Source organism: Heterodontus francisci, unplaced genomic scaffold, assembly GCF_036365525.1.
Source record: "Heterodontus francisci isolate sHetFra1 unplaced genomic scaffold, sHetFra1.hap1 HAP1_SCAFFOLD_368, whole genome shotgun sequence".
Classification (NCBI taxonomy): domain Eukaryota; kingdom Metazoa; phylum Chordata; class Chondrichthyes; order Heterodontiformes; family Heterodontidae; genus Heterodontus; species Heterodontus francisci.
In genome coordinates this window covers 1,373,848-1,518,026 of record NW_027140964.1, presented here as the reverse complement: position 1 = coordinate 1,518,026, position 144,179 = coordinate 1,373,848, and the positions used below count along the sequence as shown (strand labels likewise).

General features: G+C 49.3%; 1 protein-coding gene across 1 annotated transcript; it reads right to left on the bottom strand.

The window, feature by feature from the left end:
* Window positions 1–51,263: 51,263 nt before the first annotated feature.
* Window positions 51,264–134,718, bottom strand: LOC137361531 (probable G-protein coupled receptor 139). The gene is made up of 6 exons (XM_068026357.1): window positions 134,649–134,718; window positions 131,530–132,410; window positions 56,500–56,647; window positions 55,543–55,620; window positions 53,045–53,155; window positions 51,264–51,292 (listed from the first exon to the last, which is right to left on the bottom strand). The coding sequence occupies exons 1-6, from the start codon at window positions 134,716–134,718 to the stop codon at window positions 51,264–51,266; spliced, it is 1,317 nt and encodes a 438-aa protein (XP_067882458.1).
* Window positions 134,719–144,179: the final 9,461 nt, after the last annotated feature.

Sequence of the window (144,179 nt, the reverse complement as noted above, 5' to 3'; positions counted from 1 at the left end):
AGAAAAACACAGATAGAGAGATTGAGAGAGAGATTGCGAGCGAGAGATTGAGTCAGAATGAGGGAGAAAGACAGAGGGAGACAACAAACATGTGATACTCACCATCCCACATTGTTTTCGCTCCATTGTTGGACTCTAGCACCTTCCCTCCATCAGCTCGCCAATGGGGAAAAAATCCTGTACAGGGGCAGTGGGGTGGAATTGTAGAAAAGAGTCAGGACTGGGACAGAGAGAGGGGGATTCAGGCTGGAATCTCTCTCTCTCTCTCTCTCTCTCTCTCTCTCTCTCTAATACACACACACACAGTGTAATCAGATCGAATTCACCAGGGCACAGAGATACAGAGACTGAGACACAGACACTCACCTTCAGATACTAGCCGCATGGAAAGAAAGAATGGTGGATGATGTTGTCCCAATATATCCCAGAACCGGTCACTCATATAGCTAATCCACCCAAAATGCTGCACATCCAACTCGCTCTCAGCTTCCTCTATCTGGCCACTCCCTCCCAGGTATGGGACAGCCCAAGGTGAGTCTTTGTGTAAGTAGGGAATGAGGGAGTGAGGGTTCATTAGAGCCATATCCCAAATGGACCATTCCAGACAGAAACCTGTCTGCCTGTCTGGCTCTCTCCCTCCCCAAAAACATCATTAACAGTGCAGAAAAACTGCTTTAATTTTAAAGCTGGAGGGGCTGCTTTTGATAATGGTCATTTGACACAAATTGCTTTAATGTCTGTCAATTTTCATCTCCAGTGAACAGAAATCTCATAAAATGACTGAAAATGTCTCATTGTATTTACCTTGAAATTCTAACAGTTTTTTCTTGAGAGGCCTGTTTGACTGCAGCACAAACAGGCAGTTTTTAATCGGTTAATGATGCAGCCAAGAGAACTTTTCCAACTGCTGAAATTTCACACAAAAATTTTGACCCCTTTTTGCAATTATATTTGTCAATGATTATTTGTACTTTATTTGATATCGCTGTATTTATATATTGTCTTGTAATCAATTGAATAAACTTTCTTAACATTTATCGCTTGAATGTTACAGGTGTTACACAGCTGGAAAATGGCCATTTAGCACACATTGTATGAAAGATGTTCCACTTTTCACCGCCTGTTAATATAAAGCTTAGCAATAAAGACCTCCACATTCTGATGAAGAGTTTGTGCTGTTGCAATAAAGTGTCACTTGTTTCCCTTTGCTTCCTGGCTGTTTATTTCATCTGCTATCCTGGGGGATTGAGAAGGATTTTTGATCATCGCTTGTCCACATTCAAGAGGTTCCAGTTCCTCTACAGCTGCTGTACTGGAGAAATAAATTGCATTCAATATATTTCCCTCAGTTTGGAAACATGAGGAGAGACTGTTTACACAAGCAGAGAGAAGAAACAAATAGGCAGGGGGTTATTATGGTCTGGAATTCACTCTCTGACAGGTTCCTGAAAGCAGATTAAATACTAACTTTCAATAAACAATTGGATCAAAACTTCAATTACTCGTAGTTACAGTAGAGATGATACCAGCATAAAAGAGATGTGAAAGAGAAAGATGCCATAACGTTAGTGATGAAGAACTCAACAGAACTTATTTAGAGAGTTTTTATTTGTCAGTGATTGAGTTTTATTTGATGCAGTTGTTAATTTATGCATCACCCTGAATCGCTCAAAATAATTATCCAAACAGGAACCAGCAAAATGTCACAGATTTTTAGAGAGTGTCAAAACATCCATTTAACACAAATTGTTTTTTTTTATTCAGCATCTCAAGTTTACATAAAATACATTGCACAACCATGTGGAAACTTCCAAACCCTCAGCAACAAAGAATGGCCCATCAGAAATAGCTCAGCATCTCCAGCTGCTGGTGTTCCTGTCTCACTGCAGTTACTGCACCCTCACCATCTCCATCTTCTGGTGTCCCTGTCGCACTGCAGTTACTGTCCCCCTCTCACCATCTCCATCTGCTGGTGCCCCTCTCTCACTGCAGTTACTGTTCTCCCTCTCACCAACAACAAAGAACAAAGAAAATTGCACCACAGGAACAGGCCCTTCTGCCCTCCAAGCCTGCGCTGATCCAGATACTCTATCTAAACATGTCGCCTATTTTCTAAGGGTCTGTATCTCTTTGCTTCCTGCCCATTCATGTATCTGTCTAGATGCATCTTAAAAGACTCTATCGTGCCCGCGTCTACCACCTACACTCGCAATGCGTTCCAGGCACCCACCACCCTCTGCATAAAGAACTTTCCACGCATATCCCCCCTAAACTTTTACCCTCTCACTTTGAACTCGTGACGCCTCGTAACTGAATCCCCCACTCTGGGAAAAATCTTCTTGCTATCCACCCTCTCTATACCTCTCATGATTTTGTACACATCAATCAGGTCCCCCCTCAACCTCCGTCTTTCTAATGAAAATAATCCTAATCTACTCAACCTCTCTTCATAGCTAGCGCCCTCCATACCAGGCAACATCCTGGTGAACCTCCTCTGCACCCTCTCCAAAGCATCCACATCCTTTTGGTAATGTGGCGACCAGAACTGCACGCAGTATTCCAAATGTGGTCGAACCAAAGTTAGATACAACTGTAACATGACCTGCCAACCCTTGTACTCAATACCCCGTCCGATGAATGAAAGCATGCCGTATGCCTTCTTGACCACTCTATTGACCTGCGTTGCCACCTTCAGGGAACAATGGACCTGAACACCCAAATCTCACTGTACATCAATTTTCCCCAGGACTTTTTCATTTATTGTATAGTTCACTCTTGAATTGGATCTTCCAAAATGCATCACCTCGCATTTGCCCTGATTTAACTCCATCTGCCATTTCTCTGCCCAACTCTCCAGTCTATCTATATTCTGCTGTATTCTCTGACAGTCCCCTTCACTATCTGCTACTCCGCAAATCTTAGTGTCGTCTGCAAACTTGCTAATCAGACCACCTATACTTTCCTCCAAATCATTTATGTATATCACAAACAACAGTGGTCCCAGCACGGATCCCTGTGGAACACCACTGATCACACGTCTCCATTTTGAGAAACTCCCTTCCACTACTACTCTCCGTCTCCTGTTGCCCAGCCAGTTCTTTATCCATCTAGCTAGTACACCCTGGACCCCATGCGACTTCACTTTCTCCATCAGCCTACCATGGGGAACCTTATCAAACGCCTTACTGAAGTCCATGTATATGACATCTACAGCCCTTCCCTCATCAATCAACTTTGTAACTTCCTCAAAGAATTCTATTTACTTGGTAAGACATGACCTTCCCTGCACAAAACCATGTTGCCTATCACTGATAAGCCCATTTTCTTCCAAATGGGAATAGATCCGATCCCTCAGTATCTTCTCCAGCAGCTTCCCTACCACTGACGTCAGGCTCACCGGTCTGTAATTACCTGGATTTTCCCTGCTACCCTTCTTAATCAAGGGGACAACATTAGCAATTGTCCAGTCCTCCGGGACCTCACCTGTGTTTAAGGATGCTGCAAAGATATCTGTTAAGGCCCCAGCTATTTCCTCTCTTGCTTCCCTCAGTAACCTGGGATAGATCCCATCCGGACCTGGGGACTTGTCCACCTTAATGCCTTTTAGAATACCCAACACTTCCTCCCTCCTTATGCCGACTTGACCTCGAGTAAACAAATATCTGTCCCGAATGTCGCTAACCTCACTATCTCCATCTGATGGTGTCCCCGTCTCACTGTATTACTGTCCCCTCTCACCATCTTCATCTGCTGGTGGCCCTGTCTCACTGCAGGTACTAAGTCTGTTTGCACCTCCAGTGTTTCTAGTTTTTCAGCATTTAGAAAGTACTCTGTTCTGTTCTTTTTTCCCCTAACATTTAAATCCATCCACCACTGTTTTGCCCATTCACTTAAGGTATTAATATCTCTGTAAATGTATGCTTCCAGCTACACTGCTCACAATGCTGCCTATTTTTGTGTCATTGGCGAACTTGGGTATGTGGCATTCAACCCTTCATCTTCAATCATTAATAAATATCGAAAAACTATGACGCAGACGGGTTTTGCACTAGCAGACAGGAGTGAATCATTCCATCCTGGAGTTTTCTTTGATTCCTGATTTATGTTTTAGTTTTTTTTAAAAAAAGCAGAATTCAAATTCACAACAGCCCAGTGTGATTTGAACTGTGGCTTTTCCAATCATCAGCTCAGGCCTTCAAATTAAAACCGTTAAAAAGAGATTGAATCTCCTACTGCTATTGTCTGACTGTCTCTGGTTTTGTATATTGTTTCCTTCATGTGGTGCGCCATAAATACCCTCAATTCTCTGCATTTTCAAGGGACACAAATCAAATTCTCATCTGACACCATGAACCTGTACTTTCAAGTCCATTAAAACACCCCTATTCCCTGGTTCTACAGCTCCAGCACCCGGGTTTCGTTCTGGGTACTGTTTGTGTGGAGTTTGCAAGTTCGCCCTGTGTCCACGTGGCTTTCCACCGGGTACTCTGGTTTCCTCCCACAGCCAAAGACTTTCAGGTTGATAAGTAAATTGGCCATTGTAAATTGCACCTCGTGTAGGGAGGAGAATGGTGAGGATGTGGTAGTGAAAATGGGATTAATACAGGATTAGTATAATTGGCTGATTGTTACTCAGCACAGAGTCGGTGGGCCGAAGAGCCTGTTTAAGTGCTGCATCTCCCTATGACTTCCTTAATGCAGGAATGTCTGAATGGAACAAACTTATAACACATTACCTCAAACGTTTGCTAACACTGGATTAAGCTGAGAAATCCAAGCCCCAAATTGAATCTTTAAGACAGAAAAAAGTCTGTCCCTGCACTCATTTTAACATTGTATCATTTAAGTTATATAACTTCTCCTCAGCCTTCCATCAAAAATGCTTCATTTCACATTTCTTAGCATTGAAGTTATCCTGCCATGGGTCTGTCCATTTCACCAGACTGCCTCTATCCTCCTGAAGTCTGCAACTCTTCCCTATTCTGCTTAATACATTGCAGATGGCACAATATTGAAGTTATGCCCCGTAAACTCAAGTCCAAGTTATTACTATATGTCAAAAATATCATTCGTCCTGATCCAAACCCCTGGGAATACCACTGTACCGCAGTGTACACTGTATGCAGAGATTACAAAAGCAGGGAGGTTATGTTGAACGTTTATAAAGCTCTGGTTTGGCCACAACTGGAGTATTGTGTCCAGTTCTGTTTCCCAAACCTTAGAAAGGAGATGTGGATCCTTGTGAGAGGGCGCAGAGGTGATTTACCACAATGATTCCAGGGATGAGGTATTTTAGCTACAAGGTTAGTTTGGCAAAGCTGAGTGTGTTCTCGTTGGAACAAAGGAGGTTGAGGGATTATTCAATAGACGTATACAAGATTATGTCAGGTAAAGATACCGTCCTCCATTCTGAAACAGCCATTCAAAACTACTCTCTGTGTACTGTACCTTAGCCAATGTCGTATCCACTCTGTGGATGTCCCGTTCATTCTTTGAGCTTTTATTTTGCGAACCAGTCAATTATGAGGCAACATTATGACCTCCTCATGAGCTAGTTGGTCCCAGAATTCTGCATTTACACCGTCACTTCAAAATTCCCAGGGCTGGTAAAGCACAAGTTGTGGTACAGAGTAAAGTTTCATCTAGTATGCTCCGTCAAATATGCACAGGGCAGCTGAAGTACACAATAAGTACAGAGCAAAGCTCTGTCTACCCTTTCCCGAAAACTCCCAGTGCAGGTACAACACGGGTTAGCTGGAGTTACGATCAGTTGACATATACCACCTTCTCGCCTCCTCAGTCTACACCTCTCCCTATCGATCACTTACTGTGTCACCCTCTCTCTCTCTCTCTCTTGCTCTTTCTTCCTCACCCTTATCTCACTGCAGTCAATGCTCCCTCTCATCATCTCCATCTGCTGGTGTCCCTGTTTCACTGCAGTTACTACCCATCTCACCATCTCCATTTCCTCGTCTCCATGTCTCACTGCAGTTACAACTCCCTCTCATCATTCCATCTGCTGTTGCCCTGTCTCACTGTACTTACTGTCCCCTCTCACCATCTCCATGTGCTGGTGGCCCTATCTCGCTGCCATAACTGTCCTTTTCACCATTTCCATCTGCTGGTGTCCCTGTTTCACACCATTTACTACCCCCTCCCAGCATCTCCAACTGCTGGTGTCCGTTTCTAACTGAGGTTACTGCCCCCTCTCACAAACTCCATCTGCTGGTGTCCCTGTCTCACTGCAGTTACGGTCCCGTCTCAGCATCTCCATTTGCTGGTGTCCCTGTCTTACTGCAGTTACTGACCCCTCTCACCACCTCAATCTGATGGTTTCCCTGTCTCAGTGCAGTTACTTCCTCCCGCTGACCTCCTCCAACAGCTGCTGTCTCTGCCTCACTGCAGGCACTGCCCGTTCTCACCCTCTCCATCTCCTGGTGTTCCTGTCTCACTGACGTTTCTTCCCTGCTCACCATGTCCATGTGCTGGTGCCCCCGTCTCACTGCAGTTACTGTCCCTCTCACCATCTCCATCTGCTGGTGTCCCTGTCTCACTGCAGTTACTTCCCACTCTCACCATCTCCATCTGCTCGTGTCCCTGACTCACTGCAGTTACTGCCCACACTCACCATCTCCATCTGCTGGTGTCCATGATTCACTACAGTTTCTGCCCTTCTCACCATCTCCATCTGCTGGTGTCCCTGATTCACAGCGTTGCTGCCCCTCACCATCTCCATCTGCTGGTGTCCCTGTCTCACTGCAGCTACTACCCACTCTCACCATCTCCATCTGCTGGTGTCCCAGATTCACTGCAGTTACTGCCCCCTCTCAACATCTGCATCTGCTGGTGTCCCTGTCTCACAGCAGTTGCTGTCCCCCCCCTCACCATCTCCATCTGCTGGTGTCCTTGATTCACTGCAGTTTCTGCCCCTCTCACCATCTCCATCTGCTGGCGTCCCTGATTCACTGCAGTTTCTGCACTCTCCACATCTCCATCTGCTGGTGTCCCTGATTCACTGCAGTTACTGCCCGCTCTCAGCCTCTCCATCTGCTGGTGTCCCTGTCTCAGTGCAGTTACTTCCTCCCGCTGACCTCCTCCAACAGCTGCTGTCTCTGCCTCACTGCAGGCACTGCCCGTTCTCACCCTCTCCATCTCCTGGTGTTCCTGTCTCACTGACGTTTCTTCCCTGCTCACCTTGTCCATGTGCTGGTGCCCCCGTCTCATTGCAGTTACTGTCCCTCTCACCATCTCCATCTGCTGGTGTCCCTGTCTCACTGCAGTTACTGCCCACTCTCACCATCTCAATCTGTTCGTGTCCCTGACTCACTGCAGTTATTGCCCACTCTCACCATCCCCATCTGCTGGTATCCCTGTCTCACTGCAGTTACTGCCCACACTCACCATCTCCATCTGCTGGTGTCCCTGATTCACTGCAGTTACTCCCCACACTCACCATCTCCATCTGCTGGTGTCCATGATTCACTACAGTTTCTGCCCCTCTCACCATCTCCATCTGCTGGTGTCTTTGATTCACTGCGTTGCTGCCCCTCACCATCTCCATCTGCTGGTGTCCATGATTCACTACAGTTTCTGCCCCTCTCACCATCTCCATCTGCTGGTGTCCCTGATTCACTGCGTCGCTGCCCCTCACCATCTCCATCTGCTGGTGTCCCTGTCTCAATGCAGCAACTGCCCACTCTCACCATCTCCATCTGCTGGTGTCCCACATTCACTGCAGTTACTGCCCACTCTCAACATCTCCATCTGCTGATGTCCCTGATTCACTGCAGTTTTTGCCCCTCACCATCTCCATCTGCTGCAGTCCCAGATTCACTGCAGTTACTGCCCCCTCTCACCATCTGCATCTGCTAGTGCCCTTGTCTCACTGCAGTTACTGCCCACTATCACCATCTACATTTGCTGGTGTCCCTTTCTCACTGCAGTTACTTCCTCCCTCTGTCCTCCTCCATCTGCTGGTCTCCCTGCCTCACTGCAGGCACTGCGCCCTCTCAGCATGTCCATCTGCTCGTGTTCCTGACGCACTGCAGTTACTGCCCCTCTCACCAGCTCCATCAGCTGGTGTCCCTGACTCACTGCAGTTACCGCCCCCTCTCACTATCTCCATCTGCTGGTGTCCCTGTCTCACTGCAGCTACTGCCCACTCTCACAATCTCCATCTGCTGGTGTCCCAGATTCACTGCTGTTACTGCCCACTCTCACCATCTCCATCCGCTGGTGTCTCTGATTCACTGAAGTTTCTGCCCCTCACCATCTCCATCTGCTGGCGTCTCTGTCTCACTGCAGCTTCTACCCACACTCACCATCTCCATCTGCTGGTGTCCCAGTTTCACTGCAGTTGGGGCCCACTCTCACCATCTCCATCTGCTGGTGTCCCTGATTCACTGCAGTTTCTGCCCCTCACCATCTCCATCAGCTGATGTCCCTGTCTCACTGCAGCTACTACCCACTCTCACCATCTCCATCTGCTGGTGTCCCAGATTCACTGCAGTTACTGCTCCCTCTCAACATCTGCATCTGCTGGTGTCCCTGTCTCACAGCAGTTACTGTCCCCCCCCCCTCACCATCTCCATCTGCTGGTGTCCTTGATTCACTGCAGTTTCTGCCCCTCTCACCATCTCCATCTGCTGGCGTCCCTGATTCACTGCAGTTTCTGCACTCTCCACATCTCCATCTGCTGGTGTCCCTGATTCACTGCAGTTACTGCCCGCTCTCAGCATCTCCATCTGCTGGTGTCCCTGTCTCACTGCAGTTACGGTCCCGTCTCAGCATCTCCATTTGCTGGTGTCCCTGGCTTACTGCAGTTACTGACCCCTCTCACCACCTCAATCTGATGGTTTCCCTGTCTCAGTGCAGTTACTTCCTCCCGCTGACCTCCTCCAACAGCTGCTGTCTCTGCCTCACTGCAGGCACTGCCCGTTCTCACCCTCTCCATCTCCTGGTGTTCCTGTCTCACTGACGTTTCTTCCCTGCTCACCATGTCCATGTGCTGGTGCCCCCGTCTCACTGCAGTTACTGTCCCTCTCACCATCTCCATCTGCTGGTGTCCCTGTCTCACTGCAGTTACTTCCCACTCTCACCATCTCCATCTGCTCGTGTCCCTGACTCACTGCAGTTACTGCCCACACTCACCATCTCCATCCGCTGGTGTCCATGATTCACTACAGTTTCTGCCCTTCTCACCATCTCCATCTGCTGGTGCCCCTGATTCACAGCGTTGCTGCCCCTCACCATCTCCATCTGCTGGTGTCCCTGTCTCACTGCAGCTACTACCCACTCTCACCATCTCCATCTGCTGGTGTCCCAGATTCACTGCAGTTACTGCCCCCTCTCAACATCTGCATCTGCTGGTGTCCCTGTCTCACAGCAGTTGCTGTCCCCCCCTCACCATCTCCATCTGCTGGTGTCCTTGATTCACTGCAGTTTCTGCCCCTCTCACCATCTCCATCTGCTGGCGTCCCTGATTCACTGCAGTTTCTGCACTCTCCACATCTCCATCTGCTGGTGTCCCTGATTCACTGCAGTTACTGCCCGCTCTCAGCCTCTCCATCTGCTGGTGTCCCTGTCTCAGTGCAGTTACTTCCTCCCGCTGACCTCCTCCAACAGCTGCTGTCTCTGCCTCACTGCAGGCACTGCCCGTTCTCACCCTCTCCATCTCCTGGTGTTCCTGTCTCACTGACGTTTCTTCCCTGCTCACCTTGTCCATGTGCTGGTGCCCCCGTCTCACTGCAGTTACTGTCCCTCTCACCATCTCCATCTGCTGGTGTCCCTGTCTCACTGCAGTTACTGCCCACTCTCACCATCTCCATCTGCTCGTGTCCCTGACTCACTGCAGTTACTGCCCACTCTCACCATCCCCATCTGCTGGTATCCCTGTCTCACTGCAGTTACTGCCCACACTCACCATCTCCATCTGCTGGTGTCCCTGATTCACTGCAGTTACTCCCCACACTCACCATCTCCATCTGCTGGTGTCCATGATTCACTACAGTTTCTGCCCCTCTCACCATCTCCATCTGCTGGTGTCTTTGATTCACTGCGTTGCTGCCCCTCACCATCTCCATCTGCTGGTGTCCATGATTCACTACAGTTTCTGCCCCTCTCACCATCTCCATCTGCTGGTGTCCCTGATTCACTGCGTCGCTGCCCCTCACCATCTCCATCTGCTGGTGTCCCTGTCTCAATGCAGCAACTGCCCACTCTCACCATCTCCATCTGCTGGTGTCCCACATTCACTGCAGTTACTGCCCACTCTCAACATCTCCATCTGCTGATGTCCCTGATTCACTGCAGTTTTTGCCCCTCACCATCTCCATCTGCTGCAGTCCCAGATTCACTGCAGTTACTGCCCCCTCTCACCATCTGCATCTGCTAGTGCCCTTGTCTCACTGCAGTTACTGCCCACTATCACCATCTACATTTGCTGGTGTCCCTTTCTCACTGCAGTTACTTCCTCCCTCTGTCCTCCTCCATCTGCTGGTCTCCCTGCCTCACTGCAGGCACTGCGCCCTCTCAGCATGTCCATCTGCTCGTGTCCCTGACGCACTGCAGTTACTGCCCCTCTCACCAGCTCCATCAGCTGGTGTCCCTGACTCACTGCAGTTACCGCCCCCTCTCACTATCTCCATCTGCTGGTGTCCCTGTCTCACTGCAGCTACTGCCCACTCTCACAATCTCCATCTGCTGGTGTCCCAGATTCACTGCTGTTACTGCCCACTCTCACCATCTCCATCCGCTGGTGTCTCTGATTCACTGAAGTTTCTGCCCCTCACCATCTCCATCTGCTGGCGTCTCTGTCTCACTGCAGCTACTACCCACACTCACCATCTCCATCTGCTGGTGTCCCAGTTTCACTGCAGTTGGGGCCCACTCTCACCATCTCCATCTGCTGGTGTCCCTGATTCACTGCAGTTTCTGCCCCTCACCATCTCCATCTGCTGGTGTCCCTGTCTCACTGCAGCTACTACCCACTCTCACCATCTCCATCTGCTGGTGTCCCAGATTCACTGCAGTTACTGCCCCCTCTCAACATCTGCATCTGCTGGTGTCCCTGTCTCACAGCAGTTACTGTCCCCCCCCCTCACCATCTCCATCTGCTGGTGTCCTTGATTCACTGCAGTTTCTGCCCCTCTCACCATCTCCATCTGCTGGCGTCCCTGATTCACTGCAGTTTCTGCACTCTCCACATCTCCATCTGCTGGTGTCCCTGATTCACTGCAGTTACTGCCCGCTCTCAGCATCTCCATCTGCTGGTGTCCCTGTCTCACTGCAGTTACGGTCCCGTCTCAGCATCTCCATTTGCTGGTGTCCCTGTCTTACTGCAGTTACTGACCCCTCTCACCACCTCAATCTGATGGTTTCCCTGTCTCAGTGCAGTTACTTCCTCCCGCTGACCTCCTCCAACAGCTGCTGTCTCTGCCTCACTGCAGGCACTGCCCGTTCTCACCCTCTCCATCTCCTGGTGTTCCTGTCTCACTGACGTTTCTTCCCTGCTCACCATGTTCATGTGCTGGTGCCCCCGTCTCACTGCAGTTACTGTCCCTCTCACCATCTCCATCTGCTGGTGTCCCTGTCTCACTGCAGTTACGTCCCACTCTCACCATCTCCATCTGCTCGTGTCCCTGACTCACTGCAGTTACTGCCCACACTCACCATCTCCATCTGCTGGTGTCCATGATTCACTACAGTTTCTGCCCCTCTCACCATCTCCATCTGCTGGTGTCCCTGATTCACAGCGTTGCTGCCCCTCACCATCTCCATCTGCTGGTGTCCCTGTCTCACTGCAGCTACTACCCACTCTCACCATCTCCATCTGCTGGTGTCCCAGATTCACTGCAGTTACTGCCCCCTCTCAACATCTGCATCTGCTGGTGTCCCTGTCTCACAGCAGTTGCTGTCCCCCCCTCACCATCTCCATCTGCTGGTGTCCTTGATTCACTGCAGTTTCTGCCCCTCTCACCATCTCCATCTGCTGGCGTCCCTGATTCACTGCAGTTTCTGCACTCTCCACATCTCCATCTGCTGGTGTCCCTAATTCACTGCAGTTACTGCCCGCTCTCAGCCTCTCCATCTGCTGGTGTCCCTGCCTCAGTGCAGTTACTTCCTCCCGCTGACCTCCTCCAACAGCTGCTGTCTCTGCCTCACTGCAGGCACTGCCCGTTCTCACCCTCTCCATCTCCTGGTGTCCTTGATTCACTGCAGTTTCTGCCCCTCTCACCATCTCCATCTGCTGGCGTCCCTGATTCACTGCTGTTTTTGCACTCTCCATATCTCCATCTGCTGGTGTCCCTGATTCACTGCAGTTACTGCCCACTCTCAGCATCTCCATCTGCTGGTGTCCCTGACTCACTGCAGTTACTGTCCCCCCTCTCACCATCTCCATTTGCTGGTGTTCCTGATTCACTGCAGTTTCTGCACCTGTCACCATCTCCATCTGCTGGCGTCCTGAATCACTGCAGTTACTGCCCACTTTCACCATATCCATTTGCTGGAGCCCCTGTCTCACTGCAGTTACTGCCCGCTCTCATCCTCTCCATCTGCTGGTGTCCCTGTCTCACTGCAGTTACTGCCCACTCTCACTATTTCCATCTTCTGGTGTCCCTGATTCACTGCAGCTTCTGCCCCCCTCTCACCATCACCGTCTGCTGGTGTCCCTGTCTCACTGCAGTTATTGCCCACTCTCACCATTTCCATCTTCTGGTGTCCCTGTCTCACTGCAGTTACTGCCCACTCTCACCATCTCCATCTGCTGGTGTCCATGATTCACTGCAGTGTCTGCCTCTCTCACCATCTCCATCTGCTGGTGTCCCTGATTCACTGCCGTTTCTGCCCCTCTCACCATCTCCATCTGCTGGTGTCCCTGATTCACTGCAGTGTCTGCCTCTCTCACCATCTCCATCTGCTGGTGTCCATGATTCACTGCAGCTTCTGACCCTCACCATCTCACAATCACTGTGAATTGCAACTTTGTCCATTTTGCTGTGGGTCCAGGGGAGGCTCAGTTGAATTCAGCTGTGCATTCCAGTGACACTTTTTCAAAACAATTCATGAATCATCTGCAGAGGAAATCCCACCTCAAACGGTCAGATTATCAGTAAAATGTGATCTCAGAATCAAATTTAAGATCATTTCAGGGCTCAGTGCTGCGAATATAAAATGTACTTTCTGTCCTGTGGAAAGTTTAGTGAATGGGATTTAGTTTCAGAGTTTGAAACCCTTCAGCTCTTTCTATGATTTCATTAATTTAACAATGAGATTGACAGGATATTTCACCACGTATTTCAGCTCCTGTCTGAATTTAGTCTGGGTCACAACGTAAATACATGTGTTGGTGCAGGAACTGAGCATCTGCAGCATCATTGATGTGTAATTTGCGGTATCGTGAGGCTCAGTGTCAGAGAAAGTATCCCGAATATCTACAATTCGCTTATAAATGACATACACAACCCGGGTCAGCCACAACAATATAAAACTGCCGGATATACTGAGGAGTAAAACAATTGATTTTCTCCGATTGTCCATCTCTAGGTCCTTGTTATTCTCTACATTTCTGTGGCTCCGGAATCCCCTGCGGACTTTACTGGACAATAAAATACGTCTGACCGTCAGAATATTGAGCAGCAAAATCAGAAATACCGGGACACAAGGGATTAAAATGAGGTTAAATAATTCAAATGCCCCCCATGTGGGGGAAGTGAAGAAGCTCGGTTTATAAACACAAAGCATGGGAACGTTATCAATAAAGTACCTTGGTTCAAATGCAAAGTAAACTGGGACATTCTCTAAACAGCCCAGCACACTCACTGTTCCTGCAACCACAGCCGCCATTTTCTTGGTGCAATAATTTGTTTTCAGCTTCTCACAGCAAATGGCCACAAATCGATCAAAGGTGAAAAAGACTGTGAGCCAGACAGAAATAAATGTGGCTGCAAAAAACAGAAGGGAGATGAGACAACACATGGGAGTAATGTTCAGGAATGAATCTGGGAAATACATGAAAACAATCCACAACAATATGGGACCACAGATAACGACCAGGAGATCAGCCACTGCCATTGCTACCAGGTAGACAGTGATACATTTGGAGAGACCGCACTTTCCTCGGGACAGGATCACAATCGTCACCAAGTTAACTGGAAGAGAGAGAAAAGGAAACAGAGAAATTACTGATCAGACCTGGAGACAAAGAAGCAGTTTGACAGGATCTGGGCTGAAATTTCCAGCTTTGTTGCTGCATCAAACAATGAAAACTGTTTCATTGACCTGGGCAGTGCTTTGCCACAGTGAAATGTTTGAAACACAATTGTTATTAATGAATTGGGAAGTTGATCTGGAAAGCGAATAAAGTCAGCACTGGAACTACTGAAAGTACTGAGTGAGGATGCAGTACCGGTCGGGAAATGAGAAGGGGTTTTACAGAGATGGAATCCAATGGGTTAAATGGGGATTTATCTCCAGACTGTCGGTCGGGAAGGTTTGAGAACAGCGGGATGTGCAGCTGGTTGGTTTCTGTGGGTTCAGAGAGCCAATAGGGGCCAGTACAAGGTGGGAAAAGTCTGAGAGCAGCTGCGGTGAGTTTGAGGGTTGGAACTTATATGGAAAAGGCAGCTGGAGGTGGAACAAGTGAGTGAGATTGGGAGACAGAGAAGGAAAAGGACATGTTAGAGCTGGAGAGGAGACAGGAGCAGATGGTCTGGGAAAGTGGATAAAAAGAAGCAATGAACAGAGGATTCAACACAGTGAGAGAACAGGCTGAGATTCACAGGGAGAGACTGCTGCAAAGTGATAGTGCACAGCTAATTTATCGATCCCAGTAACATAACTCAATTAATACATTCAAACAATAATACCTGTAGTTATTGGTGCTGTAGAACATTTCATTGGTTATACAATTTAGTCAATACATTTAAATTTGCACAGTCAGTTAAATGTCAATTTAAATATATTTCTGACATCAGCCTCGCTCTTTATTGAATTCAATGGTCACAGAGATTTTAAAGTGCAGTATTTAAATAATGAACTACCATCAGTGAAGAACTGATTTTATTATGTTTATTCAGCCAGTAAGTAAGCAATTGGAACTTTCTACAAAACAAAATGAGGGGCTGACAGAAATGAACACTGAGGGAACAAGTCCAACAGTAAAATTAACACAATCCGACAACTGACAACTTCAACTCTCAGTTTCTCTCACTAATTACTCTGGATATTCCAACACTTTATGTTAGTGATTTATTCACACCTCTGCTTATTCCTCTTTCACTTTCCTTCTGGTTAATTGTTTCCCTCTGTTTCATTCTCACTGCTCCTTTTCTAAGTTGCTCACCCTGGCTTATTGGACTCCTCACACCTTGCAAACTGGTACTTAATGCCACTTTTCACATGCGATGTATTCCTCACATTCTGTGCCTGTGTTCTGTTCACCAGCCCCATCTTCAATGATTCTATTCTCAGAGTCAGTTTTCTCAATGGTGAAACCTCAGTGAATAGTTTAATGTCTCAACAGAGCGCACAAATCTCCATCTGTTCACCTACACTCTTCATTTCATCCACAATGCATGGAATTAACAGAATCTAAAGCTTCTTCCAGACAAACTTCACAATCATTGAAATTCATTCTCCTGGAATTATAAAGTACACCGTTAGAATGTGGGGTTGTTAAATTAATAAAACACCATCGGCGCTGCTGCTGATAATCTGTAGAAAAATGGAAAGACTCTTGATTCCAACTGATACAGTGTAAACCAATAAAACATCACATCAGTACTTTCTGTTTTCCAATGTAGTTTAGTGACAGTGAAGGCTCCACGGTGAAGCAGGGAAGGAGATGTGAAAGAGGAAGCAGCAAACTCAGTTCAGTAGCCAGACCTCTGAAGCAGCGTCAGACATACATAGTATATTTTATAACAGTGATAACCAATAAATACATTGAAATCCCTGTTAAACTGAACCATGTTATTGGGTTTGGGAGAATATTGTGGTGCCTCCTTGTCGCATTGATACCGTGGGAGGTCTTGTTATCAAAGGGCGAAAATTAATATCATAAAAACATTGCACGATTGCTTAGTTGCACATCACGAAAGTGTGAAAATCTCCTGATGCTCTTTTTCTTGATCTTAACCGAGACATCTGATTCAAATATATTAAATAAACACAATAATCCAGTAACTATTCCAGGGTTACTAAAACCAATACCATTAAATATAATGCAGCTCCTGCAAGACCGAAAGAGTAGACAATGAGGAGATTCCAGCAGTAAATTGTTGGTAAAGAACAGGTGGCTGTGTGAAACACAAAGTGATAAATAATACCGAGTACAGCAGCACAGTTAACATCGAGTTACACCGTTATGAACTGATATACAGGCTTACCAGGAACTCCAATTGCAGCAAGTACAGGGTAATAAATCGATGCGATCTGAAGAAGTACTGAATATCCCATTTCTGTGAGAAGCAGAGACTTCTGTTAGTCTGGAACCCACAGCTCCAGCACTATGAGCTGATCCATTCCAACGGGTGCTGATTTATACAGGATATACGTCTCCACTGACACTGTTATACCCCTGATTATTGCTATTATTTACACTCACCTGAACAAATATATTACATCAGCAGATTTACTCTGATGCAAATAATGTGTTGAATAAAACACAATCATTTCAATGTCAATAACCTTTTCTTTCAGCCAATCTGAATACCAGACTTTTCACCACAGCATATTCCATCAGCCACTTTCTTGCCCACTCACTGAAGAAGTCCATACTCCATACTCCATATCCTCTCTGTGTCCTCCTCACAGCTTAATGTCTCACCTCAGTTTGTGTTATAAGCTAATTGGATACATTACACTCCATCCCTTCATCCCCAATCAAATATCCCCATGATTAGCGACCCTGTCTTCATCTGTTTAAGACCAACAATCTATTTCAGTTATTACTGCACTAGATCCTGCGTCTGCTTATAAAGCGCGAGACCCTGCCTCCATTATTACTGCACTAGACAACGTCTCGGTTTGTTACACTCGGCCATGTCTCTGGTTCTGCTGTGTTTCACCCAGTCTCAGTTTGTACTGCATAAGACCATTTCTATGTTCATAATACAATAGGCCCTGTCTTTACCCTGTATCTCACCCCAGGTTTCCCCTCTCTGTGTTCCCTTTGTGCTTGGCTTGGGAGTGTTTACTGGGACATTGCCGGTGGAGATTTACTCTGTATCCCTGGAATTTAGAAGGTTAAGGGGTGATTTGATTAATGTTTTAAAGATAATAAGGGAAAATGATGAGGTATGCAGAAAGTAACTATTCCCACTGGCTGCGGAGTCAGGAACTTTGGGGCATAGTCTAAAAATCGAAACATAGCCTAAAACCATTCAGGAGTGATATGAAGAAAGCTATCAACACACCAGGTGTGATATTTGTTTGGAACTTTCTGACACAAATGGTTATTGATGCTGAGCCACAGTTTTCATTTACTTTTACATATAATGTTGTTGAAAACATATTATTAAAAACAACTGATACACTTTATAAGCAGGGCAGAAGGGAGACAGGGTGTAAGGAGTGCTTGGCAGAACCTTAGTAATAATCCCCACGTTCTGTTCAGTTTATTATTGGGGCTTTCGTGTGAGTGTTTTAGGGTGAGTATTGGATATTGAGTGTTTGATATTTTCAAACTACAGTGACTTTCCCGCAAAGGGCAAGAGTTAAAGGTTCGAAATTAACCACGACATGACTGAAAGCATGGTTGTCCAAGGGGAGAGGGAAGGAGAGAGTGAGTAAAAGAAGGAGAGGGAGAGATAGTGTGAGATAGACTCGGATTAAGTCATGGAAACTCGCTGCCTTGGTGTTGTACAGGGTGATTGTGAGCCTGGATCCTGCTTTCCATCTCTGCCAAGTTTTGTTCCCATTGAGGTAAAAACAGGGGAGAGATGCTGAACAGGCAGCCGATTCACAGCCACCCTCCTCCCCTCCACCTGGTTTGCACCATTGGTACCAAGTCCGAGTCCAACCCAGTGTTTCTTTCCCTTTCTGTGTATCTGCTCCCCGACTGTCTCTGCCTGCCTCCTTGTGGCCCGATGGGGGAAGGGACAGATCAGCCATGATCTCACATGGGGTGGGACAGGATCAAAGGGTTGAATGGCATCCTCCCGTCCCGGTGCCAGTCAGTGTGTGTGTGTTTGTGTGTGTCTCCCTCTGTTTGATTCCCTGAAGCCGATGAGGAGAACAGGTGAAACAACTTTCTGCAGAGAGGGATGTGTCTGGAGCTGGGATCTTCCTGTGCGTTAAAGGATCAGAATGCCAGTTAGCTTCTGGAGGTCCTTGCTCAACGCCCGGCCCTGTGTCTGGCCGGATATGAGTTAAAGGTGCCGGGGGGTCTGGGAGCCAGTTGAGGGAATTCCAGTGGCTTATCCAGACCAGGGATTAAAGTGAATTAAAGACTGTCGGGAGATAGAGGCAAACCGAGGAAAGTGATGGAGGTGGGAATTACACAGTGGGGGAGAGGGGGATGGTGACTGGGACAGGAGTTACACGGGGGGGCGAGTGGGGGCAGCTGTTCACGGGGGAGATGATACAGAGTAGGAATGAGTAGAGCTTTTGCAGGACAGGGAGGGTATTTAGAAAGGGGGTTGTTTACAGTGGGGGCAGCGGGGTGACATAGATTGGGGTCAGTTAACGGAGGGGGGGTTATTAAAATGGGGATCTGTTCCCGTGGGGGCGGTATTTAGATGGGAGTCTGTTCCTGGGTGGGGGGTATTCAGATGGGAGTCTGTTCCTGGGGAGTGGAGTATTTAGATGGGGGTCTGCCACCGGGGTGGGGTATTTAGATGGGAGTCTGTCCCCGAGGGGGGAGGTATTTAAATGGGAGTCTGTACCTGGGGGGGATGTTTAGATGGAAGTCTATTCCCGGGGGTGGAGGTATTTAAATGGGAGTCTGTTCACGGGGGTGTATTTAGATGGGAGTCTGTTCACGGAGGTGTATTTAGAAGTGAGTCTGTTCACGGGGGTTTATTTAGATGACAGTCTGTTCACGGGGGTGTATTTAAATGAGACTCTTTTCACAGGGGTGTATTTAGATAGGAGTTCGTTCACGGGGGTGCATTTAGATGGGGGTCTGTTCCCAGGGGTGTATTTAGCTGGGAGACTGTTCACGGGGGTGTATTTAGATGACAGCTTGTTCACGGGGCTGTATTTAGATTGCCGTCTGTTCCTGGGTTGCGGGGGCATTGTAGCAGGGGTATTATAAGGGGATAATTAGATGGGGGTCTGTACAAGGGTGCAAAAATTTGTGTGGTGGATAAAAATTGCAGGGGGGATGATATTGTGGGGTGGCAAAATATTGCGGGCAGGGAAAAATTGTGGGGGGAGAAATTGCGGGGGATAAATTGCGCGGGGGGTAATTGAGGGGGAAATTGAGGGGGGTTGCGGGGGTGGAAATTGAAAGGGAGAAATTGCGGGGGGGGTGAAATTGAGAGTAGGGGATATTGTGGGGAGGGGGAAATTGCAGGGTGGGAATTGCGGGGGGGAAATATTGCAGGGGGAAATTTCAGGGGATGAAATTGCGGGGGTTAATATTGTGGGAGGGGGAAATTGCGGTGGTGTAGAAATTGTGGGGGGAGTTGAGGGTGGTGGGAACATGAGGGTGGGGGAAATATTGTGGGAGAGGAAATTGCGGCAGGAAAATAATTGCTGGTGGGAGAAATTGCGGGGGGGAATTATTGCTGTGGAATAAATTGCGGGGATAAAGTGAGGGGGGAGTATTGTGGGGGGATGTTGTGGGGGTTGAACATTGCAGGGTGCAAATTGAGTGGGGCAATATTGCGGGGGGGAAATTGCAGGAGAAGTAACTTGCGGGGGGAGCATTGCTGGGTGGGAAATTGAGCGGGGGGAGTATTGCTGGGTTGAAATAGTAGGGGGAAAAACTGCAGGGGGAGAAATTGAGGGGGGAATATTGTGGTGGGGGAAATTATGGCGGGAAAAAATTGCGGGGGGAAATGAATTCCGGGGTGACTAAATTGACAGGAGGGAATTGAGTGGGGGGCATATTTCCTGGGGGAAATTACGGGGTGGGGGAATGGGGTTAGCAAAAGAAAGAGAGAGAAAAAGAAAGAGAGAAATGAAGGAGAGATAAAGAAGGAGAGAAAAGTTAGAAAGAGAAAGAGAGAAGATAGAAAGAGACAAATAAAGAGAGAGAAAAAGAGAGAGACAAAGAAGGGAGAGAAAAAGAATGAGAGAAAAGATAGAAACAGACAGAGAAATGGAGAGAAGACAGAAATAGAGAAAAGACAGAAAGAAAGAAAAGACAGAAAGTCAGAAAAGACAGAAAGTCAGAAATAGAGAAAAGACAGAAATAGAGAAAAGACAGAAATAGAGAAAAGACAGAAATAGAGAAAATTCAGAAAGAGAAAAGACAGAAATAGAGAAAAGACAGAAATAGAGAAAAGTCAGAAAGACAGAAAAGTCAGAAATAGAGAAAAGACAGAAATAGAGAAAAGACAGAAATAAGGAAAAGACAGAAAGAGCAATACAGAAAAGTCTGAAAGTGAGAAAGACAGAAAGTCAGAAATAGAGAAAAGGCAGAAATAGAGAAAAGTCAGAAAGACAGAAAAGTCAGAAATAGAGAAAAGACAGAAATAGAGAAAAGACAGAATTAGAGAAAAGACAGAACAGACAGAAAGTTAGAAATAGAGAAAAGACAGAAAGACATAAAAGACAGAAAGTCAAATATAGAAATAAGTCAGAAATAGAGAAAAGTCAGAAATACAGAAAAGTCAGAAATAGAAAAAAGACAGAAAAGACAGAAAGTCAAATATAGAAATAAGTCAGAAATAGAGAAAAGTCAGAAATAGAGAAAAGACAGAAAAGACGGAAAGTCAGAAATAGAGAAAAGTCAGAAATAGAAAAAAGACAGAAAAGACAGGAAGTCAGAAATAGAGAAAAGACAGAAAGTCAAATATAGAAATAAGTCAGAAGTAGAGAAAAGTCAGAAATAGAGAAAAGACAGAAAAGACGGAAAGTCAGAAATAGAGAAATTACAGAAAGACAGAAAGTCAAATATAGCAATAAGTCAGAAATAGAGAAAAGTCAGAAATAGAGAAAAGTCAGAAATAGAGAAAAGACAGAAAAGATAGAAAGTCAGAAATAGAGAAAAGACAGAAAGACAGAAAAGACAGAAAGTCAAATATAGAAATAAGTCAGAAATAGAGAAAAGTCAGAAATACAGAAAAGTCAGAAATACAGAAAAGTCAGAAATAGAAAAAAGACAGAAAAGACAGAAAGTCAGAAATAGAGAAAAGACCGAAAGTCAAATATAGAAATAAGTCAGAAATAGAGAAAAGTCAGAAATAGAGAAAAGACAGAAAAGACAGAAAGTCAGAAATAGTGAAAAGACAGAAAGACAGAAAAGACAGAAAGTCAAATATGGAAATAAGTCAGAAATGGAGATAAGTCAGAAATAGAGAAAAGACAGAAAAGACAGAAAGTCAGAAATAGAGAAAAGACAGAAAGACAGAAAAGACAAAAAGTCAAATATAGAAATAAGTCAGAAATAGAGAAAAGTCAGAAATAGAGAAAAGTCAGAAATAGAGAAAAGACAGAAAAGACAGAAAGACAGAAATAGAGAAAAGTCAGAAGTAGAGAAAAGACAGAAAGTCAGAAATAGAGAAAAGACAGAAAGTCAGAAATAGAGAAAAGTCAGAAAAAAAGAAATTACAGAAATAGAGAAAAGACAGAAAGTCAGAAATAGGGAAAGGTCAGAAAGAAAGAAATGACAGAAATAGAGAAAAGACAGAAAGTCAGAAATACAGAAAAGACAGAAAGTCAGAAATAGAGAAAAGTCAGAAAGAAAGAAATGACAGAAAGTCAGAAATAGAGAAAAGTCAGAAATAGAGAAAAGACAGAAAGAGAGAAAAGTCAGAAATAGAGAAAAGACGGAAAGACAGAAAAGACAAAAAGTCAGAAATAGAGAAAAGGCAGAAATCGAGAAAAGTCAGAAAGAGAGAAAAGACAGAAATAGAGAAAAGACAAAGTCAGAAATAGAGAAAAGGCAGAAAGTCAAAAATACTGAATAGACAAACTCAGAGAAATAGAGAAAAGACAAAGTTAGAAATAGAGTAGACAGCAAGTCAGAGAAATCGAGAAAAGGCAGAAAGAGACACAGAAAAAGAGGAGGGAATAAAGAGGAGGGAAAAAAGTGGAGGGAAAGAACTGAGACACAATGTAATTGCAGGCAGACAGAAAGCCACTGAGAAAGGCACACAGAGAATCACAGAGAGACTGAGAGAAAGAAGGAATTAGAAATGCATTGATACAGAAAGACACACAATCACTCAGAGAGAAACAGAGAGAGAGTGAAACACAAATTGAGAGAGAGAGAGAGGGAGAGAGAGAAAGAAGGAGGAACATAGAGGGAGGGAGCGAAACAGAGAGAGAGAGAAACACAGACAGGGAGAAACAGAGACGGAGAAACAGAGAGAGAGAGAGAGAAAAACACACAGTGAGAAACACACAGAGAGAAACAGAGAGAGAGAGGAACACAGAGAGAGAGAGATTGAGAGAGAGAGAGAAACAGAGAGTGAGATTGAGAGAGAGAGAGACAGAGAGATAGATTGAGAGAGAGAGATTGAGGAAAAGAGAGAGCGAAACAGAGAGAGAGAGTGAAACAGAGAGTGAGAGAGAGAAACAAAGAGAAATAGACACAGAGAGATTGAGAAAGAGATTGAAAGAGAGAGATTGAAAGAGAGAGATTGAGAACACATTGGGGAGAGAGATTGAGGGAGAGAGATTGAGGCAAAAGGATAGAGAAAGGCAGAGAGAGACAATAAAGTTGTGGTACTCACCATCCCACATGGTCTGCGCTCCATCGTTGGACTCTAATACCTTCCCTCCATCAGCTCAGCCATTGGGAAAAGATTCTGGAGCCGGAAATTGGGGTGGGAATTGGAGACAAGGGTCAGGACTGGGACAGAGAGAAGGGGATTCAGACTGGACTCTCTCACACACATACACTGTATTCAGCTTACAATTCACCTGGGCGCAGAGACACAGAGACTGAGACACAGAAACTCACCTTCACGAACCAGCCGCATGGAAAGAAAGGATGGAGCCTGATGTTGTCCTAACATATCCCAGAACCTGTCACTCAAAACAGACAGTCCACCCAAAATACAGCTCATCCAACCAGCTCTCTGCTTCCTCCATCTGGACACTGCTTCCCAGGTATGGGACAGTCCAAGGTGAGTCTCTGTATAAACAGGGAGTGGGGGAGAGAGGGATATTCCAGCCATATCCCAAATGGACCATCCCAGACAGAAACCTGTCAGACTGTCTGTCTCTCTCTCCCTCCCCTAAAAACCTCATGAACAGAGCAGAAAAGCTGCTGTCATTTAAAACCTGGAGGGGCCGGTTTGGATAATGGCCATTTAACACTAATTGTATTAAATGTCTTTCACTCTTCACCTCCAGTTAACAGAAAGTTCAGAAAATGACTGAAAATGTCTCAATGCAGTTATCTTGAAATTCTGGCAATGAGTTTTTGCTGGAGAGGCCGGATTGACTGCAGTATAAACAGGCAGTTTTTATTCAGATTTACATTTGCACTGTGTGGGGGTCAGTTCATGGGGGGTATTTTAGGGGTGTCTGGTCATAGTGAGGATATTAGATGGGGGTCAGTTCATGGGAGTATTTGAGGGGTGTCTGGTCATAGTGAGGATATTAGATGGGGGTCAGTTCATGGGAGTATTTGAGGGGTGTCTGGTAATAGTGAGGATATTAGATGGGGGTCTATGCATGGGGGTACCTGAGGGGTGTCCGGTCATAATGAGCATATTAGATGGGCGTCAGTTCATGGGGGGATTAGAGGGGTGTCTGGTCATAGTGAGGACATCAGATGGGGGTCTGTTCATGGGGGTACCTGAGGGGTGTCCGGTCATAATGAGGATATTAGATGGGGGTCAGTTCATGGGGGTATTTGAGGGGTGTCTGGTCATAGTGAGGATATTAGATGGGGGTCAGTTCATGGGGGTATTAGAGGGGTGACTGGTCATAGTGAGGACATTAGATGGGGGTATATTCATGGGGGTACTTGAGGGGTGTCCGGTCATAATGAGGATATTAGATAGGGGTCAGTACAAAGGGTGAAATCAGAACGGGGTCTGTAGATGACGGATATCAGATGGGGGGTCTATTCAAGGGGGAGGGAAGATTTTGGAGGGGGGACTTTGCCAGAAAATTTTAGGGAGAGATTTGTGGGGGGAATCCGCGGGGGCAGGGGTATAAATTGCAGTGTGTGATAATGTAGGGGCATAAATTCACGGGGGCCAGGCGGTCTACTCCATGTTGGAAATGGGAGGAGCGTTCGCCAGGATGAAAATGGGAGGGGGATTTCTCCAAGTTTAAAATGGGAGGGGGAATTCTCCAGGTTTAAAATGGGAGGAGGGTTCTATTCCAGGTTTAAAATGGGATGGGGGTCTTCACCAGGGTTAAAATGGGAGGTGGGTTCTACTCCAGGTTTAAAATGGGAGGGGGGATTCTCCAGTCGATTCATGGGGCCTTTAGATGGGGGACTGCTTATGGGGAGGGTGGGTGGGAGGGTCATAAGATGGGGGCCTGTTCAAGTGGGGAGGCATAATTTGAAGGGGTTTTATGGGGGTTATTGGATAGAGACTTGGGCAGGGGGAACGTAGTAGATGGGATACGTTCTCTGGGGGCTAATTCGATAGGGTATTTACACGGGGAGAGGTAATTCGATGGGATTCGTTCACGGGTGGCGGGTGTGTCAATGTGGGAGGAGTGGGGTGAGGTAATCCTGTGGAAATTCACAGAGGGAAGTCGCTAATGTTTAAAATGGAAGGGGTTGTCATTTCTGCAGGTTTAAAATGGGAGGTGATGTGGATGAGTGCGTATTTATGCAAAGGGTCAGGGAGCGAGAGAGGGCAAGGGGGACAGAGGACAAAGAGAGGGGAAGGAGACAGAGGAAGAGGGAAAAGGAATTTACCGGGAGTTGCTCAGGGGACAGGGGTAATAGATGGGGACGAGGCTATTGGAGTGAGGGAAATTTGCAGGGGGTGAATTTGCAGCGGGGGGAATTTGTGTCAGAAATATTGGCGAGGGGGCAAAATTGGTGGCGTTTGCGGTGGGGGGGGGGGCGGTGGTGGGGAATGGGGACATTTGCAGCAGGGAAATTGGAAGGGGAGAGTTTGCCCAGGGGGCGCCAAAATTTATTGGTGGGGGCAAAAGAAATCCAGAAAGAGGGAAAAAGCCAGAGAGCGAGAGAGATCGAAAGAGAGATAGCCAGAGAGTGAGAGTGAAAAAGCCAAAGAAAGAGATGTCAGAGAAACAGCCGAAGAGAAAGCCATTGAGAGAGAGAGAGTCAAGCAGATAGAACCAAAGAAAGACAGGGAATTAAAAAGAGAAAGAGCCAGAGAGAGAGAAAGAGAAAACCAGAGAGAGCGAGAAAGACAAAGCTAGAGAGTAATCTATGGCCAAAGCCAGTGAGCGAGAGTCAAAGACAAAGAGCCAAGAGAGAGAGAGAAAGTTAAAGAGGAAGAGCCAGAGAAATAGAGAGAAAGATAGAAAGTTAAAGAGGAAGAGCCAGAGAAAGAGAGAGAAAGAGAGAAAGTTAAAGATGAACATCCAGAGAAAGAGAGAGAAAGAGAGACAGTTAAAGAGGAATAGCCAGAGAAAGAGAGAGAAAGAATATAAGCCAGAGAAAGGGAGAGAGAGAGAAAGCATCAAAGAGAGAATCAGAGAAGAGAGAGAAACAGCCAACGCAGCAGAGAGGGAGAGATAGAGAGAGAGAGACAGAGGCTGAGAAAGAAATATAGAGAACGTGAAAGGGAGAAATGTTTATCATTATGTGTAGCTTTTTTACTCTATGCCTCCCATCCATAAAGCCTCTATAACTTATTAACTGCTTTTTCAACCTGCCCTGTCACCTTCAACGATTTATGTACATATACACAAAGGTGCCAGGCTCTTGCATCACCTTGAGAATTGAATCCTTTATTTAATTTATGTTTCCTCGTTTTTCCCACTCAACTGTATCACTAAACATTACATTGTATGAAATTTCATCTGCTGCGTGCCTCCCTATTCCGTCAATCTGACTAGATTTTACATAATAAAAGCAAAATACTGCGGATGCTGGAAATCTGAAACAAAAACAAGAAATGCTGGAATCACTCAGCAGGTCTGGCAGCATCTGTGGAAAGAGAAGCAGAGTTAACGTTTCGGGTCAGTGACCCTTCTTCGGAACTCTATCCTCATTACAATGTTGTGTCATTTCAAACAGTATAGTTGTGCGCTTCACAAGTCTTTTTCTTTTTTTTCTTTTTGGGCCTCCTTATCTCGAGAGACAATGGCTACGCGCCTGGAGGTGGTCAGTGGTTTGTGAAGCAGCGTCTGGAGTGGCTATAAAGGCCAATTCTGGAGTGACAGGCTCTTCCACAGGTGCTGCAGAGAAATTTGTTTGTTGGGGCTGTTGCACAGTTGGCTCTCCCCTTGCGCCTCTGTCTTTTTTCCTGCCAACTACTAAGTCTCTTCGACTCGCCACAATTTAGCCCTGTCTTTATGGCTGCCCGCCAGCTCTGGCGAATGCTGGCAACTGACTCCCACGACTTGTGATCAATGTCACACGATTTCATGTCGCGTTTGCAGACGTCTTTATAACGGAGACATGGACGGCCGGTGGGTCTGATACCAGTGGCGAGCTCGCTGTACAATGTGTCTTTGGGGATCCTGCCATCTTCCATGCGGCTCACATGGCCAAGCCATCTCAAGCGCCGCTGACTCAGTAGTGTGTATAAGCTGGGGGTGTTGGCCGCTTCAAGGACTTCTGTGTTGGAGATATAGTCCTGCCACCTGATGCCAAGTATTCTCCGAAGGCAGCGAAGATGGAATGAATTGAGACGTCGCTCTTGGCTGGCATACGTTGTCCAGGCCTCGCTGCCGTAGAGCAAGGTACTGAGGACACAGGCCTGATACACTCGGACTTTTGTGTTCCGTGTCAGTGCGCCATTTTCCCACACTCTCTTGGCCAGTCTGGACATAGCAGTGGAAGCCTTACCCATGCGCTTGTTGATTTCTGCATCTAGAGACAGGTTACTGGTGATAGTTGAGCCTAGGTAGGTGAACTCTTGAACCACTTCCAGAGCGTGGTCGCCAATATTGATGGATGGAGCATTTCTGACATCCTGCCCCATGATGTTCGTTTTCTTGAGGCTGATGGTTAGGCCAAATTCATTGCAGGCAGACGCAAACCTGTCGATGAGACTCTGCAGGCATTCTTCAGTGTGAGATGTTAAAGCAGCATCGTCAGCAAAGAGGAGTTCTCTGATGAGGACTTTCCGTACTTTGGACTTCGCTCTTAGACGGGCAAGGTTGAACAACCTGCCCCCTGATCTTGTGTGGAGGAAAATTCCTTCTTCAGAGGATTTGAACGCATGTGAAAGCAGCAGGGAGAAGAAAATCCCAAAAAGTGTCGGTGCGAGAACACAGCCCTGTTTCACACCACTCAGGATAGGAAAGGGCTCTGATGAGGAGCCACCATGTTGAATTGTGCCTTTCATATTGTCATGGAATGAGGTGATGATACTTAGTAGCTTTGGTGGACATCCGATCTTTTCTAGTAGTCTGAAGAGACCACGTCTGCTGACGAGGTCAAAGGCTTTGGTGAGATCAATGAAAGCAATGTAGAGGGGCATCTGTTGTTCACGGCATTTCTCCTGTATCTGACGAAGGGAGAACAGCATGTCAATAGTCGATCTCTCTGCACGAAAGCCACACTGTGCCTCAGGGTAGACGCGCTCGGCCAGCTTCTGGAGCCTGTTCAGAGCGACTCGAGCAAAGACTTTCCCCACTATGCTGAGCAGGGAGATTCCACGGTAGTTGTTGCAGTCACCGCGGTCACCTTTGTTTTTATAGAGGGTGATGATGTTGGCATCGCGCATGTCCTGGGGTACTGCTCCCTCGTCCCAGCACAGGCATAGCAGTTCATGTAGTGCTGAGAGAAAAGCAGGCTTGGCACTCTTGATTATTTCAGGGGTAATGCTGTCCTTCCCAGGGGCTTTTCCGCTGGCTAGGGAATCAATGGCATCACTGAGTTCCGATTTGGTTGGCTGTATGTCCAGCTCATCCATGACTGGTAGAGGCTGGGCTGCATTGAGGGCAGTCTCAGTGACAGCATTCTCCCTAGAGTGCAGTTCTAGGTAGTGCTCAACCCAGCGGTCCATCTGTTTGCGTTGGTCAGTGATTATGTCCCCCGATTTAGATTTGAGGGGCGTGATCTTCTTGATGGTTGGCCCAAGAGCTCTCTTCATGCCATCATACATTCCTCTGATGTTTCCGGTGTCTGAGGCCAGCTGAATATGACTGCATAGGTGTTGCCAGTAGTCGTTTGCCCAACGCCTAGCTGTTCTTTGTGCAGTACTTCTGGCTGCTTTAAGTGCTGCGGATGTTAAATCGCTGGGGGCTTTCTTGTAGTTCAAAAGTGCAATGCGCTTAGCGGCTATGACAGGTTCCAGCTCTTCATTATGAGATTGAAACCAGTCTGCATTTCTCTTCGCACTTTTGCCGTAGGTGGTCAAAGCTGACTCATAGATGGCGTCTCTGATGTGGGCCCACTTGGTCTCAGCATCCCCTGTGGGAGTGTTTTGAAGGGCTGTTACAAGTGAATTTAGAAATTTTTGTAACAGCTGTGGGTGAGAAATTCTGCTCGTGTTGATGCGCGGGTGGCCCTTCTGCTTGGAATGATGCAACTTCTTTGGTCTGAGTCTAACCTTGCTGCACACCAGGGAGTGGTCGGTGTCGCAGTCCGCACTGTGGAAGCTGCGTGTGATTTGAACACTGTTTAAGGCGGCTCGCATTGTGACAATGAGGTCTAGCTGGTGCCAACGACGTGATCTTGGGTGCCTCCATGAAACCTGGTGACAGGGTTTAGTGTGAAAGAACGAGTTGGTGATGCAGAGGTTATGATAGGTACACAACTCAAGCAGTCTCTGCCCGTTCTCATTCATCCTTCCAACGCCATAGCGCCCAAGGCAGGAGGGCCATGAGTCATGGTCGGCCCCAACCCTGGCATTAAAGTCCCCCAGCAGGAATAGGTGTTCGGTGTTGGGGATGCTGCTAATGATGTTATGGAGTTGTTCATAGAACTGGTCTTTAGCTTCAGGTGCGGAACAGAGTGTTGGAGCATAGATGCTGAGTAGGTGTACTGGACCAGAGGTGGTGTGCAGTCGGATGGACAGTATGCGTTCCGAGCCATTTGAGGGAGGCTCTATCATGCTGAGCAAGGAGTTTCTGATGGCGAAGCCCACTCCATGCTGTCTTGGTTCTTCAGGATCCCTGCCCTGCCAGAAGAAGGTGTAGTCTTGCTCTGCTAGAGAGCCACTCGCGGGGAGGCGCGTCTCCTGAAGTGCTGCAATGTCCACATTGAGTCTACTGAGCTCGTTGTTAATGATGGCGGTCTTCCGAGAATCGTTGATTTGTGTAAGGTCTTCCGACAGGCCAGGAAACATAGTTCTGACGTTCCAGCTTGCAAAGCGAAGGGCTGGTACCTTCTTTCCTTTTTTCATGTTGTTTGGTGCGGTGTATCAGGTCAGTAATATAGACCAGGAAATCAGTAGTTTTTGTACTGACCCCTGGTAAACTTCCCTATATAAATCCTTGCAGTTAAAAAAAAACTATTCTTCACCACTGCTTTCCATTTCCTGTCACTTAACGTGATTGCATTTTTCAAGGCGGTGACTGCATGTGTAGATGAGGGTAAAGTAGTTGTTGCAGTCTACATGGACTTCAGTAAGGCTTTTGATAAGATACCACATAGGAGATTGGTTAAGAAGGTAGGAGCCCATGGGATTCAGGGCAATTTGGCAAATTGTATCCAAAATTGGCTTAGTGGCAGGAGGCAGCGGGTGATGGTCGAGGGTTGTTTTTGTGAGTGGCAACCTGTGGCCAGTGGTGTACCGCAGGGATTAATGCTCGGACACTTGCTGTTTGTAGTGTAAATTAATAATTTATACGTGAATATAGGAGGTATGATCAGTAAGCTCACAGATGATGAAAAAATTGTTGGAGTCGTAAATAGTGAGGAGGAAAGCCTCAGATTACTGGACGATCTCGACGGGCTGGCAAGATGGGTACAGCAGTAGCAACTGGAATTTAAACCTGAGAAGTGTGAGGTGATGCATTTTGGGAGTAGTAACAAGGCAAGGGAACGTACAATGGATGGTAGGACCCCAGGAAGTACAGAGGGTCAGCAGGACATTGGTGCACTTGTTCATAGATCACTGAAGGCAGCAGCACAGGTAGATAAGGTTGTTAGGAAGGCTTATGGGATACTTGCCTTTATTAGCCGAGGCAAAGAATATAAGAGCAGGGAGATTATGATGGAGCTGTATAAAATGCTAGTTAGGCCACAGCTGGAGCATTGTGTACAGTTCATGTCACCACATTATAGGAAGGATGTGACTGCACTGGAGAGGGTGCAGAGGAGATCCCCGAGGATATTGCCTGAGCTTGAGCATTTCAGCTATGAAGAGAGACTGGATAGGCTAGGATTGTTTTCCTTAGAGACTGAGGTGTACAAAATTATGCGGGGCATTGGTAGGATAGAGAGGAAGCAACGTTTTCTTTTAGCAGCGGGATCGATAACTGGGGGCATAGATTTAAGGTAAAGGGCAGGAGGTTCAGAGGGGATTTGAGGAACAAAATCACCCAGAGGGTAGTTGGAATCTGGAATACACTACCTGAAAGGGCGGTAGAGGCAGAAGCCCTCACAATATTTAAGAAGTATTTAGATGAGCATTTGAAATGCCGTAGCATACAAGGCTACGGGCCACGTGCTGGAAAATGGGATTAGGTTAAATAGGTGCTTGATGGCAGGCACAGATACGATGGGCCGAAGGGCCTGTTTCTGTGCTGTTTAACTCGATGACTGTCTGACTCTTACCCAGCTCCACACCCATGCTGCCAATGTCCGTTTTATTCCCTAAGCTTCACATTTGCTGACAAGGCTGTTATGCATCACTTTATCAAACCACTTTTGGACGTCCGTGTCCACCACCTCAACTGAATTATCCTCCTCAATGTTCTCCGTGAACTCATAAAATTAGTTAAACATGATTTGCACTGACCAAATCCATGTTCAGTATGAATTCTTAATTAACCCACATTTATTCAGGCAACTGTTAATTTTGTCTCACAATATGATACCTTAAAGAAAGATCCTGCCACTGACATTAAACTGACTGGCCTGTAATTACAATGCATTTCATTTAGTTTTTGTTTCAGTCTCTCATGGAATATGGACGTCACTGGCAAGGCCAGAACTTTCTGCCCTTTCAAATTGCCCTGAGGGGTTGTGGGGTATTGGGGGGCGGGGTTTGGGGGGTAGTGGGGGTTGGGGGGTTGGGGATGTTGGGCGTCGGGATTGGAGGGTTTGTGGGTTGTTGGTGAGCTGCCTGCTTGAACTGCCGCAGTCCATGTGGTGCAGAGAAAGCAAAAGTGCAGTTTGGAAGAGATTTTCACGTTTTGGACCTGACATGAAGGAACTGCGCTATCGTCCCAAGTCAGGATGGTGTGCGCCTTGAAGGGGAATTTACAGCTGGTGGTGTTCCCATGCATCTGCTGTCTTTGTCCTTGGTGGTGGAGGTCACGGGTTTGGAAGGTGCTGTCGACGGAGACTTGACGAGTTGTTGCAGTGCATCTTGCAGAAAGTACGTTTGATGTTTTATAGAGTCCGTCCAGTTAATTGGTTCAAGTATCTTTTTGTTTTGTACTGAGTATTTAATCAGAACATGCTATGAAGTGAATTATTGATGGAGCAAATCCAGGTCTGTAAAATATTTTGAATATATTCCATAATATTGAGTACTTGAAATAATACTGTGTGAATCTTCTGTGTTCAAATGACTGGAATTAACTAGAAACAGACAATTCGTTCCCAATCAGACTGGTGTTAATTACAATCATTTCACAACTGAAATTGACTCATTTTACTCATGTGTTTTACATATAGAATAGAAAGTGTACATGTATATTTATACAATATAATCTAACATTTGACAGGTATTTCGATTCTTTAAAGTGAGTTTCCCAGAGAGCCGACAATTATTTATTTAACTCTTTTGAAGGAAAGATAATATGCGACCCATGGTCTGATCGCACTGCTTGGAAATGGGAACAACTTTTCTGTTACCGATTTCAGATCATTTCAGTTGTAAATTGTCATGTCAGTCACTGTCTATTGAATTTGCACAGATCAATTTACACTGAAAACAGGGTCCCTGGACCAGGGAGCAGGTTAGGACTCAATTAAACTTTCTGGAATGGTATGATCCAATGATCAACTTATCTTGGCAAAAGTGGAATGTTCAAGAACTGATCTTTGAGCAAATTGAATTTGCTCCTTAATGTTGAGATTTAAATAGATTCACTCTGCAAGAAGCATAAATACATAGAAACATAGAAAAAGTGCAGCACAGAAGGAGGCCATTCAGCCCATCGTGTCCACGCTGACCGAATAAACTAGCCACCCAAACTAATCTCACATTCCAGCTCATGGTCCATAGTCCTGCAGGTTACAGCAGTTCAGGGACATGTCCAAGTACATTTTAGAATTGGAATTAGAATTAGAACATTACAGCGCAGTACAGGCCCTTCGGCCCTCGATGTTGCGCTGACCTGTGAAACCATCTGACCTACACTATTCCATTCTCATCCATATGTCTATCCAATGACCACTTAAATGCCCTTAAAGTTGGCGAGTCCACTACTGCTGCAGGCAGGGCGTTCCACGCCCCTACAACTCTATGAGTAAAGAAACTACCTCTGTCATCTGTCCTATATCGATCACCCCTCAACTTAAAGCTATGTACCCTCGTGTTTGCCATCACCATCCGAGGAAAAAGACTCTCACTATCCACCCTATCTAACCCTCTGATTATCTTATATGTCTCTATTAAGTCACCTCTCCTCCTCCTTCTCTCCAACGACAACAACCTCAAGTCCCTCAGCCTTTCCTCGGAAGACCTTCCCTCCATACCCGGCAACATCCTAGTAAATCTCCTCTGCACCCTTTCCATAGCTTCCACATCCTTCCTATAATGCGGTGACCAGAACTGCACGCAATACTCCAGGTGCGGTCTCACCAGAGTTTTGTACAGCTGCAGCATGACCTCGTGGCTCCGAAACTCGATCCCACTACTAAGAAAAACTAACACACCATATGCCTTCTTAACAGCCCTATTAACCTGGTTAGCAACCTTCATGGATTTATGCACCTGGACACCAAGATCTCTCTGTTCATCTACACTACCATGAATCTTCCCATTAGCCCAGTACTCTGCATTCCTGTTACTCCTTCCAAAGTGAATCACCTCGCACTTTTCCGCATTAAACTCCATTTGCCATCTCTCAGCCCAGCTCTGCAGCCTATCTATGTCCCTCTGTACCCTACAACATCCTTCGGCACTATCCACACCTCCACCGACCTTAGTGTCATTCGCAAATTTACTAACCCACCCTTCCACACCCTCTTCCAGGTCATTTATAAAACTAACAAACAGCAGTGGCCCCAAAACATATCCTTGCGGTACACCACTAGTAAATAAACTCCAGGAAGAACATTTGCCATCAACCACCACCCTCTGTCTTCTTTCAGCTCGCCAATTTCTGATCCAAAGCTCCAAATCACCTTCAACCCCATACTTCCGTATTTTCTGCAATAGCCTACCACGGGGAACCTTATCAATCGCCTTACTGAAATCCATATACACCACATCCACTGCTTTACCCTCATCCACCTGTTTGGTCACCTTCTCGAAAAACTCAATAAGGTTTGTGAGGAACGACCTACCCGTCACAAAACCTTGCTGACTATCGCGAATGAACGTATTCTTTTCAAGATGATTATAAATCCTGTCTCTTATAACCTCTTCCAACATTTTACCCACAACCAAAGTAAGGCTCACAGGTCTATAATTACCAAGGCGGTCTCTACTCCCCTTCTTGAACAAGGGGACAACATTTGCTATCCTCCAGTCTTCCGGAACTATTCCTGTCGACAATGACGACATAAAGATCAAGGACAAAGGCTTTGCAATCTCCTCCCTTGCTTCCCAGAGAATCCTAGGATAAATCCCATCTGGCCCAGGGGACTTATCTATTTTCACACTTTCCAAAATTGATAACTTGTGAACCTCAATCCCATCTAGCCTAGTAGCCTGAATCTCAGTATTCTCCTCGGCAACATTTTCGTTCTCTACTGTAAATACTGACGCAAAATATTCATTTAACACTTCCCCTACCAGATCTGATTCCACACACAACTTCCCACTACTTTCCTTGATTAGCCCTAATCTAACTCTAGTTATTCTTTTATTCCTGATATACCTATAGAAAGCCTTAGGGTCTTCCCTGATCCTATCCGCCAATGACTTCTCGTGTCCTCTCCTTGCTCTTCTTAGCTCTCCCTTTAGATCCTTCCTGGCTAGCTTGTAACTGTCAAGCGCCCTAACTGAGCCTTCACGTCTCATCCTAACATAAGCCTTCTTCTTCCTCTTGACAAGCACTTCAAATTCTTTAGTAAACCACGGCTCCCTCGCTCGACAACTTCCTCCCTGCCTCACAGGTACATACTTATCAAGGACACGCAGTAGCTGCTCCTTGAATAAGCTCCACATTTCGATTGTTCCCATCCCCTGCAGTTTCCTTCCCCATCCTACGCATCCTAAATCTTGCCTAATCGCATCATAATTTCCTTTCCCCCAGCTATAATTTTTGCCCTGCGGTATATACCTGTCCCTGCCCATCGCTAAGGTAAACCTAACCGAATTGTGATCACTATCACCAAAGTGCTCACCTACATCTAAATCTAACACCTGGCCGGGTTCATTACCCAGTACCAAATCCAATGTGGCATCGCCCCTGGTTGGCCTGTCTACATACTGTGTCAGAAAACCCTCCTGCATACACTGGACAAAAACTGACCCATCTAAAGTACTCGAACTATAGTATTTCCAGTCAATATTTGGAAAGTTAAAGTCCCCCATAACAACGACCCTGTTACTCTCGCCCCTGTCGAGAATCATCTTCGCTATCCTTTCCTCTACATCTCTGGAACTATTTGGAGGTCTATTAAAGACTCCCAACAGGGTGACCACACCTCTCCTGTTTCTAACCTCGGCCCAGTCTACCTCAGTAGACGTGTCCTCAAACGTCCTTTCTGTCGCTGTAAGGCTCTCCTTGATTAACAATGCCACACCCCCCCCCCCCCACCCTCTTTTACCATCATCTCTGTTCTTACTGAAACATCTAAATCCCGGAACCTGCAACATCCATTCCTGCCCCTGCTCTACCCATGTCTCCGAAATGGCCACTGCATCGAGATCCCAGGTACCAACCCATGCTGCAAGCTCACCCACCTTATTCCGGATGCTCCTGGCGTTGAAGTAGATACACTTTAAACCAGGTTCTTGCTTGCCAGTACCCTCTTGCGTCCTTGTAACCTTATCCCTGACCTCACTACTCTCAACATCCTGTACACTGGCACTACATTTTAGGTTCCCATTCCCCTGCTGAATTAGTTTAAACCCCCCCCGAAGAGCACTAGCAAACCTCCCCCCCAGGGTATTGGTACCCCTCTGGTTCAGGTGAAGACCATCCTGTTTGTAGAGGTCCCACCTATCCCAGAAAGAGCCCCAATTATCCAGGAAACCAAAACCCTCCCTCCTGCACCATCCCTGCAGCCACGTGTTCAACTCCTCGCTCTCCCTATTCCTCGCTTCGCTATCACGTGGCACGGGCAACAACCCAGAGATCACAACTCTATTGTTCTCGCTCTAAGCTTCCACCCTCGCTCCCTGAATTTCTGTCTTAAACCCCATCTCTCTTCCTACCTATGTCGTTGGTGCCTATGTGGACCACGACTTGGGGCTGCTCCCCCTCCCCCTTAAGGATCCCAAAAACACGATCCGAGACATCACGAACCCTGGCACCTGGGAGGCAACATACCAACCGTGAGTCACTCTCGTTCCCACAGAACCTCCTATCTGTTCCCCTAACTATGGAGTCCCCAATGACTAATGCTCTGCTCCTCTTCCCCCTTCCCTTCTGAGCAACATTTTAAATGAGTTGAGGTTTTCTGCCTCCACCACCGTTCCTGGTAGTGAATTCCAGAAACACACCACCCTCTGGGTGAAAAGGTTTCACCTCTTGTCCCCTCTAATCCTTCTACCAATCACCTTAAATCTGTGTCCCCTGGTAACTGACCTCCCTGCCAGGGCAAACATGTCCTTCCTGTCCACTCTATCTAGGCCCTTCATAATTTTGTACACCTCAATCAATTCACCCCTCAGCTTCCTCAGATCCAGGGAAAACAATCCTCGCCTGTCCAATCTTTCCTCATAGCTGCAACTTTAAAAGCCTGGCAACATTCTTGTGAATCTCCTCTGTCCTCTCTTCAGAGCAATTATGTCCCTTCTGTAATGTGGTGACCAGAGCTGCACATAATACTCCAGCTGTGGCCTAACCAGCGCGCTGTACAGGTCCAGCATGACATCCCTACTTCTGTCCTCTACACCTCGGTCAACAAAGGAAAGCAATCCATATGCCTACTTCACCACTATATCCATCTGTCCTGCCACCTTCAGGGACCTGTGCACATGCACGACACGGTCTCTCGCTTCTTCTACCACTCTCAATATCCTCCAGTTTATTGTATATTTCCTTGCTTTATTTGCCCTCCCCAAATGCAATACCTCACACGTCTCTGGATTGAATTCCCACATTTAAGTCCAAATAGTTAATATATATACCACAAATAGCAAGGGACCCAAACTGAGCCCTTTGGAACGTCACTGGAAACAGCTTTCCATTCGCAGAAACACCCATCGACTACTACACTTTGTTTCCGGGCCCTGAGCCAATTCTGAATTCAACCTGCCATCATTCCCCGGATCCCATGGGCTTTCATTTTTCTGGCCAGCCTGCCATGCGGGCCCTTGTTAAATACCTTACTAAAACATGTAGCCCCCCACCCACGGCACTTCCATCATCAAACCTCCTTGTTACTTCATCAAAAATCTCAATTAAGTTGGCAAAGCATGACCTTCCCCAAACAAATCCATGCTGACTATCCCTGATTAATCCGTGCCTTTCTACGAGACAGTTTATCCTATTCCTCAGAATAGATTCTAACAATATACCGACCACTGAGATCAGACTGACAGGCCTATAATTATTTGGCCTATCTCTCGCACCCTTTTTAAACAATGGGACAACGTTCACAGGCCTCCAATTAGCTGGTATCACGCCTGTATCGAGTGAAGTTTTGAAAAATATCCTCAGCGCTTCCACTACTTTCTCTCTGGCTTCCTTGATCAACCTGGGATGCAGTCCATCAGGTCCTGGTTATTTACCGACTTTCAGGGATGTCAGACCTTCGAGCACTTCCTCTCTCATTATGCTTATCATATCTAATATTTGACACTCCTCCTCTTTAACTACAATGTCTGCATCAACCCTCTCCTTTGTAAAGTCAGAGACAAAAAACTCATCAATTATCCTGCCCACATTTTCTGCATAAGTTCCCGGGTTCATCCCTGATAGGCCCTACACTTTCCTTAGTTATCCTCTTGCTCTTAATGTACTGATAGAACATCTTCGGAATTTCCTTGATTTAACCTGTCAATAATTTTCATGTACTCTCTTTGCATTACTAATTTCCTTTTTCACTTCACCCCTGCACTTTTTATATGCCTCTCGGCTTTCTGAAGTATTAAGGCGGTTGTGAACTCACTTTTCCTGCAAATTATAATCACGGACCTCACGCTTACTGTAAATACTCACCCAGATGCAGTCGCGATCTCACGTTTACTGTACATACCAATCCAAATATATCACTGACCTCACTTGTATTGTAAATACCATCCAGATATATCATTGACGTCACTTGTATTGTAAATACGAAACAGAAATATCATTGACTTCACTTGCATTGTAAATCCCATCCAGATATATCATTGACCTCACTTGTAATGTAAATACCATCCAGAAATATCGTTGACTTCACTTGTATTTCAAATACCATCCAGAGATATCATTGACTTCACTTGCAATGTAAATACCATCCAGATATATCATTGACTTCACTTGTATTGTAAATACCATCCAGAAATATCGTTGACTTCACTTGTATTGCAAATACCATCCAGATATATCATTAACTCCACTTGTATTGTAAATACCATCCAGAAATATCACTGACCTCGCTTGTATTGGAAATACCATCACTTGTATTCTAAACTGGTGATGTAATTTCTTGTTTTGATGCAGGCTGACCCAGTAGAATAAATACAACAGCTTGGGTCAGGTAGTGCATGTTGTAAAGCTTTATATATATCATTGACTTCACTTGTATTGTAAATACCATCCAGATATAACATTGACCTCACATTTACTGTAAATACCATCCAGATACATCATTGACCTCACTTGTAATGTAGATAACATCCAGATATATCATTGACCTCAGTTGTATTGTAAATGCCATCCAGATATATCATTGACCTCACTTGTAATGTAAATACCATCCAGATATATCATTGACCTCAATTGTATTGCAATACGATCCAGATATATCATTGACTTCACTTACATTGTAAATACCATCCAGATATATCATTGAGTTCACTTGCATTGCAAATACCATCCAGAAATACCATTGACCTCACTTGTATTGTCAGTACCATCCAGATATATCATTGCCCTCACTCGTATTGTAAATACGAAACAGAAATATCATTGACTTCACTTGTAAGGTAGACACCATCCAGATATATCATTGACCTCAGTTGTATTGTAGATACCATCCAGATATATCATTGACCTCACTTGTAAGGTAGACACCATCCAGATATATCATTGACCTCAGTTGTATTGTAGATACCATCCAGATATATCATTGACCTCACTTGTATTGTAGATACCATCCAGAAATATCATTGACCTCACTTGTATTGTAGATACCATCCAGATATATCATTGACCTCAATTGCATTGTAAATACCATCCAGATATATCATTGACTTCACTTGCATTGTAAATACCATCCAGAAATATCATTGACTTCACTTGTATTGTAAATACCATCACTTGTATTGTAAATTGGTGATGTCATTTCTTGTTTGGATGTCGGCTGACCCAATAGTGTAAAGACAACAGCTTGGGACAGGTAGTGTACGTTGTAAAGCTTTTTATATATCATTTACTTCACTTGAATTGTAAATACCATCCAGATATATCATTGACTTCACTTGTAATTTAAATACCATCCAGATGTATCATTGACTTCAGTTGCATTGTAAATACCATCCAGATATATCATTGACTTCACTTGTGTTGTAAAAGCCATACAGATATATAACTGACCATAAATGTATTGTAAATAAAATGTGGATATATCACTGACCTCACCTTTATTTAAATACCAATCTCGATGTATCACCAACTTCACCTTGACTGTAAATACCCATCCTGATTGACCACAAACCAAACTTATAATTTAAATACCCATCCATATATATCATGGACCTCATTTATATTGCAATTACCCATCCATATATATCACCAGCCGCATTTTTACGCTTACTGCCCATCCAGATTTACACTTACCTAACTTCTGCTGTAAATACCCATCAGATATATGACGGGTCTCACTTGTACTGTAACTATACATCCAGGTTTTCCTGTGCCCCCACTTTTACAGTAAATAACCATCGAGCTATATCACTGATCTCACTTTTTCTGCTGCTGGTCGGCCACATTTTTGGTGCTTCGCTATTATACTGTTATTACTCATCCAGATGCAGTACAGGCATCAAACGTATTGACACAACCCTTCCAGTTATATCACTGACTTAAATTTACAATTACTGTCCAGCCAGGTAGATCACTGCCATCGCTTCTCCTGTCTTAAGCCATCCCGGTGCAACACTGGTGCATGTTGCAAGATGTCGCTGCCTGAGGAAAAAAGACTCTCTTTCAGTGTACCTTCATTATTTTTATTCTTTCACTGGATGTGAGCGCCGCTGGCTCGACCTGCAATTATTGTCCATATCTAATTTCCCTTGAGAAGGCGATGGTGAGAACTGCAGTCCATGAAGGGTCGGTACACTTCACTGCGCTGTTCGGAAGGGAGTTCCAGGACCTTGACCCAGTGACAGGGAAGGAACAGCGATATAGTTCCAGGTCAGGATGACGTGTGGTTTTGAGGGGAACATGCAGATGTTGATGTTCCCACGACCATGAGTTCGCTGATCAGAGGTAGTGTTGTACAATAGAGGGAGAGTTAGCATGTTCAGTAAATATATCTGTGCTGACCATTGCTTTAATTACATACTGAGAATAGAACATATTTCAGATTTTTCCAAAGATCCTTGGAAGGAACCATGATGTTAAAGCAATAGAAATGTCTGATTCCCCTTGTCAAATACTTTTTCGGATCCAACCTGTTAATTGGGTCAGTGTCCATGTGTGAGTCCTGAGCTTAATCCTGAGAAGTGTACTTAAAATCTATCCCCTAGAATGAAAAGATTACATCAGATCATGGAAATAATTCAAAATCTGTAAAGAAATCAGTTCCCACTTCATATTGTTCTTGTCAGATTGAGAGATTGGTTTCAGCTGTTATTTCTAATAGTCATTCAAATGATTATATTCAATTGTTTGTGTGGGTATTAATTTACATCTATCCAATACCTGATTTAAAATATACAATCGTTTAAAAATACCTAGATTTTAAAGAGTTAATGCTGCTGCTCAATGACTGGAATTAATATTACTCAGTTGGAAAATACATCTCTGCTTTTTATTAGTTACAGTAAGTTGAGAACAACAATTTTACGCAATTCTCCACGAACATTTCTGAGGTCACAGAATATAATTTAATAGATTCTCCAAACTCACACGCAGCTCAATTAAACATATTCAATCCCAATCACTTGTCACATTATATTCACTGATTGCTAAACGTTGGAGGCATCACAGTGTTAGAAATTTGAAAATCAAATATTCTTTCCCAAAATCATGCGAGTGTAGCCCTGGAAATGCTGGACAGATAGTGTTCAGACAGTCTGTACCTGCCCTGGGAATAGACATAGACATAGACATAGAACAGTACAGCACAGTACAGGCCCTTCGGCCCACGATGTTGTGCCGAACCTTCAACCTACTCTAAGATCAAACTAACTCCCTACCCTTCATTCTACTATCATTCATGTACCTATCCAAGAGTCGCTTAAATGCCCCGAATGTATCTGCTACTACTACCACCGCTGGCAGCACATTCCACGCACCCACCACTCTCTGTGTAAAGAACCTACCTCTGACATCTCCCCGAAACCTTCCTCCAATCACCTTAAAATTATGCCGCCTGGTGATAGCCCTTTCCACCCTGGGAAAAAGTCTCTGACTATCGACACTATCTATGCCTCTCATCATCTTGTACCCCTCTATCAAGTCACCTCTCATCCTTCTTCGCTCCAATGAGAAAAGCCCGAGTTCCCTCAATCTTTCTTCGTAAGAAATGCCCTCCACTCCAGGCGGCATCCTGGTAAAGCTCCTCTGCACCCTCTCTAAAGCTTTCACATCCTTCCGATAATGAGGCGACCAGAACTGAACACAATATTCCAAGTGTGGTCGAACCAGGGCCTTATAGAGCTGCAGCATAACCTCGCAGCTCTTAAACTCAATCCCCCTGTTAATGAAAGCCAACACACCATACGCCTTCTTAACAACCCTATCAACTTAGGTGGCAACTTTGAGCGATCTATGGACATGGACCCCAAGATCCCTCTGTTCCTCCACACTACCAAGAATCCTGTCTTTAAGCCAGTATTCCGCATTCAAATGCGACCTTCCAAAATGTATCACTTCACACTTTTCCAGGTTGAACTCCATCTGCCACTTCTCAGCCCAGTTCTGCATCCTGTCAACGTCCCGTTGCAACCTGCAACACCCTTCCACACTATCCACAACTCCAGCAACCTTCGTGCCATCGGCAAACGTACTAACCCAGCCTTCCACTTCTTCATCCAAGTCATTTATGAAAATCAGAAAAGTTTAATGAAGCAGTATTAATTGGTAGTTTGATCTGCACCTCATCTGCTCAGCACATTCCACTCTCAGGTTTAAGGGGACAGTGTAGATGGCGCTTTACCCTCTATTTAATGTGACAGATAAATAAAACATAATTCAGTCGAAAGCTGGCCACTACCTCCCAGTTATGGGCCTATCCAAGGTGACTCTCTGTGTAAACAGGGAATGGGGGAGGCAGGTATATTCTAGCCAATGTTCAAATGGATCATTCCAGAAACCTATCTGTATGTTTGTGTCTCTCTCCTTCCAGAAAAACCTTATTAACAGAGCAGGAAAAGCACTGCAATTTAAAACCTGGAGCAGCCGGTTTGGATAATGGCCATTTAACACAAATTGCATTAAATGTCTTTCACTATTCAACCTCCAGTTTATAGAAAGTTCGGAAAAGCACGACCTTGAAATTCTGACAAAGAGTATTTTTTTTCTTCAGACGCCTGTTTGACTGCAGTTTGAGGAAAAGACAGTTTTAATTTGGATTTTCAATTCCACTTGTGTGACAACGCCTGAAACTAGAGCAAGGTTAATATTGCAGCCAGGAGAAGTCTGACAACTGCTGACATTTCACACAATTCCGACCCATATTTACAGTTACATTTGTCAACGAATCCTCTTGTTCTTGGCCTCCATGTCTCGAGAGACAATGGGTAAGCGCCTAGAGGTGGTCAGTGGTTTGTGAAGCAGTGCCTGGAGTGGCTAAAAAGGCCAATTCTTGAGTGACAGGCGCTGCCGATAAATTTGGTTGTCGGAGCTGTTACACAGTTGGCTCTCTCCTTGTGTTTCTGTCTTTTTTCCTGCCAACTGCTAAGTCTCTTCGACTCGCCACTCTTTCGCCCCGCCTTTATGGCTGTCCACCAGCAAATGACTTGTGGTCAATGTAACAGTGTAACTTCATGTCGCATTTGTAGATGATTTTAAAGTGGAGACATGGACGGTCAGTGAGTCTGATCCCAGTGACGAGCTCTCTGTGCAATGCATCCATGGGGATCCTGCCATCTTCCATGCGGCTCACATAGCCAAGCCATCCCAATCGCCATTGGCTCATTAGGGTGCATATGCTGGGGATGTTGGGCGCCTCGAGGACTTCTGCATTGGAGATACGGTCCTGCAACCTGATGCCAAGGATTCTCATGAGGCAGCGAAGATGGAATGAGTTGAGATGTCACTCTTGGCTGACATACGTTATCCAGGCCTCACTGCTGGAGAGCAAAGTACTGAGGACACAGGCTTGAAACACTCGGACTTTTGTGTTCTGTGTCAGTGTGCGATTTTCCCACACTCTCTTGGCCAGTCTGGACATAGCATCAGACGCCTTTCTCATGCGGTTGTCAATTTCTGCATCGAGAGACAGGTTACTGGTGATAGTTGAGCCTAGGCAAGTTGACTCTTGAAGCACTTCCAGAGCGTGGTCGCCGATATTGATAGATGCAGCATTTCTGATGTCCTGTCCGATGATGTTCATTTTTTTGAGGCTGATTGTTCGGCCAAATTCGTTGCAGGCAGCCACAATCCGGTCGATGCGTCTCTGCAGACACTCCTCTGTGTGGGATGTTAATGCAGATTCGTCAGCAAAGAGGAGTTCCCGGATGAAGCCCTTCCATACTTTGGTTCGGCCACATTTGGAATACTGCGTGAAGTTCTGGTCGCCACATTACCAAAAGGATGTGGATGCTTTGGAGAGGGTGCAGAGGAGGGTCACCAGGATGTTGCCTGGTATGGAGAGCGCTAGCTATGAAGAGAGGTTGAGTAGATTAGGATTATTTTCATTAGAAAGACGGAGGTTGAGGGGGGACCTGATTGAGGTGTACAAAATCATGAGAGGTATAGACAGGGTGGATAGCAAGAAGCTTTTTCTCAGAGTGGGGGATTCAATTACAAGGGGACATGAGTTCAAAGTGAAAGGGAAAAGTTTAGGGGGGGATATGCGTGGAAATTTATTTACGCAGAGGGTGGTGGGTGCATGGAATGCATTGTCAGTGGAGGTGGTAGACGCGGGCACGATAGCATCTTTTAAGATGTATCTGGACAGATACATGAATGGGCAGGAAGTAAAGAGATACAGACCCTTAGAAAATAGGCGACAGGTTTCGATAGAGGATTTGGATCGGCGTAGGCTTGGAGGGCCGAAGGGCCTGTTCCTGTGCTGTAATTTTCTTTGTTCTTTGTTCTTTGTTCTAAGACAGCTTAATATTCTCCGCCAAAAGTGCTGCATTCAGGCCAGTTTTCACCCGGAAAGAGGAGCTTGTGCGCCTCATTAAAATTCACCTTCTGGTACAGAACCCACAGATCTGCCTTCACCACATGGGATGAGGTCCGATTATTGAACCCAATAACACTCAGGTCGCTAATGATTTCAGTGATGTGACAGCTGTCACCTTGTAAATTGATGTCTTTGTATAAATCCATTTCTGGGTCCAGTAAGTTTTCCTTCACCAGGCGCAATCATTGAATCTTTTTATCCATTTCACCAAGATTTGCATGATCTCCTGCACCATAAACAGTGATCTCTCCGGTGTAGTTTGTGCCTGTATAGGCGACCCAGTGTTTCCCCTCCACTTTCAGGGAGGAGAAGCAGGCAGAAACAAGGTCAGGTCCACTGACAATAAACTCATTCCCTTGGCCAGAGTATTGTGTCCAATCAAGCAGGATAATCTTGTTCATCCTGAGTGCGATGTTGTAGATGTTCTGAGATTTTAATGTGAACAGCAGCAGTGAAATCACACCATGGTTTCCTAGCTCCTGGAGTGAGTTTATATACACATTGAAACATCCTTCCTGATAACTCAGCAAATTATACTCGATGCTGGACAGCCACGGGGCAAGTGGTAGCTAACTCCGCCCAGGATTGTGCAAGCACCGAATGGTGAAAGGCAACACAGCAGGAAAGACACTGACAAAAATTTCACAACTTCGTGGAAACAGCATTTCGGCAATTCTACACAAGGTGTCACAAAGATTCGGCTTCTCATGTTCCAGTAATTGTACACACTGTGTCCTTCAATTTCGCACTCCATGTTCCAGAAATTGTACACACTGTGTCCCTCATACCATCACCATCCATGTTCCAGTAAATGTACACACTGTGTCCTTCAATTTCACACTCCATGTTCCAGTAATTGTACACACTGTGTACCTCACTCTCACTCTCCATGTTCCAGTAATTGTACACACAGTGTCCCTCACACACTAACACTCCATGTTCCAGTAATTGTACACACTGTGTCCCTCACACACACACACTCCATGTTCCAGTAATTGTACACACTGTGTCCTTCACTCTCACACTCCATGTTCTAGTAATTGTACACACTGTGTCCCTCACACACTCACTCTCCATGTTCCAGTAATTGTACACACTGTGTCCATCACACACTCACTCTCCATGTTCCAGTATTAGTAAACACTGTGTCCCTCACACACTCACTCTCCATGTTCCAGTAATTGTACACACTGTGTCCATCACACACTCACTCTCCATGTTCCAGTATTAGTAAACATTGTGTCCCTCACACACTCACTCTTCATGTTCCAGTAATTGCACACATTGTGTCCCTCACACACTCACTCGCCATGTTCCAGTAACTGTACACAATGTATCCCTCACACTCTCAGTCTCCATGTTCCAGTATTAGTACACACAGTGTCGCTCACATGCTCACTCTCCATGTTCGAGTAACTGTACACGCTGTGGCCCTCACACACATTCACTCTCCATTTTCCAGTAATTGTACACACTGTGTCCCTCACACTCTCAGTCTCCACGTTCCAGTAATTGTCGACACTGTGTCTCTCACACTTTCACTCTCCATGTTCTGGTAATTATACACATTGTCTCCCTCACGCTCTCACTCTCCATATTACAGTAATTGTACACACTGTGACCCTCACACTTTCACTCTCCATGTTCTAGTAATTTTACACACTGTGTCCCTCACACTCTGACTCACCATGTTTCAGTAACTGTAGACACTGCATCCCTCACTCTCACACTCCATGTTCCAGAAATCGTACACACTGTGTCCCTTACTCTCACACTCCATGTTCCAATAATTGTACACACTGTGTCCCTCACACTCTGACTCACCATGTTTCAGTAACTGTAGACACTGTATCCCTCACTCTCACACTCCATGTTCCAGAAATCGTACACACTGTGTCCCTTACTCTCACACTCCATGTTCCAATAATTGTACACACTGTGTTCCTCACACACTCACTCTCCATGTTTAGGTAGTTATGCACACTCTGGGGGCATAGAGTAGAAAAACAAGGAAGTCGTGTTCAACCTTGATAAAACACTAGTTAGGCTCAACTCGAGTACCGTGTCCTTTTGTGAGGGCACCGCACTTTGCAAAGGACATGAAGACTTTCGTCGAGTTCAGAGGAGATTGACTAGAATGGTCCCAGGGATGAGGGAATTCAGTTAATGTGGAGAGACTGGAGAAACTGGGATTGTTCTCCTTAGAGCAGAGAAGGTTACGACGGAGATTTAATCAAGATTTTCACAATGATGATGAGTTTTGATGGAGTAAATAAGGAGAAACTGTTTCCAGTGTCAGGAGAGTCAGGAACCAAAAGGGCACAGATTTAAGATAATCGGTAAAAGAAGCAGACGGGAAGAATGAGGAGAAATATTGAGTGGTTGTGATCTGGAACGCGCTGCCGGAAAGGGCAGCAGAGCAGATTTAATAGGACATTTTAAAAGGTGAATTAAGTGGAATGTCACAACTGAGTTTATGTTGCAACTGGTGTTTCTGTATTGTGGTGAGGCATTTCACTCATTCTCTCCCTCTCTGTCCCCCTCTTTCTCTCTCTCTCTCTCTGCCTTACTTTCTCTCTCACCAAGGCTCTCCAATTGCAGCAAGACTTCTTTACTCCTGTACTCAAAATCCCTTGCGACGAAGGCCAACATACCTGTCTAGAACAAGCAGACACAGTGTAAGAATAAGTAGTCTCCCTTTTAAAATGGAGATGAGGAGAAATGTTTTTCCTCAGAGGGAAGTTAGTCTGTGGAATCCCTTTCCCTAGAGAGCAGCGGAGGCTGTGTCATCGAACATCTTCCAGGCTGAGGTGGATGGGATTTTTACTCAACAAGGGAGTCGAGGGTTCTGGGGGTCAGGCAAGAATGTAGACTTAAGGCCACAATCATATCAGCCATGATCTGACTGGACGGTGGAGCAGGCACGGGGGCTGAATGGCCTACTCCTGTTCCTCTGCAACAGGCTTGAGGAGGGGCAGAATGGCCTTCTCTTGTTCATGTCTATCTCTGCAAACTGTGAATTAAATTGATGAGTGAAAGATTGACAATGCTTTGGGTGTTAAATGAGACATGTTGGTATAAATCTATCTTAATATTTACCAATGTATTCTTGTAATTTTTTCCACACAGGTAAAATTTCAAGAAATGCTCTCTTAGAATTTTCCAAATATCTCACCAGATAGATTAACTTACTGGAATCTTGCTATGCACATTTTATACAGCTAACCTGTGAAATGGGCAGGCAGATGACGAATGAAGTTTAATGCAGAGAAGTGTGAAGTGATACATTTTGGTAGGAACAATGAGGAGAGACAATATCAAATAAAGGGTACAATACTAAACGGGGAGCAGGAGCAGAAGGACCTGGGGGTACATATACCCAAAGCATTGAAGGTGGTAGGACAGGTAGAGACACTGGGTAATAGAGCATACGGGATGCAGGGATTTATAAGTAGGGGCATAGAATACAACAACCTTTCTGAAACACTGATTCGGCCTCAACTGGAGCATAGTGTCCAGTTGTGGGGGCACCTCTCTTTACAAAGGACATGAAGACTTTCGAAGAGTTCAGAAGAGATTGACTAGAATTGTCCCAGGGATGAGGGACTTCAGTTAATGTGGAGAGACTGGAGAAACTGGGATTGTTCTCCTCAGAGCAGGGAAGGTTAAGAGGAAGATTTAATCAAGATGTAAACAACGACGATGGGTTTCGATGGAGTAAATAAGGAGAAACTGTTGCCAGTGGCAGGCGAGTCAGTAACCAGAGGGACACAGATCTGAGATAATCGGTCAAACAAATACCAGAGAGGGAGATGAGGAGAAATGTTTTTTCACACAGTGAGTTGTTGTGATCTGGAACACGCTGCCTGAGAGGGCAGTGGAAGCAGATTCAATGGGGAACTTTCAAAAAGGGAATTTATTGGAATGTCACAACTGAGTTTATAGGAAGGATGTGGAAGCTTTAGAGAGGGTGCAGAGGAGATTTACTAGGATGCTGCCTGGACTGGAGGGCATGTCTTACGAAGAAAGGTTGAGGGAGCTAGAGCTTTTCTCATTGGAGCGAAGAAGGATGAGAGGTGACTTGATATAGGGGTACAAGATGATGAGAGGCATCGATAGAGTGACAGCCAGAGACTTTTTCCCAGGGCGGAAAGGGCTATCACCAGGGGGCATAATTTTAAGGTGATTGGAGGAAGGTTTCGGGAAGATGTCAGAGGTAGGTTCTTTACACAGAGAGTGGTGGGTGCGTGGTGCCAGCGGTGATAGTAGAAGCAGATACATTAGGGACATTTAAGCGACTCTTGGATGATAGTAGAATGAAGGGTAGGTAGGTCGTTTGATCTTCGAGTAGGTTAACTGTTCGGCACAACATCGTGGGCCGAAGGGCCTGTACTGCGCTGCACTGTTCTATGTTCTATGTTCTATGAGTTTATATTGGATCTGGTGTTGCTATTTGTGATGAGGCATTTCACAACGTCTCTCTCTCTCTGGCTTTGACTCTCTCACTGCCTGTCTCTGCCTCTCCCTCTCTCATCAAGGCTCTATACAATTGCAGCAAGAATTATTTACTCCTGTACTCAAAACCCATTGTACCGAAGGCCAACATGCCTGACGAGAACAAGGGGACACAGTCTAAGAATCAGCCGCCGTGGTGGTGAAAGTGGGGACACACAGCTGAGAGGAGCTGGGAGATAATAGAGCCGAGGCCCGATACCAGAAATCGCTCTGCTCTGTTCAGTGGACCCGCTTGACCAGCAAAAATTAAAGTGTGATGTCACAGGAGAGCTGGTAAGTGATTGGTGGATATTTCTTTCTTCTGTGTCTCTTTTTGTGTTTTTTTTTTGTTTTAGCCAAGTGATTAAATCTGGAGACGTCATTACAGTTTAAGAGCACACATAAATAATTCTTTTTTTTTAAATACTGAGATTCAAGTTAATTAATTAAATAGAATGGAGATGGCTGGGTAGGTGATATGTTGTATCTGTAGTATGTGGGATTTGGTGGACGTCTGTGCAATCCACGGTGACCATTCTACAGCAAGTGTTGGCTGCTCAAGGACCTTCGGCTCAGATTTTATGAGCTGGAGTCTGAGCTGCGGACACTGCGACACATCAGGGAGAGGGAGAGTTACCTGGACACTGTGTTTCAGGAGGCAGTCACAGTTGTTAGATTAATTACATCAAATTTGGACCGTGGTCTAGGACTGGAGGGTGTGACTGCGAGTGAGGAGGTATGGGATCCAGAGTTTAGCTTCGGAAGAGCCTCAGTCAGTGCCCTTATCCAACAGGTACGAGGTTCTTGCTTCCAGTGTGGACAAGGGCACAGACTGCAGGGAGGATGAGCGAACTGACCACAGTACCATGGTTCAGAGCGTCATTCAAGTTGGGGGAGAACAGAGAAATTTAGTTGTAATAGGGGAGAGCATTATTAGTGGAATAGGTACTGTTCTCTGTCGCAAGGATAGAGTGTCCAGAAGGCTGTGTTGCCTACCTGGTGCTGTATATCTGAGTTCTTTTTGCCCTCAGTCTGGTTTAGTAAATATACCGAGTCGGATGTTTGGTTAAAATCAATTACTTTATTTGCGCATTAGCCGGCGGACTTACTCTAACACAGCGGCACTGACTCCACCAGAGTCTGTCGGGTCCACCAGAGTAAGTGACCGTTCGTGATACAGATACTACTGTTTATACATTAAGATTCATGCTACACCTCCTTGTTTAACCAATCAGTGTGATACAATTCAACTTCAACCACGTGATAACGTGCAGTTCATCTGTTATTGAGGTTAACAATACACTCCATTCTCAATACATACTTGTTACTAATATAATATGGTTCTGCACAAGCAAGATAAAAAGCAGACAAGCAAGATAAAATAGCAGTAGCAGTGGAGTCAGCAACGAACATTCGGGTCTCACTCCCCACATCTGTCAGGGTTCTGCTGATACCTTGTGACTGATGGTTGTGGTTAGATTAGCTGCAAGCTGCATTCTGTTATGGCTGTTTCGTAACAATTAAGTCATACTAGCAAAGCTCAGCAAACTTCTCCTATTATTCCTAACTTGGCTAAATTTCTCATTAAGCATAGTGCCATGCCTTTCTGCTCACTTCCACAGTGCCACGGTTAAGGACATCCCCTCGGGATGAGAGAGGAACTTGGAGTGGGTGGGAAATGATCCAGTTGTCGTGGTCCACGTAGGTACCGATGAAATAGGTAGCACGAGGAAATAGGTTCTGCTGTGTGACTATGAGCAGCTCGAGGCTAAACTAAAAAAGCAGAACAACAAAGCTAATAATTTCTGGATTACTACCTGAGCCACGTGCAAATTGGCATAGGGTAGATAGGATTAGAGAGGTACATACGTGGCTCAAAGATTGTTGTGGGAGAAATGAGTTCCGATTCATGGGTACGACTACTGGGGAAGCAGAGAGCTGTTCCATTGGGATGGGCTTCCTTTGAACCATGCTGGGACCAGTGTCCTGGCGAATCATATATCTAGGGCTGTGGATAAGACTTTAAACTAAATAACTGGAGGCGGGAGGGTTTAATTGAAAGGAAGCTTAAAAAATCGAAAGGTAATGAGAAAGCAGAGGTGCAGGGTAGTGAAGGGGCAGACATTAATCAGAGTGGGCAGTGATCAGGATCAGGAACCCTGGCTGCTTTCCTCTCTCTCTCTCTCTAACCCAGGGGTCACTGGACAGTGATCAGGATCAGGAACCCTGGCTGATGTCTCATATCTCTAACTCAGGGGTCACTGGATAGTGATCAGGAGCAGGAACCCTGGCTGATGTTGTGGAAGTGAGCAGAAAGGCATGGCACTTAATGGGAAATATAGCCAAGTTAGGAATAGTAGCTCTGCTGAGCTTTGGCTTTAAGTGGCAGAAACCACAATGTAACCCATTACAGAAATCAATTTTCGAAGTTGTTTGGAATTGAATGAGTGTAAAAAGTCGTTGTTGAGTGTGTTCATTTCGATTTAGTGTTGTTCACCCAGGAATGGGATATAAAATTGAATTATATTTTCAGTTAAAATTTTATTTTTTTTTAAAGTTGGTTTTGCAACTGTGAAAAGGCAATGAACAATTTTCTAAGAGATAAGCTTCAGCCTTGAAGGTCTGAAGATGTTTGGCAGAAATCCAATTTGAAGTTTACAACTCCTGCTTTAATTGGAGTTCCAGTTTAAAATATGTTCTAGTTTTCTTTTGGAGTTTAAATTAAAGACATGTTTTACTGACTGTTTTAAGGAGCAAATGTTAGGAATTGGATATTGGTCCAAGGGAGAGAAGGATAAACAAAGGAGATATAGGAAAGATTCTGTCTGTTTAAAGTTTGTTTAAGAAGCTGGTGTTAAATATTTTGTGTTAAGAATGTTAAATAACTTTTTCTTTAGTTTTTGGTTTTATTACAGTCATTTCAAAGGCGCCTGAAGAATGAACAAGAAAATGACGTAATTTACCTATGTTTTAAAATAAGCACGTGCTATTCTGTTCTGTGTGTAGTTAATAAGTAGTATAAGTTAATAAGTCTGAATTGAATTAATACTGTTAAGGTTAATTGACCTGTTTAAGTTGAAGAACTGGAAATTTCATTTGTTGCCACAATGAACTTTCAAGTTTATTATGTCATGTTTTGGAGGAGTCTTCGGTTCCGGACAGAGGACTCACTCATATAACATTGTCAGATTTGATTTTAAATATTATTGCAGTGAATTGGAATTTGGAATCATCTTTGGTAAAAGAAAAATAATAATCCTTGGATTAAAAACCTCTTATAAAAGATACAAAAATAAAGAGTTTGGAAACAATTGGAGTTTAATCTAAAATGCTGTCTTTCCTGATGAAGATGGTTTCCTTTGAGTTGATAATGTTACTGAAGATTTTGTTGTTTGAAAATCCTAAGGATACAAAAAAAACATTTAAAATGGAGTTTAGTTCTTTTCCATTAAAACAAAAGGGTTACGTAAAGTGACGCAGCAGAGAATCCTTTGCTCCGCCCCCTTGGAGACAAGCAAGAAGTTAACCCTGCTGCAACCATCCTTATCAATGAGACAAAGTGCTTGAGAAGGAGAGATAGTTTCAAGCACTTCTGTCTTTAACGTACAAAAAGTACATCCAAGTCTGGGCATAAGAAATTGGAATCGATAAACAACATTAATTTGATATGGGTGGTTATTCAAAGCATTCAAAGGGAAATTTACTGTTATTTGAATTTGGAATAATCTGAGATGTCGAAAATCCAGTTTAATTTGGCAAGTTATTTAAGGGATTAAAATGTCATCTAAGGTAAAAAAAATACATAAACAATGTACACTAATGTCTGGAATCAAATGGAAATGTTTGATTTCTGTTTTAAGGAATTATGAATATTAATTGCAAAGGTTCACCAGGGCTCAAAATGAAATAGAATTATAATTAATAGGAATTGGCAATCAGATCTGGCTGATGCAAGCAATAATAAAGGAATTCTGGGGATAAACAAATAGTGAAATAAACAGCTAATTTCCAAGAAGCCTCGAATTTCCCAGTGGAAGTCAGGAAAGTGTAGATAAGATGAGCAATTGATAGTTTTCTCTTGGAGATATGAGTTTTTAAAAGAGCTACATTTGAAAGTCTGGCCATAACCTGAGACATCAGGACCCTGCAGGGAGAGGTAAGCAAAGATCTCAGATAGACACCACCAGCGCCCCCCCCCTTTTTCATCACCGCTGATATTTGATCTTTTGATAAGATCACCTGAGATTTCAGAATATGTGGCATGACAGTGGAATACCAGTGTAAGTGTGCAGATGTGATTTGTTATTTGGAAAGCAACAAAAACATTTGTGGCATTTTCAACTTCAAAGGAGAGCAACCCGAAGGATACCAAAAGGATTGAAAAAAAAAGATTAAAATGGAGTGTGGTTCTTTTTCGATCAGAGAAAAAAAAGGTTTTGTAAAGTGACGCAGCTGAGACGATTTTGCTCCGCCCCTTGAGAAAAAAACCCCGCTGCAGCTGCTGTTTTTCCATTTAACCCCCACACAATTTTGCATTGCTGAGAGTAAAATTTATACATATTGGACAATGTTAAATTTTAAATTTCTAAATTGACAGATATAAATGGACAAATTAACCCATTGGGCTCAGGGGCAGAGCAACAATAGATTCTTTGTGTTTTTTAAGCAGGTGACAGCAGTTTCCAAGGCCATGTGAGAATTGATGCCACAGCAAGAGATCCAGCAGATTTGAGAATTTAAGACCTTAATTGCAGACATCAAATATCACAGCATCTTTATCAATGAGACAATTTTCAGCATCTGCAGTATTTTGCTTTTATTTTAGTGGACAATTTAATCTACCAGCTGTGTCAGATTTTGACAGCAAAAGCCCTCCAGGGACCTTTTGTGTCAAAATATTTGGGAGGTATATAAGAGAAGGAGCCAGCAATCAAACCAGCACTCAAAATATATTAAACGGACAACAAGCTCCAATCACCACGATTACCCCCACATCCGAATTACCGACGAGAAAGGTTACGACCCAACAGCCACAAGTGACTGGTCTCCCTTGCCTGGTCTTGACTACAGGACCAGAAAATGGACTTGCGATAATAAAAACTAATAAAATTGTATATGATAATACAAAGCTTGAGTTGGTACCGGTAATATTGAATATCTCAGATTTCCAGCCACCTGGCTGGTGCCCTGAGAAGACCCAAGAGTTGTACAAGGTATTACTGTAACAGTTGCTGAGACAGGAATTTGGTAATGAGGGAATAATGGTCGTATTGATAGGCATTTGGATTATTATTAGATGGGTTACTAACTGGGCAAGGATTGTGGGGAACAAAACCCGAGCACAACGGGACCATATAGATAATTTTGAAAGAGTAGAGATGATAAGAATATAAATTAACTCCTGGATTCCCCAGGACATGTTTGGTCCCCACAGGTAGACATGTATCTCTCATCGGAGGATACTCACATCATGGACAAGTACTAACACCTGGTGACCACCAGGGCAGTTTGTTTAAATTAAAGATATAACCACTAGTGGCGAACGGGAAAGAACCGGACTGCAGTGGCTGTGGGGCCTGATGCTAATATCCGGAGAGGAGAAACAAAGACCCGGTAATGGATGCACAACGGATTAATGAAAGGAGTATTAATATGGACTATGTGAACTATGGGACATGGCACAACATGTTGGATGGGAAGTGTATAACGGCGAGTAAACCTATTTGAATGCATGGCTTATGGTGAATCCGGGCAAAGATGCAGTATGTGGACGGTGTTCCACAGATGACCATGCTAACTGCGTGACCAGATAGAAAGGGGAAGGGGTAACTGAGTGCTGTGTCTTTGATATTGTTTGTGCCCCTCCCATTGGGCAACAGATGATAAGGAAAGTTAAAAGGAACGTGGATAGTGTGTGGGTACATCGAGCCCAGGGGAAGCATTGTATGAGAATGTTAAACATGAGATTGTGCCTGTCCTGGTCAATATCTCAGGGATGCAAATGCTGGGATATTGTACGGAACAGGCAATACATCTGTAGAGTGTATAAAGTAAGATTGTAATGCTGCAGGCTGCCGATGCCATGGGTGCCACTAGATGTAGAGGCCAGGATCAGCTTTATAGAACAAAGTAGAAAATATAGGAATGACAAGGGGAAAAGATTACATAAAATACAATGATATTTTACCCTATGTTATGGAAATTGGAACAGAGGTAATTGGAACAAAATTGTCCATTGTCTGATTGTAGTCTGGAAAACCAGGTGGTCATATATCCTCATCCTATAAATAAAATGGCAGAATCAAAATGTGGATTTAATGCCACTGTAAATTACACCATGCAGACTAGGAAAGCAATTAGTGTTCGAACTTGCTCTGTCAAAGGAGAGACAATTAGTTATGCCATAAAAGGATAATTGTATAACCTTTTCATATATACTTAAAATGAGTTAATGAATGATCAATGTACTTTAATAATGGAATAGTATTAAGTTTGTACAATCGATGATGCAACAGTGATGCTTAAATGAAATTGTAATTGCACAGGTGTACCACCTTTTATGTTTTTGCTCATTAAGTGCTGTTGTAGACAAGTAACTGAAGCTCCTGCAAAAATTATGCCTTTACAGAGTTCCTGCAGTCCCCGCTTGTGGCACAAGTAGGCAACGTATTGAGTGCGACCCCTCCGGGTGTTGAAGGCTGTTTCTAGACAAGTAGAGACCATCAAAGGCACCTAGGTGGGATCAAGGGAAGGATTTTTAAAAGGGTTTTGAAGAATCAAAGGAGGGACTGTGAGAACAGAACTTAGATTTTAGAATTTTTAAGAACAGAATTATATGGGAACATTTAAGATGAAACAATTAATCAATTATGTCTTGCTAACAAGCTAGCTTCAGTGCTGCAGGGAGGGACATCTTATCAGAAATGACTTCATAACTTCAGGGCTGCAGAGGCAACTTGGCCTTGCAGCTGGTACAGCGCGAGAGAGAGAGAGATTGTGCTTCAACAGCACTCTTCTTATTTCATCACCCAGACATGACACAATCCTAAGGAACAGTTCGTGTGAGAAACATACTGACCCGGCCACCCCACGGCCCTTGTCCGAGTGTGGCTCAGACTACCCTTCTGATTCAGCAGTTTGCTGAGCTTTTTGCTTCTATATTATACTGTTTAAATGATATTTGAGTACATAGATCCATATAATCCAATTGAATATATATACATTCATATATAAGTTGATCAGTAGAGAGAAGGTTATCATAGAATGATAAAAGGGGGGAATGTGGAAATGAGCAGAAAGGCATGGCACAATGCTTAATGGGAAATTTAGCCAAGTTAGGAATAGTAGCTTTGCTGAGCTTTGATAGCATGAATTAAGGTTGCAGAAACCGCAATGAAATAGTTAAAAGTAAAAGCTGAAGGTGTGAAATTGTATAGACGAGCTAACGCCGGTAATTATAAGGACATCTCTTCCTTTATGGCATGAATGTGTAACACTGCAGAAAGTGTGATAACAGGACGCAGCTTGTAGCTAATATACAAGTTGAAAGGACAGCCACATATTGTACCAAATGGAGTATTTACGCAAGGCATTGTGGGACAAGTTAGTTCGCTGGCAGTCCTGAGCATGGTATGGCTTAGCACAAACACCAAGCAGGGCCCCTCTTCTCAGTGCAATTGCAGACTTCACGAAGCACTCAGGAATGCAACTTGATAAAGATGACAGGATCAACTGTCACAAGGTAGAGACAGAACTCATGATAAATGTTAGGACTGAGACCAGAATGTTTGTTTCTGACTCCTCTGCTTTTGCTAATTATCTTGCTTGTCTGCTTTCCATAATCTTGCTTGTGCAAAACGATATTATGTTAGTAACAAGTATGTATTGAGAATGGAGTGTATTGTTAACCTCAGCAACAGATGTACTGCACGTTACCTCGTGGTTGAAGATGAATTGCACTGCACTGATTGGTTAAACAAGGAGGCAGCATGAATCTTAATGCATAAACAGTAGTATCTGCATCACGAACGGTCACTTACTCTGGTGGACCCGACAGACTCTGTTGGAGTCAGTGCCACTGTATCAGAGTACTTCCGCCGGCTAATGCGCAAATAAAGTAATTGATTTTACCTACAAATCCGACTCGGTATATTTACTGAACCAGACTGAGGGCAAAAAGAACTCAGATTGTCAGGGGCACCAGCAGATGGCGATGGCGAGAGGGGGCAGTAACTGCAGTGAGGCAGGGAAACCAGCAGATGGAGGTGGTGAGAATGAGACAGTAACTGCATTGAGACAAGGTCACCAACAGATGGACATCGTGAGCGGCGGCAGTAACTGCCATGAGACCTGGACACCAGCCGATGGAGATCGTGAGAGGGGGCAGGAATTGCAGTGAGAGAGGGACACCAGCAGATGGAGATACTGAAAGGGAGTACGAACTGCAGTGAGATCGGCACACCAGCAGATGGTGATAGTGAGAGTCGTCAGCAACTGCAATGAGGCAGGGAACCAGTAGATGGGGATGGCGAGATATGGGGTTGGGGGGGGGGGCAGCAAATGCAGTGAGACAGGGCACCAGCAGATGGCGATGGTGAGAGGGAGCTTTAACTGCAGTGAGGCAGGGCAACCAGCAAATGGAGGTGGTGAGAAGGGGACATTAACTGCAGTGAGACAGGGCACCAGCAGATGGAGATGGTGAGAGTGAGCAGTAATTGCAGTGAGAGAGCGACCCCAGCAGATGGAGACAGTGTAAGGGAGTACTAACTGCAGTGAGATAGGGACACAAGCAGATGGAGATGGTGAAAGGGGGCAGTAACTGCAGTGAGACAGGGGCACCAGCAGATGTAAAAGGTGAGATGGTGCAGTAACTGCAGTGAGACAGTGACACCAGCAGATTATAATGGTGACATGGGGCAGTAACTGAAATGAGACAGAGAGAACAGCAGATGGAGATGGTGGGGGGTGGGGGGGGGTGGTGGAGGGCAGTAACGGCAGTCTGACAGGGACACCAGCAGATGGAAATGATGAGAGGGGGCAGTAACTGCAGTGAGACAGCGACACCAGCAGATTAAAAAGGTGAGATGGGGCAGTAACTGCCGTGAGGCAGGGACACCAGAAGATGGAGAAATGAGAGTGGTCAGTAACTGCAGTGAGGCAGGGAACCAGCAGATGGGGATGGCGAGAGGGGCGGGGCAGCAACTGTGTGAGACAGGGACACCAGCAGATGGAGATGGTGAGAGCGGTCATTAACTGCAGTGAGGCAGGGAAACCAGCAGATGGAGGTGATGATAAGGGGACAGTAAATGCAGTGAGACCAGCGCACCAGCAGATGGACATGGTGAGATGGGACAGTAACTGCAGTGAGACAAGGACACTAACAGATGTAAATGGTGAGCGGGGGCAGTAACTGCAGTGAGACAGAGACACCAGCAGATGGAGATGGTGAAAGAATGCAGTAACTGCAATGAATCAGGGACACCAGCAGATGGAGATGGTGAGAGGGGGACAGTAACTGCAGTGAGACAGGGACACCAGCAGAAGGGGATGGTGAGAGGGGGACAGTAACTGCAGTGAGACAGGGACAGCAGCATATTGAGATGTTGAGAGTGGGCAGTAACTGCTGTGAGATAGGGACACAAGCAGATGGAGATGGTGAACGGGGGCAGTAACGGCAGTGAGACAGGGACAACAGCAGATGGAGATGGAGAGATGGGACAGTAACTGCATTGAGACAAGGCCACCAACAGATGGAGATGGTGAGCGGTGGCAGTAACTGCAGTCAGACAGGGACACCAGCCGATGGAGATATTGAGAGGGGGAAGTAATTGCAGTGAGAGAGGGACACCAGCAGACGTCGATAGTGATAGCGAATACTAAAGGCAGTGAGATAGGGACAGCAGCAGATGGAGGTGGTGGGAGTGGGCAGTAACTGCAGTCAGGCAGTGAAACCAGCAGTGGAGGTGGTGAGAAGGGGACAGTAACTGCAGTGAGACAGGAACACCAGTAGATGGAGATGGTGAAAGTGGGCTGGAACGGCAGTGTGACAGGGACACAAGCAGATGGAGATGATGAGAGGCGGCTATAATTGCAGTCAGACAGGACATACAGCAGTTGGAGATGTTAAGAGGGGGCAGTAACTGCAGTGAGACAGGGAATCCAGTTGATTGAGGTGGTGAGAATGGGACAGTCACTGCAGTGAGACAGGGGCACCAGCAGATGGAGATGTGGAGATGGGCCATTAACTGCAGTGAGACAAGGAAACCAACAGATGGAGATGGTGAACGGAGGCAGTAACTGCAGTGAGACAGGGACTCCAGCCGATGGAGATGGTGAGAGGGGGACAGTAACTGCGGTTAAACAGGGACACCACCAGATGGAGATGGTGAGAGCGGGCAGTAACTACAGTGAAACAGAGACACCAGACGTTGAAGACTGTTAGAGGGGGCAGTAATTGCATTGACATAGGGACACCAGCAGATGGAGATGGTGAGAGTGGGACACTAACTGCAGTGTGACAGGGTCACCACCAGATGGAGACGGTGAGAGGGTGCAGTAACTGTAGTTAGACAGGGGCACCAGCAGATGCAGATGCTGAGTTGGGACAGTAACTGCAGTGAGACAAGGAAACCAACAGATGGAGATGGTGAACGGAGACAGTAACTGCAGTGAGACAGGGACTCCAGCCGATGGAGATGGTGAGAAGGGGACAGTAACTGCGGTTAGACAGGGACACCACCAGATGGAGATGGTGAGAGTAGGCAGTAACTGCAGTGAAGCAGAGAAACCAGCAGATAGAGGTGGTGAGAAGGGGACAGTAACGGCAGTGAGTCAGGGACACCAGCAGATGGCGATGTTGAGAGGGGGGAAGAAACTGTAGTGAGACAGGGACTCCATCCGATGGAGATTGTGAAAGGGGGCAGTAATTGCAGTGACAGAGGGGCACCAGCTGATGGAGATAATGAAAGTGAATAGGAACTGCAGTGAGATAGGGCCACCATCAGACGGAGATGTTGAGAGGGGGGACAGTAACTGCCGTGAGACAGGGACACCACCAGATGGGGAAGGTGAGTGAGGAACAGTAATTGCAGTGAGACAGGGTCCCCACCAGATGGAGATGGTGAGAGAGAGCAGTAACTGCAGTGCACAGGGACACCAGCAGATAGAGATGGTGAGAGGGGGGTCAGTAACTGCAGTGAGACAGGGGCACCACCAGATGGGGATGGTGAGAGTGGGACAGTAACTGCAGTGAGACAGGGTCACCACCAGATGGAGATGGTGAGAGGGTGCAGTAACTGCAGTTAGACAGGGACACCAGCAGATGGAGATGATGAGAGACGGCAGTAACTGCAGTGAGACAAGGACACCAAAAGATGGAGATGGTGACCGGGGGCAGAATCTGCAGTGAGAAACGGACACCAGCAGATGGCGATGGTGAGAGTGGGCAGTTGCAGCAGTGAGACAGAAACATCAGCAGATGGAGGTGGATAGAAGGCGACAGTAACTGCAGTGAGACAGGGACAAAAGCAGATGTCTATGGTGAGCGGGGGACTGTAACAGCATTGAGACAGGGACATCAGCAGATGGAGATGGTGAGTGGGGGACAGTAACTGCAGTGAGGCAGGGACACCAGCCGATGGAGATTGTGAGAGAGGGCAGTAATTGCAGTGAGATAGGGAAACCAGCAGATGGAGATGGTTAGAGTGGGCAGTAACTGCAGTGAAGCAGAGAAAGCAGCACATGGAGGTGGTGAGAAGGGTACAGTAACCGCAGTGAGACAGGGACAACAGCAGAAGGAGATGGTGAAAGGGGGACAGTGACTGCAGTGAGTCAGGGACACCGGCAGATGGCGATGTTGAGAGGGGGACAGTAACTGCAGTGCATAGTGACACCAGCAGATGGAGCTGGTGAGAGGGGGACAGTAAGTGCAGTGAGACAGGGACACCACCAGATGGAGATGGTGAGAGAGGGACAGTAACTGCAGTGAGAAGCGGACACCAGCAAATGGCGATGGTCAGAGGGGACAGTAAATGCAGTGAGGCAGGGACACCAACAGACGGAGATGGTGAGAGGGGACAATAACTGCAGTGAGACATGAGCACCAGCAGATGGAGATGGTCAGAGGGGGCATTAGCTGCAGTGAGACAGGTATGCCAGTAGATGCAGATGGTGAGATGGGGCAGTTACTACAGTGAGACAGGGACACAAGCAGATGGAGATGGTGTAAGGGGGCAGTAACTGCAGTGAGACAGGGACACCAGCAGATGCAAAAGGTGAGATGGGGCAGTAACCGCAGTGAGACAGGGACACCAGCAGATGAAAAAGTTGAGATGGGGCAGTAACTGCAGTGAGACAGGCACACTAGCAGATGGATTTGGTGGGGGGGTGGGTGGTGGGTGGCAGTAACGGCAGTGAGACAGGGACACCCAGCAGATGGCAATGGTGAGAGTCGGCAGTAACTGCAGTGAGGCAGAAAAACCAGCAGATGGTGTTGGAGAGAAGGGGATAGTAACTGCAGTGAGAAGCGGACACCAGCAGATGTAGATGGTGAGAGGCGACAGTAACTGCAGTGAGACAGAGACACCAGCAGATGGAGATGGTGAGAGGGGGACAGTAACTGCAGTGAGACAGGGACACCAGCAGATGGAGATGGTGAGAGGGGGACAGTTACTGCTGTGAATCAGAGTCACCAGCAGATGTAGATGACGAGAGGGGACAGTAACTGCAGTGAGATAGGGACACCAGCAGATGGAGATGGTGAGAGGGGGACAGTAACTGCAGTGAGACAGGGACACCAGCAGATGGTGATGGTGAGAGGGGGACAGTAACTGCACTGAGACATAGACACCACCAGATGGAGATGGTCAGAGGAGGACAGTAAGTGCAGTGCACAGGGACACCAGCAGATGGAGATGTTGAGAGGGTGCAGTAACAGCAGTTAGAAAGGGACACCAGCAGATGGAGATGGTGAGAGGGGGCTGTAACTACAGTGAGACAGGGACACCAGCAGATGGAAATGGTGAGAGGGGGCAGTAACGGCATTGAGACAGGGACACAAGCAGATGCTGATGGTGAAAGGGGGCAGCAACTGCAGTGAGACAGGGACACCAGCAGATGAAAAACGTGAGATGGGGCAGTAAGTGCACTGAGACAGTGGCACCAGAAGATGGAGATGCGGAGAGTGGTCAGTAACTGCAGTGAGGCAGGGAACCAGCAGATGGCGATGGTGGCAGCGGACATTAACTGCAGTGAAGCAGAGAAACCAGCAGATGGAGGTGGTGAGAAGGGGACAGTCACTGCAGTGAGACTGGGGCACCAGCAGATGGAGATGCTGAGATGGGACAGTAACTGCAGTGAGACAAGGAAACCAACAGATGGAGATGGTGAGCGGTGGCTGTAACTGCAGTGAGACAGGGACTCCAGCCGATGGTGATCGTGAGAGGGGGCAGTAATTGCTGTGAGACAGGGACTCCAGCAGATGGAGATGGTGAAAGGGGGCAGTAATTGCAGTGAGACAGGCACTCCAGCAGATGGAGATGGTGAAAGGGGGCAGTAACTGCAGTGAGACAGGGACACCACCAGATGGAGATGGTGAGAGCGGGCAGTAACTACAGTGAAACAGGGACACCAGCAGATGGAGATGGTGAGGCGGTGCAGTAACTGCTGTGAATCAGTGTCACCAGCGGATGTAGATGATGAGAGGGGGACAGTAACTGCAGTGAGACAGGGACACCAGCAGATGGAGATGGTGAGAGGGGGACAGTAACTGCAGTGAGACAGGGACACCAGCAGATGGAGATGGTGAGAGGTGGACAGTTACTGCACTGATACAGAGACACCACCAGATGTAGATGGTCAGAAGGGGACAGTAAGTGCAGTGCACAGGGACACCAGCAGATGGAGATGTTGAGAGGGTGCAGCAACAGCAGTTAGTAAGGGACACCTGCAGATGGAGATGGTGAGAGGGGGCGGTAACTACAGTGAGACAGGGACACCAGCAGATGGTGATGGTGAGAGGGGGCAGTAACGGCAGTGAGACAGGGACACAAGCAGATGGTGATGGTGAAAGGCGGCAGTAACTGCAGTGAGACAGGGGCACCAGCAGATGAAAAACGTGAGATGGGGCAATAAGTGCAGTGAGAAAGTCGCACCAGAAGATGGAGATGCTGAGAGTGGCCAGTAACTGCAGTGAGGAAGGGAACCAGCAGATGGCGATGGTGGTAGGGGACATTAATTGCAGTGAAGCAGGGAAACAAGCAGATGGAGGTGGTGAGAAGGGGACAGTCACTGCAGTGAGACAGGGGCACCAGCAGATGGAGATGCTGAGATGGGACAGTAACTGCAGTGAGACAAGGAAACCAACAGATGGAGGTGGTGAGCGGCGGCAGTAACTGCAGTGAGACACGGACGCCAGCTGAATGGAGATGGTGAGAGGGGGCAGTAATTGCAGTGAGACAGGGACACCAGCAGATGGAGATGGTGAGAGGGGGACAGTAACTGCGGTGAGATAGGGACACCACCAGATGGAGATGGTGAGAGCCGGCAGTAACTACAGTGAAACAGGGACACCAGCAGATGGAGATGGTGAGGCGGTGCAGTAACTGCTGTGAATCAGTGTCACCAGCAGATGAAGATGATGAGAGGGGACAGTAACTGCAGTGAGATAGGGACACCAGCAGATGTAGATGGTGAGAGGGGGACAGTAACTGCAGTGATACAGGGACACCAGCAGATGGAGATGGTGAGAGGGGGACAGTAACTGCACTGAGACAGAGACACCACCAGATGGAGATGGTCAGAGGGGGCCAGTAAGTGCAGAGCACTGGGACACCAGCAGATGTAGATTGTGAGAGGGTGCAGTAACTGCAGTTAGAAAGGGACACCATCAGATGGAGATGGTGAGAGGAGGCGGTAAATACAGTGAGACAGGGACAGCAGCAGATGGAGATGGTGAGAGGGGGCAGTAACGGCAGTGAGACAGGGACACAAGCAGATGCTGATTGTGAAAAAAGGCAGTAACTGCACTGAGACAGGGACACCAGCAGATGAAAAACGTGAGATGGGGCAGTAAGTGCAGTGAGACAGTGGCACAAGAAGATGGAGATACTGAGAGTGGTCAGTAACTGCAGTGAGGCAGGGTACCAGCAGATGGCGATGGTGGTCGGGGACATTAAGTGCAGTGAAGCAGGGAAACCAGCAGATGGAGGTGGTGAGAAGGGGACAGTCACTGCAGTGAGACAGGAGCACCAGCAGATGGAGATGCTAAGATGGGACAGTCACTGCAGTGAGACAAGGATTCCAACAGATGGAGATGGTGAGCGGGTGCAGTAACTGCAGTGAGACAGGGACTCCAGCCGATGGAGATCGTGAGAGTGGGCAGTAATTGCAGTGAGACAGGGACACCGGCAGATGGAGATGGTGAGAGGGGGACAGTAACTGCGGTGAGATAGGGACACCACCAGATGGAGATGGTGAGAGCCGGCAGTAACTACAGTGAAACAGGGACACCAGCAGATGGAGATGGTGAGGCGGTGCAGTAACTGCTGTGAATCAGTGTCACCAGCAGATGAAGATGATGAGAGGGGACAGTAACTGCAGTGAGATAGGGACACCAGCAGATGTAGATGGTGAGAGGGGGACAGTAACTGCAGAGATACAGGGACACCAGCAGATGGAGATGGTGAGAGGGGGACAGTAACTGCACTGAGACAGAGACACCACCAGATGGAGATGGTCAGAGGGGGCCAGTAAGTGCAGAGCACTGGGACACCAGCAGATGTAGATTGTGAGAGGGTGCAGTAACTGCAGTTAGAAAGGGACACCAGCAGATGGAGATGGTGAGAGGAGGCGGTAAATACAGTGAGACAGGGACAGCAGCAGATGGAGATGGTGAGAGGGGGCAGTAACGGCAGTGAGACAGGGACACAAGCAGATGAAAAACGTGAGATGGGGCAGTAAGTGCAGTGAGACAGTGGCACTAGAAGATGGAGATACTGAGAGTGGTCAGTAACTGCAGTGAGGCAGGGTACCAGCAGATGGCGATGGTGGTCGGGGACATTAAGTGCAGTGAAGCAGGGAAACCAGCAGATGGAGGTGGTGAGAAGGGGACAGTCACTGCAGTGAGACAGGAGCACCAGCAGATGGAGATGCTAAGATGGGACAGTCACTGCAGTGAGACAAGGATTCCAACAGATGGAGATGGTGAGCGGGTGCAGTAACTGCAGTGAGACAGGGACTCCAGCCGATGGAGATCGTGAGAGTGGGCAGTAATTGCAGTGAGACAGGGACACCAGCAGATGGAGATGGTGAGAGTGGGACAGGAAGTGCGGTGTGACAGGGAGACCACCAGATGGAGATGGTGAGAGATGGCAGTAACTGCAGTGAAACAGGGACAACAGCAGATGGAGATGGTGAGAGTAGGCAGTAACTGCAGTGAAGCAGAGAAACCAGCAGATAGAAATGGTGAGAAGGGGACAGTAACTGCAGTGAGACAGGTACACCAGCAGATGGAGATGATGAAAGGGAGACAGTAAATGCAGTGAGTCAGGGACACCAGCAGATGGCGATGTTGAGAGGGGGACAGTAACTGCAGTGAGACAGGGACACCAGCAGATGGAGATGGTGAGAGGGGGGACAGTAACTGCAGTGAGACAGAGACACCACCAGATGGGGATGAAAAGAGAGGAACAGTAACTGCAGTGAGACAGGGTCCCCACCAGATGGAGATGGTGAGAGAGGGCAGTAACTGCAGTGCACAGGGACACCAGCAGATGGAGATGTTGAGAGGGTGCAGAAACTGCAGTGAGACAGGGACACCAGCAGATGGAGATCGTGAAATGGGGACAGTAAATGCTGTGAGTCCAGAACACCAGCAGATGGCGATGTTGAGAGGGGGACAGTAACTGCAGTGAGACAGGGACACCATGGGATGGAGATGGTGAGAGGGTGGCAGTAACTGCAGTGAGACAGGGACTCCAGCCGAATGAGATTGTGAGAGGGGGCAGTAATTGCAGTGACAGAGGCACACCAGCTGATGGAGATAATAAAAGGGAGTAGTAACTGCAGTGAGTAGGGACACCACCAGATGGGGATGGTGAGAGTGGGACAGGAACTGCAGTGTGACAGGGTCACCACCAGATGGAGACGGTGAGAGGGAGCAGTAACTGTAGGTAGACAGGGGCACCAGCAGATGCAGATGCTGAGATGGGACAGTAACTGCAGTGAGACAAGGAAACCAACAGATGGAGATGGTAAGCGGGGGCAGTAATTGCAGTGAGACAGGGACACCAGCAGATGGAGATGGTGAGAAGGGGCATTAGCTGCAGTGAGACAGTTACACCAGTAGATGGAGATGGTGAGATGGGGCAGTTACTACAGTGAGACAGGGACACAGGCAGATGGAGATGGTGTAAGGGTGCAGTAACTGCAGTGAGACAGTGACTCCAGCAGATACAAAAGGTAAGATGGGGCAGTAACTGCAGTGAGACAGGGACACCAGCAGATGAAAAAGTTGAGATGGGGCAGTTACTGCAGTGAGACAGAGACACTAGCAGATGGATTTGGTGAGGGGGTGGGGTGGTGGTGGGTGGCAGTAACGGCAGTGAGACAGGGCCACCAGCAGATGGCAGTGGTGAGAGCAGGCAGTAACTGCAGTGAGGCAGAGAAACCAGCAGATGGAGCTGGAGAAAAGGGGACAGTACCTGCAGTGAGACAGAGACACCAGCAGATGGAGGTGGTGAGAGGGTGCAGTAACTGCTGTGAATCAGAGGACGCCAGCAGATGTCGATGATGAGAGGGCACAGTAACTGCAGTGAGATAGGGACACCAGTAGATGGAGATGGTGAGAGGGGAACAGTAACTGCAGTGAGACAGGGACACCAGTAGATGGAGATGGTGAGAGGGGGACAGTAACTGCGGTGAGACAGAGACACCACCAGGTGGAGATGTTCAGAGGGGTCGGTAAGTGCAGTGCACAGGGACACCAGCAGATGGAGATGGTGAGAGGGGGCGGTAACTACAGTGAGACAGTGACACCAGCAGATGGAGATGGTGAGAGGGGGCAGTAACGGCAGTGAGACAGGGACACAAGCAGATGGTGATGGTGAAAGTGGGCAGTACCTGCAGTGAGACAGGGACACCAGCAGATGATAAACGTGACGTGGGGCAGAAAAGCAGTGAGCCAGTGGCACCAGAAGATGGAGATTCTGACAGTGGTCAGTAACTGCAGTGGGGCAGGGAACCAGCAGATGGCGATGGTGGTAGGGGACATTAACTGCAGTGATGCAGGGAATCAAGTTGATTGAGGTGGTGAGAATGGGACAGTCACTGCAGTGAGACAGGGGCACCAGTAGATGGAGATGTTGAGATGGGACATTAACTGCAGTGAGACAAGGAAACCAACAGATGGAGATGGTGAACGGAGGCAGTAACTGCAGTGAGACAGGGATTCCAGCCGATGGAGATGGTGAGAGGGGGACAATAACTGCGGTTAGACAGGGACACCACCAGATGGAGATGGTGAGAGCGGGCAGTAACTACAGTGAAACAGAGACACCAGACGTTGAAGACTGTTAGAGGGGGCAGTAATTGCATTGACATAGGGACACCAGCAGATGGAGATGGTGAGAGTGGGACACTAACTGCAGTGTGACAGGGTCACCACCGGATGGAGACGGTGAGAGGGTGCAGTAACTCTAGTTAGACAGGGGCACCAGCAGATGCAGATGCTGAGATGGGACAGTAACTGCAGTGAGACAAGGAAACCAACAGATGGAGATGGTGAACGGAGGCAGTAACTGCAGTGAGACAGGGACTCCTGCCGATTGAGATGGTGAGAGGGGGACAGTAACTGCGGTTAGACAGGGACACCACCAGATGGAGATGGTGAGAGCAGGCAGTAACTGCAGTGAAGCAGAGAAACCAGCAGATAGAGGTGGTGAGAAGGGGACAGTAACGGCAGTGAGACAGGGACACCAGCAGATGGAAATGGTGAGAGGGGGCGGTAACTACAGTGAGACAGGGACACCAGCAGATGGAGATGGTGAGAGGGGGCAGTAACGGCAGTGAGACAGGGCCACAAGCAGATGGTGATGGTGAAAGTGGGCAGTAACTGCAGTGAGACAGGGACACCAGCAGATGAAAAACGTGACATGGGGCAGAAAAGCAGTGAGCCAGTGGCACCAGAAGATGGAGATTCTGACAGTGGTCAGTAACTGCAGTGCGGCAGGGAATCAGCAGATGGCGATGGTGGTAGGGGACATTAACTGCAGTGATGCAGGCAATCCAGTAGATTGAGGTGGTGAGAATGGGACAGTCACTGCAGTGAGACAGGGGCACCAGCAGATGGAGATGTTGAGATGGGACAGTAACTGCAGTGAGACAAGGAAACCAACAGATAGAGATGGTGAATGGAGGCAGTAACTGCAGTGAGACAGGGACTCCAGCCGATGGAGATGGTGAGAGGGGGACAGTAACTCCGGTTAAACAGGGACACCACCAGATGGAGATGGTGAGAGCGGGCAGTAACTACAGTGAAACAGAGACACCAGACGTTGAAGACTGTGAGAGGGGGCAGTAATTGCATTGACATAGGGACACCAGCAGATGGAGATGGTGAGAGTGGGACACTAACTGCAGTGTGACAGGGTCACCACCTGATGGAGACGGTGAGAGGGTGCAGTAACTGTAGTTAGACAGGGGCACCAGCAGATGCAGATGCTGAGATGGGACAGTAACTTCAGTGAGACAAGGAAACCAACAGATGGAGATGGTGAACGGAGACAGTAACTGCAGTGAGACAGGGACTCCAGCCGATGGAGATGGTGAGAGGGGGACAGTAACTGCGGTTAGACAGGGACACCACCAGATGGAGATGGTGAGAGTAGGCAGTAACTGCAGTGAAGCAGAGAAACCAGCAGATAGAGGTGGTGAGAAGGGGACAGTAACTGCAGTGAGTCAGGGACACCAGCAGATGGCGATGTTGAGCGGGGGGCAGAAACTGTAGTGAGACAGGGACTCCATCCGATGGAGATTGTGAAAGGGGGCAGTAATTGCAGTGACAGAGGGGCACCAGCTGATGGAGATAATGAAAGTGAGTAGGAACTGCAGTGAGATAGGGCCACCAGCAGGCGGAGATGTTGAGAGGGGGGACAGTAACTGCCGTGAGACAGGGACACCACCAGATGGGGAAGGTGAGAGAGGAACAGTAATTGCAGTGAGACAGGGTCCCCAAGAGATGGAGATGGTGAGAGAGGCCAGTAACTGCAGTGCACAGGGACACCAGCAGATAGAGATGGTGAGAGGGGGGTCAGTAACTGCAGTGAGACAGGGGCACCACCAGATGGGGATGGTGAGAGTGGGACAGTAACTGCAGTGAGACAGGGTCACCACCAGATGGAGATGGTGAGAGGGTGCAGTAACTGCAGTTAGACAGGGACACCAGCAGATGGAGATGATGAGAGACGGCAGTAACTGCAGTGAGACAAGGACACCAAAAGATGGAGATGGTGACCGGGGGCAGAAACTGCAGTGAGAAACGGACACCAGCAGATGGCGATGGTGAGAGTGGGCAGTTGCAGCAGTGAGACAGAAACATCAGCAGATGGAGGTGGATAGAAGGCGACAGTAACTGCAGTGAGACAGGGACAAAAGCAGATGTCTATGGTGAGCGGGGGACTGTAACAGCATTGAGACAGGGACATCAGCAGATGGAGATGGTAAGTGGGGGACAGTAACTGCAGTGAGGCAGGGACACCAGCCGATGAAGATTGTGAGAGAGGGCAGTAATTGCAGTGAGATAGGGAAACCAGCAGATGGAGATGGTTAGAGTGGGCAGTAACTGCAGTGAAGCAGAGAAAGCAGCACATGGAGGTGGTGAGAAGGGTACAGTAACCGCAGTGAGACAGGGACAACAGCAGAAGGAGATGGTGAAAGGGGGACAGTAACTGCAGTGAGTCAGGGACACCGGCAGATGGCGATGTTGAGAGGGGGACAGTAACTGCAGTGCACAGTGACACCAGCAGATGGAGCCGGTGAGAGGGGGACAGTAAGTGCTGTGAGACAGGGACACCACCAGATGGAGATGGTGAGAGAGGGACAGTAACTGCAGTGAGAAGCGGACGCCAGCAAATGGCGATGGTGAGAGGGGACAGTAAATGCAGTGAGGCAGGGACACCAACAGACGGAGATGGTGAGAGGGGACAATAACTGCAGTGAGACATGAGCACCAGCAGATGGAGATGGTCAGAGGGGGCATTAGCTGCAGTGAGACAGGTACGCCAGGAGATGCAGATAGTGAGATGGGGCAGTTACTACAGTGAGACAGGGACACAAGCAGATGGAGATGGTGTAAGGGGGCAGTAACTGCAGTGAGACAGGGACACCAGCAGATGCAAAAGGTGAGATGGGGCAGTAACTGCAGTGAGACAGGGACACCAGCAGATGAAAAAGTTGAGATGGGGCAGTAACTGCAGTGAGACAGGCACACTAGCAGATGGATTTGGTGGGGGGGGGTGGGTGGTGGGTGGCAGTAACGGCAGTGAGACAGGGACACCCAGCAGATGGCAATGGTGAGAGTGGGCAGTAACTGCAGTGAGGCAGAAAAACCAGCAGATGGTGTTGGAGAGAAGGGGATAGTAACTGCAGTGAGAAGCGGACACCAGCAGATGAAGATGGTGAGAGGGGACAGTAACTGCAGTGAGACAGAGACACCAGCAGATGGAGATGGTGAGAGGGGGACAGTAACTGCAGTGAGACAGGGACACCAGCAGATGGAGATGGTGAGAGGGGGACAGTTACTGCTGTGAATCAGAGTCACCAGCAGATGTAGATGACGAGAGGGGACAGTAACTGCAGTGAGATAGGGACACCAGCAGATGGAGATGGTGAGAGGGGGACAGTAACTGCAGTGAGACAGGGACACCAGCAGATGGTGATGGTGAGAGGGGGACAGTAACTGCACTGAGACATAGACACCACCAGATGGAGATGGTCAGAGGAGGACAGTAAGTGCAGTGCACAGGGACACCAGCAGATGAAGATGTTGAGAGGGTGCAGTAACAGCAGTTAGAAAGGGACACCAGCAGATGGAGATGGTGAGATGGGGCGGTAACTACAGTGAGACAGGGACACCAGCAGATGGAAATGGTGAGAGGGGGCAGTAACGGCAGTGAGACAGGGACACCAGCAGATGCAAAACGTGAGATGGGGCAGTAAGTGCACTGAGACAGTGGCACCAGAAGATGGAGATGCGGAGAGTGGTCAGTAACTGCAGTGAGGCAGGGAACCAGCAGATGGCGATGGTGGCAGCGAACATTAACTGCAGTGAAGCAGGGAAACCAGCAGATTGAGGTGGTGAGAAGGGGACAGTCACTGCAGTGAGACTGGGGCACCAGCAGATGGAGATGCTGAGATGGGACAGTAACTGCAGTGAGACAAGGAAAGCAACAGATGGAGATGGTGAGCGGTGGCTGTAACTGCAGTGAGACAGGGACTCCAGCCGATGGAGATCGTGAGAGGGGCCAGTAATTGCAGTGAGACAGGGACTCCAGCAGATGGAGATGGTGAGGCTGTGCAGTAACTGCAGTGAATCAGTGTCACCAGCAGATGTAGATGATGAGAGGGGGACAGTAACTGCAGTGAGACAGGGGCACCAGCAGATGGAGATGGTGAGAGGGGGACAGTAACTGCAGTGAGACAGGGACACCAGCAGATGGAGATGGTGAGAGGGGGACAGTTACTGCTGTGAATCAGAGTCACCAGCAGATGTAGATGACGAGAGGGGACAGTAACTGCAGTGAGATAGGGACACCAGCAGATGGAGATGGTGAGAGGGGGACAGTAACTGCAGTGAGACAGGGACACCAGCAGATGGTGATGGTGAGAGGGGGACAGTATCTGCACTGAGACATAGACACCACCAGATGGAGATGGTCAGAGGAGGACAGTAAGTGCAGTGCACAGGGACACCAGCAGATCAAGATGTTGAGAGGGTGCAGAAACGGCAGTGAGACAGGGACACAAGCAGATGCTGAAGGTGAAATGGGGCAGCAACTGCAGTAAGACAGGGACACCAGCAGATGAAAAACGTGAGATGGGGCAGTAAGTGCACTGAGACAGTGGCACCAGAAGATGGAGATGCGGAGAGTGGTCAGTAACTGCAGTGAGGCAGGGAACCAGCAGATGGCGATGGTGGCAGCGGACATTAACTGCAGTGAAGCAGGGAAACCAGCAGATGGAGGTGGTGAGAAGGGGACAGTCACTGCAGTGAGACTGGGGCACCAGCAGATGGAGATGCTGAGATGGGACAGTAACTGCAGTGAGACAAGGAAAGCAACAGATGGAGATGGTGAGCGGTGGCTGTAACTGCAGTGAGACAGGGACTCCAGCCGATGGAGATCGTGAGCGGTGGCTGTAACTGCAGTGAGACAGGGGCACCAGCAGATGGAGATGGTGAGAGGGGGACAGTAACTCCAGTGAGACAGGGACACCAGCAGATGGAGATGGTGAGAGGGGGACAGTTACTGCACTGAGACAGAGACACCACCAGATGTAGATGGTCAGAAGGGGACAGTAAGTGCAGTGCACAGGGACACCTGCAGATGGAGATGGTGAGAGGGTGCAGTAACAGCCGTTAGTAAGGGACACCTGCAGATGGAGATGGTGAGAGGGGGCGGTAACTACAGTGAGACAGGGACACCAGCAGATGGTGATGGTGAGAGGGGGCAGTAACGGCAGTGAGACAGGGACACAAGCAAATGGTGATGGTGAAAGGGGGCAGTAACTGCAGTGAGACTGGGGCACCAGCAGATGGAGATGCTGAGATGGGACAGTAACTGCAGTGAGACAAGGAAACCAACAGATGGAGATGGTGAGCGGTGGCTGTAACTGCAGTGAGACAGGGACTCCAGCCGATGGAGATCGTGAGAGGGGGCAGTAATTGCAGTGAGACAGGGATTCCAGCAGATGGAGATGGTGAAAGGGGGCAGTAATTGCAGTGAGACAGGGACTCCAGCAGATGGAGATGGTGAAAGGGGGCAGTAACTGCAGTGAGACAGGGACACCACCAGATGGAGCTGGTGAGAGCGGGCAGTAACTACAGTGAAACAGGGACACCAGCAGATGGAGATGGTGAGGCGGTGCAGTAACTGCTGTGAATCAGTGTCACCAGCAGATGTAGATGATGAGAGGGGGACAGTAACTGCAGTGAGACAGGGGCACCAGCAGATGGAGATGGTGAGAGGGGGCGGTAACTACAGTGAGACAGGGACACCAGCAGATGGTGATGGTGAGAGGGGGCTGTAACGGCAGTGAGACAGGGACACAAGCAGATGGTGATGGTGAAAGGGGGCAGTAACTGCAGTGAGACAGGGGCACCAGCAGATGAAAAACGTGAGATGGGGCAGTAAGTGCAGTGAGAAAGTCGCACCAGAAGATGGAGATGCTGAGAGTGGCCAGTAACTGCAGTGAGGAAGGGAACCAGCAGATGGCGATGGTGGTAGGGGACATTAACTGCAGTGAAGCAGCGAAACAAGCAGATGGAGGTGGTGAGAAGGGGACAGTCACTGCAGTGAGACAGGGGCACCAGCAGATGGAGATGCTGAGATGGGACAGTAACTGCAGTGAGACAAGGAAACCAACAGATGGAGGTGGTGAGCGGCGGCAGTAACTGCAGTGAGACAGGGACTCCAGCTGATGGAGATGGTGAGAGGGGGACAGTAACTGCGGTGAGACAGGGACACCATCAGATGGAGATGGTGAGAGCCGGCAGTAACTACAGTGAAACAGGGACACCAGCAGATGGAGATGGTGAGGCGGTGCAGTAACTGCTGTGAATCAGTGTCACCAGCAGATGAAGATGATGAGAGGGGACAGTAACTGCACTGAGACAGAGACACCACCAGATGGAGATGGTCAGAGGGGGCCAGTAAGTGCAGAGCACTGGGACACCAGCAGATGTAGATTGTGAGAGGGTGCAGTAACTGCAGTTAGAAAGGGACACCAGCAGATGGAGATGGTGAGAGGAGGCGGTAAATACAGTGAGACAGGGACAGCAGCTGATGGAGATGGTGAGAGGGGGCAGTAACGGCAGTGAGACAGGGACACAAGCAGATGCTGATTGTGAAAAAAGGCAGTAACTGCACTGAGACAGGGACACCAGCAGATGAAAAACGTGAGATGGGGCAGTAAGTGCAGTGAGACAGTGGCACTAGAAGATGGTGATACTGAGAGTGGTTAGTAACTGCAGTGAGGCAGGGAACCAGCAGATGGCGATGGTGGTAGGGGACATTAAGTGCAGTGAAGCAGGGAAACCAGCAGATGGAGGTGGTGAGAAGGGGACAGTCACTGCAGTGAGACAGGAGCACCAGCAGATGGAGATGCTAAGATGGGACAGTAACTGCAGTGAGACAAGGATTCCAACAGATGGAGATGGTGAGCGGGTGCAGTAACTGCAGTGAGACAGGGACTCCAGCCGATGGAGATCGTGAGAGTGGGCAGTAATTGCAGTGAGACAGGGACACCAGCAGATGGAGATGGTGAGAGTGGGACAGGAAGTGCGGTGTGACAGGGAGACCACCAGATGGAGATGGTGAGAGATGGCAGTAACTGCAGTGAAACAGGAACAACAGCAGATGGAGATGGTGAGAGTAGGCAGTAACTGCAGTGAAGCAGAGAAACCAGCAGATAGAGATGGTGAGAAGGGGACAGTAACTGCAGTGAGACAGGTACACCAGCAGATGGAGATGATGAAAGGGAGACAGTAAATGCAGTGAGTCAGGGACACCAGCAGATGGCGATGTTGAGAGGGGGACAGTAACTGCAGTGAGACAGGGACACCAGCAGATGGAGATGGTGAGAGGGGGCAGAAACTGCAGTGAGACAGGACTCCAGCCGATGGAGATTGTGAGAGGGGGCAGTAATTGCAGTGACAGAAGCACACCAGCTAATGGAGATAATGAAAGGGATTAGTAACTGCAGTGACGTAGGGCCACCAGCAGACGGAGATGTTGAAAGGGGGGACAGTAACTGCAGTGAGACAGAGACACCACCAGATGGGGATGGAAAGAGAGGAACAGTAACGGCAGTGAGACAGGGTCCCCACCAGATGGAGATGGTGAGAGAGGGCAGTAACTGCAGTGCACAGGGACACCAGCAGATGGAGGTGTTGAGAGGGTGCAGAAATTGCAGTGAGACAGGGACACCAGCAGATGGAGATCGTGAAATGGGGACAGTAAATGCTGTGAGTCCAGGACACCAGCAGATGGCGATGTTGAGAGGGGGACAGTAACTGCAGTGAGACAGGGACACCATGGGATGGAGATGGTGAGAGGGTGGCAGTAACTGCAGTGAGACAGGGACTCCAGCCGAATGAGATTGTGAGAGGGGGCAGTAATTGCAGTGACAGAGGCACACCAGCTGATGGAGATAATAAAAGGGAGTAGTAACTGCAGTGAGATAGGGACACCACCAGATGGGGATGGTGAGAGTGGGACAGTAACTGCAGTGTGACAGGGTCACCACCAGATGGAGACGGTGAGAGGGAGCAGTAACTGTAGTTAGAAAGGGGCACCAGCAGATGCAGATGCTGAGATGGGACAGTAACTGCAGTGAGACAAGGAAACCAACAGATGGGGATGGTGAGCGGGGGCAGTAACTGCAGTGAGACAGGGACACCAGCCGATGGAGATCGTGAGAGGGGGCAGTAATTGCAGTGAGACTGGGACCCCACCAGATCGGGATGGTGAGAGTGGACAGTAACTGCAGTGCGACAGGGTCACCACCAGATGGAGATGGTGAGAGGGTGTAGTTACTGCAGTTCGACAGGGACACCAGCAGATGGAGATGATGAGAGTAGGCAGTAACTGCAGTGAGACAAGGAGACCAAAAGGTGGAGATGGTGAGCGGGGACAGAAACTGCAGTGAGAAATGGACACCAGCAGAAGGCGATGGTGAGAGTGGGCAGTTGCAGCAGTGAGACAGAAACATCAGCAGATGGAGGTGGTGAGAAGGCGACAGTAACTGCAGTGAGACAGGGACAAAAGCAGATGGAGATGGTGTAAGTGGGACAGTAACTGCAGTGAGACAGGGACCCCAGCAAATGTCTATGGTGAAAGTGGGACTGTAACAGCATTGAGACAGGGACATCAGCAGATGGAGATGGTGAGTGGGGACAGTAACTGCAGTGAGACAGGGACACCACCAGATGGAGATAGTGAGAGCGGGCAGTAACTCCAGTGAGACTGGGACACCAGCCGATGGAGGTGGTGAGAGGGGGCAGTAATGGCAGTGAGACAGGGACACATGCAGACGGTGATGGTGAGAGGGGGACAGTAACTGCGGTGAGACAGGGACACCACCAGATGGAGATGGTGAGAGCCGGCAGTAACTACAGTGAAACAGGGACACCAGCAGATGGAGATGGTGAGGCGGTGCAGTAACTGCTGTGAATCAGTGTCACCAGCAGATGAAGATAATGAGAGGGACAGTAACTGCAGTGAGATAGGGACACCAGCAGCTGTAGATGGTGAGAGGGGGACAGTAACTGCAGTGAGACAGGGACACCAGCAGATGGAGATGTTGAGAGGGGGGACAGTAACTGCAGTGAGACAGAGACACCACCAGATGGAGATGGTGAGAGAGGGCAGTAACTGCAGTGCACAGGGACACCAGCAGATGGAGATGTTGAGAGGGTGCAGAAACTGCAGTGAGACAGGGACACCAGCAGATGGAGATCGTGAAATGGGGACAGTAAATGCTGTGAGTCCAGGACACCAGCAGATGGCGATGTTGAGAGGGGGACAGTAACTGCAGTGAGACAGGGACACCATGGGATGGAGATGGTGAGAGGGTGGCAGTAACTGCAGTGAGACAGGGACTCCAGCCGAATGAGATTGTGAGAGGGGGCAGTAATTGCAGTGACAGAGGCACACCAGCTGATGGAGATAATAAAAGGGAGTAGTAACTGCAGTGAGATAGGGACACCACCAGATGGGGATGGTGAGAGTGGGACAGTAACTGCAGTGTGACAGGGTCACCACCAGATGGAGACGGTGAGAGGGAGCAGTAACTGTAGTTAGACAGGGGCACCAGCAGATGCAGATGCTGAGATGGGACAGTAACTGCAGTGAGACAAGGAAACCAACAGATGGAGATGGTGAGCGGGGGCAGTAACTGCAGTGAGACAGGGACACCAGCCGATGGAGATCGTGAGAGGGGGCAGTAATTGCAGTGAGACTGGGACCCCACCAGATCGGGATGGTGACAGAGGACAGTAACTGCAGTGCGACAGGGTCACCACCAGATGGAGATGGTGAGAGGGTGTAGTTACTGCAGTTAGACAGGGACACCAGCAGATGGAGATGATGAGAGTAGGCAGTAACTGCAGTGAGACAAGGAGACCAAAAGGTGGAGATGGTGAGCGGGATCAGAAACTGCAGTGAGAAATGGACACCAGCAGAAGGCGATGGTGAGAGTGGGCAGTTGCAGCAGTGAGACAGAAACATCAGCAGATGGAGGTGGTCAGAAGGCGACAGTAACTGCAGTGAGACAGGGACCCCAGCAAATGTCTATGGTGAGAGTGGGACTGTAACAGCATTGAGACAGGGACATCAGCAGATGGAGATGGTGAGTGGGGGACAGTAACTGCAGTGAGACTGGGACACCACCAGATGGAGATAGTGAGAGCGGGCAGTAACTCCAGTGAGACTGGGACACCAGCCGATGGAGGTGGTGAGAGGGGGCAGTAACGGCAGTGAGACAGGGACACATGCAGACGGTGATGGTTAGAGTGGGCAGTAACTGCAGGGAAGCAGAGAAACCAGCAGATGGAGGTGGTGAGAAGGGTACAGTAACCGCAGTGAGACGGGGACACCAGCAGATGGAGATGGTGAGAGCCGGCAGTAACTACAGTGAAACAGGGACACCAGCAGATGGAGATGGTGAGGCGGTGCAGTAACTGCTGTGAATCAGTGTCACCAGCAGATGAAGATAATGAGAGGGACAGTAACTGCAGTGAGATAGGGACACCAGCAGCTGTAGATGGTGAGAGGGGGACAGTAACTGCAGTGAGACAGGGACACCAGCAGATGGAGATGTTGAGAGGGGGGACAGTAACTGCAGTGAGACAGAGACACCACCAGATGGAGATGGTGAGAGAGGGCAGTAACTGCAGTGCACAGGGACACCAGCAGATGGAGATGTTGAGAGGGTGCAGAAACTGCAGTGAGACAGGGACACCAGCAGATGGAGATCGTGAAATGGGGACAGTAAATGCTGTGAGTCCAGGACACCAGCAGATGGCGATGTTGAGAGGGGGACAGTAACTGCAGTGAGACAGGGACACCATGGGATGGAGATGGTGAGAGGGTGGCAGTAACTGCAGTGAGACAGGGACTCCAGCCGAATGAGATTGTGAGAGGGGGCAGTAATTGCAGTGACAGAGGCACACCAGCTGATGGAGATAATAAAAGGGAGTAGTAACTGCAGTGAGATAGGGACACCACCAGATGGGGATGGTGAGAGTGGGACAGTAACTGCAGTGTGACAGGGTCACCACCAGATGGAGACGGTGAGAGGGAGCAGTAACTGTTGTTAGACAGGGGCACCAGCAGATACAGATGCTGAGATGGGACAGTAACTGCAGTGAGACAAGGAAACCAACAGATGGAGATGGTGAGCGGGGGCAGTAACTGCAGTGAGACAGGGACACCAGCCGATGGAGATCGTGAGAGGGGGCAGTAATTGCAGTGAGACTGGGACCCCACCAGATCGGGATGGTGACAGAGGACAGTAACTGCAGTGCGACAGGGTCACCACCAGATGGAGATGGTGAGAGGGTGTAGTTACTGCAGTTAGACAGGGACACCAGCAGATGGAGATGATGAGAGTAGGCAGTAACTGCAGTGAGACAAGGAGACCAAAAGGTGGAGATGGTGAGCGGGGACAGAAACTGCAGTGAGAAATGGACACCAGCAGAAGGCGATGGTGAGAGTGGGCAGTTGCAGCAGTGAGACAGAAACATCAGCAGATGGAGGTGGTCAGAAGGCGACAGTAACTGCAGTGAGACAGGGACCCCAGCAAATGTCTATGGTGAGAGTGGGACTGTAACAGCATTGAGACAGGGACATCAGCAGATGGAGATGGTGAGTGGGGGACAGTAACTGCAGTGAGACTGGGACACCACCAGATGGAGATAGTGAGAGCGGGCAGTAACTCCAGTGAGACTGGGACACCAGCCGATGGAGGTGGTGAGAGGGGGCAGTAACGGCAGTGAGACAGGGACACATGCAGACGGTGATGGTTAGAGTGGGCAGTAACTGCAGGGAAGCAGAGAAACCAGCAGATGGAGGTGGTGAGAAGGGTACAGAAACCGCAGTGAGACGGGGACACCAGCAGATGGAGATGGTGAATGGGGGACAGAAACTGCAGTGAGTCAGGGACAACAGCAGATAGCGATGTTGAGAGTGGGACAGTAACTGCAGTGAGACAGGGACACCACCAGATGGAGATGGTGAGAGAGGGCAGGATCTGCAGTGAGACAGGGCCACCAGCAGATGGAGGTGGTGAGAGGGGGCAGTAACGGCAGTGAGACAGGGACACATGCAGACGGTGATGGTGAGAAGGGGGCAGTAAGCGCAGTGAAACAGGGGTACCAGCAGATGGAGATGGTGAGAGGGGGCATTAGCTGCAGTGTGAAAGGTAAACCTTTAGATGTAAATCGAGAGAACAGGCAGTCAATGCAGTGAGACAGGGACACATGCTATTGGAGATGGTGAAAGGGGGCAGTAACTGCAGTGAGACAGGGACGCCAGCAGATGAAAAAGGTGAGATGGGGCACTAACTGCAATGAGCCAGAGAGACTAGCAGATGGATTTGGTGATGGGGGTGGGGTGGCAGTAACGGCAGTGAGGCAGGGACACCAGCCGATGGAAATGATGAGAGGGGGGCAGTAACTGCAGTGAGACAGGGACTCCAGCCGATGGAGATTGTGAGAGGGGTCAGTAGCTGCTGTGACAGAGGGACACTAGCTGCATGAGATAATGAAAGGGAGTAGTAACTGCAGTGAGATAGGGACACCACCAGATGTGGATGGTGAGAGTGGGACAGTAACTGCAGTGTGACAGTGTCACCACCAGATGGAGACGGTGAGAGGGAGCAGTAACTGTAGTTAGACAGGGGCACCAGCAGATGCAGATGCTGAGATGGGACAGTAACTGCAGTGAGACAAGGAAACCAACAGATGGAGATGGTGAGCGGGGGCAGTAACTGCAGTGAGACAGGGACTCCAGCCGATGGAGATCGTGAGTGGGGGCAGTAATTGCAGTGAGACTGGGACCCCACCAGATCTGGATGGTGAGAGTGGACAGTAACTGCAGTGCGACAGGGTCACCACCAGATGGAGATGGTGAGAGGGTGTAGTTACTGCAGTTAGACAGGGACTCCAGCAGATGGCGATGATGAGAGTAGGCAGTAACTGCAGTGAGACAAGGAGACCAAAAGGTGGAGATGGTGAGCGGGGACAGAAACTGCAGTGAGAAATGGACACCAGCAGAAGGCGATGGTGAGAGTGGGCAGTTGCAGCAGTGAGACAGAAACATCAGCAGATGGAGATGGTGAGAAGGCGACAGTAACTGCAGTGAGACAGGGACAAAAGCAGATGGAGATGGTGAGTGGGGGACAGTAACTTCAGTGAGACAGGGACCCCAGCAAATGTCTATGGTGAGAGTGGGACTGTAACAGCATTGAGACAGGGACATCAGCAGATGGAGATGGTGAGTGGGGGACAGTAACTCCAGTGAGACTGGGACACCAGCCGATGAAGATTGTGAGAGAGGGCAGTAATTGCAGTGAGAAAGGGACACCAGCAGACGGAGATGGTTAGAGTGGGCAGTAACTGCAGTGAAGCAGAGAAACCAGCAGATGGAGGTGGTGAGAAGGGTTCAGTAACCGCAGTGAGACAGGGACACCAGCAGATGGAGATGGTGAATGGGGGACAGAAACAGCAATGAGTCAGGGACAACAGCAGATGGCGATGTTGAGAGTGGGACAGTAACTGCAGTGAGACAGGGACACCAGCAGATGGAGGTGGTGAGAGGGGGCAGTAACGGCAGTGATACAGGGACACATGCAGACGGTGATGGTGAAAGGGGGCAGTAATTGCAGTGAGACAGGGACACCAGCAGATGAAATTCTTGAGTTGGGGCAGAAACTGCAGTTAGACAGGGACAGCAGCAGATGGAGCTGGTGAGAGGGGGCAGTAAGCGCAGTGAGACAGGGGTACCAGCAGATGGCGATGGTGAGAGGGGGCATTAGCTGCAGTGCGAAAGGTACACCTTTAGATGTAAATCGTGAGAACAGGCAGTCACTGCAGTGAGACAGGGACACATGCTATTGGAGATGTTGAAAGGGGGCAGTAACTGCAGTGAGACAGTGACGCCAGCAGATGAAAAAGGTGAGATGGGGCAGTAACTGCAATGAGCCAGAGAGACTAGCAGATGGATTTGGTGATGGGGGTGGGGTGGCAGCAACGGCAGTGAGACAGGGACACCACCAGATGGAGATGGTGAGAGAGGGCAGTAACTGCAGTGAGACAGGGACACCAGCAGATGGAGGTGGTGAGAGGGGGCAGTAACGGCAGTGATACAGGGACACATGCAGACGGTGATGGTGAAGGGGGGCAGTAATTGCAGTGAGAGAGGGACACCAGCAGATGAAATTCTTGAGTTGGGGCAGAAACTGCAGTTAGACAGGGACAGCAGCAGATGGAGATGGTGAGAGGGAGCAGTAAGCGCAGTGAGACAGGGGTACCATAGATGGAGATGGTGAGAGGGGGCATTAGCTGCAGTGCAAAAGGTGCACCTTTAGATGTAAATCGTGAGAACAGGCAGTCACTGCAGTGAGACAGGGACACATGCTATTGGAGATGTTGAAAGGGGGCAGTAACTGCAGTGAGACAGTGACGCCAGCAGATGAAAAAGGTGAGATGGGGCAGTAACTGCAATGAGCCAGAGAGACTAGCAGATGGATTTGGTGATGGGGGTGGGGTGGCAGTAACGGCAGTGAGGCAGGGACATCAGCCGATGTAAATGATGAGAAGGGGGCAGCAACTGCAGTGAGACAGGGACTCCAGCCGATGGAGATTGTGAGAGGGGTCAGTAATTGCTGTGAGATAGGGACAACAGCAGACGGAAATGTTGAGAGGGGGGCAGTAACTGCAGTGAGACAGGGACACCACCAGATGGAGATGGTGAGAGGGGGACCGTAACTGCAGTGAGACAGGGTCACCAACAGATGGAGATGGTGAGCGGGGGCATGAAATGCAGAGAGAAACGGACACCAGCAGATGGCTTTGGTGAGAGTGGGCAGTAGCATCAGTGAGACAGAGATATCAGCAGATGGAGGTGGTGAGATGGCGACAGTAATTGCAGTGAGGCAGTGAAAGCAGCAGATGGCGATGCTGAGCGGGGGACTGGAACTGCAGTGAGACAGGGACATTTGCAGATGTAGATGGTGAGTGGGGGACAGTAACTGCAGTGAGCCAGGGACACCACTAGATGGAGATGGTGAGAGGCGGCAGTAACTGCAGTGAGACAAGGACACCAACAGATGGAGATGGTGAGCGGGGGCAGTAACTGCAGTGAGAAACGGACACCAGCAGATGGAGATTGTGAGAGAGAGCAGTAATTGCAGTGAGATAGGGACACTAGCAGATGTAGATGGTTAGAGTGGGAAGTAACTGCAGTGAGACATAGATATAAGCAGATAGAGGTGGTGAGAAAGCTACAGTAACTGCAGTGGGACAGGGACATCAGCAGATGGAGATGGTGAATGGGGGACAGTCACTGCAGTGAGACAGGGACACCAGCCGATGGCGATGTAGAGAGGGGGACAGTAATTGCAGTGAGATTGGGACACCAGCAGATGGAGATGGTGAGATGGGGGCAGTAACTGCAGTGAAGCAGGGAAACCAGCCGAATGAGATTGTCAGAGGGGTCAATAATTGCAGTTCCAGAGGCACACCAGCTGATGGAGATAATGAAATGGAGTAGTAACTGCAGTGAGACAGGGACACCAGCAGACGGAGATGTTGAGAGTAGGGACAGTAACTGCAGGGAGACAGGGACACCACCAGATGGAGATGGTGTAGAGAGGGATAGTAACTGCAGTGAGACAGGGTCACCACCAGATGGTGATGGTGAGCGAGGGCAGTAACAGCAGCGAGACCGGGACTCCAGCAGAAAGAGATGGTGACCGGGGGCAGGAACTGCAGTGAGAAACGGACACCAGCAGACGGCGATGGTGGTAGTGGGCAGTAGCAGCAGTGAGACAGAAACATCTGCAGATGGAGGTGGTGAGAAGGCTACAGTAACTGCAGTGAGACAGGGACAAAAGCAGATGGAGGTGGTGAAATGGGGACAGTAACTGCAGTGAGACAGGGACACCAGAAGATGGCTATGGTGAGTGGGGGACTGTAACAGAAGTGAGACAGGGACATCAGCAGATGGAGATAGTGAGTGGGGGTCAGTAACTGCAGTGAGACAGGGAAACCACTAGATGGAGATGGTGAGAGCGGGCAGTAACTGCAATGAGACAGGGACACCAGCCGATGGAGAATGTAAGAGAGGGCGGTAATTGCACTGAGATGGGGACACCAGCAGATGGAGATGGTGAGCTGGAGCCGTTACTATACTGAGACAGGGACAAAAGCAGATGGAGATGGTGAATGGGGGCAGTAACTGCAGTGTGACAGGGACACCAGCAGATGAAAAAGTTGAGATGGGGCAGTAACTGCAGTGAGACAGAGACACTAGCAGATGGAGATGGTGAGGGGGGTTGGTGGGTGGCAGTAACGGCAGTGAGACAGGGACACCAGCAGATGGCAATGGTGATTGTGGGCAGTAACTGCAGTGAGGCGGATTAACCAGCAGATGGAGCTGGAGAGAAGGGGACAGTAACTGCAGTGAGAAACGGACACCAGCAGATGGCAATGGTGAGTGGGGACAGTAACTACAGTGAGACAGAGACACCAGCAGATGGAGATGGTGAGAGGGTGCAGTAACTGCTGTGAATCAGGGACACCAGCAGATGTAGATGATGAGAGGGGACAGTAACTGCAGTGAGATAGGGACACCAGCAGATGGAGATGGTGAGAGGGGGCCAGTAACTGCAGTGAGACAGGGAAACCAGCAGATGGAGATGGTGAGAGGGAGACAGCAACTGCAGTGAGACAGAGACACCAGCAGATGGAGATGGTGAGAGGTTGCAGTAACTGCTGTGAATCAGGGACACCAGCAGATGTCGATGATGAGAGGGGACAGTAACTGCAGTGAGATAGGCACGCCAGCAGATCGAGATGATGAGAGGGGGACTGTAACTGCAGTGCAAAGGGACACCAGAAGATGGAGATGTTGAGAGGGTGCAGTAACAGCAGTTAGACAGGGACACCAGCAGATGGAGATGGTGAGATGGGGTGGTAGCTACAGTGAGACAGGGGCACCAGCAGATGGAGATGGTAGAGGGGGCAGTAACGGCAGTGAGACAGGGACACAACCAGATGGTGATGTTGAAAGAGGGCAGCAACTGCAGTGAGACAGGGACACCAGCAGATGAAAAACGTGAGATGGGGCAGTAAGTGCAGTGAGACAGAGACACCAGCAGATGGCGATGGTGAGGGAGGCAGTAACGGCAGTGAGGCAGTTTCACCAGCAGATGGAGATGCTGAGCGTGGTCAGTAACTGCAGAGAGGCAGGGAAACAGCTGATGGCGATGGCGGTAGTGGACAATAACTGCAGTGAAGCAGCGAAACAAGCAAATGGAGGTGGTGAGAAGGGGACATTCACTGTAATAAGACAGGGGCACCAGCAGATGGAGAAGCTGAGATGGGACAGTAACTGCAGTGAGACAGGGACTCCAGCCGATGGAGATCGCGAGAGGGGGCAGTAATTGCAGTGCGACAGGGACACCACCAGATGGAGATGGTGAGAGCGGGTAGTAACTGCAGTGAGACAGGGACACCAGCAAATGCAAAAGGTGAGATGGGGCAGTTACTGCTGTGAGACAGGGACACCAGCAGATGAAAAGGTTGAGATGGGGCAGTAACTGCAGTGAGACAGAGACACTAGCAGATGGATTTGGTGAGGGGGGTTGGTGGGTGGTAGTAACCGCAGTGAGACAGGGACACCAGCAGATGGAGCTGGAGAGAAGGGGACAGTAACTGCAGTGAGAAACGGACACCAGCAGATGGAGATGGTGAGAGGGGACAGTAAGTGCAGTGAGACAGGGACACCAACAGATCGAGATGGTGAGAGGGGACAGTAACTGCAGTGAGACAGAGACACCAGCAGATGGAGATCGTGAGAGGTTGCAGTAACTGCTGTGAATCAGGGACACCAGCAGATGTCGATGATGAGAGGGGACAGTAACTGCAGTGAGATAGGCACGCCAACAGATGGAGATGGTGAGAGGGAGACAGTAACTGCAGTGAAGCAGGGAAACCAGCCGAATGAGATTGTGAGAGGGGTCAATAATTGCAGTTCCAGAGGCACACCAGCTGATGCCGATAATGAAAGGGAGTAGTAACTGCAGTGAGACAGGGACACCAGCAGACGGAGATGTTGAGAGGGGGGACAGTAACTGCATTGAGACAGGGACACCACCAAATGGAGATGGTGTAGAGAGGGATAGTAACTGCAGTGAGACAGGGTCACCACCAGATGGAGATGGTGAGCGAGGGCAGTAACAGCAGCGAGACCGGGACTCCAGCAGAAAGAGATGGTGACCGGGGGCAGGAACTGCAGTGAGAAACGGACACCAGCAGACGGCGATGGTGGTAGTGGGCAGTAGCAGCAGTGAGACAGAAACATCTGCCGATGGAGGTGGTGAGAAGGCGACACTAACTGCAGTGAGACAGGGACAAAAGCAGATGGAGGGGGTGAAAGGGGGACAGTAACTGCAGTGAGACAGAGACACCAGAAGATGGCTATGGTGAGTGGGGGACTGTAACAGCAGTGAGACAGGAACATCAGCAGATGCAGATAGTGAGTGGGGGTCAGTAACTGCAGTGAGACAGGGACACCACCAGATGGTGATGGTGAGAGCGGGCAGTAACTGCAATGAGACAGGGACACCAGCCGATGGAGATTGTAAGAGAGGGCGGCAATTGCAGTGAGATAGGGACACGAGCAGATGGAGAAGGTTAGAGTGGGAAGTAACTGCAGAGAAGCAGAGAAACCAGCAGGTGGAGGTGGTGAGAAGGGTACAGCAATCGCTGGAAGACAGGGACACCAGCAGATGGAGATGGTGAAAGGGGGACAGTAACTGCAGTGAGTCAGGGACACAAGCAGATGGAGATGTTGAGAGGGGGACAGTAACTGCAGTGAGACAGGGACACCACCAGATGGAGATGGTGAGCGAGGGACAGTAACTGCAGTGAGACAGGGTCACCACCAGATGGAGCTGGTGAGCGTGGGCAGCAAGTGCAGTGAGACAGGGACACCAGTAGATGGAGATGGTGACATGGGCCCGTTACTATACTGAGACAGGGACACAAGCAGATGGAGATGGTGAATGGGGGCAGTAACTGCAGTGTGACAGGGACACCAGCAGATTAAAAAGTTGTGATGGGGCAGTAACTGCAGTGAGACAGAGACACTAGCAGATGGATTTGGTGAGAGTGTTTGGTGGGTGGCAGTAACGGCAGTGAGACAGGGACACCAGCAGATGGCAATGGTGAGAGTGGGCAGTAACTGCAGTGAGGCGGATTAACCAGCAGATGGAGCTGGAGAGAAGGGGACAGTAACTGCAGTGAGAAACGGACACCAGCAGATGGCAATGGTGAGTGGGGTCAGTAACTACAGTGGGACAGAGACACCAGCAGATGGAGATGGTGAGAGGCTGCAATAACTGCTGTGAATCAGGGACACCAGCAGATGCAGATGATGAGAGGGGACAGTAACTACAGTGAGATAGGGACACCAGCAGATGGGGATGGTGAGAGGGGGCCAGTAACTGCAGTGAGACAGGGACACCAGCAAATGGAGATGGTGAGAGGTTGCAGTAACTGCTGTGAATCAGGGACACCAGCAGATGTCGATGATGAGAGGGGACAGTAACTGCAGTGAGATCGGCACGCCAGCAGATAGAGATGGTGAGAGGGGGACAGTAACTGCAGTGCAAAGGGACACCAGCAGATGGAGATGTTGGAGGGTGCAGTAACAGCAGTGAGATCGGCACGCCAGCAGATGGAGATGGTAAAGGGGGACAGTAACTGCAGTGAGACAGAGACACCAGCAGATGGAGATGGTGAGAGGTTGCAGTAACTGCTGTGAATCAGGGACACCAGCAGATGTTGATGATGAGAGGGGACAGTAACTGCAGTGAGATCGGCATGCCAGCAGATGGAGATGGTGAGACGGGGACAGTAACTGCAGTGCAAAGGGACACCAGCAGATGGAGATGTTGAGAGGGTGCAGTAACAGCAGTGAGATCGGCACGCCAGCAGATGGAGATAGTGAAAGGGGGCAGTAACTGCAGTGAGACAGGGACACCAGCAGATGAAAAACGTGAGATGGGGCAGTAAGTGCAGTGAGACAGAGACACCAGCAGATGGAGATGGTGAGGGAGGCAGTAACGGCAGTGAGGCAGTTTCACCAGTAGATGGAGATGCTGAGAGTGGTCAGTAACTGCAGAGAGGCAGGGAAACAGCTGATGGCGATGGCGGTAGTGGACAATAACTGCAGTGAAGCAGGCAAACCAGCAGATGGAGGTGGTGAGAAGGGGACAGTCACTGTAATAAGACAGGGGCACCAGCAGATGGAGAAGCTGAGATGGGACAGTAACTGCAGTGAGACAGGGACTCCAGCCGATGTAAATCGCGAGAGGGGGCAGGAATTGCAGTGAGACAGGGACACCACCAGATGGAGATGGTGACTGCGGGCAGTAACTGCAGTGAGACAGGGACACCAGCAGATGCGAAAGGTGAGATGATGCAGTAACTGCAGTGAGACAGGGACACCAGCAGATGAAAATGTTGAGATGGGGCAGTAACTGCAGTGAGTCAGAGACACTAGCAGATGGATTTGGTGAGGGGGGTTGGTGGGTGGTAGTAACCGCAGTGAGACAGGGACACCAGCAGATAGCAATGTTGAGAGTGGGCAGTAACTGCATTGAGGCAGAGAAACCAGCAGGTGGAGCTGGAGAGAAGGGGTCAGTAACTGCAGTGAGAAACGGACACCAGCAGATGGCGATGGTGAGAGGGGACAGTAAGTGCAGTGAGACATCGACACCAACAGATGGAGATGGTGAGAGGGGACAGTAACTGCAGTGAGACAGAGACACCAGCAGATGGAGATGGTGAGAGGTTGCATTAACTGCTGTGAATCAGGGACACCAGCAGATGTCGATGATGAGAGGGGACAGTAACTGCAGTGAGATAGGCACGCCAGCAGATGGAGATGGTGAGATGGGGACAGTAACTGCAGTGAGACAGGGAAACCAGCAGATGGAGATGGTGAGAGGTGGACAGTAACTGCAGTGAGACAGAGACACCGGCAGATGGAGATGGTCAGAGGGGGACAGTAAGTGCAGTGCACAGGGACACCAGCAGATGGAGATGCTGAGAGGGTGCAGTAACTGCAGTTAGACAGGGACACCAGTTGATGGAGATGGTGAGATGGACCCGTTACTATAATGAGACAGGGACACAAGCAGATGGAGATGGTGAATGGGGGCAGTAACTGCAGTGTGACAGGGACACCAGCAGATGAAAAAGTTGAGATGGGGCAGTAACTGCAGTTAGACAGAGACACTAGCAGATGGATTTGGTGAGTGTTTGGTGGGTGGCAGTAACGGCAGTGAGACAGGGACACCAGCAGATGGCAATGGTGAGTGGGGTCAGTAACTACAGTGGGACAGAGACACCAGCAGATGGAGATGGTGAGAGGGTGCAACAACTGCTGTGAATCAGGGACACCAGCAGATGCAGATGATGAGAGGGGACAGTAACTACAGTGAGATAGGGACACCAGCAGATGGAGATGGTGAGAGGGGGCCAGTAACTGCAGTGATACAGGGACACCAGCAGATGGAGATGGTGAGAGGGGGACAGTAACTGCAGTGAGACAGAGACACCAGCAGATGGCGATGGTGAGAGGTTGCAGTAACTGCAGTGAGTTCGGCACGCCAGCAGATGGAGATGGTGAGAGGGGGGCAGTAACTGCAGTGCAAAGGGACACCAGCAGATGGAGATGTTGAGAGGGTGCAGTAACAGCAGTGAGATCGGCACGCCAACAGATGGAGATGGTGAAAGGGGACAGTAACTGCAGTGAGATAGAGACACCAGCAGATGGAGATGGTGAGAGGTTGCAGTAACTGCTGTGAATCAGGGACACCAGCAGATGTCGATGATGAGAGGGGACAGTAACTGCAGTGAGTTCGGCACGGCAGCAGATGGAGATGGTGAGAGGGGGACAGTAACTGCAGTGCAAAGGGACACCAGCAGATGTCGATGATGAGAGGGGACAGTAACTGCAGTGAGATCGGCATGCCAGCAGATGGAGATGGTGAAAGGGGGCAGTAAGTGCAGTGAGACAGAGACACCAGCAGATGGAGATGGTGAGAGTGGTCAGTAACTGCAGAGAGGCGGGGAAACAGCTGATGGCGATGGCGGTAGTGGGCAATAACTGCAGTGAAGCAGGGAAACCAGCAGATGGAGGTGGTGAGAAGGGGACAGTCACTGTAATAAGACAGGGGCACCAGCAGATGGAGAAGCTGAGATGGGACAGTAACTGCAGTGAGACAGGGACTCCAGCCGATGGAGATCGCGAGAGGGGGCAGTAATTGCAGTGAGACAGGGACACCACCAGATGGAGATGGTGACTGCGGGCAGTAACTGCAGTGAGACAGGGACACCAGCAGATGCAAAAGGTGAGATGGGGCAGTAACTGCAGTTAGACAGGGACACCAGCAGATGAAAATGTTGAGATGGGGCAGTACCTGCTGTGAGTCAGAGACACTAGCAGATGGATTTGCTGAGGGGGGTTGGTGGGTGGTAGTAACCGCAGTGAGACAGGGACACCAGCAGATAGCAATGTTGAGAGTGGTCAGTAACTGCATAGAGTCAGAGAAACCAGCAGATGGAGCTGGAGATAAGGGGACAGTAACTGCAGTGAGAAACGGACACCAGCAGATGGCGATGGTGAGAGGGGACAGTAAGTGCAGTGAGACATCGACACCAACAGATGGCGATGGTGAGAGGGGACAGTAACTGCAGTGAGACAGAGACACCAGCAGATGGAGATGGTGAGAGGTTGCAGTAACTGCTGTGAATCAGGGACACCAGCAGATGTCGATGATGAGAGGGGACGGTAACTGCAGTGAGATAGGCACGCCAGCAGATGGAGATGGTGAGAGGGGGACAGTAACTGCAGTGAGACAGGGAAACCAGCAGATGGAGATGGTGAGAGGTGGACAGTAACTGCAGTGAGACAGAGACACCAGCAGATGGAGATGGTCAGAGGGGGACAGTAAGTGCAGTGCACAGGGACACCAGCAGATGGAGATGCTGAGAGGGTGCAGTAACTGCAGTTAGACAGGGACACCAGCAGATGGAGGTGGTGAGAGGGGGCGGTAACTACAGTGAGACAGGGACACCAGCAGATGAAAAACTTGAAATGGGGCAGTAAGTGCTATGAGACAGAGACACGAGCAGCTGGAGATGGTGAGGTGGACAGGAACGGCAGTGAAACAGTGGCACCAGCAGATGGAGATGCTGAGAGTGGTCAGTAACTGCAGTGAGGCAGGGAACCAGCAGATGGCGAGGGAGGTAGTGGACAATAACTGCAGTGAAGCAGGGAAACCAGTAGATGGAGGTGGGGTGCGGGGGCAGGGACTGCAGTGAGAAACGGACAGCAGCAGTTGGAGATGGTGAAAGTGGGCAGTAGCAGCAGTGAGACTGACACATCAGCAGATGGAGGTGGTGAGAGGGGGCAGTAACGGCAGTGAGACAGGGAAACTAGCAGATGAAAAAGGTGACATGTGGCAGTAACTGCAGTTAGACAGGGACACCAGCAGATGGAGATGCTGAGCCGGGGCATTAACTGCAGTGAGACAGGGACTCCACCCGATGGAGATTGTGAGAGGGGGCAGTAATTGCAGTGAGACATGGACACCAGCAGTTGGAGATGGTGAGAGCGGGACAGTAACTCCGGTGAGACAGCGACACCACCAGATGGAGATGGTGAGAGCGGGCAGTAACTACAGTGATAATGGGACACCAGCCGATGAAGATTGTGTGAGGGGGCAGTAGTTGCAGTGAGATAGGGACACCAACAGATGGAGATGGTGAGAGGTTGCAGTAACTGCTTTGAATCAGGGACACCAGCAGATGTCGATGATGAGAGGGGACAGTAACTGCAGTGAGATAGGCACACCAGCAGATGGAGACGGTGAGAGGGGGACAGTAACTGCAGTGAGACAGGGACACCAGCAAATGGAGATGGTGAGAGGGGACAGTAACTGCAGTGAGATAGGCACACCAGCAGATGGAGACGGTGAGAGGGGGACAGTAACTGCAGTGCGACAGAGACACCAGCAGATGGAGATGGTCAGAGGGGGACAGTAAGTGCAGTGCACAGGGACACCAGCAGATGGAGATGTTGAGAGGGTGCAGTAACTGCAGTTAGACAGGGACACCAGCAGATTAAAATCGTGATATGGGGTAGTAAGTGCAATGAGACAGAGACACCAGCAGATGGAGATGGTGAGGGGGACAGTAAAGGCAGTGAGACACTGGCACCAGCAGATGGAGATGCTGAATGTGGTCAGTAACTGCAGTGAGGCAGGGAACCAGCAGATGGCGATGGTGGTTGGGGACAATAACTGCAGTGAAGCAGCGAAACCAGTAGATGGAGGTGGTGAGAAGGGGACAGTCACTGCAGTGAGACAAGGAAACCAACAGATGGGGATGGTGAGCGGGGGCGGGAACTGCAGTGAGAAACGGACACCAGCAGATGGGGATGGTGATAGTGGGCAGTAGCAGCAGTGAGACTGAGACATCAGCAGATGGAGATGGTGAGAGCGGGACAGTAACTCCGTTGAGACAGGGACACCACCAGATGGAGATGTTGAGAGTGGTCAGTAACTACAGTGAAAAAGGGACACCAGCCGATGAAGATTGTGTGAGGGGGCAGTAATTGCAGTGAGACAGGGACACCAGCAGATGGAGATGGTGAAAGGGAGAAAGTAAATGCAGTGAGTCAGGGACACTAGCAGATGGCGATGTAGAGATGGGGACAGTAACTGCAGTGAGACAGGGACACCAGCAGATGGAGTTGGTGAGAGGGGTCAGTAACTGCAGTGAGACAGGGACTCCAGCCGATGGAGATTGTGAGAGGGGGCAGTAATTGCAGTGACAGAGGGACACCAGCTGATGGCGGTAATGAAAGGGAGTAGCAACTGCAGTGAGATAGGGACACCAGAAGACGGAGATGTTGACAGGGGGGTCAGTAATTGCAGTGAGACAGGGACACCACCAAATGGCTATGGTGAGAGAGGGACAGTAACTGCATTGAGACAGGGTCACCACCTGATGGAGAAGGTGAGAGAGGGCAGTAACTGCAGTGACACAGGGACTCCGGCATATGGAGTTGGTGAGAGGGTGCAGTAACTGCAGTTAGACAGGGACACCAGCATATGCAGATGGTGAGAGGTGGCAGTAACTGCAGTGAGGCAAGGACACCAACAGATGGGGATGGTGAGCGGGGGCAGGAACTGCAGTGAGAAACGGACACCAGCAGATGGAGATGGTGAGAGTGGGCAGTAGCAGCAGTGAGACAGAGACATCAGCAGATGGAGGTGGTGAGAGTGGGCAGTAACGGCAGTGAGACAGGGACACCAGCAGAGGCAAAAGGTGAGATGGGGCAGTAACTGCAGTTAGACAGGGGCACCAGCAGATGGAGAAGGTGAGAGGGGGCATTTGCTGCCGTGAGACAGGTACACCAGTAGATGGAGATGGTGAGATTGGGCAGTCGGTGTAGTGAGACAGGGAAACAAGCAGATGGAGATGGTGAAAGGGGGCCGTTACTACAGTGAGACAGGGACACGGGCATATGAAAGATGTGAGGTGGGGCAGTAACTGCAGTGAGACAGGGACACCAGCAGATGAAAAATGTGAGATGGGGCAGTAATTGCAGTGAGACAGAGACACTAGCAGATGGATTTGGAAAGATGTAGGAGCAGCAGGTTGGTGGTGATAGGAGATTTTAATTTTCCATCATTGACTGGGATTCACTTAGTTTTAGAGGTCTAGATGGAGCAGAATGTGTTGGGAGCATCCATGAGGGTTTTCTCGAGCAGTATGTAAATAGTCCAACTCGGGAAGGGACCATACTGGACTTCGTGTTGGGGAATGCGCCCGGCCAGGCGGTTGACGTTTCAGCAGGGGAATAGTGATCACAATTCCGTAAGTTTTAGATTACTCATGGACAAAGACGAGAGTGTTCCAAAAGGAAGAGTGCTAAATTGGGGGAAGGCGAACTATACCAAAATTCGTCAGGAGATGGGGAATGTAGATTGGGAGCAGCTCTTTGAAGGTAAATCCACATTTGATATGTGGGAGGCTTTTAAAGAGAGGTTGATTAGCGTGCAGGAGAGACATGTTCCTGTGAAAATGAGGGATAGAAATGGCAAGATTAGGGAACCATGGATGACAGGTGAAATTGTGAGACGAGCAAAGAGGAAAAAGGAAGCATACATAAGGTCTAGGAGGCTGAAGAATGACGAAGCTTTGAAAGAATATCGGGAATGTAGGACCAATCTGAAATGAGGAATTAAGAGGGCTAAAACGTGTCATGAAATATCTTCAGCAAACAGGGTTAAGGAAAATCCTAAAGACTTTTATTCATATTTTTGGTGCAAGAGGGTAACTAGAGAAAGGATTGGCCCACTCAAGGACAAAGGAGGAAAGTTATGCGTGGAGTCAGAGAAAATGGGTGAGATTTTAAATGAGTACTTTGCATCGGTATTCACTGAGGAGAGGGACATGATGGATGTTGAGGCTAGGGACAGATGTTTGATTACTCTCGGTCAAGTCGGCATAAGGAGGGAGGAACTGTAGGGTATTCTAAAAGGCATTAAGGTGGACAAATCCCCAGGTCCGGATGGGATCTATCCCAGGTTACTGAGGGAAGTGAGAGAGGAAATAGCTGGGGCCTTAACAGATATCTTTGCTACATCCTTAAACACAGGCGAGGTCCCGGAGGACTGGAGAATTGCTAATGTTGTCCCCTTGTTTAAGAAGGGTAGCAGGGATAATCCAGGTAATTATAGACCAGTGAGCCTGACGTCAGTGGTAGGGAAGCCGCTGGAGAAGATACTGAGGGATAGGATCTATTCACATTTGGAAGTAAATGAGCTTATCAGTGATAGGCAACATGGTTTTGTGCAGGGAAGGTCTTGTCTTACCAACGTAATAGAATTTAATGAGGAAGTGACAAAGTTGATTGATGAGGGAAGGGCTGTAGATGTCATATACATGGACTTCAGTAAGGCGTTTGATAAGGTTCCCCATGGTAAGCTGATGGAGAAAGTGAAATCGCATGGGGTCCAGGGTGTACTAACTAGATTTATAAAGAACTGGCTGGGCAACAGGAGACAGAGAGCAGCAGTAGAAGGGAGTTTCTCAAAATGGAGACGTGTGACCAGTGGTGTTCCACAGGGATCCGTGCTGGGACCACTGTCGTTTGTGATATACATAAATGATTTGGACGAAAGTATAGGTGGTCTGATTAGCAAGTTTGCAGACGACACTAAGATTGGTGGAGTAGCAGATAGTGAAGGGGACTGTCAGAGAATACAGCAGAATATATATAGATTGGTGAGTTGGGCAGAGAAATGGCAGATGGAGTTCAATCAGGGCAAATGCGAGGTGATGTATTTTGGAAGATCCAATTCAAGAGTGAACTATACAGTAAATGGAAAAGTCCTGGGGAAAATTGATGTACAGAGAGATTTGGGTGTTCAGGTCCATTGTTCCCTGAAGGTGGCAACGCAGGTCAATAGAGTGGTCAAGAAGGCATACGGCATGCTTTCCTTCATCGGACGGGGTATTGAGTACAAGGGTTGGCAGGTCATGTTACAGTTGTATCTAACTTTGTTTCGGCCACATTTGGAATACTGCGTGCAGTTCTGGTCGCCACATTACCAAAAGGATGTGGATGCTTTGGAGAGGGTGCAGAGGAGGTTCACCAGGATGTTGCCTGGTATGGAGGACGCTGGCTATGAAGAGAGGTGGAGTAGATTAGGATTATTTTCATTAGAAAGACGTAGGTTGAGGGGGGACCTGATTGAGGTGTATAAAATCATGAGAGGGACAGACAGGGTGGATAGCAAGAAGCTTTTTATCAGAGTGGGGGATTCAATTACGAGGGGTCACAAGTTCAAAGTGAGAGGGCAAAAGTTTAGGGGGATATGCGTGGAAGGTTCTTTACGCACAGGGTGATGGTTGCCTGGAATGCGTTGCCAGCGGAGGTGGTAGACCAGGGCACGATAGCGTCTTTTAAGATGTATCTAGACAGGTACATGAATGGGCAGGAAGCAAATAGATACACACCCTTAGGAAACTGGTGACATGTTTAGATAGAGGATCTGGATCGGCGCAAGCTTGGAGGGCCGAAGGGCCTGTTCCTGTGCTGTAATTTTCTTTGTTCTTTCATTTGGTGATGGGGTGGGGTGGCAGTAACGTCAGTGGGACAGGGACACCACTGATGGCAAATGTTCATCCTGGAGTTTAGTTACTAGTGGTGTACCGCAAGGATCTGTTTTGGGGCCACTGCTGTTTGTCATTTTTATAAATGACCTGGAAGAGGGTGTAGAAGGGTGGGTTAGTACATTTGCAGATGACACTAAGGTCGGTGGAGTTGTGGATAGTGCCGAAGGATGTTGTAGGGTACAGAGAGACATAGATAGGCTGCAGAGCTGGGCTGAGAGATGCCAAATGGAGTTTAATGCGGAAAAGTGTGAGGTGATTCACTTTGGAAGGAGTAACAGGAATGCAGAGTACTGGGCTAATGGGAAGATTCTTGGTAGTGCAGATGAACAGAGAAATCTTGGTGTCCAGGTGCATAAATCCCTGAAGGTTGCTAACCAGGTTAATAGGGCTGTTCAGAAGGCATATGGTGTGTTAGCTTTTATTAGTAGGGGGGGTCGAGTTTCGGAGCCACGAGGTTATGCTGCAGCTGTACAAAACTCTGGTGAGACCGCACCTGGAGTATTGCATGCAGTTCTGGTCACCGCATTATAGGAAGGATGTGGAAGCTATGGAAAGGGTGCAGAGGAGATTTACTAGGATGTTGCCTGGTATGGAGGGAAGGTCTTACGAGGAAAGGCTGAGGGACTTGAGGTTGTTTTCGTTGGAGAGCAGGAGGAGGAGAGGTGACTTAATAGAGACATATAAGATAATCAGAGGGTTAGATAGGGTGGATAGTGAGCGTCTTTTTCCTCGGATGGTGATGGCAAACACGAGGGGACATAGCTTCAAGTTGAGGGGTGATAGATATAGGACAGATGTGAGAGGTAGTTTCTTTACTCAGAGAGTAGTAAGGGCGTGGAACGCCCTGCCTGCAGCAGTAGTAGATTCGCCAACTTTAAGGGCATTTAAGTGGACATTGGATAGACACATGGATGAAAATGGAATAGTGGAGGTCAGATGGTTTCACAGGTCGGCGCAACATCGAGGGCCGAAGGGCCTGTACTGCGCTGTAATTTTCTAATTCTAATTCTACCAGCAGATGGAAATGATGAGAGGCGGGCCATAACTGCAGTGAGACAGGGACTCCAGCTGAAGTAGATTGTGAGAAGCGGCAGTAATTGCAGTGACAGAGGGACATCGGCTGATGGAGGTAATGAAAGGGAGTAGTAACTGCAGTGAGATAGGGACAACAGCAGACGGAGATGTTGAGAGGGGGGACAGTAACTGCAGTGAGACAGGGACACCACCAGATGAAGATGGTGAGAGAGGGACCGTATCTGCATTGAGACAGGGTCACCAACAGATGCAGATGGTGAACGGGGGCAGAAACTGCAGTGAGAAACGGACACCAGCAGATGGCGATGACGAGTGAGGGCAGTAGCAGCAGTGAGACAGAGACATCAGCAGATGGAGGTGGTGAGAAGGCGACAGTAACTGCAGTGTGACAGGGACAAAAGCAGATCGAGATGGTGAAAGGGGGACCGAAACTGCAGTGAGACGGAGACACCAGCAGATGGCGATGCTGAGCGGGGGGCACCGTAACTGCAGTGAGACAGGGACATCAGCAGATGGAGATGGTGAGTGGGGGACAATAACTGCAGTGAGACAGGGACACCACCAGATGGAGATTGTGAGAGGGGGCAGTAATTGCAGTGAGATAGGGGCACCAGCAGATGGAGATAGTGAGCGTGGGCAGTAACTGCAGTGATGCAGAGAAACCAGCAGATGGAGTTGGAAAGAAGGGGACAGTAACTGCAGTGAGTCAGGGACACCAGCAGATGGAGGTGGTGAAAGGGGGACAGTAACTGCAGTGAGTCAGGGACAACAGCAGATGGCGATGTTGAGAGGGGGACAGTAACTGCAGTGAGAAAGGGACATCAGCAGATGGAGATGGTGAGATGGGGACTGTAACTGCAGTGAGACAGGGACACCACCAGATGGAGATGGTGAGAGAGGGCAGTAACTGCAGTGAGACAGGGACACCGGCAGATGGAGATTGTGAGAGGGGGCAGTAACTGCAGTGAGACAGGGACACCGGCAGATGGAGATTGTGAGAGGGGGCATTAGCTGCAGTGAGACAGATACACCAGTAGATGGAGATTATCAGATGGGGCAGTTACTGCAGTGAGACAGGGGCACAAGAAGATGGAGATGGTGAAAGGATGCCGTAACTGCAGTGAGACAGGGACACCAGCAGATGCAAAGGGTGAGATGGAGCAGTAACTGTAGTGAGACAGGGACACCAGCAGATGAAAAAGGTGAGATGCAGCAGTAAATGCAGTGAGACAGAGACACTGGCAGATGGATTTGGTGAGTGGGGCGTTGGTGGGTGGCAGTAAGGGAAGTGAGACAGGGACATCAGCAGATGGAAATGGTGAGAGGGGACAGTAACTGCAGTGAGATAGGGACACCAGCAGATGGAGATGGTTCGATGGAGACAGCAACTGCAGTGAGACAGGTATACCAGCAGATGGAGATGGTGAGAGGGTGACAGTAACTGCGTTGAGACAGAGAAACCACCAGATGGAGATGGTCAGAGAGGGACAGTAACTGCAGTGCACAGTGACACCAGCAGATGGGTATGTTTAGAGGGTGCAGTAACTGTAGTTAGAAAGGGACACCAGCAGATGGAGATGGTGAAAGGGGGCCGTAACTGCACTGAGCCAGGGACACCAGCAAATGGAGATGGTGAGAAGGGGCAGTAACGGCACTTAGATAGGGACACCAGCAGATGGAGATGTTGAGAACGGGCTGTAACTGCATTGAGACAGGGACACCAGCAGATGGAGATGGTGAGAGGGGGCAGTAGCTGCAGTGAGACAAGGACACCAGTAGATGGAGATTGTGAGATGGGGCAGTTACTGCAATGAGACAGGGACACCAGCAGATGGCGATGGAGACAGTGGGACAGTAACTGCAATGAGACATGGACACCAGCAGATGGAGATGGTCTGAGGTGGACAGTAACTGCAGTGAGAGAGGGACACCAGGAGATGGAGATGGTGAGAGGGGTACAGTAATCGCAGTGAGACAGGGGCACCAGCAGATGGAAATGGTGAAATGGGACAGTAACTGCGGTGAGACAAGGACATCAACAGATGGAGATGGTGAGCGGGGGCAGTAGCTGCAGTGAGACGGGGAGACCAGACTATGGAGATTCTGAGAGGGGGCAGTAATTGCAGTGAGAGAGGGACAGCAGCAGATGGAGATAGTGAAAGGGAGTAGTAACTGCAATGAGATAGGAACACCAGCAGATGGAGATGTTGAGTGGGGGCTGTAACTGCTGTGAATCAGGGACACCAGCAGATGGAGATGGTGAGAGGGGGCAGTAGCTGCAGTGAGACAAGGACACCAGTAGATGGAGATGGTGAGTGGGGACAGTATCTGCAGTGAGATAGGGACACCAGCAGATGGAGATGTTGAGAAGGTTCAGTAACTGCAGTTAGACAGGGACACCAGCAGATGGAGATGGTTAGAGGCGGCGATAACTGCAGTTAGACAGAGACACCAGCATATGGAGATGGTGAGAGGGTGACAGTAACTGCAGTGAGACAGAGACACCACCAGATGGAGATGGTCAGAGGGGGACACTAACTGCAGTGCACAGTGACATCAGCAGATGGGGATGTTGAGTGGGTGCAGTAACTGTAGTTAGACAGGGACACCAGCCGATGGAGATTGTGAGGGTACAGTAATTGCAGTGAGATAGGGGCACCAGCAGATGGGGATGGTGAGAGTGGGCAGTAACTTCAGTGGAGGAGAGAAACCAGCAGATGGATTTGGTGAGAAGGGTACAGTAACTGCAGTGAGTCAGAGACACCAGCAGATGGAGATGGTGAAAGGGGTTACAGTAACTTCAGTGAGTCAGGGACACCAGCAGATGAAAAAAGTGAGACGCGGCAGTAACTGCAGTGAGACAGGGACACCAGCAGATGGAGATGGTGAGCTGGGACAGTAACTGCAGTGAGACAGGGACACCAGCCGATGGAGATTTTGAGAGGGGGCAGTAATTGCAGTGAGATAGGGGCACCAGCAGATTGAGATGGTGAGAGAGGACAGTACCTGCAGTGACATTGGGTCACCAGCAGATGGAGATGGTGAGAGGGGACGGTAACTGCAGTGAGACAGGGACACCAGCAGATGAAAAAAGTGAGACGCGGCAGTAACTGCAGTGACACAGGGACACCAGCAGATGGAGATGGTGAGAGAGGTACAGTAATCGCAGTGAGACAGCGGCACCAGCAGATGGAAATGGTGAAATGGGACAGTAACTGCGGTGAGACAAGGACATCAACAGATGGAGATGGTGAGCGGGGGCAGTAGCTGCAGTGAGACGGGGAGACCAGACTATGGAGATTCTGAGAGGGGGCAGTAATTGCAGTGAGAGAGGGACAGCAGCAGATGGAGAAAGTGAAAGGGAGTAGTAACTGCAATGAGATAGGAACACCAGCAGATGGAGATGTTGAGTGGGGGCTGTAACTGCTGTGCATCAGGGACACCAGCAGATGGAGATGGTGAGAGTGGGCAGTAGCTGCAGTGAGATAGGGACACCAGCAGATGGAGATGTTGAGAAGGTTCAGTAACTGCAGTTAGACAGGGACACCAGCAGATGGAGATGGTGAGAGGCGGCGATAATTGCAGTTAGACAGAGACACCAGCAGATGGAGATGGTGAGAGGGTGACAGTAACTGTAGTGAGACAGAGACACCACCAGATGGAGATGTTCAGAGGGGGACACTAACTGCAGTGCACAGTGACACCAGCAGATGGGGATGTTGAGAGGGTGCAGTAACAGTAGTTAGACAGGGACACCAGCAGATGGAGATGGTGAGAGGGGGCGGTAACGGCAGTGAGACAGGGACACCAGCCGATGGAGATTGTGAGAGGGTACAGTAATTGCAGTGAGATAGGGGCACCAGCAGATGGGGATGGTGAGAGTGGGCAGTAACTTCAGTGGAGGAGAGAAACCAGCAGATGGATTTGGTGAGAAGGGGACAGTAACTGCAGTGAGTCAGAGACACCAGCAGATGAAAAAAGTGAGACGCGGCAGTAACTGCAGTGAGACAGGGACACCAGCAGATGGAGATGGTGAGCGGGGACAGTAAGTGCAGTGAGAAAGAGACACCAGCAGATGGAGATGGTGAGAGGGGGCAGTAGCTGCAGTGAGACAAGGACACCAGTAGATGGAGATTGTGAGATGGGGCAGTTACTGCAGTGAGACAGGGACACCAGCAGATGGCGATGGGGAGAGTGGGACAGTAACTGCAATGAGACATGGACACCAGCAGATGGTGATGGTCTGAGGTGGACAGTAACTGCAGTGAGACAGGGACACCACAAGATGGAGGTGGTGAGAGGGAGACAGTAACCGCAGTGAGAGAGGGACTCCAGGAGATGGAGATGGTGAGAGGGGTACAGTAATCGCAGTGAGACAGGGGCACCAGCAGATGGAAATGGTGAAATGGAACAGTAACTGCGGTGAAACAAGGACATCAACAGATGGAGATGGTGAGCGGGGGCAGTTGCTGCAGTGAGACGGGGAGACCAGACTCTGGAGATTCTGAGAGGGGGCAGTAATTGCAGTGAGAGAGGGACAGCAGCAGATGGAGATAGTGAAAGGGAGTAGTAACTGCAGTGTGATAGGAACACCAGCAGATGGAGAAGGTGAGAGGGTGCAGTAACTGCTGTGAATCAGGGACACCAGCAGATGGAGATGGTGAGTGGGGACAGTATCTGCAGTGAGATAGGCACACCAGCAGATGTAGATGTTGAGATGGTTCAGTAACTGCAGTTAGACAGGGACACCAGCAGATGGAGATGCTTAGAGGCGGCGCAAACTGCAGTTAGACAGAGACACCAGCAGATGGAGATGGTGAGAGGGTGACAGTAACTGCAGTGAGACAGAGACACCACCGGACGGAGATGGTCAGAGGGGGACAGTAACTGCAGTGCACAGTGACAGCAGCAGATGGGGATGTTGAGAGGGTGCAGTAACTGTAGTTAGACAGGGACACCAGCAGATGGAGATGGTGAGATTGGGCGGTAACGGCAGTGAGACAGGGACACCAGCCGATGGAGATTTTGAGAGGGGGCAGTAATTGCAGTGAGATAGGGGCACCAGCAGATGGGGATGGTGAGAGTGGGCAGTAACTTCAGTGGAGCAGAGAAACCAGCTGATGGATTTGGTGAGAAGGGTACAGTAACTGCAGTGAGTCAGAGACACCAGCAGATGGAGATGGCGAAAGGGGGACAGTAACTGCAGTGAGACAGGGACACCAGCAGATGGAGATGGTGAGCGGGGACAGTAACTGCAGTGAGACAGAGACACCAGCAGATGGAGATGGTGAGAGGGGACGGTAATTGCAGTGAGACAGGGACACCAGCAGATGGAGATGGTGAGAGGGAGCAGCAACGGCAGTGAGACAGGGACACAAGCAGATGGAGATGGTGAAAGGGGTCAGTAACTGAAGCGAGACAGGGACAGTAGCAGATGAAAAACGTGAGATGGGGCGGTAAGTGCAGTGAGACAGAGATACCAGCAGATGGAGATGGTGAGGTGCTGGTAACGGCAGTGACACACTGGCACCAGAAGATGGAGATGCTGAGGGTGGTCAGTAACTGCAGTGAGGCAGGGTTCAGCAGCTGGCGATGGTGGTAGGGGACAATAACTGTAGTGAAGCAGGGAAACCAGCAGATGGAGGTGGTGAGAAGGGGACAGTAACTGCAGTGAGACAGGGACACCAGCAGATGGAGATGTTGAGAGGATGCAGTAACTGCAGTTAGACAGGGACACCAGTAGATGGAGATGGTGAGATGGGGCAATAACTGCAGTGAGACAGGGACACCAGCAGATGGCGATGATGAGAGGGCGACAGTAACTGCAGTGAGACAGGGACACCAGTAGATGGAGTTGGTGAGATGGGGCAGTAACTGCAGTGAGACAGGGACACAAGCAGATGTGGATGGTGAGTGGGGGCAGTAACTGCAGTGAGACAGGGACACCAGTAGATGGAGATGGTGAGATGGGGCATGAACTGCAGTGAGACAGGGACACCAGCAGATGGCGATGATGAGAGGGGACAATAACTGCAGTGAAGCAGGGAAACCAGCAGATGGAGGTGGTGAGAATGGACAGTCACTGCAGTGAGACAGGGACACCAGCAGATGAAAAAGGTGAGATGGGGCAGTACATGTCGTCAGACAGGGACACCAGATGATGGAGATGCTGAGAGTGGTCAGTAACTGCAGTGAGGCCGGGACACCAGCAGATGGGGATGGCGAGAGTGGGGCATCAACTGCAGTGAGGCAGGGAAACCAGCACATGATAATGAGAGGAGGCCGCACTGCAGTGAGACAGGGGCAGCAGCAGATGGCGATGATGACAGGAGGCAGTAACTGCAGTGAGGCAGGGACACCAGCAGATGGCGATGTTGAGAGGGGGACAGTAACTGCAGTGAGAAAGGGACATCAGCAGATGGAGATGGTGAGATGGGGACTGTAACTGCAGTGAGACAGGGACACCACCAGATGGAGATGGTGAGAGAGGGCAGTAACTGCAGTGAGACAGGGACTCCAGCAGATGGAGATTGTGAGAGGGGGCAGTAACTGCAGTGAGACAGGGACACCGGCAGATGGAGATGGTAAGATGGGGCAGTTACTGCAGTGAGACAGGGGCACAAGAAGATGGAGATGGTGAAAGGATGCCGTAACTGCAGTGAGACAGGGACACCAGCAGATGCAAAGGGTGAGATGGAGCAGTAACTGCAGTGAGACAGGGACACTAGCAGATGAAAAAGGTGAGATGCAGCAGTAAATGCAGTGAGACAGAGACACTAGCAGATGGATTTGGTGAGGGTGGGCAGTAACTGCAGTGAGGCAGAGAAACCAGAAGATGGAGCTGGAGAGAAGGGGACAGTAACTGCAGTGAGGAACGGACACCAGCAGATGGCGATGGTGAGAGGGTTAGTTAGTGCAGTGAGACAGCGACACCATCAGATGGAGATGGTGAGAGGGTACAGTAACTGCAGTGAGACAGAGACACCAGCAGAAGGAGATGGTAGAGGGCGCTTTAACAGCTGTGAATCAGGGACACCAGCAGAGGTGGAAAATGAGAGGGGACAGTAACTGCATTGAGATAGGGACAACAGCAGATGGCGATGGTGAGCGGGGGACAGTAACTGCAGTGAGACAGGTACTCCAGCAGATGGAGATGGTGAGAGAGGGACAGTCACTGCATTGAGACAGGGGCAACACCAGATGGAGATGGTGAGAGCGGGCAGCAACAGCAGTGAGACAGGGAAACCAGCCGATGGAGATTGTGAGAGGGGGCAGTAATTGCAGTGAGATAGGGGCACCAGCAGATGGGGATGGTGAGAGTGGGCAGTAATTTCAGTGGAGCAGAGAAACCAGCAGATGGATTTGGTGAAAAGGGTACAGTAACTGCAGTGAGTCAGAGACACCAGCAGATGGAGATGGTGAAAGGGGGACAGTAACTGCAGTGAGTCAGGGACACCAGCAGATGGCGATGTTGAGAGGGGGCAGTAACTGCAGTGAGACAGTGACACCAGCAGATGAAAACAGTGAGACGGGGCAGTAACTGCCGTGAGACAGGGACGCCGGAAGATGAAAAAGATGAGATGGGGCAGTAAATGTCGTGAAAAAGGGACACCAGAGGATGGAGATGCTGAGAGTTGTCAGTAACTGCAGTGAGGCCGGGACACCAGCAGATGGGGATGGCGAGAGTGGGGCAGCAACAGCAGTGAGGCAGGGAAACCAGCAGATGATAATGAGAGGAGACAGCATCTGCAGTGAGACAGGGGCAGCAGCAGATGGCGACGATGAGAGGGGGCAGTAACTGCAGTGAGGCAGGGAAACAAGCAGATGGGGAGGGCGAGAGTGGGGCAGCAACTGCAGTGAGGCAGCGAAACCAGCAGATGGAGATGGCGAGAGGGGGACAGCAACTGCAGTGAGACTGGGACACCACCAGATGGAGATGGTGAGAGGTTGCAGTAACTGCAGTTAGATAGGGACACCAGCAGATGGAGATGTTGAGAGAGGGCTGTAACTGCATTGAGACAGGGACACCAGCAGATGGAGATGGTGAGATGGGGCAGTAGCTGCAGTGAGACAAGGACACCAGTAGATGGAGATTGTGAGATTGGGCAGTTACTGCAGTGAGACAGGGACACCAGCAGATGGCGATGGAGACAGAGGGACAGTAACTGCAGTGAGAGAGTGTCACCAGGAGATGGAGATGGTGAGAGGGGTACAGTAATCGCAGTGAGACATGGACACCAGCAGATGGAATTCGTGAAATGGGACAGTAACTGCTGTGAGACAAGGACATCAGCAGATGGAGGTGGTGAGCGGGGGCAGTAGCTGCAGTGAGACGGGGAGACCAGTCTATGGAGATTCTGAGAGGGGGCAGTAATTGCAGTGAGAGAGGGACAGCAGCAGATGAAGATTGTGAAAGGGAGTAGTAACTGCAGTGAGATAGGAACACCAGCAGATGGAGATGGTGAGAGGGTGCAGTAACTGCTGTGAATCAGGGACACCAGCAGATGGAGATGGTGAGTGAGGACTGTATCTGCAGTGAGATAGGGACACCAGCAGATGGAGATGTTGAGATGATTCAGTAACTGCAGTTAGGCATGGACACCAGCAGATGGAGATGGTGAGAGGCGGCGGTAACTGCTGTGAATCAGGGACACCAGCAGATGGAGATGGTGAGAGGGGACAGTAACTGCAGTGAGACAAGGACACCAGTAGATGGAGATTGTGAGATGGGGACAGTTACAGCATGGAGACAGGGACACCAGCAGATGGCGATGGAGAGAGTGGGACAGTAACTGCAATGAGACATGGACACCAGCAGATGGAGATTGTGAGATGGGACAGTAACTGCAGTGAGTCAGGGACACCAGCAGATGGCGATGTTGAGAGGGGGAAGTAACTGCAGTGAGACAGGGACACCAGCAGATGAAAAAAGTGAGACGGGGCAGTAACTGCCGTGAGACAGGGACGCCGGATGATGGAGCAGCTGAAAGTGGTCAGCAACTGCAGAGAGTCAGGGTAACCAGCAGATGATAATGAGAGGAGGCAGCCTCTGCAGTGAGACAGGGGCACGAGCAGATGTCGATGGTGAGAGGGGCAGTAACTGCAGCGAGGCAGGGAAACCAGCAGATGGAGATGTTGAGAAGGGGACAATATCTGCAGTGAAGCAGGGAAAACAGCAGATGGAGGTGGTGAGAAGGGGACAGTCACTGCAGTGAGACAGGGAGACCAGCAGATGTAAAAGATGAGATGGGGCAGTAAATGTCGTGAAACAGGGACACCAGAGGATGGAGATGCTGCGAGTTGTCAGTATCTGCAGTGAGGCCGGGACACTAGCAGATGGGGATGGCGAGAGTGGGACAGCAACAGCAGTGAGGCAGGGAAACCAGCAGATGATAATGAGAGGAGACAGCATCTGCAGTGAGACAGGGGCAGCAGCAGATGGCGACGATGAGAGGAGACAGTAACTGAAGTGAGGCAGGGAAACAAGCAGATGGGGAGGGCGAGAGTGGGGCAGCAACAGCAGTGAGGCAGGGAAACCAGCAGATGTGGAGGCAGCATCTGCAGTGAGACAGGGGCAGCAGCAGATGGCGACGATGAGAGGGGGCAGTAACTGCAGTGAGGCAGGGAAACCAGCAGATGGAGATGGTAAGAGGGTGCAGTAACTGCAGTTAGATAGGGACACCAGCAGATGGAGATGTTGAGAGGGGGCTGTAACTGCATTGAGACAGGGACACCAGCAGATGGAGATGGTGAGAGCGGGCAGTAGCTGCAGTGAGACAAGGACACCTGTAGATGGAGATGGTGAGAGTGGGCAGTAGTTGCAGTGAGACAAGGACACCAGTAGATGGAGATTGTGAGATGGGGCAGTTACTGCAGTGAGACAGGGACACCAGCAGATGGCGATGGAGAGAGTGGGACAGTAACTGCAATGCGACATGGACACCAGCAGATGGTGATGGTCTGAGGTGGACAGTAACTGCAGTGAGACAGGGACACCACAAGATGGAGGTGGTGAGAGGGGGACAGTAACTGCAGTGAGAGAGGGACACCAGGAGATGGAGATGGTGAGAGGGGTACAGTAGTCGCAGTGAGACAGGGGCACCAGCAGATGGAAATGGTGAAATGGGACAGTAACTGCGGTGAGACAAGGACATCAACAGATGGAGATGGTGAGCGGGGGCAGTAGCTGCAGCGAGACGGGAAGACCAGACTATGGAGATTCTGAGAGGGGGCAGTAATTGCAGTGAGAGAGGGACAGCAGCAGATGGAGATAGTGAAAGGGAGTAGTAACTGCAGTGTGATAGGAACACCAGCAGATGGAGAAGGTGAGAGGGTGCAGTAACTGCTGTGAATCAGGGACACCAGCAGATGGAGATGGTGAGTGGGGACAGTATCTGCAGTGAGATAGGCACACCAGCAGATGGAGATGTTGAGATGGTTCAGTAACTGCAGTTAGACAGGGACACCAGCAGATGGAGATGGTTAGAGGCGGCGCTAACTGCAGTTAGACAGAGACACCAGCAGATGGAGATGGTGAGAGGGTGACAGTAACTGCAGTGAGACAGAGACACCACCGGATGGAGATGGTCAGAGGGGGACAGTAACTGCAGTGCACAGTGACAGCAGCAGATGGGGATGTTGAGAGCGTGCAGTAACTGTAGTTAGACAGGGACACCAGCAGATGGAGATGGTGAGAGGGGGCGGTAACGGCAGTGAGACAGGGACACCAGCCGATGGAGATTTTGAGAGGGGGCAGTAATTGCAGTGAGATAGGGGCACCAGCAGATGGGGATGGTGAGAGTGGGCAGTAACTTCAGTGGAGCAGAGAAACCAGCTGATGGATTTGGTGAGAAGGGTACAGTAAATGCAGTGAGTCAGAGACACCAGCAGATGGAGATGGTGAAAGGGGGACAGTAACTGCAGTGAGACAGGGACACCAGCAGATGGCGATGGTGACAGGATGCAGTAACTGCTGTGAATCAGGGACACCAGCAGATTGAGATGGTGAGAGAGGACAGTACCTGCAGTGAGATTGGGTCACCAGCAGATGGAGCTGGTGAGAGGGGCCGGTAACTGCAGTGAGACAGGGACACCAGCAGATGGAGACGGTGAGAGGGGGCAGCAATGGCAGTGAGACAGGGACACAAGCAGATGGAGATGGTGAAAGGGGTCAGTAACTGAAGTGAGACAGGGACAGTAGCAGATGAAGAACGTGAGATGGGACAGTAACTGCAGTGAGACAGAGACACCAGCAGATGGAGATGGTGAGAGGGGGCAGTAGCTGCAGTGAGACAAGGACACCAGTAGATGGAGATTGTGAGATGGGGCAGTTACTGCAGTGAGACAGGGACACCAGCAGATGGCGATGGAGATAGTGGGACAGTAACTGCAATGAGACATGGACACCAGCAGATGGTGATGGTCTGAGGTGGACAGTAACTGCAGTGAGACAGGGACACCACAAGATGGAGGTGGTGAGAGGGGGACAGTAACTGCAGTGAGAGAGGGACACCAGGGGATGGAGATGGTGAGAGGGGTACAGTAGTCGCAGTGAGACAGGGGCACCAGCAGATGGAAATGGTGAAATGGGACAGTAACTGCGGTGAGACCAGGACATCAACAGATGGAGATGGTGAGCGGGGGCAGTAGCTGCAGCGAGACAGGAAGACCAGACTATGGAGATTCTGAGAGGGGGCAGTAATTGCAATGAGAGAGGGACAGCAGCAGATGGAGATAGAGAAAGGGAGTAGTAACTGCAGTGTGAAGGAACACCAGCAGATGGCGAAGGTGAGAGGGTGCCGTAACTGCTGTGAATCAGGGACACCAGCAGATGGAGATGGTGAGTGGGGACAGTATCTGCAGTGAGATAGGCACACCAGCAGATGGAGATGTTGAGATGGTTCAGTAACTGCAGTTAGACAGGGACACCAGCAGATGGAGATGGTTAGAGGCGGCGCTAACTGCAGTTAGACAGAGACACCACCGGATGGAGATGGTCAGAGGGGGACAGTAACTGCAGTGCACAGTGACAGCAGCAGATGGGGATGTTGAGAGGGTGCAGTAACTGTAGTTAGACAGGGACACCAGCAGATGGAGATGGTGAGAGGGGGCGGTAACGGCAGTGAGACAGGGACACCAGCCGATGGAGATTTTGAGAGGGGGCAGTAATTGCAGTGAGATAGGGGCACCAGCAGATGGGGATGGTGAGAGTGGGCAGTAACTTCAGTGGAGCAGAGAAACCAGCTGATGGATTTGGTGAGAAGGGTACAGTAACTGCAGTGAGTCAGAGACACCAGCAGATGGAGATGGTGTAAGGGGGACAGTAACTGCAGTGAGATTGGGTCACCAGCAGATGGAGATGGTGAGAGGGGACGGTAACTGCAGTGAGACAGGGACACCAGCAGATGGAGATGGTGAGAGGGGGCAGCAACGGCAGTGAGACAGGGACACAAGGAGATGGAGATGGTGAAAGGGGTCAGTAACTGAAGTGAGACAGGGACACTAGCAGATGAAAAACGTGAGATGGGGCGGTAAGTGCAGTGAGACAGAGATATCAGCAGATGGAGATGGTGAGGAGCTGGTAACGGCAGTGACACAGTGGCACCAGACGATGGATATGCTGAGGGTGGTCAGGAACTGCAGTGAGGCAGGGTTCAGCAGCTGGCGATGGTTTTAGGGGACAATAACTGCAGTGAAGCAGGGAAACCAGCAGATGGAGGTGGTGAGAAGGGGACAGTAACTGCAGTGAGACAGGGACACCAGTAGATGGAGATGGTGAGATGGGGAAGGAACTGCAGTGAGACAGGGACACCAGCAGATGGCGATGATGAGAGGGCGACAGTAACTGCAGTGAGACAGGGACACCAGTAGATGGAGATGGTGAGATGGGGCAGTAACTGCAGTGAGACAGGGACACAAGCAGATGGACATGGCGAGTGGGGGCAGTTACTGCAGTGAGACAGGGACACCAGTAGATGGAGACGGTGAGATGCGGCATTAACTGCAGTGAGACAAGGACACCAGCAGATGGCGATGATGAGAGGGCGACAGTAACTGCAGTGAGACAGGGACACCAGTAGATGGAGATGGTGAGACGGGGCAGTAACTGTAGTGAGACAGGAAACCAGCAGATGGCGATGGTGGTAGGGGACAATAACTGCAGTGAAGCAGGGAATCCAGCAGATGGAGGTGGTGAGAAGGGGACAGTCACTGCAGTGAGACAAGGACACCAGCAGATGCAAAAGGTGAGATGGGGCAGTACATTTCGTCAGACAGGGACACCAGATGATGGAGATGCTGAGAGTGGTCAGTAACTGCAGTGAGGCCGGGACACCAGCAGATGGGGATGGCGAGAGTGGGGCAGCAACTGCAGTGAGTAAGGGAAACCAGCACATGATAATGAGAGGACGCCGCACTGCAGTGAGACAGGGGCAGCAGCAGATGGCGATGATGAGAGGAGGCAGTAACTGCAGTGAGGCAGGGACACCAGCAGATGGAAATGGTGAGAGGGAGCGGTCACTACAGTGAGACAGAAACACCACCAGATCGAGATGGTGAGAGGGCGACAGTAACTGCAGTGAGACAGCGGCACCAGCAGATGGAGATGGTGCGAGGGGGACAGTAACTGCAGTGAGACAAAGACACCACCAGATGGAAATGGTAAGAGGGGGACAGTAACTGCAGTGCACAGGCACAGCATCAGATGGAGTTGTTGAGAGGGTGCACTAACTGCAGTTAGGCAGGGACACCAGCAGATGGAGATGGTGAGAGGGGGCGGTAACTGCAGTGAGACAGGGACTCCAGCAGATGGAGATGGTGAGAGGGGACAGTAACTGCAGTGAGACAGAGACACCAGCAGATGGAGATGGTGAGAGAGGACAGTAACTGCAGTGAGGCCGGGACACCAGCAGATGGGCATGGCGAGAGTGGGGCAGCAACTGCAGTGAGTAAGGGAAACCAGCACATGATAATGAGAGGACGCCGCACTGCAGTGAGACAGGGGCAGCAGCAGATGGCGATGATGAGAGGAGGCAGTAACTGCAGTGAGGCAGGGACACCAGCAGATGGAAATGGTGAGAGGGAGCGGTCACTACAGTGAGACAGAAACACCACCAGATCGAGATGGTGAGAGGGCGACAGTAACTGCAGTGAGACAGCGGCACCAGCAGATGGAGATGGTGCGAGGGGGACAGTAACTGCAGTGAGACAAAGACACCACCAGATGGAAATGGTAAGAGGGGGACAGTAACTGCAGTGCACAGGCACAGCATCAGATGGAGTTGTTGAGAGGGTGCACTAACTGCAGTTAGGCAGGGACACCAGCAGATGGAGATGGTGAGAGGGGGCGGTAACTGCAGTGAGACAGGGACTGCAGCAGATGGAGATGGTGAGAGGGGACAGTAACTGCAGTGAGACAGAGACACCAGCAGATGGAGATGGTGTGAGAGGACAGTAACTGCAGTGAGGTTGGGTCACCAGCAGATGGAGATGGTGAGAGGGGCGGTAGCTGCAGTGAGCCAGGGACACCAGCAGATGGATATGGTGAGAGGGGGCAGTAATGGCAGTGAGACAGGGACACAAGCAGTTGGAGATCGTGAGAGGGGGCAGTAACTGCAGTGAGACAGGGACACCAGCAAATGGATATCGTAAACCTGTGCAGTACCTGCAGTGAGTCAGGGACACCAGCAGATGGAGATGGTGAGATGGGGCTGGAACTGCAGTGAGACAGGGACACCAGCAGATGAGAAAGGTGAGATGAGGCAGTAACTGCAGTGAGACAGAGACACTAGCAGATGGATTTGGTGATTGGGGGTGCGCGTGGCAGTTATGGCAGTTAGACAGGGACACCAGCAGATGAAAATGGTGAGATGGGGCAGTAACAGCAGTGAGACAGAGACACTAGCAGTTGGATCTGGTGATGGGGGGAGGGGGGGTGGTGGCAGCAACGGCAGTGAGACTGGGACGCCTGAAGACGGAGATGCTGAAAGTAGTCAGCCACTGCAGTGAGGCAGGGCCACCAGCAGATGGCGATGGTGAGAGGGGCAGTAACTGCAGCGAGGCAGGGAAACCAGCAGATGGAGGTGGTGAGAAGGCGACAGTAATAGCAGTGAGACAGGGGCAACAGCAGATGGAAATGGTGAGATGGGACAGTAACTGAAGTGAGACTAGGACAACAGCAGATGGAGATGGTGAGAGGGAGACAGCAACTGCTGTGAGACAGAGACATCACCAGATGGAGATGGTGAGAGGGGGACAGTAACTGCAGTGAGACAGGGACTCCAGCAGATGGAGATGTTGAGAGGATGCAGCAACTGCAGTTAGACAGGGACATCAGCAGAAATTGATGTTGAGAGGGTGCAGTAAATGCAATGAGACAGGGACACCAACAGTTGGCGATGATGAGTAGGGGACAGTAACTGCAGTGAGATAGGGACACCAGCTGATGGAGATGGTCAGAGGGGGACAGTAACTGCAGTGCACAGGGACACCAGCAGATGGAGATTTAGAGAGGGTGCAATAACTGCAGTTAGACAGGGACACAGCAGATGGAGATGGTGAGAGAGGGCGGTAACTGCAGTGAATCAGGGACACCCGCAGATGGAGATGGTGAGAGGGGGCAGTAACTGCAGTGATACAGAGACACCAGCAAATGGAGATGGTGAGAGGGGACAGTAACTGCAGTGAGATATGGACACCAGCAGATGGAGATGGTGAGAGTGGGACTGTAACTGCAGTGCACAGGCACAGCAGCAGATGGAGTTGTTGAGAGGGTGCAGTAACTGCAGTTATGCAGGGACGCCTGCAGATGGAGATGGTGAGTGGGGGAAGTAAATGCTGTGAATCAGGGACACCAGCAGATGGAGATGGTGAAAGAGGACAGTAACTGCAGTGAGATTGGGTCACCAGCAGATGGAGATGGTGAGAGAAGTCTGTAACTGCAGTGAGACAGGGACACCAGCAGATGGAGATGATTGGAGGGTGCAGTAACTGCTGTGAATCAGGGACACCAGCAGATGGAGATGGTCAGAGGGGGACAGTAACTGCAGTGCACAGGGACACCAGCAGATGGAGATTTAGAGAGGGTGCAATAACTGCAGTTAGACAGGGACACAGCAGATGGAGATGGTGAGAGAGGGCGGTAACTGCAGTGAATCAGGGACACCCGCAGATGGAGATGGTGAGAGGGGGCAGTAACTGCAGTGATACAGAGACACCAGCAAATGGAGATGGTGAGAGGGGACAGTAACTGCAGTGAGATATGGACACCAGCAGATGGAGATGGTGAGAGTGGGACTGTAACTGCAGTGCACAGGCACAGCAGCAGATGGAGTTGTTGAGAGGGTGCAGTAACTGCAGTTATGCAGGGACGCCTGCAGATGGAGATGGTGAGTGGGGGAAGTAAATGCTGTGAATCAGGGACACCAGCAGATGGAGATGGTGAAAGAGGACAGTAACTGCAGTGAGATTGGGTCACCAGCAGATGGAGATGGTGAGAGAAGTCTGTAACTGCAGTGAGACAGGGACACCAGCAGATGGAGATGGTTGGAGGGTGCAGTAACTGCTGTGAATCAGGGACACCAGCAAATGGAGATGGTGAAAGAGGACAGTAACTGCAGTGAGATTTGTTCACCAGCAGATGGAGATGGTGAGAGGGGACGGTAACTGCAGTGAGAAAGGGACACCAGCAGATGGAGATGGTGAGAGGGGGCAGCAACGGCAGTGAGACAGGGACACAAGCAGATGGAGATGGTGAAAGGGGTCAGTAACTGCTGTGAGACAGGGACACTAGCAGATGAAAAACGTGAGATGGGGCGGTAAGTGCAGTGAGACAGAGATACCAGCAGATGGAGATGGTGAGGTGGGGATAGACGGCAGTGACACAGTTGCACCAGAAGATGGAGATGCTGAGGGTGGTCAGTAACTGCAGTGAGGCAGGGAACCAGCAGATGGCGATGGTGGTAGGGGACAATAACTGCAGTGAAGCAGGGAAACCAGCAGATGGAGGTGGTGAGAAGGGGACAGTAACTGCAGTGAGACATGGACACCAGCAGATGGAGATGTTGAGAGGATGCAGTAACTGCAGTTAGACAGGGACACCAGTAGATGTTGATGGTGAGAGGATGCAGTAACTGCTCTGAATCAGGGACACCAGAAGATGGAGATGATGAGAGGGGGACAGTAACTGCAGTGAGACAGACACACCAGCAGATGGAGATGGTGAGAGAGGGACAGTAACTACAGTGAGACAGGCACACCAGCAGCTGGCGATGGTGAGATGGGGACAGTAACTGCAGTGAGACAGGGACACCAGCAGATGGAGCTGTTGAGATGGGGACAGTAACTGCAGTGAGACAGTGACACCAGCTGATGGAGATGGTGAAAGGGGCACCATAACTGCAGTGAGACGGGGACACCAGCAGAAGGAGGTGGAGAGATGGGGCCAGTAACTGCAGAGAGACAGGGACACCAGCAGATGGAGATGGTGAGAGGGGGCAGTAATTGCAGTGAGACAGGACACCAGCAGAATTGATTGTTGAGAGGGCACAGTAACTGCAGTGAGACAGGGACACCAGCAGATGGTGATAGTGAGACGGGGCAAGAAATGCAGTGAGACAGGGACACCAGCAGATAGAGATGGTGAGAGGGGAACAGTAACTACAGTGAGACAGGGACACCAGCAGATGGAGATGGTGAGAGTCAGGACATTAACTACAGGTAGACAGGGCCACCAGCAGATGGAGATGGTGAGAGGGGGCAGTAATTGCAGAGAGACAGGGACACCAGCAGATGGAGATGGTGAGATGGGGCCAGTAGCTGCTGTGAGACAGGGACACAAGCAGATGGAGATGGTGAGAGGGGGCAGTAATTTCAGTGAGACAGGACACCAGCAGAAATGAATGGTGAGAGGGGACAGCAACTGCAGTGCGACAGGGGCACCAGCAGATGGAGATGACGAGAGGGTGCAGAAACTGCAGTGAGACAGGGACACCAGCAGATAGAGATGGTGAGAGGGGAACAGTAACTACAGTGAGACAGGGACACCAGCAGATGGAGATGGTGAGAGTCAGGACATTAACTACAGGTAGACAGGGCCACCAGCAGATGGAGATGGTGAGAGGGGGCAGTAATTGCAGAGAGACAGGGACACCAGCAGATGGAGATGGTGAGATGGGGCCAGTAGCTGCTGTGAGACAGGGACACAAGCAGATGGAGATGGTGAGAGGGGGCAGTAATTTCAGTGAGACAGGACACCAGCAGAAATGAATGGTGAGAGGAGACAGCAACTGCAGTGCGACAGGGGCACCAGCAGATGGAGATGACGAGAGGGTGCAGAAACTGCACTGAGACAGGGACACCAGCAGGTAGAGATGGTGAGAGGGGGTCAGTAACGACAGTGAGACAGGGACACCAGCAGATGGAGATGGTGAGAGTCAGGACATTAACTGCAGGGAGACAGGGCCACCAGCAGATGGAGATGGAGAGAGGGGGACAGTAACTGCAATGAGACAGGGACACCAGCAGATGGAGATGGTGAGAGGGTGCAGTAACTGCAGTGATACAGGGACACCAGCAGATGGAGATGGTGAAAGGGGGACTGTAACTGCAGTGAGACAGGGACACCAGCAGATGGAGATGGTGAGAGCTGGCAGTAATTGCAGTGAGACAGGACACCAGCAGATGTGAATGGTGAGAGGCGACAGTAACTGCAGTGAGACAGGGACACCAGCAGATGGAGATTCTGAGAGGGGCCAGGAGCTGCAGTGAGACAGGGACACCAGCAGATGGAGATGGTGAGAGGGAGCAGTAATTGCAGTGAGTCAGGGCAACAGCAGATGTGAATGGTGAGAGAGGACAGTAACTGCAGTGAGACAGGGACACCGGCAGATGGAGATGGTGAGAGGGGGCAGGAATTGCTGTGAGACAGGGACACCAGCAGATAGAGATGGTGAGAGGTGTCAGTAACTGCAGGGAGACAGGGACACCAGTAGATGGAGTAGGTGAGAGTCAGGACATTAACTGCAGGGTGACAGGGCCACCAGCAGATGGAGATGGTGAGAGGGGGACAGTAACTGCAGTAAGACAGGGACACCAGCAGCTGGAGATGGTGAGAATGGCACAGTAACTGCAGTGTGACAGGGACACCAGCAGATGGAGATGGAGAGATGGGGCAGTAATTGCAGTGAGACAGGACACCAGCCGATGTGAATGGTGAGAGGCGAGAGTAACTGCAGTGAGACAGGGACACCAGCAGATGGAGATGTTGAGAGGGGGCAGTAATTGCAGTGAGACAGGACACCAGCAGAAGTGATTGGTGAGAGGGGACAGTAACTGCAGTGAGACAGGGACACCAGCAGATGTAAATAGTGAGAGGGGGCAAGAAATGAAGTGAGACAGGGGCACCAGCAGATAGAGATGGTGAGAGTCAGGACATTAACTGCAGGTAGATAGGGCCAGCAGCGGATGGAGATGGTGAGAGGGGGACAGTAACTGCAGTCAGACAGGGACATCAGCAGCTGGAGATGGTGAGAGGGTGCAGTAACTGCAGTGAGATATGGACACCAGCAGATGGAGATGGTGAGAGTGGCAGTAACTGCAGTGAGACTGGGACACCAGCAGATAGAGATGTTGAGAGGGGGACTGTGACTGCAGTGAGACAGGGACACCAGCAGAGGGAGATGGTGAGAGGGGGCAGTAACTGCAGAGGGACAGGGACACCAGCAGATAGAGATCGTGAGAGGGTGACAGTAACTGCAGTGATACAGAGACACCACCAGATGGATGTGGTGAGAGGGGGCATGAACTGCAGTGAGACAGTGGCACCAGCAGATAGAGATGGTGAGAGGGGCGTCAGTAACTACAGTGAGGCAGGGTCACCAGCAGATGGAGATGGTGAGAGTCAGGACATTAAGTGCAGGGAGACAGGGCCACCAGTAGATGGAGATGGTGAGAGGGGGACAGTAACTTCACTGAGACAGGGACACCAGCAGCTGGAGATGGTGAGAGGGTGCAGTAACTGCAGTGATACAGGGACACCAGCAGATGGAGATGTTGATAGGGTGCAGTAACTGCAGTGAGACAGGGACACGAGCAGATGGAGATGGTTAAAGGGGGACTGTAACAGCAGTGGGACTCTAGCAGATGGAGATGGAGAGATGGGGCCAGAAACTGCAGTGAGACAGGGACACCAGAAGATGGAGATGGTGAGAGGGGGCAGTAATTGCAGTGAGACAGGACACCAGCAGATTGAATGGTGAGAGGGGGCAGGAGCTGCAGTGAGACAGGGACACCAGTAGATGGAGATTGTGGGAGGGTGCAGTAACTGCATTGAGACAGGGACACCGGCAGATGGTGATGGTGAGAGGGGGACAGTAACTTCACTGAGACAGGGACACCAGCAGCTGGAGATGGTGAGAGGGTGCAGTAACTGCAGTGAGACAGGGACACGAGCAGATGGAGATGGTTAAAGGGGGACTGTAACAGCAGTGGGACTCTAGCAGATGGAGATGGAGAGATGGGGCCAGAAACTGCAGTGAGACAGGGACACCAGAAGATGGAGATGGTGAGAGGGGGCAGTAATTGCAGTGAGACAGGACACCAGCAGATTGAATGGTGAGAGGGGGCAGGAGCTGCAGTGAGACAGGGACACCAGTAGATGGAGATTGTGGGAGGGTGCAGTAACTGCATTGAGACAGGGACACCGGCAGATGGTGATGGTGAGATGGGCAGTAACTGCAGTGAGACTGGGACTCCAGCAGATAGAGATGGTGAGAGGGGGGTCAAAAACTACAGTGAGACAGGGACACCAGCAGATGGAGATGGTGAGAGGGGGACAGTGACTGCTGTGAGACAGGGACATCAGCAGAGGTAGTTGGTTAGAGGGGGCAGTAACTGCAGTGATACAGGGACACCAGCAGCTGGAGATGGTGAGAGGGGGCAGTAACGGCAGTGAGACAGGGACACCAGCAGATGCAGATGGTGGGAGGGGGCAGTAACTGCAGCGAGACAGGGACACCAGCAGATAGAGATGGTGAGAGGGGGACAGTAACTGCAGTGATACAGAGAGAACACCAGATGGAGATGGTGAGAGGGGGCATTAACTGCAGTGAGACAGGGACACCAGCAGATGGAGATGGTGAGAGTCAGGACATTAACTGCAGGGAGACAGGACCACCAGCAGATGGAGATGGCGAGAGGGGGACAGTAACTTCAATGAGACAGGGACACCAGCAGCTGGAGATGGTGAGAGGGGGACAGTAACTGCAGTGAGACAGGGACACCAGCAGCTGGATATGGTGAGAGGGTGCAGCAACTGCAGTGACACAGGGACAGAAGATGGAGATGGTGAGAGGGGCAGTAACTGCAGAGAAACTGGGACACCAGCAGATAGAGATTTTGAGAGTGGGACAGGACCTGCTGTGACACAGGAACATCAGCAGAGGGAGTTATTTAGAGGGGGCAGTAACTGCAGTGAGATAGGGACACCAGCAGATAGAGATGGTGAGAGGGGGCAGTAGCTGCAGTGAGACAGGGACACCAGCAGAGGGAGATGGTGTGAGGGGGAAGTAACTGCAGCGATCAGGGACACCAGCAGATAGATATGGTGAGAGGGGGACTAAACTGCATTGAGACAGGGCACCAGCAGAGGGAGATGGTGAGAGGGGTCATTAACTGCAGTGAGACAGGGACACCAGCAGATAGAGATGGTGAGAGGGGGCATTAACTGCTGTGAGATAGGGACACCAGCAGATGGAGATGGTTGGAGGCTGCAGTAACCGCTGTGAATCAGGGACACCAGCAAATGGAGATGGTGAAAGAGGACATTAACTGCAGTGAGATTTGTTCATCAGCAGATGGAGATGGTGAGAGGGGACGGTAACTGCAGTGAGAAAGGGACATCAGCAGATGGAGATGGTGAGAGGGGGCAGCAACGGCAGTGAGACAGGGACACAAGCAGATGGAGATGGTGAAAGGGGTCAGTAACTGTAGTGAGACAGGGACACTAGCAGATGAAAAACGTGAGATGGGGCGGTAAGTGCAGTGAGACAGAGATACCAGCAGATGGAGATGGTGAGGGGGGGGGGGAGGTGGGTGTAACGGCAGTGACACAGTTGCACATGAAGATGGAGATGCTGAGGGTGGTCAGTAACTGCAGTGAGGCAGGGAACCAGCAGATGGCGATGGTGGTAGGGGACAATAACTGCAGTGAAGCAGGGAAATCAGCAGATGGAGGTGGTGAGAAGGGGACAGTAACTGCAGTGAGACATGGACACCAGCAGATGGAGATGTTGAGAGGATTCAGTCACTGCAGTTAGACAGGGACACCTGTAGATGTTGATGCTGAGAGGATGCAGTAACTGCTCTGAATCAGGGACACCAGCAGATGGAGATGATGAGAGGGGGACAGTAACTGCAGTCAGACAGGGACACCAGCAGATGGAGATGGTGAGAGGGGGACAGTAACCGCAGTGAGACAGACACAGCAGCAGATGGAGATGGTGAGAGGGGGCAGTAACTGCAGTTAGACAGGGACACCTGTAGATGTTGATGCTGAGAGGATGCAGTAACTGCTCTGAATCAGGGACACCAGCAGATGGAGATGATGAGAGGGGGACAGTAACTGCAGTCAGACAGGGACACCAGCAGATGGAGATGGTGAGAGGGGGACAGTAACCGCAGTGAGACAGACACACCAGAAGATAGATATGGTGAGAGGGGGACTTAACTGCATTGAGACAGGGCACCAGCAGAGGGAGATGGTGAGAGGGGTCATTACCTGCAGTGAGACAGGGACACCAGCAGATAGAGATGGTGAGAGGGGGCATTAACTGCTGTGAGATAGGGACACCAGCAGATAGAGATGGTGAGAGGGGGACTTAACTGCATTGAGACAGGGCACCAGCAGAGGGAGATGGTGAGAGGGGTCTGTAACTGCAGTGAGACAGGGACACCAGCAGATGGAGATGGTTGGAGGCTGCAGTAATCGCTGTGAATCAGGGACACCAGCAAATGGAGATGGTGAAAGAGGACAGTAACTGCAGTGAGATTTGTTCATCAGCAGATGGGGATGGTGAGAGGGGACGGTAACTGCAGTGAGAAAGGGACACCAGCAGATGGAGATGGTGAGAGGGGGCAGCAACGGCAGTGAGACAGGGACACAAGCAGATGGAGATGGTGAAAGGGGTCAGTAACTGCAGTGAGACAGGGACACTAGCAGATGAAAAACGTGAGATGGGGCGGTAAGTGCAGTGAGACAGAGATACCAGCAGATGGAGATGGTGAGGGGGGGTGGGGGTGGGTGTAACGGCAGTGACACAGTTGCACCAGAAGATGGAGATGCTGAGGGTGGTCAGTAACTGCAGTGAGGCAGGGAACCAGCAGATGGCGATGGTGGTAGGGGACAATAACTGCAGTGAAGCAGGGAAACCAGCAGATGGAGGTGGTGAGACGGGGACAGTAACTGCAGTGAGACATGGACACCAGCAGATGGAGATGTTGAGAGGATTCAGTAACTGCAGTTAGACAGGGACACCTGGAGATGTTGATGCTGAGACGATGCAGTAACTGCTCTGAATCAGAGACACCAGCAGATGGAGATGATGAGAGGGGGACAGTAACTGCAGTCAGACAGGGACACCAGCAGATGGAGATGGTGAGAGGGGGACAGTAACCGCAGTGAGACAGACACACCAGCAGATGGAGATGGTGAGAGAGGGGCAGTAACTACAGTGAGACAGGCACACCAGCAGCTGGCGATGGTGAGATGGGGACAGTAACTGCAGTGAGACAGGGACATCAGCAGATGGAGATGTTGAGATGGGGACAGTAACTGCAGTGAGACAGTGACACCAGCAGATGGAGATGGTGAAAGGGGCACCATAACTGCAGTGAGACGGGGACACCAGCAGAAGGAGGTGGAGAGATGGGGCCAGTAACTGCAGTGAGACAGGGACACCAGCAGATGGAGATGGTGAGAGGGGGCAGGAATTGCTGTGAGACAGGGACACCAGCAGATAGAGATGGTGAGAGGTGTCTGTCACTGCAGGGAGACAGGGACACCAGCAGATGGGGATGGTGAGAGTCAGGACATTAACTGCAGTGTGACAGGGCCAACAGCAGATGGAGATGGTGAGAGGGGGACAGTAACTGCAGTGAGACAGGGACACCAGCAGCTGGAGATGGTGAGAGGGGCACTGTAACTGCAGTGTGACAGGGACACCAGCAGATGGAGATGGAGAGATGGGGCAGTAATTGCAGTGAGACAGGACACCAGCCGATGTGAATGGTGAGAAGCGAGAGTAACTGCAGTGAGACAGGGACACCAGCAGATGGAGATGGTGAGAGGGGGCAGGAACTGCAGTGAGACAGGACACCAGCAGAAGTGATTGGTGAGAGGGGACAGTAACTGCAGTGAGACAGGGACACCAGCAGATGTAAATAGTGAGAGGGGGCAAGAAATGAAGTGAGACAGGGACACCAGCAGATAGAGATGGTGAGAGTCAGGACATTAACTGCAGGTAGATAGGGCCAGCAGCAGATGGAGATGGTGAGAGGGGGACAGTAACTGCAGTCAGACAGGGACATCAGCAGCTGGAGATGGTGAGAGGGTGCAGTAACTGCAGTGAGATATGGACACCAGCAGATGGAGATGGTGAGAGGGGCAGTAACTGCAGTGAGACTGGGACACCAGCAGATAGAGATGTTGAGAGGGGGACTGTGACTGCAGTGAGACAGGGACACCAGCAGAGGGAGATGGTGAGAGGGGGCAGTAACTGCAGAGAGACAGGGACACCAGCAGATAGAGATCGTGAGAGGGGGACATTAACTGCAGTGATACAGAGACACCACCAGATTGATGTGGTGAGAGGCGGCATGAACTGCAGTGAGACAGTGGCACCAGCAGATAGAGATGGTGAGAGGGGCGTCAGTAACTACAGTGAGGCAGGGACACCAGCAGAGGGAGATGGTGAGAGGGGGACAGTAACTTCACTGAGACAGGGACACTAGAAGATGGAGATGGTGAGAGGGGGCAGTAATTGCAGTGAGACAGGACACCAGCAGATTGAATGGTGAGAGGGGGCAGGAGCTGCTGTGAGACAGGGACACCAGTAGATGGAGATTGCGAGAGGGTGCAGTAACTGCATTGAGACAGGGACACCGGCAGATGGAGATGGTGAAAGGGGTCAGTAACTGTAGTGAGACAGGGACACTAGCAGATGAAAAACGTGAGATGGGGCGGTAAGTGCAGTGAGACAGAGATACCAGCAGATGGAGATGGTGAGGTGGGGGGGGTGGTGGGTGTAACGGCAGTGACACAGTTGCACCAGAAGTTGGAGATGCTGAGGGTGGTCAGTAACTGCATTGAGGCAGGGAACCAGCAGATGGCGATGGTGGTAGGGGACAAGAACTGCAGTGAAGCAGGGAAATCAGCAGATGGAGGTGGTGAGAAGGGGACAGTAACTGCAGTGAGACATGAACACCAGCAGATGGAGATGTTGAGAGGATTCAGTAACTGCAGTTAGACATGGACACCTGCAGATGTTGATGCTGAGAGGATGCAGTAACTGCTCTGAATCAGGGACACCAGCAGATGGAGATGATGAGAGGGGGACAGTAACTGCAGTCAGACAGGGACACCAGCAGATGGAGATGGTGAGAGGGGGACAGTAACCGCAGTGAGACAGACACAGCAGCAGATGGAGATGGTGAGAGGGGGCAGTAACTGCAGTGAGACAGGGACACCAGCAGAGGGAGATGGTGTGAGGGGGAAGTAACTGCAGCGATCAGGGACACCAGCAGATAGATATGGTGAGAGGGGGACTTAACTGCATTGAGACAGGGCACCAGCAGAGGGAGATGGTGAGAGGGGTCATTAACTGCAGTGAGACAGGGACACCAGCAGTTAGAGATGGTGAGAGGGGGCATTAACTGCTGTGAGATAGGGACACCAGCAGATAGAGATGGTGAGAGGGGGACTTAACTGCATTGAGACAGGGCACCAGCAGAGGGAGATGGTGAGAGGGGTCTGTAACTGCAGTGAGACAGGGACACCAGCAGATGGAGATGGTTGGAGGCTGCAGTAACCGCTGTGAATCAGGGACACCAGCAAATGGAGATGGTGAAAGAGGACAGTAACTGCAGTGAGATTTGTTCATCAGCAGATGGAGATGGTGAGAGGGGACGGTAACTGCAGTGAGAAAGGGACACCAGCAGATGGAGATGGTGAGAGGGGGCAGCAACGGCAGTGAGACAGGGACACAAGCAGATGGAGATGGTGAAATGGGTCAGTAACTGCAGTGAGACAGGGACACGAGCAGATGAAAAACGTGAGATGGGGCGGTAAGTGCAGTGAGACAGAGATACCAGCAGATGGAGATGGTGAGGGGGGGGTGTGTAACGGCAGTGACACAGTTGCACCAGAAGATGGAGATGCTGAAGGTGGTCAGTAACTGCAGTGAGGCAGGGAACCAGCAGATGGCGATGGTGGTAGGGGACAATAACTGCAGTGAAGCAGGGAAACCAGCAGATGGAGGTGGTGAGAAGGGGACAGTAACTGCAGTGAGACATGGACACCAGCAGATGGAGATGTTGAGAGGATTCAGTAACTGCAGTTAGACAGGGACACCTGTAGATGTTGATGCTGAGAGGATGCAGTAACTGCTCTGAATCAGGGACACCAGCAGATGGAGATGATGAGAGGGGGACAGTAACTGCAGTCAGACAGGGACACCAGCAGATGGAGATGGTGAGAGGGGGACAGTAACCGCAGTGAGACAGGCACACCAGCAGATGGAGATGGTGAGAGAGGGGCAGTAACTACAGTGAGACAGGCACACCAGCAGCTGGCGATGGTGAGATGGGGAGAGTAACTGCAGTGAGACAGGGTCACCAGCAGATGGAGATGTTGAGATGGGGACAGTAACTGCAGTGAGACTGTGACACCAGCAGATGGAGATGGTGAAAGGGGCACCATAACTGCAGTGAGACGGGGACACCAGCAGAAGGAGGTGGAGAGATGGGGCGAGTAACTGCAGTGAGACAGGGACACCAGCAGATGGAGATGGTGAGAGGGGGCAGGAATTGCTGTGAGACAGGGACACCAGCAGATAGAGATGGTGAGAGGTGTCAGTCACTGCAGGGAGACAGGGACACCAGCAGATGGGGATGGTGAGAGTCAGGACATTAACTGCAGTGTGACAGGGCCACCAGCAGATGGAGATGGTGAGAGGGGGACAGTAACTGCAGTGAGACAGGGACACCAGCAGCTGGAGATGGTGAGAGGGGCACTGTAACTGCAGTGTGACAGGGACACCAGCAGATGGAGATGGAGAGATGGGGCAGTAATTGCAGTGAGACAGAACACCAGCCGATGTGAATGGTGAGAGGCGAGAGTAACTGCAGTGAGACAGGGACACCAGCAGATGGAGATGGTGAGAGGGGGCAGGAACTGCAGTGAGACAGGGACACCAGCAGATGGAGATGTTGAGAGGGGGCAGTAATTGCAGTGAGACAGGACACCAGCAGAAGTGATTGGTGAGAGGGGACAGTAACTGCAGTGAGACAGGGACACCAGCAGATGTAAATAGTGAGAGGGGGCAAGAAATGAAGTGAGACAGGGACACCAGCAGATAGAGATGGTGAGAGTCAGGACATTAACTGCAGGTAGATAGGGCCATCAGCAGATGGAGATGGTGAGAGGGGGACAGTAACTGCAGTCAGACAGGGACATCAGCAGCTGGAGATGGTGAGAGGGTGCAGTAACTGCAGTGAGATATGGACACCAGCAGATGGAGATGGTGAGAGGGGCAGTAACTGCAGTGAGACTGGGACACCAGCAGATAGAGATGTTGAGAGGGGGACTGTGACTGCAGTGAGACAGGGACACCAGCAGAGGGAGATGGTGAGAGGGGGCAGTAACTGCAGAGAGACAGGGACACCAGCAGATAGAGATCGTGAGAGGTGGACAGTAACTGCAGTGATACAGAGACACCACCAGATTGATGTGGTGAGAGGGGACATGAACTGCAGTGAGACAGTGGCACCAGCAGATAGAGATGGTGAGATGGGCGTCAGTAACTACAGTGAGGCAGGGACACCAGCAGATGGAGATGGTGAGAGTCAGGACATTAAGTGCAGGGACACAGGGCCACCAGCAGATGGAGATGGTGAGAGGGGGACAGTAACTTCACTGAGACAGGGACACCAGCAGATTGAATGGTGAGAGGGGGCAGGAGCTGCTGTGAGACAGGGACACCAGTAGATGGAGATTGCGAGAGGGTGCAGTAACTGCATTGAGACAGGGACACCGGCAGATGGTGATGGTGAGATGGGCAGTAACTGCAGTGAGACTGGGACTCCAGCAGATAGAGATGGTGAGAGGGGGGGGGTCAAAAACTACAGTGAGACAGGGACACCAGCAGATGGAGATGGTGAGAGGGGCAGTAACTGCTGTGAGACTGGGACACCAGCAGATAGAGATGTTGAGAGGGGGACAGTGACTGCAGTGAGACAGGGACATCAGCAGAGGGAGTTGGTTAGAGGGGGCAGTAACTGCAGTGAGACAGGGACACCAGCAGATAGAGATGGTGAGAGGGGCACTGTAACTGCAGTGTGACAGGGACACCAGCAGATGGAGATGGAGAGATGGGGCAGTAATTGCAGTGAGACAGGACACCAGCCGATGTGAATGGTGAGAGGCGAGAGTAACTGCAGTGAGACAGGGACACCAGCAGATGGAGATGGTGAGAGGGGGCAGGAACTGCAGTGAGACAGGGACACCAGCAGATGGAGATGTTGAGAGGGGGCAGTAATTGCAGTGAGACAGGACACCAGCAGAAGTGATTGGTGAGAGGGGACAGTAACTGCAGTGAGACAGGGACACCAGCAGATGTAAATAGTGAGAGGGGGCAAGAAATGAAGTGAGACAGGGACACCAGCAGATAGAGATGGTGAGAGTCAGGACATTAACTGCAGGTAGATAGGGCCATCAGCAGATGGAGATGGTGAGAGGGGGACAGTAACTGCAGTCAGACAGGGACATCAGCAGCTGGAGATGGTGAGAGGGTGCAGTAACTGCAGTGAGATATGGACACCAGCAGATGGAGATGGTGAGAGGGGCGGACACCAGCAGATAGAGATGTTGAGAGGGGGACTGTGACTGCAGTGAGACAGGGACACCAGCAGAGGGAGATGGTGAGAGGGGGCAGTAACTGCAGAGAGACAGGGACACCAGCAGATAGAGATCGTGAGAGGTGGACAGTAACTGCAGTGATACAGAGACACCACCAGATTGATGTGGTGAGAGGGGACATGAACTGCAGTGAGACAGTGGCACCAGCAGATAGAGATGGTGAGATGGGCGTCAGTAACTACAGTGAGGCAGGGACACCAGCAGATGGAGATGGTGAGAGTCAGGACATTAAGTGCAGGGACACAGGGCCACCAGCAGATGGAGATGGTGAGAGGGGGACAGTAACTTCACTGAGACAGGGACACCAGCAGATTGAATGGTGAGAGGGGGCAGGAGCTGCTGTGAGACAGGGACACCAGTAGATGGAGATTGCGAGAGGGTGCAGTAACTGCATTGAGACAGGGACACCGGCAGATGGTGATGGTGAGATGGGCAGTAACTGCAGTGAGACTGGGACTCCAGCAGATAGAGATGGTGAGAGGGGGGGTCAAAAACTACAGTGAGACAGGGACACCAGCAGATGGAGATGGTGAGAGGGGCAGTAACTGCTGTGAGACTGGGACACCAGCAGATAGAGATGTTGAGAGGGGGACAGTGACTGCAGTGAGACAGGGACATCAGCAGAGGGAGTTGGTTAGAGGGGGCAGTAACTGCAGTGAGACAGGGACACCAGCAGATAGAGATGGTGAGAAGGGGCAGTAACGGCAGTGAGACAGGGACACCAGCAGATGCAGATGGTGGGAGGGGGCAGTAACTGCAGCGAGACAGGGACACCAGCAGATAGAGATGGTGAGAGGGGGACAGTAACTGCAGTGATACAGAGAGACCACCAGATGGAGATGGTGAGAGTGGGCATTAACTGCAGTAAGACAGGGACACCAGCAGATGGATATGGTGAGAGTCAGGACATTAACTGCAGGGAGACAGGACCACCAGCAAATGGAGATGGTGAGAGGGGGACGGTAACTTCAATGAGACAGGGTCACCAGCAGCTGGAGATGGTGAGAGGGGGACAGTAACTGCAGTGAGACAGGGACACCAGCAGCTGGATATGGTGAGAGGGTGCAGCAACTGCAGTGACACAGGGACAGAAGATGGAAATGGTGAGAGGGGCAGTAACTGCAGAGAAACTGGGACACCAGCAGATAGAGATTTTGAGAGTGGGACAGGACCTGCTCTGACACAGGAACATCAGCAGAGGGAGTTGTTTAGAGGGGGCAGTAACTGCAGTGAGATAGGGACACCAGTAGATAGAGATGGTGAGAGGGGGCAGTAACTGCAGTGAGACAGGGACACCAGCAGAGGGAGATGGTGTGAGGGGGAAGTAACTGCAGCGATCAGGGACACCAGCAGATAGAGATGGTGAGAGGGGGACTTAACTGCATTGAGACAGGGCACCAGCAGAGGGAGATGGTGAGAGGGGTCATTAACTGCAGTGAGACAGGGACACCAGCAGATAGAGATGGTGAGAGGGGGCATTAACTGCTGTGAGATAGGGACACCAGCAGATAGAGATGGTGAGAGGGGGCAGTAACTGAACTGAGACTGGGCACCAGCAGAGGGAGATGATGGGAGGGGTCATTAACTGCAGTGAGACAGGGAAACCAGCAGATAGAGATGGTGAGAGGGGGACATAACTGCATTGAGTCAGGGCAACAGCAGATGCGAATGGTGAGAGGGGACAGTAACTGCAGTGAGACAGGGACAGCGGCAGATGGAGATGGTGAGACGGGGGCAGGAACTGCTGTGAGACAGGGACACCGGCAGATAGAGATGGTGAGAGGTGTCAGTAACTGCAGGGAGACAGGGACACCAGCAGATGGAGATGGTGAGAGTCAGGACATTAACTGCAGGGTGACAGGGGCACCAGCAGATGGAGATGGTGAGAGGGGGACAGTAACTGCAGTGAGACAGGGACACCAGCAGCTGGAGATGGTGAGAGGGGCACTGTAACTGCAGTGTGACAGGGACACCAGCAGATGGAGATGGAGAGATGGGGCAGTAATTGAAGTGAGACTGGACACCAGCCGATGTGAATGGTGAGAGGCGAGAGTAACTGCAGTGAGACAGGGACACCAGCAGATGGAGATGGTGAGAGGGGGCAGGAACTGCAGCGAGACAGGGACACCAGCAGATGGAGATGGTGAGAGGGGGCAGTAATTGCAGTGAGACAGGACACCAGCAGAAGTGATTGTTGAGAGGGGACAGTAACTGCAGTGAGACAGGGACACCAGCAGATGTAAATAGTGAGAGGGGGCAAGAAATGAAGTGAGAGAGGGACACAAGCAGATAGAGATGGTGAGAGTCAGGACATTAACTGCAGGTAGACAGGGCTACCAGCAGATGGAGATGGTGAGAGGGGGACAGTAACTGCAGTCAGAAAGGGACATCAGCAGCTGGAGATGGTGAGAGGGGCAGTAACTGCAGTGAGACAGGGAAACCAGCAGAAAGAGATGGTGAGAGGGGGACTTAACTGCATTGAGTCAGGGCAACAGCAGATGTGAATGGTGAGAGGGGACAGTAACTGCAGTGAGACAGGGACACCGGCAGATGGAGATGGTGAGAGGGGGCAGGAACTGCTGTGAGACAGGGACACCAGCAGATCGAGATGGTGAGAGGTGTCAGTAACTGCAGGGAGACAGGGACACCAGCAGATGGAGATGGTGAGAGTCAGGACATTAACTGCAGGGTGACAGGGCCACCAGCAGATGGAGATGGTGAGAGGGGGCAGTAACTGCAGTGAGATATGTACACCAGCAGATGGAGATGGTGAGAGGGGCAGTAACTGCAGTGAGACAGGGAAACCAGCAGATAGAGATGTTGAGAGGGGGACTGTGACTGCAGTGAGACAGGGACATCAGCAGAGGGAGTTGGTTAGAGGGGGCAGTAACTGCAGTGAGACTGGGACACCAGTAGAGGGAGATGGTGAGAGGGGGCAGCAACTGCAGAGAGACAGGGACACCAGCAGATAGAGATCGTGAGAGGGGGACAGTAACTGCAGTGATACAGATACACCACCAGATGGATGTGGTGAGAGGGGGCATGAACTGCAGTGAGACAGTGACACCAGCAGATAGAGATGGTGAGAGGGGCGTCAGTAACTACAGTGAGGCAGGGACACCAGCAGATGGAGATGGTGAGAGTCAGGACATTCAGAGCAGGGAGACAGGGCCACCAGCAGATGGAGATAGACAGAGGGGGACAGTAACTTCCCTGAGACAGGGACACCAGCAGCTGGAGATGGTGAGAGGGTGCAGTAACTGCAGTGAGACAGGGACACTAGCAGATGGAGATGGTTAAAGGGGGACTGTAACAGCAGTGGGACAGGGACACTAGCAGATGGAGATGGAGTGATGGGGCCAGAATCGGCAGTGAGACAGGGACACCAGAAGATGGAGATGGTGAGAGGGGGCAGCAATTGCAGTGAGACAGGACACCAGCAGATTGAATGGTGAGAGGGGGCAGGAGCTGCAGTGAGACAGGGACACCAGTAGATGGAGATTGTGAGAGGGTGCAGTAACTGCATTGAGACAGGGACACCGGCAGATGGTGATGGTGAGATGAGCAGTAACTGCAGTGAGACTGGGACTCCAGCAGATAGAGATGGTGAGAGGGGGAAGGAACTGCAGTCAGACAGAGACAGCAGCAGATAGAGATGGTGAGAGGGGGGTCAAAAACTACAGTGAGACAGGAACACCAGCAGATGGAGATGGTGAGAGGGGCAGTAACTGCTGTGAGACTGGGGCATCAGCAAATAGAGATGTTGAGAGGGGGACAGGGACTGCAGAGAGACAGGGGCATCAGCAGAGGGAGTTTGTTAGAGGGGGCAGTAACTGCAGTGAGACAGGGACACCAGCAGATAGAGATGGTGAGAGGGGGCAGTAACGGCAGTGAGACAGGGACACCAGCAGATGCAGATGGTGGGAGGGGGCAGTAACTGCAGCGAGACAGGGACACCAGCAGATAGAGATGGTGAGAGGGGGACAGTAACTGCAGTGATACAGAGAGACCACCAGATGGAGATGGTGAGAGGGGGCAATAACTGCAGTGAGACAGGGACACCAGCAGATGGAGATGGTGAGAGTCAGGACATTAACTGCAGTGAGACAGGGACACCAGCAGCTGGATATGGTGAGAGGGTGCAGCAACTGCAGTGACACAGGGACCGAAGATGGAGATGGTGAGAGGGGCAGTAACTGCAGAGAAACTGGGACACCAGCAGATAGAGATTTTGAGAGTGGGACAGGACCTGCTGTGACACAGGATCATCAGCACAGGGATTTGTTTAGAGGGGGCAGTAACTGCAGTGAGATAGGGACACCAGCAGATAGAGATGGTGAGAGGGGGCAGTAACTGCAGTGAGACAGGGACACCAGCAGAGGGAGATGGTGAGAGGGGTCATTAACTGCAGTGAGACAGGGACACCAGCAGATAGAGATGGTGAGAGGGGGCATTAACTGCTGTGAGATAGGGACACCAGCAGATAGAGATGGTGAGAGGGGGCAGTAACTGAACTGAGACTGGGCACCAGCAGAGGGAGATGGTGAGAGGGGTCATTAACTGCAGTGAGACAGGGAAACCAGCAGATAGAGATGGTGAGAGGGGGCATTAACTGCACTGAGACAGGGCACCAGCAGAGGGAGATGGTGAGAGGGGTCATTAACTGCAGTGAGACAGGGACACCAGCAGATAGAGATGGTGAGAGTCAGGACAGTAACTGCACTGAGACAGGGCTCCAGCAGAGGGAGATGGTGAGTGGGGTCATTAACTGCAGTGAGACAGGGACACCAGCAGATGGATCTGGTGAGCGGATGCAGTAACTGCAGTGAGACAGGGACACCAGCAGATGGTGATGTTGAGAGCGGGCAGTAACTGCAGCGAGACAGGGACACCAGCAGATGGAGATGGTGAGAGTGGGCCAGTAACTGCAGTGAGACAGGGACACCAGCAGAAGGAGATGGTGAGAGGGGGCATTAACTGCTGTGAGATAGGGACACCAGCAGATAGAGATGGTGAGAGGGGGCATAAACTGCTGTGAGATAGGGACACCAGCAGATAGAGATGGTGAGAGGGGGCAGCAACTGCACTGAGACTGGGCACCAGCAGAGGGAGATGGTGAGAGGGGTCATTAACTGCAGTGAGACAGGGACACCAGCAGATAGAGAAGGTGAGAGGGGGCATTAACTGCACTGAGACAGGGCACCAGCAGAGGGAGATGGTGAAAGGGGTCATTAACTGCAGTGAGACAGGGACACCAGCAGATAGAGATGCTGAGAGGGGTCAGTAACTGCACTGAAACAGGGCACCAGCAGAGGGAGATGGTGAGAGGGGCAGTAACTGCAGTGAGACAGGGACATCAGCAGATGGAGATGGTGAGAGTGGGCCAGTAACTGCAGTGAGACAGGGACAGCAGCAGATGGAGATGGTGAGACTGGGACAGAGCAACTCCCAACTCAATCGGTCAGATTCTCAGCAAAATATAATCTCTAATCAGGTTTAATATAATTTCTGTGCTCAGAGCTGTGAATATAATATGGTATTTCTGTCCTGTGGGGAGTGTAGTGAATGGAATATGAAATGGGATTTAGTTCCAGTATTTATCTCTTTCTATGATTTCACTAATTTAACAATGATATTGAAAGGGTATTTCACCCCCTTCGTCAGCTCCTGTCTGAATTTAGTCTGGGTCACAGTGTAAATACACGTGTTGGTGCAGGAACTGAGAAGCTGCAGCATCTTTGATGTTTCTTGTGTAATAAAGACAGGGTCAGTGTAGGAAGAATAATACTGTATATCTGCAAATCGCTTATAAATGACGAACACCACCCGGGTCACCCATAACAATATAAAACTGCCGGATATACTGAAGAGTAAAATAATTGATTTTCTCCGATTCTCCATCTCTGGGTCCTTGTGACTTTCTCCATTGCTGTGGCTCCGGAATCCCCTGCGGACTTTACTGGAGAATAAAATACGTCTGACCGTCAGAATATTGAGCAGCAAAATCAGAAATACCGGGACACAAGGGGTTAAAATGTAATTAAACAATTCAAATGCCCCCCATGTGGGGGAAGTAAAATAACTCAGTTTGTAAAGACAACCCATGGGAACATTATCAATCATGTAATCTTGTTCCTGTGTAAAGTACCAGGGGAGAGACTCTAAACAGCCCAGCGCACTCACTGTTCCTACAACCACAGCCGCTGTTTTCTCGGTGCAATATTTTGTTTTCAGCTTCTCACAACAAATGGCTACAAATCGATCAAAGGTGAAAATGACTGTGAGCCAAACAGAAATATCTGTGGCTGCAGAAAACAGAAAGAAAGTAAGAGAACACACAGGAGTAATTCTCAGGAATGAATATGGGAAGTACATTATAACAATTATGTACAATATGGGCTCAGTGATAACGAGCAGGAGATCAGACACTGCCATTCCCACCAGGTAGACAGTGATACATCTGGAGAGACCGCACCTTCCTCGGGACAGGATCACAATCGCTACCAAGTTGACTGGAAGACAGGGAAAAGGAAGCAGAGAAATTACTGATCAGACCTGGAGACAAAGCAGCAGTTTGACAGGATCTGGGCTGAAATTTCCAGCTTTGTTACTGCATCTAACAGTGAAAACTGATTCATTGACCTGGGCAGTGCTTTGTCACAGTGAAATGTTTGAAACACAATTATTAATAATGAATTGGGAAATTGATACAAAAAGTGAATAAAGCCAGCACCGGATCTACTGGAAATACTGAGTGAGGATGCAGTACCGGTGTGGAAATGAGGAGGAGTTCTACAGAGATGGAATCCAATGTGTTAAATGGGAGTTTAGCTCCAGACTGCTGGTCGGGAAGGATTGAGGACAGCAGCATGTGCAGATAGTTTATTGCTGTGGGTTCAGAGAGCCGACAGGGAATGGTACAAAATGGGAAAACACTGAAAACTGTTGCGGTGAGTTTGAGGTTGTGATTTATTTGGAGGTGGAGCCAGTGAGTGTGATTGGGAGGGAGAGAAGGAAAGGAACATGTTGGAGCTGGAGGAGAGACAGGAGCAGACGGTTTGGGAAAATGGATAAACTGAAGCAATGGATGAGGAGACAGAAAATTCAAAACAGTGAGAGGAGAGGGTGAGATTCACAGGGAGAGACTGCAGCAGAATGTTAGAGGAAATCTAATCTTTAGATCCAAGTAACACAACGCAATTAATACATTCAAACAATAATACATGTGGTTATTGGTGTTGGAGAACCTTTCATTGTTTATACAATATAGTCAATATATTTAGTTTGTACAGGCAATTAAATATCAATTTAAATATATTACTGATATCAACCTCATTCTTTATTGAATTCAGCAGTCACAGAGATTTTGAACTGCAGTATTTAAAAATGAATTACCATCAGTGAGGAACTGAATCTGTTATGTGTATTCAGTCAGTAAGTGAGGAATAGGAACTTTCCACAGAACAAAAAGGGAACCTGACAGAAAGAAACGTAGAGGATCAAGTCCAGCAGTAAAATGAACACAATCTGACAACAGACACCTTCAACTCACAGTTTCTCTCACTAATTGTTCTGGATATTCCAGCTCTTAATGATAGTGTATTATTCACACCACTGGTTTTTTTTCATTTTCTTTCCTTCTGGTTAACATTTTCCCTGCTCCTTTTTCATTCCTTCTCTCAGTCGCCCTCCCTATCTCTCTGGAGCACTCATACCCTGCAAACTGTTACATAATGCTGCGTTTCACATACGATTTATTCCTAACATTCTGCACCTGTGTTCTGTTCACCAGCCCCATGTTCAATGATTCTATTCTCAGAGTCAGTTTGTTCAATGGTGCAACTTCTGTGAATAATTTAATGTGTCTACAGAACACCAAAGTCTCCACCTGTTCACCCACACTCATCACTTCATGCACAATACATGGAGTAAACAGAATCGACAGCTTCTTCTAGACAAACCTCTCAATCATTGAAATTCCTTCGCCTGGAATTATAAAGTACACCGTTAGAATGTGGGATTGTTAAATTAATAAAACACCAACATCAGCACTGTAGATGATAATCTACAGATAAATGGAAAGACTCTTGATTCCAACTGATAAGAGTGTAAACCAATAAAACATCACATCAATACTTTCCATTTTACAATGTGTTCCAGTGACAGTGAAGACTCCACAGTGAAGCAGAGAAGGAGATGTGAAAGAGGCAGCAGCAAACTCAGTTCAGTACCCAGACCTCTGAAGCAGCATCAGACAAACACAGAATGAAATAATGCTTTTTCAGAGTGATAACCAATAAATACATTGAAATCCCAGTTAAAATAAAACATGTTATTGGGGAGGGAAGACATTTTTCTGTCCCCTTGCAATACTGAGACTGTGAGAAGTCTCATTATCAATCACTGAAAATAAATAATGCATAGAAATATTCCAGGACCAGTTAGATCCACATAATGAATCTATTAATAGTCCTCATGGTTTGGTTCTTGATCCTAAATGAGCTACCTCATTCAAATACATACAAAATGCAGAATAATCCGGTAAGAATTCCAGGGTTACTTAAACCAATGCCATTCAAGATATAATGGGACTCCTGCAAAACGGAAAGAGTAGACAATGAGCAGATTCCATCAGTAAATTTCTGGAAAAGAACAGGCGGCTGTGTAACACACACAGTGAGAAATAATACTGAGTACAGCAGCACAGTTAACATCGAGTTACACCATTATCAACTGATATACTGGCTTACCAGGAACTCCAATTGCTGCAAGTACAGGATAATAAATGCTTTCTATCTGATAGATTAATGAATGTCCCATTTCTGTGAGAAGCAGAGACTTCTGTTAGCCTGAAACCATGAGCACAGCAGGCACTGTGAGCTGATCCATTCCAGTGGGTCCTGATTTATACAGGGGATACGTCTCCACTGACATGGTTGAACCCATGATCATTGTTATTAGTTACACTCACCTGAACAAACACATTACATCTGTAGCTTTGACTCTGATCTATATAATGTGGTGGATAAAACACAACCATTTCAATCTCAATGACATTTTCTTAGGAAGACCTCTCTCGGGAATAAATATGAAATCTGTACTCATACTGGATGGATGCTACAATTATGAGTGGCGGCATTTACAATTTCCATATTATTGTGTTGACCTTGTTCACCCTTGGCGTTTCTTTTGTGACTGATCTGTCTGCAGTGGACACTGAATCCAGGGACAAAAGCAATCCAGTTTCACTCTGTTCCTGCCTTTTCCCAGTTAAAATGTGAACTTTGAGTCTCTGGTTTTGGACTACGTTCAGGGTTACTGCCATAAACTAGGGGGGAGATACTGTACACATCCATTGGGGAGACTGTCACGTCTTGAAAATATCACTGGGCTAGTAACCCAGAGGCCCAACTTAATGGCCTGGGGACAAGGGTTAAAATCCTACCATGACATCTGCTACAATCGAAATTCAATCAATTACCAAAATTATGCAATTGAAAGCTAGTTTCTGTATTGGTGCCATGAAACTATCACAGATTGCTGTGAAAACCCATTTGGATCGCTAATTGCTTTCTGGGAAGTAAATCTGCCATCCTTATCTGGTCTGGCCTATATGTGGCTACAGACCCAGAACAATGTGGCTGACTCTTAAATGCACTCTGAAATGGCCCAGCAAGTTGTCAAGGGCAACAAATGCTAATCATGCCAGCGGAGCTCACATCACATGAAGGAATACAAGAAAATCTTCTCTCCGCTCGCTCACTGCAGATATTTCCGCTTATTCTATCATGGTTAATAGCTCCAGTAAAATTGGATCTTTGCCAACTCCTGACTCCTTTACTGCAGTTCACTGCTGACCAGACCCCCAATTTCCACCTTCCCTCACTATCAACTTCTCCAAATCCCTGCTTCCATGTCCAACCCTCACCAAGTCCATCTCACCCAACATCTTCATCCTAACTGACCTGTATTGGCTCCCAGTACTCTAAGTACTACAATTTATAATTCTTACCATTGGGTTAAAATTCTTTCATGTCCTCACTGCTCCTCATCTCCAGCCACTCCTCCAAACCTCCATCCGTGGTCTCCCCATACCTCTGACATTGGTATCTTTTAGTGGTACTGCCCCCGTCTACAGTGTGCACAGAATCCAGGGACAAAAACAATTCCATCTTAGTCTGTTCCTGTCTTTTCCCAGTTAAACTGTGAACTTTGAGATTCTGATTCGGGACCACCTTCAGGGTTACAGTCTATAAACTACTGTGGGTGATATTAGGGGGCAAACACTGTACACGTCCATTGGGAGACAGTCATGGCGTGATAATGTCACTGGGCTAGAAATATATCTAACAATTGACGTTTATTGTGAACTAACATTTAGCTTCCTTCAACCCCTTCGTTGCAGTATGGTAAAGTGGGAAAATTTAGGAAATAGGGCACAGTATAGGAAAAAACTAAGGGAGAGGGATTCTGGGAGATTATGCCAAGTTTTAACTTGCTTATTTGCAGAAAAAGAGTGAGACATTGAGAGCAGACAGTGAAAACAGCCTGCGTAGATTTGTCTCGTAATGAGATTTTAAAAAACCTCAAAATTTAAAGCATTGCAATAACGTGGTCAACACAAAGGGAAACTAATTGCACAAATTCAAAAGGTTAGCATCCATCACAAAATTATTCTTGGTTCGTTCAGAAAGGCATTCTTTAATACAAGACTAATCACTGATTGGGAGAGGGGAGGGTTAACTGGAAAGCTGCCAGGCTAAAAGGAGTCATGTCTTTGATATTGTATGGCAGAGAATTTTTGAACAACAATGATACAAGAGAGAGAGACCGACAAATAACCTGAATGGCAAAACCTAAAAGAGAAATAGTTCTGCGCTCTGCTGTCCAATCTCTAATATGGGGACTAGGAGCAGGGGTCACTGTTTAAAAATAAGGCAGAGACATTTTTTTTTCTCAGAGGGTCGTGAGTCTTTGGAATTCTCTTCCTCAAGTCGTAATCTGGTGGACGCAGAGTCTTTGAATATTTTTAAGGCAGAGATAGATAGATTCTTGATAAGCAAGGGGATCGAAGGTGATCGGGGGCAGGCGGAAATCTGGAGTAATCACTTTAGCCATGAACTTATTGAATGGCAGAGCAGGCTCGAAGGGCCGAATGGCCTAATCTTGCCCCTAATTCGCATGTTTGTATGTCGTATCAGTGTTAGACTGTTCATTACTGCCTGAGCTTGTGAATGTGGTTAATCTAAAAACTGAACAAACTTGTCTTTCCCTTTTTACTCTCAATAAAGTCGATTTACAACATGCTTTGTGCTGTCAAGTCTGTTACCACCTGAGACGAGGGTAAAAACCACCCCTATCTTATTGATTGTTAGATTATAACACCCCAGATGGGACTTGGCACATTGTGAATGCTTTTTGAGAGGAAAGAAGGATCTCGTGTTCGTGAGACAGGCCAAGTCGCATCTTGGGAGGAAAACCCTTTTGGCGAATGTAGAGAAATTAATGGACCCACCAGTGATCAAAGGAACGAAAATATGTAAAGAGAATAAATGAAGTCATGTTGTTAAAAATGTTAAAGGAGTCTTCGAGGAGAAATACAAGGAAGTTATAAACGTCATTTAAGATATGGTAGGGCAGAAGAAATCTTTCAATTGAGATTTTTTTCAACAAAGTTATATAATGTGATGCATCTGAGAATGTTTTGCTCCGCCCCCTTTGGAGTCAAGCAAATAAATTAACCCGACTGCAGCTGTATTATTCATTTAATTCACCACACCATATTTGCATCGCTGAGAGTACAATTTATATATTGGACATTAGTAGACTTTCAATTTCTAAATTGACAAATAAAATTGGACAAATTAATTCATTGGGTTTTGGGGCAGAGCTACAAGCGCTCTTTGTGTTTTTTTAAACAGGTGACAACAGTTTCCAGGGTCACATGAGAACTGATACCACAGCAAGGGATCCAGCAGCTTTAAAAATTACAGAACCTATTTGTCGACATCAAATGTCACAGAATTGTCACAATTTAGTTTCAAGGCTTTGCCTTCTCAAAAACTTTGGCTTTTTTTTATCTTCTGTGACAAAGTTATTGAGAAGGAGAGATAGTTTCAAGCATTTCTGCCTTTAATGTAGAACTCCACGCAATAACACCCATCCTGCGCATAAGAAATAGGAATCCGTCAGCAAAATTAAATTGATAAGAGAACTTATCTCAAGCAATCAAAGAAGAATTCATTTGAAGGACAAGGAGATCCACAAAAACCTGGTAATTTATGGGCATGTATTCTTTGGAGTAGGGTCGGAACAGTGGCTCAGTGGTTAGCACCGCAGCTTCAGAGCTCCAGCGACCCCGGTTCAGTTCTGGTTACTGCCTGTGCGGAGGTTGCAAGTTCTCCCTGTGACCGCATGGGTTTCCGCTGGGTGGTCTGGTTTCCTCCCACTGCCAAAGACTTGTAGGCTGATAGGTAAATTGGCCATTGTAAATTACCCCTAGTGTAGGTAAGTGGTAGGAGAATGGTGGGGATGTGGTAGGGCACATGGGTTAATGTAGGATTAGTATAAATGGGTGGTTGCTGTCTGGCACATACTCGGTGGGCCGAAGGGTCTGTTTCAGTGCTGTATCTCTCAATAAATTCATTTGAAATACAAGGAGATCCACAAAAACCTGGTGATTTGCAGATAAGCAGTGGGAGAGGAGTGCATTTAAAATGCATCAACACCTAGTGAATAAGAGAGGAGCAGCGGGAGAGGAGTGGATTTAAAATGCCCCAAAACCTGGTGAATAAGAGATGAGCAGCAGGAGAGGAGTGGATATAAAATGACCCAGAACCTGGTGAATAAGAGTTGAGCAAAGGGAGAGGAGTGGATTGAAAAAGCACCAAAACCTGGCAACTAAGAGAGGAGGAGCGGGCGAGGAGTGGATTTAAAAAGCACCAACACCTGGCAAATAAGAGAGGAGCAGTGGAGGAGGAATGGATTTAAAAAGCACCACCACATGGCGAAAAAGCACAAAACATTTTGAATAAGAGAGGAGCAGTGGGAGAGGAGTGGATTTAAAAACAATTAAAATCTGGTGAATAAGAGAGGGGCAGTGGGAGAGGAGTGGATTGAACAAGAACAAAAACTGGTGAGTGAGAGAGGAGTAGTGGGAGAGGAGTGGATGTAAAAAGCACAAAAGATTTTGAATAAGAGAGGAGCAGTGGGAGAGGAGTGGATTTAAAAAGGATTAAAACCTGGTGAATAAGAGAGGGGCAGTGGGAGAGGAGAGGATTTAAAAATAACTAAAACCACGTTTATAAGAGAGGAGCAACGGGAGAGTAGTGGATTTAAAGAGCACCAAAACCTGGTGAATAAGAGAGGAGCAGCGGGAGAGGAGAGGATTAAAAAATAACTAAAACCTCGTTTCTAAGAGAGGAGCAGCGGGAGAGGAGTGGATTTAAAAAGCACCAAAACCTGGTGAATAAGAGAGGAGCAGTGGGAGAGGAGTTTTTCTTTTGTTCATTCATGGATGTGGGCGTCGCTGGCCAGGCCAGCATTTATTGCCCATCCCTATTTGCCCTTGAGAAGGTGGTGGTGAGCTGCCTTCTTGAACTGCTGCAGTCCATGTGGGGTAGGTATACCGACAGTGCTGTTAGGAAGGGAGTTCCAGGATTTTGACCCAGCGACAGAGAAGGATCGGCGATATAGTTCCAAGTCAGGGTGGTTTGTGACTTGGAGTGGAACTTGCAGGTGGTGTGTTCCCATATATTTGCTGCCATTGCCCTTCTAGTTGGTAGAGGTCGCGGGTTTGGAAGGTGCTGTCGAAGGAGCCTTGGTGCATTGCTACAGTGCATCTTGTAGATGGCACACACTGCTGCCACTGTGCATCAGTGGTGGAGGGAGTGAAAGTTTGTAGATGGGGTGCCAATCAAGCAGGCCGTTTTGTCCTGGATCGTGTTGAGCTTCTTGAGTGTTGTTGGAGCTGCACCCATCCAGGCAAGTGAAGAGTATTCCTTCACACTCCTGACTTGTGCCTTGTAGATTGTGGACAGGCTTTGGGGAGACAGGAGGTGAGTTACCCACCTCACGATTCCTAGCCTCTGACCTGCTCTTGTAGCCACGGTATTTATATGGCTACTCCAGTTCAGTTTTCGGTCAATGGTAGCCCCAAGGATGTTGATAGTGGGGGATTCAGCGATAGTAATGCCGTTGAATGTCAAGGGGAGATGGTTAGATTCTCTATTGTTGGAGATGGTCATTGCCTGGCACTTGTGTGGTGCGAATGTTACTTGCCACTTACCAGCCCAAGACTGGATGTTGTCGAGGTCTTGCTGCATTTCTACACGGACTGCTTCAGTATCTGAGGAGTTGCGAATGGTGCTGAACATTGTGCAATCATCAGCGAACATCCCCACTTCTGACCTTATGATTGAAGGAAGGTCATTGATGAAGCAGCTGAAGATGGTTGGGCCTAGGACACCACCCTGAGGTACACTTGCAGTGATGTGCTGGAGCTCAGATGACTGAAAAGAGATTAAAAATAACCAAAACCTGGTGAATAAGAGAGGAGCAGTGGGAAATGTGTGGAATTAAAAAGAACTAAATGCTGGTGAATAAGAGAGGAGCAGCGGGAGAGGAGAGGATTTAAAAAGCATTAAAATCTGGTGAATAAGAGAGGAGAAGTGGGAGAGGAGTGGATTTAAAAAGCACCAGAACCTGGTGCGTAAGAGAGTAGCGGTGGGAGAGGAGTGGATTTAAAAAACACCAAAACCTGGTGAATAAGAGAGGAGCAGTGGGAGAGGAGTGGATTTAAAAAACACCAAAACCTGGTGAATAAGAGAGGAGCGGTGGGTGAGGAGTGGATATAAAAAGCACCAAAACCTGGTGAATAAGAGAGGAGCAGTGGGAGAGGAGTGGATTTAAAAAGCACCAAAGCCTGGTGAATAAGAGAGGAGCAGTGGGAGAGGAGTGAGTTTTATGAGCACCAAAAACATTTGATTAAGACAGGAGCAGCGGGAGAGGAATGGATTTAAAAAGAATTAAAACCTGGTGAATAAGAGAGGAGCAGTGGGAGAGGAGTGAATTTATAAAGCACCAACAACTTTTGTGTAAGAGAGGAGCAGTGGGAGAGGAGTGGATTTAAAAATAACTAAAACCTTGTGAATAAGAGAGCAGCAGCGGGAGAGGAGTGGAATTAAGAAACACCAAAACCTGGTGAATAAGAGAGGAGCAGTGGGAGAGGAGTGAATTTATAAAGCACCAAAACCTTTTGAATAAGAAAGGAGCAGTTGGAGAGGATTGGATTTAAAAGGAATTAAAACCTGGTGAATAAGAGAGGATCAGTGGGAGAGGAGTGGATTGAAAAAGCACCTGAACCTGGTGAATAAGAGAGGAGTAGCGATGAAGTAAACAGGAAAGGGACCACTAGCAGTCTTCAGGAGGAGAAAGGCAGTCTGGTGTAATGGAACACACAAGAACAAATGAATTAGAAGCAGGAGTAGGCCATTCGGCCCATCGAGCCTGCTCCGCCATTCGATGGCTGACCTGATTGTGAACTCAACTCCACTTTCCTGTCTGCCCCCCATAATCCTAGACTCCATTGTTGATCAAAAATGTATCTAACTCAACCTTGAATATATTCAATGATCCAGCCTCTGCTGCTCTCTGGGGAAGAGAATTCCACCAACTAACCAGCCTCCGAGAGAAAAACATTTCTCCTCACCTCAGTCTTAAATGGGAGAGCCTTCATTTTAAACTGTGTCTCCTCGTTCTAGACTCCCCAACAAGGGAAACACCCTCTCAGCATCCACCCTGTCCAGTCCCCTCAGGGCCTGAAATGTTTCAGTAAGATCACCTCTCATTCTTCTAAGTTCCAGTGGGTATCGGCCCAACCTGTTCAACCTTTTCTCATAAAATAAGCCCTTCATCCCAGGTATCAGTCGAGTGAACCTTCTCTGAACTGCTTCTAATGCAGTTCTATCCTTGATTAAGTAATGAGACCAAAACAGTCCACATTACTCCAGATGTTTAGAGATACAGAACTGAAACAGGCCCTTCGGCCCACCGAGTCTGTGCCGACCATCAACCACCCATTTATACTCATCCTACACTAATCCCATATTCCTATCACATCCCCACCTGTCCCTATATATTTCCCTACCACCTACCTATACTAGGGGCAATTTATAATGGCCAATTAACCTATCAACCTGCAAGTCTTTGGCATGTGGGAGGAAACCAGAGCACCCGGAGGAAACCCACGCAGACACAGGGAGAACTTGCAAACTCCGCACAGGCAGTACCCAGAATCGAACCCGTGTCCCTGGAGCTGTGAGGCTGCGGTGCTAACCACTGCGCCACTGTGCCACTGTCTAACAAAGGTCCTGTACAGCTGTAGCAACACTTCCCTACTTTTATATTCTATTCCCCTTGTAATAAATAACACTGTTCCATTTACCTTCTAATCACTCGCTGAACCTGCATAGTAACATTTAATGATTCATGTACCATGACCCCCAGATCCCTCTGTCCCGTAGAGTTCTGCAGTCTCTCTGCATTTCAATAATATACTGCTGTTTATTCTTCCTGACACATTCTACTCCATCTGCCAAATGTTTGTCCACTCACTTAACCTATGGAAATCTCTTTGCAGATTCTTTTTGTCCTCCTGACAGTTTACTTTCCAACCTGTCATTGGACAGACACAGCGCAGGTTAACTTCAATGCTGAGAAATGTGAAGTGATGGATTTTGGAAGGAAGACTGTGGGAGAGGCAATCTAAACTAAATGGTACAATGTTAAAATGGGTGCAGGAACAGAGAGGCCTTACACATCCAGGAGCTGACAGTCTCTCTCCCTCTCTCTCTCTCTCTCCCCATTTCACCTCCTCTCTTTCTCTTTCAATACTGATCCTGACTTTTCTCGGAATCCTTCTTGGTTGAATAGTACCCTGAAATATTTCAGTCTCACTGTTACACGCACTTTGCGGGATTTTCTTCTCCCTGCTGCTTTCACATGCGTTCAAGTCCTCCGAAGAAGGAAATTTCCTCCACACAAGATCAGGGGGCAGGTTGTTCAACCTTGCCCGCCTAAGTGCGAAGTCCAAAGTATGGAAAGTCCTCATCAGGGAACTCCTCTTTGCTAACGATGCTGCTTTAACATCTCACACTGAAGAGTGCCTGCAGAGTCTCATCGACAAGTTTGCGGCTGCCTGCAATGAATTTGGCCTAACCATCAGCCTCAAGAAAACGAACATCATGGGGCAGGACGTCAGAAATGCTCCATCCATCAATATTGGCGACCACGCTCTGGAAGTGGTTCAAGAGTTCACCTACCTAGGCTCAACTATCACCAGTAACCTGTCTCTAGATACAGACATCAACAAGCGCATGGGAAAGGCTTCCACTGCTATGTCCAGACTGGCCAAGAGAGTGTGGGAAAATCGCGCACTGACACGGAACACAAAAGTCCGAGTGTATCAGGCCTGTGTCCTCAGTACATTGCTCCATGGCAGCGAGGCCTGGACAATGTATGTCAGCCAAGAGCGACGTCTCAATTCATTCCATCTTCGCTGCCTTCGGAGAATACTTGGCATCAGGTGGCAGGCCCGTATCTCCAACGCAGAATTCCTCGAGGCGGCCAACATCCCCAGCTTATACACACTACTGAGTCAGCGGTGCTTAAGATGGTTTGGCCATGTGAGCCGCATGGAAGATGGCAGGATCCCCAAAGACCCATTGTACAGCGAGCTTGCCACTGGTTTCAGACCCACCGGCCGTCCATGTCTCCGCTTTAAAGACGTCTGCAAACGTGACATGAAATCCTGTGACATTGATCACAAGTTGTGGGAGTCAGTTGCCAGCGTTCGCCACATCTGGCAGGCAGCCATAAATACGGGGCTAAAGTGTGGCGAATCGAAGAGACTTAGTAGTTGGCAGGAAAAAAGCCAGAGGCGCAAGGGGAGACCCAACTGTGTAACAGCCCCGACAAACAAATTTCTCTGCAGCACCTGTGGAAGAACCTGTCACTCCAGAATTGGCCTTTATAGCCACTCCAGGCGCTGCTTCACAGACCACTGACCACCTCCAGGCGCTTATCCATTGTCTCTCGAGATAAGGAGGCCAAAGAAGAAGAAGATTGTTAGTAGGAACAAGTCACATTTCTGTGATATTTTCGTTATTTTATTGATTCAGTTTGGAGCTTGGATTGTGTCAGGTAAATGTGGTTTCTCATTCAGACATTCCTACTTTGTGGAACGGTCAGTTATCTGTGCAGGGACAGGATATCGGGCTGTT

Bases quoted from the DNA above. Each gene is read 5' to 3' on its own strand.
- LOC137361531 (XM_068026357.1), bottom strand. From the start codon at position 134,718: ATGGGACATTCATTAATCTATCAGATAGAAAGCATTTATTATCCTGTA. The intron at 132,411-134,648 runs GTAAGCCAGTAT...CCTGTCTTCCAG, and splicing joins TGCAGCAATTGGAGTTCCTG to TCAACTTGGTAGCGATTGTG. The intron at 56,648-131,529 runs ATTGTTAAATTA...ACCTTGTGACAG, and splicing joins TGAAATACCCTTTCAATATC to TTGATCCTGTCATCTTTATC.